General features: G+C 39.3%; 1 protein-coding gene and 1 long non-coding RNA gene across 2 annotated transcripts; one reads left to right on the top strand and one right to left on the bottom strand.

Annotated features, from left to right (window-relative positions):
• The first annotated feature begins 50278 nt into the window (after window positions 1–50278).
• On the top strand, window positions 50279–79136 carry LOC122968406. Its single transcript, XR_006398824.1, has 4 exons — window positions 50279–50314; window positions 51827–51875; window positions 78134–78174; window positions 78355–79136. It is a non-coding gene; the product is annotated as an uncharacterized LOC122968406 (long non-coding RNA).
• On the bottom strand, window positions 61908–132417 carry LOC122968405 (ephrin type-A receptor 5). Its single transcript, XM_044333597.1, has 19 exons — window positions 132169–132417; window positions 126227–126291; window positions 116652–117372; window positions 100320–100475; window positions 99819–100157; window positions 89728–89852; window positions 88418–88507; window positions 87942–88011; window positions 87649–87751; window positions 82152–82219; window positions 80997–81122; window positions 80038–80223; window positions 79207–79268; window positions 76253–76320; window positions 76011–76152; window positions 74039–74188; window positions 70372–70565; window positions 68763–68927; window positions 61908–67873 (listed from the first exon to the last, which is right to left on the bottom strand). The coding sequence occupies exons 1-19, from the start codon at window positions 132266–132268 to the stop codon at window positions 67762–67764; spliced, it is 3042 nt and encodes a 1013-aa protein (XP_044189532.1). The 5' UTR covers window positions 132269–132417; the 3' UTR covers window positions 61908–67761.
• Between the last annotated feature and the right edge of the window lie 8728 nt (window positions 132418–141145).

The raw sequence follows: 141145 nt of genomic DNA, 5'->3' as shown, positions 1-141145 counted from the left end.
CCCACATCCATTTTTGTTGTAACTGGTTCCTATACATCCTTGTGGTTCTTCTCTGCCCCTTAAGGGGGCCATATAATGCACATTTCCATGTCTCTACTGGAGTATCTATGAATGATTTACAGTCCAAAAACTCCTAATTTAACTCGTACTGGCTCTTTGCACAGCCCCTCAGTTCAGCCTCTGTTAGCTCAGTTTGCTCCTGCCTCTTTAAGGCACCATCCCGATGAGCCCGCTCTGTTCTGATTGGTTAGTTTCCAGAAGCTGTGTCACGGTGGACTTCCTCTGGCTCCAGAGGCTATGTCAACAAACCATGAAACAAAATATATAATTATAGTATTTCACTACTTTTTCCTCATACTTCACTCTAAATGTCAACTTCTCAATCCAACATCATAACAATATATAAATAACAGAAAGTGTGATATGTCCCCTTTAAAGTGGAGAGAACAAGATAATAATGTTGAGAAAAATGTGCTTCTCATAATCTTTTGAGGATCTGAAAGAGAAGATCATGTTGGATGTTGTCACTTGTAGTGCCTTGCACATTTGAGGACAGAAAAGGAATGAGTGGAACCACACTGAACCCAGCAATGGGGAAATCTGTTTGCTTTGAGTGATTTGTCAAAATACTTGCATGACCGCTATGCTACATTTGTGCTCTTGTTGTGATAGAAGCTCCTCTATTTCACACAAGTCTAACAGACCAAATTTAAACCGTGGTGTCCCACAGTGGAAAGCAAATATCTACCAGGTGGCCAAGGGAAAATCCCATCTACTGTACTAGGGGGAGACTCAGGCTCACATGGCTTCAGGCAGATGTATGCTTGTTTGTGTACTCTGTATGCTGTTTATATGTGATAATCATGAACTGTTCTTAATTTGAATGTGGACTCATGAGTTACTCTCCAACAACAAAGTGAGAAAAAACATATTTTCAGGCATGGCAACTGGTAACATTCACATTAAAAGTCTTTCATGTACTTGCCAAAAGCTTTTGCGGCGTGAAAGTGACTTGTTTGTTTTTTTTATCTACAAGTGCCTTGAAGTCCAAGGACAATGACATCTGTCTAGACTATAAGGTTTCAGACAAGGTTGCACCTCTCCACAACAGGAGGTGGGACACAGGCAATTTAATTCAGTTTCAAATTTATGTTAGCACTTAACACTGTTGTGCTCATTGAAAGTTGATCATGAAAAGTGAATGAAAATGTTGTGAATGTAAAAAATAGAAGAAAGTATGAGACTGCTAATAGGCGAGTGTTAAGCAGCCGTTTTCTTCTGTTTGGCAATGAGACTGTTTTTATGTCTAGTAACCCTGCCCATCCAAATATCTGTGTGCGGGAAATAAAAGCTCAGAAGGTTGTCATGAGGTTCCTGTCACTGTTTTTGCCATGGGTGGGGTTTGTACTAGGCTGTATCCTCTTCTCAAATACTGTAGTATTACGAATCTGTTCTCTCTGAATCATCCTATTCTACAGAATTGTTTTCTTCTTCTGAATCATCTTACTTAGCATCTCTTCTTCCTCATGCTTCTATATTTCTCCACCAGTTTTGCCATATTGTAACTTGTTGACTTGACTTAATATTTCTAGAGAGAAGTTGGCACTTTTTGAATGGGAGTCAATTGGAGCCAGCATCTAGTGGCTGTTATTAGCATTGCACTTCAAGGTACATCTGCATTAGCTTCAGCCTCAAGTTGTGGTAGTTGCTGCTTGGTTCCACCATTAAAGTCATTCAAGAATTAGAGAATGGTCATATCAGCTCAATCATTAATTCCATTTACCTGAGACACATGCATCCTAGTTGTTAGGTAGTGGAAGTGGAAATGCAAAGTGGATAAAGTGAGCACAATCCACAAGAGTTGTTTTTAGTGTGTCACACCCGCAGGTTTGTGCACCATCTGGTAACATTTACTGAGGTGTTTGTAGTAAACAAACCAACATAATTACAAGAATGGAAAGGAAGAGAACACAGAACTATGTACTGTGTGTCTCCAGAGTGTGTAAAGGGATATTCACCGAACCATGACCCATATTTTGGCCTATGAACTATGGCTGCTCCTACATGAGATTGTTTGATGCTTGGATAGAGGCAGTTAGAAGTCTGAGTGTGGAACCCCTTAACATGCACATTTCCTTTTTTGTTTACCCTGAAGTAGCTTTAACGTTCTCATCAACAGTGTAGAATAGTTTTATCCCACATTGTCTGACAGTATCATAAATATTCTGTGTTTAAAGCTCGCTCCAGCTTTTCATTGAAACTATTTCTTATTTACACTAAAGTGAAATATTCAAACCCATGACTGGAAATGTTCTTTATAAAGCAGACATTTGGCAAATCATTTTATACGCATTTCTACAGGATTCTGCCATATTTGGTATGTTTGGAAACTTTGGGATATCTACTGGAATTTAAAATAAAGTTCTGTGGGTTTGATCTCAAATCAGTGAAATCTATCAATCTTTACTTACTGCTTGCTATGCATCCCAACTATCTTATGCAAGGTTGTATAAAGTACTTTATTGGGATATCATCTTAGAAAACTTTAAATGATTTATTATAATGCCAACTGCATGCTAAAGCATTCCAAAAAATAATTCAACCTTGGTATTTACATGGACATGTTCAGTAATATGGCACTGCTCTTCAATGTTGGTACTGGAGCTCCTGGAGGAGCAATGCTGCAACAACTCTGTGTGAAAAGACTTTGGCACATATTGTAGTTTCACTCGCCTTTTAAAGGCATGCAGCCAGGTCCTTCTCTGTGTGACATTTAGTTATGTAGATAAGGGAGGCTTGACATTTTGAATGTGTGTATTTAAGCAGACAAAGGTCCTCTCCTTAAGCATGAACTGAGCTCCCAATGCAAAAGTCATTTGGGATTTTTTAGCATTGAGAGAAGCATAAGAATCACTTTGACAGATTTGGTCTGTGTTGGTGGTGAGAGAGAAGGTTCAATTAGACAGAAAGAGAGAGTTAAGGGGTTATGGACACATGACCGCAGAGAGAAGGAGAGAGGCACAGGGGTTTCAGGGGAGAGTTAAATTTCTGTAGTAGAGCCAGTAGACTGAAAGAAAGCAAGGGGTTAGGTAGGGTGAAATAGAGGAAATGGAAGAAAAAAGTAGACGGGGGAGAAGAGAGAAAAGGCTAACTAAACAGCCCCGGGGCAGGGAGATGAATGACATCACAAAGTAAACAAAATTCATAGGTAGGGAGCATGAAAAGAGGTGATTATAAGCTCTCATTAATACAATAAGCTTAAATATGAAAATCCCCCTTATGTAAACAACATAATAATAATAAGGGCTTTTCAAAGAGAGTCCCGTCAAAGACAGTCAGAAAAGAATTGAAAATTAAAAGGAAAAAAAGTGAGAAAAGGAACATATTGACACTGTCATTATCTCTAACAAAGTAACAGTTTATGATGTCATGCATGATCCCAAATTAAGATTTATTGATCTGGTTTCTGCAGTACTAATGTTCTTCATGATTTGAGTGCAAAGCAACAAAATGGACCATTTATAAATGTTGACAGAGACATCTTGTCCATAGCAGAAGCCTATGTCCCTTGGGTGGTGGATAAAGTACTATATATATCAAAAAAATATATAAACAAATTCCCTTTCACAAAGTTAGCATTGCATTGTAGTAAATTCCAGGTTCTCTAAACATAGTGTTTTCTCTCCTATCTTCTCCTCCCCTCTCCTTTCCTCAGTATCTGACAGCTTAAATTACACAGATGATGACAGTCAGACTGTCGGTGTAACAGTGCGTGCGTGTGTCCCGGTCACCATCTTTCACTCTGTTATTGTCAGAGTAGAAAAGAGCTATGAGATGGAGATGACAGATCAACCATGGTGACTTCCTTTGTCTCAGGTGGTGATACATGGTAATAGCCTCTTTCTGCTGATGTCTGTATCAGTCATGAAGTGTTCCTTTTTGTAATGGACTCTTGTATGCTGGTTTATAGCCTCCCCTGCAATTACTCTGAGCATTGTCGTCACTGCCAGGCTGTCGTCGTAAAAAAAGGGGAAATAAACAGGTTTAATCCAACTGAAGTTCAATTTGATCAAAATCTGAAGAAAAACATAGCAAAATACAACTAAGTTCTGCATATGTACACACACACAAAGAGAGAGACAGAGACTACAGTTCAGCTGTTACCGTCACTGCAGCATGATGGCCCTAATTATTTTTTTTATCACCAGCAAAAAACAACATGACCAGATGAACAATTCTCTTTTGCTCCCATATGGTGTATATGCATACACGAACACACATACGCTCGAATAAAGGCAATCGTGCAACCAGGTAAGTAAACATGCAGCCACACAGTACTCACACAGAGTCAATCAGGCAAGTAAGCATACACACACACACACACAGGTCTGTTATGTGACAGCTGTTTGTTGTTGCGTCGGTGAGGTCAGTGAGGTCTAGTGTTTGTAGTGGCTCAGGCTCGCATACTGTGGCATCAGGGTCAATACACTGTTGTGTGTGTCTTTGTATGTGAATGTGTGTGTTTGACTAACCATGTCCACAGCAGTAGATGGATTTAAACTGTTTTTTTTAAACCCTCTTCCTCGGACCTCAGCTGTTTCTATCCACACAGACAGATTTTTAAATACTCTCCCAATTTGTCTTTTTAGCATCTTCTCACCAAAATGGTGATTGAGCGTGAAGTGCTGTCAGACAAGACTTACCATTTGGTCAGAAGATAGCATCATTCCACCCATTTTCTGGCATTTATCTGGGTAGGCAAAGTATGCCAGGATCCTTCTCACTATCTATGTCCTCCAGCTCCTCCTGGCAGATCCAAATTAGTCCAGACCAGCGATACCGTACATGATTCATTGAGTGTGTTCTAAACCAGCCCTGGGGTCTCCTCCCATCTGGAAAACCCAGGATGGATGTATATCCACATAAAGGGTTCCAGGACCTGATCAGAGGGCTCGCTTTTTATTGACTGAATTTTACTGTCTCATCTTTAAAGGATAGCATGAATCTTGGATGCTACTATTTACAGATTTTTAAAATGGTTTTGATCCAAATATAGGGCGCCCCTAATGGCCTCTTTTGCAACACCTGTTTTTGGATTAAAAAAAAAACTATCAAGACGGAAAGATCCAAAGTGTAATAAATACATTTGTTAATGAATGCTGAATTGATTAAATGTTCATCTAATGTGATTTTAAAAGAGAAAGATATTTACCGTTTGTTTGTAAAGCAAAGCTACACTCCATACTTTTCTTCTTTTGAGTTGTTTAAAATACTACATACACTACAAGTTATATACCATATTTTACATGTCTTAAATGTTAATGGTTGTCTATTAGTTATGCTTGGCTGCTGCTGCAATTCCAAACAGGATAATGTAATGCTGAACAGTCATCCACACAGTATTGTATATTGTTGAACAGCATACAGCCATATGCTAGGATTCTTATCTGGTCTCCACCAGATTAGATTGTATAGTCGCAGAAACTCTTTCAAAACTGACCATGACCTATGATGCTAATCAGGCCATCACAGTTGGTACATTTGTATTATTGCATACCTTCTAATTCAAAGCAGGTCATGAGCTATGCTAGGATGCTAATGTAGCCCCCACTAGAGCAGTGCAGCATGGAAAAGCCATTACAGCTGACAGAAAGGCCTTTTATTTGGAGAACTGAGCTCAGGTTCACATCAGGAACCAATTACCTTCAACTGCTTTTCCTCAGAAAGCAACCCCCCCACCCCCTCCCTCAAACCTCCACCTTCTTCTGTGTCCATCCCCCACTTCTCTCCTCTTCTTCCTTCTCCCTCCATCAACCTCCCTGGCCAGAGCTACATCTCTATATGACTCTATCTTCTTTCTCTCTCCTTCCTTTCTGCCTCACCCTCGCTGGCACCTCACTCTTTAGCTAACCCTCCTTTTCCTTCCTGTCTCCCTCTCTATCTGCTTTCACTCTTTTCTCCTCCACCCTTTCCTGCCAGCTTACCTTACTTTTTATATTTTTAGCTCTAATTTTCCTACTTTTTGAAAATTCTCACCACCTCATTCCTCTTATAACCTTTTGTTGCCCCCTTGGCTGCCTCTTTCTGCTCCCTCCCCTTGCTTTTATCCTTTTATTCCCTGTAACTCTTGCTCCTACTGCCTCTCACCGAGTTCCCCCTGTCTCATTTTTCTTCTCTCTTCTCACACAAAATTTCACACAGAAAAACAATTCCAGGATTAAAGCTGTACTAAGTAAAAAATACACTTCAGCTAACAGCCTAAACTTTTTTTTCCTTTTCTGCTAATCATCATTAATCATTTAAAAACTATAGAATTGCCAAATTTAACAATCTTTTGTTTTGCAACTAAATGATGCATCTTTCGTATTCCACCTGTCCGTTTCACTAAATTAGATGACGATTTCATTAAAAATAAGTTTGCTTTTCAAAATCACAGGTTCTTCATTTTGAGACATATTGAATCTCCACCCGCAGGCATGCATACAGTCAGTGTTTCAGTTACAGAGAATACACATGCACACAGCTGCACACACACACTGAGCGGTGCCATGTCTGTGGTTAAAATCCTTGTGGTGTGGTACCATGTAAACACACCACTCAGTGGCATGGTTGTGGTAACCCTCACACTCCTTACTCTCTCTCTCTCTCTCTCGTTCTTTCAGTCTTTATTTTTCTCTTTCTCCTCTCTCTTTTTTTCTATTTTGTCATTTTTCCCACTTTGTCACTCCTGCTCCCGTCGCCCTCTCTACCTCATGCTATCATCTTCTGTTCTCTGGATCTCTCTGTCCACTTCTTCCTTACAACAGATTTTATTTGCGCGATTAAATTTGATCGTGCAGATGTCTAACAGCATCTTACACAACGCTTTATTCACTTGTTGTCTAGGTTCTCCTTATCATCTGCAATACCTTTATTCCTTTGTTGCATACATGCCTGAATCTGCATGTATATTTCAATAGTTTGCCACTATTTCATATATTTACAATGTTAGATGTATCACATGCAGATTTATATTTAGCACTAACATAAAAATGACAATGTAGCCTGACTGAATGTAAACGTAGATGTACAATCTTGCCATTTTTCCATTTATTTCCGCACACATTGTTACTTTCTACTTACTTTTAACTTGAATACGCTGCATTATAGTTTTCTACAATTTGTTGTAAAGTCATTGGGGTTCATCTACAGGGGACCATGAACGTCTGTACCAGTTCCATTCAATATTTCTTGACCTTTCAGTTTTGACCAAACTGGTGAACCGACCAAAATGTCCATCTCTAAAGCCATGCCACTAGTGTGGCTAAGCAATGAACTTTTTCTGTCATTTCAAATATGTTTTAGTAATGTTTAAAGCTACATTAACAGATTTTTTTGGCCACCAGGGGGCAGCAGGAACAGGCTAACACAACTATGACATGGAATCATGTTTCTGTCCACTTGATGACTGTAAGTCTTTATATTCATTCTCCCTCTAGCTCTGTTTTGCTCTCCACCAACTCCTTATGGATTTATCAGAGCTTTTTGCATCTGGAAACGATGCTGATGAGAGCAGTGAGAGTGAAACAAAACAGTAAAGTTGAGCAGAAGGACACTAAAACACTCCAGTGACAGGAACTGCAGAGTCAGGTGATAAGTATTTATGGGTTCATCACTGAGAGTGAGGACTTTCACATACGTGTAGTCATTTGATCCATTATTAATAAAGATATGTATTCATTTCATATCATTTATATTACTGCCTTACTACTGTGGATGTAAATCAGCCAGTAAATAGTCAGTTGACAGGACTAGAATTACATACAAATGTGTGCACTCACATCATCATGCGAGCGACAGATGAACACATGCATGTTTGCTCTTAATTAGACACACACAGTCTCTCCTGTAGTCACACACACATTCTTGGATATAGAGCTATTTGTTTTAATGGCTGAAGGGAGGATGTGGATCTACCACCCATTGTGACGCTGTGCTGACTGCTGCGGTTCTCAGGCACTGTGTGAGGAAAATCTACCCTTAAAAATTTCACATTAGGGACAATCATCTCTAAAAACTCTATGTTCGAGCCACAGCAATAACTGGAGATCTGTCAGTCTCCGCACAAATCCATAACAATTCTGTCCAAACAAAATCTCAGGTCAGGTCTTTCATGGTAATTTAAGTAACGGACAGAATATTGAGCCAATTGAGTCAATCTGCTGTCAGCTATTTAGGCTAGCTGCCTAGATGATAGAAATACACACGTGCACTCAAAATATTATTCAAAATCCACTGAATGCTAATCCAATTTACACAGTTTATGTTTACTAAATCCACAGGTAACACATGAATATGTCCCATGTTTTTCAATTTATTTGAGTATTTACTCATTTTTTTGTGAAAATGACTTTTGTGGTTATTGGACAGGTTGATTTCATTTATATCAGCTAACAGAAATGCTAGAATCTGCTACAGACTCCTTTAGAGGCACATTCTGGGGTGTTGGCTTCCAAATGTATGTTATTATTGAGTAACAAAACCCAAAGAAATCATTTTCTTGATCCAGACCCCAAGGGACAACTGTACAAAACTGAAAGCAATTTCACAGCCAAATGACTAGACCTCTGTCTTCCATATGGTCACTGATTACACTGATCTTTAAAATAAGTCCCTTCTGTGTCCTTGGCCATATACAGTACTGTGCAAATGTTTTAGGCACTTTATATTTAGATTCTTATTTATTAAGCGATACCTTCTGGGAGGCATCTGATCGGTCTCATATTTATTCTGCAGCATGCCAGTGACCCCAAACACACAGTCAGAGTCATAAAGAACTATCTTCAGTGGCAAGAAGGACAAGGAGTCCTGCAAAAGATGATATGGCTCCGACAGAGCCTTGATCTCATCATCAAGGAGTCAGTCTGGGATTACACGAAGAGACAGAAACAACCGAGACGCCTAAATCCACAGAAGAACTGTGGCAAGTTCTCCAAGAAGCTTGGAAAACCTTTGCTCCGTGCAGTACTGTAGATCTTACAAATAATCTGCATCTGCCTTTGCCGATATGAAAGAATCGACAAGTTAGTGAAACACTCCACAGCTCTTTTACATCCATATGTCCTATTATGGGTGTACAAATATCCCCTGAGGGTGTAGATGTAAATATCATACTGTACATCTTTTAGCTTCATTAGTATGATTTGCTAATGGAGAAATTTCACCAGGAATGGTAGTTGATCTTATAGTGCTGATGAGGAAAATCCGGTAGGCCTAAAGCCTGTTCTTATCTAGAAACTCTTCAAGAACAAGTATCTGAAAACAATTTGGGAAAGATCTCACAAACCAGATGCTACACTTGCTAACAAGGTGGGGCCTTACTTCCTATGTATTTTTTGAAAAACATATTTAATGTCAAGAGCAGCTAAAGTCTAGTTCAACCATTTTTACTCCCTTCACGAGAAAGACTGACCACTTGCATGTCTGTCAAAGCACTCTGAGCAAAGGTCACTGAGGTTATCTTGTAAGTGTCAACGGCTTTACTGGAGACTTGTGACCTCATGACAATTCCAAACCTGTGTGTTTGATTTTTAACATCAAATCAAATGTCATTGTGGTGGGGCTACACTTTCTGGTAGGAGGTTTTGGATTTGATGAATCTCCTGGACGTATAGCCACACATGGAGCATGAACTGAAGCATTGGCACGGCGGTGAAAGACGAGTGTACAAATCACCTTTCACAGGAAAAACCAACAAAACAAAAACGAAGCAATACACAACCTTCTGCTTCTCTTTCTGCAGACAGTGATTCAGTCTTTGGTCACTGCACACAAGGGAAATAATTTGATTCAACTGCATAGTTGCATATAACAGGAGAGAAAATCTAGTTACAAAAATAAATTCACTTAGGGCTTGGCTGGCAACTCCCTGTTTATTCAATGGTAAATTCAATGAAAGACTGGCCTTTTCTCAACTCTTTCAACTCCATCTCTGCCAAAATCCCCACTTTACTTTATTTCAGTCCACTTTGACCATCTCTTGCATCATCACATTCTGTTATCTTTCCACCTCTTCCGTTTGTACCTGCCAATATAGATATTGTCTGTGATATTCCTTAAAGTAATTTTTCAACAAACATGTATTCTCATTTACATTTCTTTCTCTTTCTCTGTTGTGGCTGTGTATATGTGTGTGTGTGTGTGTGTGTGTGTTTCCCCTGCAGTATGGTTAGTGTGATTTATAGGGAAGCTGCAGGCTGTGGAGAGACTCTAGTTTCAGCTTTGAAGTCACAACGACCACAGGACCGGTGGCTATGACACACACACACACACACACACACACACACACACACACACACACACACACACACACACACACACACACACACACACACACACACACCCGTAGATTAAACACACACTCTCAGTTCCTATGCCAGAATCCTAAAAGAGAGAGTCAGAGTCAGCAAAGGAGAGATGTGACAGACAGAGAAGGAGCAAGAAAAAGATGGCATAGAGAAGCAAAGGAGGAGGGAGAGGAAAGATAAAAGACTCTAAAAAGGAAAAATGGAGGGAGAGAGTGAGAGAAGGAGGAAGAGAGAGGAAATGGTCCCTGCCCATAGAGGTAAAAGAACCCCTTGTCTGTTTCAACAAAGTCACATTTCAGCTCTCTTTAGTTCAGTTTCTTTAGTTCAGTCCGGCTTGTCACTTATTCCAGATTGCCAGATGTTCCATATCTGTAACAGCTTCAATGAGTGGAAGTCATCATGCCTATAGAGATAACAGAATATTCGAAATGTGAGACGAGACAGATGTTATACAAGAAACACAAGATGAGATGAAGATTAGATGTAAAATGAGATGTTATATGAGAAGTATGAGATATGATATATGTAAGAAATATGAAACGATATGGAGATGAGATGAAGAATGAGATATATCATGAGATAACAGACAAAATGTGAAATGAGGATGACAGTTAAAATATATGGTTTAAGAAATCTGAGATAAGGATAAGATCAGGAATTAAATATATGAGATTATATAATATGTGACATGAGATTTTATTATGAGATATGATCTGATAGTTTAACATAATCTAAAATAAAATAAAAGGCACAATGTGTGTTACTGATGTTGCCCTGTCCACCAGTTTTGAAAGGGTTGAAACCTGCTACGATCCCTCTATAAAGATCACTGGAAAACACAGTGTTTAATTATTATTCAACTGTAAGTAAAACTCAAATTTACACATCCCCAAATTGTATAGCTTCAGTAAAGAAGAAGTTATATGACTCTGTATCTTGTTTTCTGTGAGTGTGGGAGTCATTAGAGCATAGCATGGCATAACAGATCTTAACAAATCTTATTTAGATTCGGCACATGAACACAGTACAGGAAATTCCTATAAGCATTGGCTAACTAGCTGTTTCTGGGCAAATGCTGCAATGCACCTAAACTGGACAAAGACCAGTTCTGGAATAAACATTTTCATTAACTGAAGTCTCTGGTGAAAATTTAATCTGATATGATCTAATCATCAAGCTTGCCTGTTCAATTTGTCAGCAAGTACAACGTGACCCAGATTACAGCATTTGGTTATATCAGAAGTTAATGTAAATACAAAAGATACACAATTTAAAAGATGTCAAAACCATCAGTTACGTATTGCATGAAAAAAAAAAGCATGCTGATTTGGGGGGATCGCTGTAACATATGGTTGACAAGGGAGGGGGCATGTATGCAACTCTGTGTAACATTCTTTGTGGTATGATAAGAATGTGTGAGAGCACACACACACTCACACACTCACACACACAAGAGCTGTTGTGCTCTTACATCAAAGTGGTGACATTTCGCACACAACTTCAATAAGAGGTCAACCACAGCAGATCACCCACCGTCAGTGATGAGAATGTCACTCACTCTTATGGGTGTGAGTGTGTGTGAGACAGAGAGGGAAAGGGAAAGTCAGAGTGACAAAGAAAAAATGAAAGAGAGTAACAGAGGGAGCATCTGTCTCAGTGTTTGTGTGTCACAAGGTCAAATGAGTCCGTTAGCTCTATCTGTCAATGAGTTTTCCAACAGTCTTTGAGGCAAGTCAACGACCTTACCTGACGCCTCACATGCATTCAGACTCAGGCGAAGGATCCTAGTCATTTTGAAGTGAACCTCAATACAGCCACTGAACTATTCTCTTCATGCAAATGTTCTTTGACATGCAGGAGCTATAACAAAAATATTAAATTAGTTTTGACTGACTCGGTGGGCATTCAGACCGAAAACAGCCCAGCTCAACTCAAGGGCTGCATTGGTGGGGGAACTTATCATGACAAGCTGTCTCGCCGGACTGGCCTTATTTGCAGGGCTACTGTCAGTCTGAACGCAGCCTAACACTCAGACCGGCTGAAGCACAAATACAGAACTCCACTGCCAATATATCCTGCCAGCTGGTGCGTCAGTGTTGTATTTCACAATATTGTAGTAAATATACTGAGAAGCAAGTTAAAAAACAACAAGAAACTACTACCAGTACAGGGGCAACATCAGAAAATAACCGCCCAATCAGTGTTGATGTTGTAAATAATGTGCTCAATGCTAAATATGCCTAACAGCTAATATCCAATCCATATATGTGAAAGTGGCGCAAGACTACATCTACACTTTTTAGGACCATTTTTTGCCCCTTGTTCACACTGAAGCTTTTCTGCACAGCTTTGGAAATTGGTGACCTGTATTTATGTTGGTTGATCATGAGACAGTGATTTTATTGCCATTCGACATTAAGCCTTTGTTACCCAATTCCTAATTGCATAACCTTAAACATAACAGCTACATGCCCAACCCCAACCCTCCCTTAGCCTAACCTTAACCTAACTCAAACAAACAACAAACCAAGCCCAAATTGAACCCCTCAGTATTAACTTACATTAAACTATCTGTCTTGATATTCAGTGCTACTGCTCCAAGGCCAAAGAAATATATCAGCTTTGAAAAACAAATTAAGAATCTCAGGACCTTGCTGGTTGGAGCAAAATTCAATAGAGGACCAGAAGGGTCTCAGGACTGTGACTGAAAGCATTTCCACAAGGTCCAGTTTCCTAAAACTCTAGTTTAGTTTGTAAGATAAGCCTTGTAAGATAAGATAAGATATTAGAGCTAGTTTAACTCAAATAGGACGTCATACACAAAAAGCTCCTCTTATCCAAGGATTTGTTTTTTTCCAAATATAATGAAATGTAACTGACGACATGGTTACGGATGCTATATTGGTAGAGATATTTTTGTTGCATTGTTTGAATGGAATAACATGAACCTTTTCAACACAGGACTTGCTAAATTACATTTGTTTGAGGCCACACCATGTATTCTCAATACATAATTGAGAGTACAACACAGAAAATGTCACTACAATGGAATGCATCACGCAAGAAATTATGCAACACGAACACATTCCTTTACTGGAAATGAATTGTCTTGAATTGGCAAGCCACCCACCATGTTCCTCTGCTGTGATGTCATGCCTTTTTTTAAGCTACTTTATCTTAAAGTGAATCTGAGATGCAGCTAAAATAAGACAAATGATGTAGTTGAAGCCAAAAATGGGCATAACAAACCCCACTTTTATATTCACTGAGACACAGAAATAACTTCAGTGTAGATAATTGGAGAGTTGTTATATTAGGCTGTCTATACTAATCAGTCAGGTATCTTGGTCTGCAAGAGCAGTGCTGTTTCAAATCAATGTCCTAAACATTCAGTGTGAAAACTCACTGGATTTTAAATGTTTTAGAAGGGTTACTCTTGTGATGTTGGATCAGTGAAGTTGGGGGACTTGTGAGAGACAGATTAAGAAAACAGAAAGGTCAAAATCGAAGCAGCAGAGGCATTAGATTCTATATTTATTTCCAAATCCAAGATGAGAAAACCCTCACCAGGAGTTTTCTACTGGCATCAGTTCCAGAGAAATAACTCAGTTTCAGAGAAATTACTTTACTACAAAATTGTTTTTCCAATTGCGCTACGATAGCAATTGTAATAGCTGCCAGGCATACAAGATGTAGGACACTGACACTGGAGACCAGGTTTGCATTTGAGTCCTGTATCAGGTTAGATTTTGGCAACAAAAGCACTTTGGTTCAGGCTAAGATCATAGTTTTTAAGTTTCTGCATACTTTCTTCTGAATTAAACCAAGACCATGATTTGTGAGCCAAGTCAGATATATCAGAGCTTTCAGAAAGATTCCCAGTCGTAATTACATGTTGTAAATAGCGTTCACATCAGCATTCAGGTCAGAATCTCATAATTATGATTATTCCTGTATGACATGAACCTGACATTAAACCAGAGGAGAATAACTAATCTGTGTCACCATAAAAACCTGCAGACTATAAAATCTACATGGCATGGCATTGTTATCCACACTTGTACATTTTTATGAACACATTTATTGAAGGACATGGAAGTTTTATGTTTTTTAATGTTTAATGCAGGCATGTTACTGTAATAAAAAAAAAAATCTTGGATTTAAATGTTCATATTTTATGAACATATTTTCAATTGATACCCTTTCCACGGAAATACTCACACAAATGGGCAGTTTGTTATAATTTTGGGGTGGTGGTTGACTCTTCTACCATTTACTTTTGATTTTTATTTTCCTCTTTAAAAAACTGTAATGGTTTTGAGCCAGGAACAGAATCTTGCTGTCCAGTCACACTTATTGTTATTTTAGGGAAAAAAATCCCCAACTACGCAATTTAATTGTTAATCTGCGGATTTATAAATCAACCATTAGTAATTAATCCTAAACTATCTAATCCTAAAGATAAAGTTTGTTTAATAAGAAATGTGGTGTTTTAGGTCAGCCAGGCTCAGTGTTTGGGAAGAGTGTTTGGCCTGGATGTCTGTTGGGCCCAAACAATTCTTGTTGGCTACAATAATAGATGTATGCATCGCTAATGTAATTATTTACAGAGGAAAATCCTTGTTTACTGTCCTATTTTAGCACTGTCCTATTGTTTGTGTGGATAGTGAATGTTTGTGTCTCGCTGTCTGTTTGTATGAGTATGTGCAGTATGTGCACGCTTGTGTGCATGTGTATATGTATTCACAGAGCTGTCTCTGAATTCGTTCACATTCTGCCAGAATTGTGTTTTTCTTCAGAGCAATATTTTTTGTCTTTCTTGAATCAAGCAAAAACCCTCACTGACTCATGGGTGAACGATATTACTCTGCATGACTCTTTACAAAAACTACATTTAACATTTGGTACACATAGAAATATTGTTGGCCCATAGTATGGATGTACAGTATGTGTTGTGAAAATACAATGCAAATTTTTTTATGCACCATTGAAATGTGCTAGGAGAAAAGGGAGCAAGAGTTGTAAAAATGGAGATAAAGTGAATAAAAACAAAAGTGAATTGATCAAGAAATTTGGGACAGAGATGCATGTGTGTTCACCAACTTATACACACAGGAAGAAAGCTGAGTCAAGCTAAGAGATCATAAAAAAACATGTATTTTGGCCAAGGCAAACAAAGAAGAACAGTTCAGGGAGGAAGAGAGAAGAAAAACTCAGTGGAACCGCACCATCACGCTGCACACTGAGGCCTGGTGATAGATCCTTTCCATTCCTTTAATGTTATTTCTGATTGAATTTGTATGAACCACAAATAAAAAGATATTTAATTTGTTTTGCCTAGCCTCTAAGGCTAATTGTTTAAAACAATTAAGGAAAAACAAGGAAAAAACAAGAAAACTACATCACAGTGAAAGAATAATTGGAGACGGACATCCAACAAAAAGACAGAAATGCTGAGAAAATAAGGGCGATAAAACAGAAATGGATATGGGAGTGTATGGTATGGAGTTTTTTTTTCCCTCCAACTTTTATGGATAATCATAATATTAGAAAGTCCACAGTAGATTTGGAATTACTTCAAATACAGTACACAAATAAAGTATCTATTTACTAAGTGGGTATTGGGAACTTATATGGAGTTAATATATATTTTTTATTGATGGGTCAAAATATCTTTTACATCAGTTATTAAAAGCTGTTGAGTTGTCTGGTCTGTCGATGGCTCTAGAACGGCTGTTACAAGTAAAGTACTACAATTCAGCGTCTGCCTTCACTAGTATTAAATCAGGTGATCCATGGACTTTGGATTCTAGCCAATATTAAAGGGGAGAGATTCTCTAAATACTTACTTCTATCACAGCTCAGTTAAAACAAAACAGATGTGCCTTAGTCTATTTGTATCATTTTACACTCTTGACGTTTGAAGTTTCGCCACTTTTTGGGGGTAAGACACTTTGAATTCAAGAGTGATGGAGCATTACCGAATAAATTTGTTAACAGTTTACCTGTGAGCTAGTTACCTTGCAAGGCAGCTGGATTCGTGAGATCACAACATCATAAGCTCATGTGAGAATCCATCTTATCAGGATTCAAGTTATGCACTTACGCACATCCTTTGATCGGCATGTTATTATATTTTACATAAAATGTTACAAACAATACGTTGTTGCTCGGCAATACTTAAGCAGGATTTCTCACTAAATGGTTCTCTGAAAATGAAGCACTCAGTAGGAAAACTTCAAACTTTTGCCAGATTGCCCTGTAACTGTTTGTGCTACAAAGTTTGTGTTAACAGAATGATGTTAGGACTGGCCCTGATAGTAACTGTTGTCAATGGAAAAAATGAGTGTAATCACTAGATCTAGATCAGTGTTTATAGTGTGAGTCTACAAACAGTTTATTGAGTTTATCAGACTCCAAAGTTACCATTCCAGATGAATTTTCAAAGAATGGAAACCAGAGAAATGGTTTACTTGGTCTAAATCCCTGTCACACTCTCCTCACATTTTTAAGAGAGAGAAAAAATTACAACAAAACTAAATAAGCATGTCCCTTTGGCCTTTAAAGTCATCAGTTTCGAGATGACAACACTTTTTTTGAGTTATGCCATTCGAAAAATTGATTGAAACATTTATTAAATTTTTTTTTAAAAAAACAAACAACAGCTGTCCATTTATATTACAAGGATAATATTTGTATTTCCTAAAGTCACTGTTTTGTCTCATAAGTAAAGTTGTGTGCAATGTTTTGGCACTCAGGTCTTCATCACTTTCATCACTGGTTCAATCTGAGGTCAGAGGGAAAACACACTGTGTTCCCTTCTGTCAAAGTCATCTTTTTACTGTTATTCTTTCCCTGTCTCTAAGCTCGTCTCTCCTTCCATGCCTGTGTATTATCTGTCAAAAAGATCTGTCGGGAAAATGTTCAGACTCTTAACATTAAGAAGTTAAAATAGCTAAAACCTGGCCCTCATTAAATTCATCTTGGGCGGATCAGATATCTATTCAGTAGCAAAAAAGCCGGGTTTACATATGCACCTTTTCAAAAAAAATGTGGTGCGAGCAACTAGATTTCAATCTGAATGCTTCTTGAACACATTTCCGTTTAGCTTTTTTGATAACTGATGGCTTTCCAATTCATCCAAGACACGTGAAGTGACAATGGGGTCCAAGATAGATGTAATCAGATTTGAGATCTAGTTACCAGAGACACATATATGTGGCTAAGTGTAAATTAAAGTGTTAAACCACATATGGATTGCTTGAAATAATAAGTGTAAATGGGACACAGGTTAGGGAAAGGTCACTATCATAGTTGTTGTTGGTAGGAGTTGCAACTGCTGGATAACCCAGCTGAATTTCTCAGCTTTTCCCTATTTTCTCTCCTTTTCTCCCACACATGGGGCGCTTTCCATTTGGCCTGTGCAGCTCCTCGCTTCCCTCACTTGTTTCTCCTCCCAAAAGACAGATGTGAGGAAAAGAAGATGGGATGGAGAAATTTGCCAGATCTTTATTTGCCGCAGTGTCATTTTAAGGAGAGGGCAATTACTAAAGACGCACATCATCTCAACTGTCCCATAATGTGTAAAAATAAGTAACATAAGTATCAGTGAGGCCTGATGACTACTGTTCAATACTGACTTAATTTAAACCAATAGACGATTAAATTGATTTTATTATTTAGAGAATATAAGAGACCTTAGGGAGCAATAAAATCAGCTATAAATGCTACAGACCTTAAGATCTTACATATGTCTGTGAAAGGCTACAAGTACAGTGAGTCTGTCCTTTTTAGGCTCAGGCTGACATTATAGGACCACATTTTTCCTGAGCCAAGATGAACTTGAAAGGGAAAAGAAGAGTAGAAGTAGAAAAGAAAAGTCTTTAGGCAGATGAAGAAAAAGTAGGCAGTTGGTTTAGATTACACACACATCTCATCATTTTTATTTAATGAATGACCATGAATCTTTTGGTGCTGTTATTCATGTTTGTCAAATCTAGAGTGTTGCTCTACTTACTGTCCGATCAGAGCAGCTGAGCATTCGCTAAACAGATTAGGGTGTTGCCTTCCGCTCTAAAACTTCCGCATAGGATACACCTGTGGTTCCTCTGGGAGTCTCCTCACTCCATGATCCTCCAAGACTCATTTATGGGATTGGTCCATCCTAAATGATGGCGGACCTTGATCAGTTTCCAGGTCACAGGGATGAAGGATGTGGGTGCAAGGACAGGAGAAAGCATAATTAGCTGAATGGAAAGCAACCACTGTCTTTTCTCCTCCCTCCTTCTCTCTCTTTTTCATTTTCCATTGCCACCTGCTCTCTCTTACTCACAGCCTGTCTTTCTGTCTGAATCAGCAGTACAACCCAGTAACCAGATATTACCCAAGTACCGCTATGATACATTATAGCCACCAATTATATGGTGCAGTGATTGCAGGACTGGCTAAGCTCTGCTTTGATTTCACATATCAACTTAACACACGCATCAAAGAGATTTGGGCTTTTTTCATTTGCAAATGATTGGATCTGAATGTTTATACAGTATCTCCTATTGCTTTAGAGTGGGTGCAGGTCTGGTGCCTCAAGTAGGTGCACATGTGCCATGAAGTAACTACACTATTGTAGTAGATGGAGGTTTGGGTGATTTCATGTGTGTGTGCAAGAGTACAATCAAGCAGAAAAGAGCGGATGAGGGTGTGTGCAGGTGTGTGTTTTTGTGTGGGTCGATTTATGTGCTGTACGTGTGTTAGGCTGCAATCTGTATTTGTCATTATGGTTATTATATCAGTCACTTGAAACCTACATTTTTCTTTCACTCGTCTCTCTGTCCTTCTCCACCTCCACTTACCCTCACTCCCTATCTTCCTCTCTTCCTTTTTTGATCGTTTGATACAATGATGGCCCAAACGGTGAAAATATGACCCAACTTGTAATATACTGTAATTTTTCCTTTAAATCATAATGCATGTGTGTAAAACAATATGACTTCAGCCTTTCTGCTCGTGGGAACTACAACTCTGGGAGATATAATTAAACAGATTTAGTTCACCGCTGCCACCATGCAGTATCATGTGTGGGGTAGAGAGACATAGAGAAACTGAGAGAGAGAACAGAGTTGTGTATGAGGTAGGCTACAGAGTGGAAAACCAGGGCTTTGGAAACATGATTTCCTGTGGAAACAGTGATGTCATGATGGTCTGTCTTTCACAGTCTCATGTGCATGCACTCACACACACACACACACACACACACACAGGCATTGTCTGCGTAAAACAGGTTTTCTCTTGGAGTCACTCTGTTAATGTCATTAACGTAGCCGTCTATGTCTATGTATATTGTATCGTTTTATAGTGGGTTTTCAGACTTTACTACAGTGGTTGTGGAACAAAATTTGTCAACACAATTCATCTGAGACTGGTAAATCTCGGCAGTAAAATCTCACTTTTTTTTTTCTTTTGATCAATTTATATGAAAGATTTTTAATGCCACTCTGGAATTTATTTGCACATTTGCATGGTGGTGCTGGAAGGTGATGTACTGTTGTAACTACTTCCGGAGGCTAGTATGGGAGCTACTGTGAATTGTGAGCTAACCGGTAAGACACTATAGCCACATGCTAATGCTAGTCAGCCACAATAGCCTGTTCCTAACTGGCTGTTAGGAAGACTGCTGTCTCATGACTGACTGCAAACCATGCTTTATCTTTATCTTTATCATTCTCTCCTCACTCTCCATTCCCACAAAGGTCAGCACTGTCAAGATATATTGCAATTGATCGACAGCACAAATCTGCATGTCAAAGTTATATGATTCTAGTTTGTCTGCGTGAGCAAATTTACTGATTTTTTTTCTGAAAATCTTAGCTTATAGATGCATGTGTAGCTGGGCCTTTAATCTTTAATCTTTAATTGATTCAGTGTTAGCTACAGTGGGAACAGAAAAACAGTTAATAAAATAGCAATGTTTTTTGTTTTATTCTCTCTGCCATGTTGAAGCAACCTCTTAATGCTTTTTCAGAGACAAAACATCAACCAAGTCTTGACCTTCCCTTTTTGACGTCAGTAATCCCGAGATTTATGAAGAATTACATGCAACAAATGAAAACAAATTGACCAACACACTCTCACAACAAATGGTTAGACCTCCAGGGAAACTGAACGCTACCTGTGTTACTGACCACTACATTCTGGCATTGGACAAGCTCAATATTACAAATTATGAGAGACACACAAGTACCAATGCAATAATGGTTGGAATGAAGGCCCAATACCAGAATCCACAGACAATGTACAGTACAAAACATTGTGAGTGCTGTTCAAGAAGTAGCTGGATTGAAGCCACAGTCTGGATGCTTTGTGCATGATGTTCTCAGCCAGGAAGGCAGTCTCACTCAACCAGGTATCCTGCCTCCTGGGGAGAGTTGGAGTGGTGACATTTTTCCATAAAAGCACCACAGCTGCTCATGCAGTGAAAACCAACGGAGAGTGCAGTGTTAGTCCATGGTGTCAGAACTGGAGGGCAACTTTAGGTGTGTATATTAAAGGATAAGGCTGGCTTACTACAAATTTCTTATTCACAACAAATCCTATGCAACAACCAAAATTAACAATATGTTCTTCCTTTAATACATTCCCACCTCTTACTGTCTGTGGCATTCATTCCTAAGTCCATTTGTTCCTACCGTAAATCTGCATCTTTGAAAACTGGTGTTGATTTTAGCAAATGTTACTAAGAGTTTACGGTGCATTTTCTGGGGACTAGTTTCAGCAGCGGAGTAATACCTATTTGGTGCGCTAGTGAATATTTACAGCAAGACCGTGGAGAGAGAACTGGATACAGCATTGGAGGCGGGGCCCTGTTCATTCCTATGAAAGTTGCTCAGTGATGCAAGAAGCCACTTCCCGCTGTAAAAAATTACCAGGATGAAAACACTGCGCAGGCTCTATGGGCCGCATGTGCCCATGAAGCATGCTCACTAGGACTTCTGCTGACTGAGACAAATAAGTTCCAGTTTAGCCTTCCGGCTAACTTGAATGGGGATAAAACAATTCAATTGTGTGGCTTTTCTAGACTTTCAAAATGTGGTCGGACCAAATTGATCAAATTCTGATAGTGAAATTAGTCATTTTGCAGGGGTTGTGATGCTCAAAAAAATGTATCCCTTGATTTACAGATGTCTCTTTCAACAATGTAAGTCTATGGAAAAAGTCTTTTTGAGCCAGTGTGCATCACGTGACATAATTACATGGTTTGGCCACTATATCAAATTTGCTTCAAAATCCAGTGCTCTTCCTGTATCCAATTCTCTTTATACATCCATGAGCAGGACAGTGTATGGGGGATTGACACTAAATAAACTACAGTGCCTGTGTTTCTCATTATAAAAGCACAGGGCTCACCCTGTACGACTTGTGGTTTTAGTATTTTTTTTGGAAACATTTGGATAAATTCATGCTGATAAATTGGTCTTTTCATTGGATTTGCTGTCAGCAGAGAAAATTTACTGTAGAATTACTGTAGGAGTTGTATTAGTTCAAGTAACTATATTGTGCAGTATAGCCTTTACAGTTTTAAGATGGTTAGCCTTTAGCACAAAAATAATGTCATTGTGCTTAGAGAATTATGCTACTCTTTATTTGAAACACCTTTTTCATAACCAATTATTTGTAAGTTTATTTATTAATTACATTGCTCGGCACACAGCGTAAACAGTAAAGAGGTGGTGGTGATTCTTTAACAAGACTAAGGTGGCATTCAGACTGACATTAGCCCTGTGTGACGCAGTGGGGGTGCAAATGCAGAGAGCTTGTCTGGCAAAAAAGTTGAACCTGACTTTTGCTACAAGTTAGTTGCTGCCGTGATAACTTTCCAGAGTTGTTAATTTACTATAACAAACTGCCATTCTCTGTATTGCCATTTGATAAAACCTTTAAATGCATTAATTTGTAGCTCCAACTGGACCTCCTGCATCATATTTAATTGTCTCAAAGGTACTCTAAACTACATCCAACACAGCCCCTTGCATAACACAGGGCTGTTTTCAGTCTTATTTTATGCTGAGAGTCTACAGCCATGCAAGCAGCTAAGTGAGGCTGTATTTAGGCACAGCAGTACTTTGAGCTAAAAGGTAAGGTCAGCATGCTAACATGCACACAGTGACAATGCTAATATGCAGATGTTTAACAGGTATATTGTTTACTACGTTCGCTATGTTAGTTTAGCGTGTTTACAACTTACAAGCACAAAGTACAACTGAAGCTGTTAATGTCATTAGTTTTGCAGGTATTTGGTCATAACCAAAGTATTGAACAAATTAAAATCTTGACCTGATGATGGTGCTATAGGAAAGTTCAATTCATCCGATGGATGTATTCACCAAATACCATGATAATCCATCAAATAGTTGTGAATATATTTCATTTAAAGCCACAAATGCCAACCTCATGGTGGTACCGCAAGAAAAGTCAAGGAAGTAAATATGATAAATCATTCTATTATAGTCAATAATGGGATATGTCGCTGGATACGTGAAAACTTGGACCTGATGATGGCACTAAAGGAAAAATGAGGGCATTATAAAGTCAATGGGATTCATCTTTTGGGCATTATGCACAGCTGTACTGAAGTTCACGGAAATTCATCAGTTGGTTGTCGAGACACTTGACTAAAAAACAAAAATGTCATTAGAGGAAAAGTCAGTAGATCACCAAGTCAGTAGGCTTCTCTGGGTCTGTGGATGAAAAAAAGATCTAACTCTTGTGCATTTCATCGTGAAGGTTTCTGCTGCCCAGTTCTTCTTTTCTTTTACTCCAAACAAACCACAGTTGCTACTGCTGGAAATATTTTCACTTCATGCATGTCCAAGGATTTTTCTTGGAAAAGACATTCACTCGTGAGAGCAGCTAATGCAAATCTTTTTATGACGTTGTTATAGCTTTCACACACAAAGTTCATCCCTCAGCTTCAGCGTTAAAACGTTTGGCTACAAATGGCCCCTCGATAGCTGTTTGTGGCCAAACTTAACTGAAATTCTGTTTGAAGCCCTGATATGATCGATTTAAATTTAAACTGATTTATGTGTTTTCCTTTACTACATTGCCCATCTGTTGCCGCTGTAAATTACTCTTACTATTTTTAAATCTCATGTTATGTATTTATGTTTGATGGATAGTTGTTCAGTTAATGATCAAATTTCCAAAAGAGATGGATAAAAAGTATTTTGATGTTAGTGTCTGTGTGTGTGTTGTTCTTTTTGATCTTTTCCTCCTGCTGTACTACGTACCCAAGCTGGCTCTAGTTTTCCATTCTGCCTTTCTGGCGCAAATTCAGCTCACAGTCCATGACCCCTTCATCTGCTTTTTTTCCCCCCCTGTTCACTGTTTTTGTCTATTTCTTTCCTCATCTCTGAGTTTTGCTGTCTCTGATTCTTCCTTTCTTATACCATTGTCAAACTTCTTTCTCCCTCAGGCTGTTTCTCCAGTGTAATAATTTCCTTTGATTTTTCTGTCTTTATTTCCAAATAATTTGTCTTGCATGGAGCCCCTGAGGGGACAGGGGGGAGAAAAAAACATAGATGGGTGAAAAATAAAAGATAAAAACTTTTGTGTTCCCCAAGAAATATTTTGAGTCGAAAACATGCTTCTGGTCAAAACCCAAGGAAGAAGAAGAGGAGAGCGAACTGGTCATTTGTAACGTTACAGAAGTAATTAATGGTAAGTTCTCAAATGCGTTAACGTTAGTTCACTAATGTAAAGTTACAGCTTTGGTAATTTTACTCTTGCTGCAAATGTTAACCTTTTGGAAGTCTGTGTTTATTTTATTAGCAACTTTTGTGAGCTTACTGGGCAATGCTATCTAGCTTATGTTAGCATGCTAACATTTGTGTCTGTATTGTTGGCTTTAACGTTACTTAAGCCCCTTTTATACAGCCTGTTCAAGGCAGGAATGTTGTGTTGTTATTCTGAGCCTAAAATGACATATAACGTTTATTCTAGAAAGATGTGCCATGCCAAACCAATCAAACCCGGCCCGTTTTTGGTTTTTGCCGATGTGTTTTATCGTTATTCCTTTTTGGACAAAAACGAACTGGCTGAATGTCCGCAGACCTGTGTAATATTCAATCCAAAAAGGAATAACGATAAAATGAATCGGCAAAAAACTAAAACGGGCCGGGTTTGATTGGTTTTTCATTATTTGATTCTGACACCAAAAACGTTTTTTTGTTTTTTGTTTCCACTGGATGAGAAACAGAGTTTCTATTGATGTTTATTCACTTTGCTCCTGCCTCCCTTACATGTGGTTGTATGAGTGGCTGTGGCTTGAGTTTAACTAACAGTAGGAGACAGGTCTAACAGAATAGACTGGCATTTTGTGGGCATAACATTATGGTGCCAGGAGGCGATCAAATTATGTTTGTTGCTAATAGTATTACAACGGATGTGTGTGATTCTTATCTGTAGCCTTTCATTTGGGTTATGTCCTCTTCTGGGACTTCTCTCAACTGTAGAAAGTTTTGAAGATCCTCCTCCATGCCATGTCTTTCTAGAATAAACATTATATTTCATTTTAGGCCCAGAATAACATTTCCGCCTTGAAGAGGCTGTATAAAATGGGCTTAAGTAATGTTAAAGTTAATGATACAGACACAAATGTTAGCATGCTAACGTGAACTAAGCTCACAAAAGTTGCTAATAAAATAAACAGACTTTGAAATGGGTAACATTAGTCGTAAGATTAAAGTTACCCAAGCTGTAATGTTAACGTTAGTTCACTAACGTTAACATATTGAAGAACTTACCATTAATTACTTCTGTAACATCACAAATGGCCGGTTCGCTCTCTTCTTCTTTTCTCTTGGGTTTATTCCACTCAAAATATTTCCCAGGAGAACACAAACCTGTATTTATTAATTTTTTCTCCTCCATGTCCCCTTAGGGGCTCTGTAGTCTTGCTTTGCCTCTTCCTCAATATATATTTTGCTTAGTGTGACACATTTCTCTTTACACTTTTCCTCCTCTGGTTTTCTTCATAGTTCTCATATTCCCTCTCCTATGTTTTTATATTTTCTCTCTCTGGTCCGTCTCTCTCCTCACGCTTTGACCTCAGTTATCCAGCTCATCTTTTATTTTCTTGATGTCTCACTGTTCCCAAAACACACACACAGAGTGCACTGGAAAGTGAAGAATGTGAACTCTGCAGTGTTGCTGACTGACTTCATGACATTCATACAGAGAGAGTGCTCAGCATCTCTCAGCCAAGAACTGGATCGCAATGCTGCATTTCAGTTGATTTAACACAAACACAAAAAAAATATGAGTATACTTTCAACCTCTCAAAAATATACTCGGTATTCCAGCATGACTTCACAGAGGCTCCAAAAATCCTTGAAATGAAAGTAGCTAATACAGTTTGTGTGTACACATATGCTGAAACGTGAGGTGATTGAGAGTATAACACTGGTTCGCTCTCACTTCCACATCATCTGAAAACAACGCACACTAACTGCTTTGTGAGAGTGTGTGTGAGAGAGAGTGTGTGTGTGTTTCATGCATACAAAGTCCATTCCTAAAAGTATCTTTGATCATGTGTTTCTCTGTGTATTTATTACTAGCATGCTGACCTTATATGAGGCTGTGACTGCATGTGTTTGTGCACTATGTGTGTGTGCATGTGTTCAGAGGGCACAGACTACGATTGTTCTCTCTGGGTGTTAGCTTTCGGAGCAGGAAGTGCACGTTCAGGTCAGGGGGGGATCTAGGCACGCTCAGTCTGCCCACATCTGTTCAAATACCAGAGACCCTCAAAGTCACACAGGAAATGTGTGCGAGTGTGCATGTGTGTGTGTGTGCGTGCGTGCTACAGAAGCTACTCTTTGTGAACACGATTTATAAAAATATTTGACCTTTTGCTGCATATAACACGTTTCCACAATAAGTAACAGAGGTAAATTTGTCATGTACCTGCTGTAATGTTACTCCAAAAGGTCACAGACACTGGATAAACATCAATTATACAACTGCAAAGTTTTCCTATGTCTTTCATGTGAACAGTATATTAATAATGAGAGTCAAAAATAACACAATGGAGCTTTATATTGCTGATGCATGATTGTGTTATTGTACAACTGTCATACAGTGATATTGCAATTCTCACTTTATCTTGATTAAAATATTCAGAACAGTGTACAGAATATGTTAAAGCAAATATAGGTTGTTTTAGGCATTTGAACAAGCAACCAATGATGTAGGACAGTTTTCATAATTTATATTAAAGGAATACTTCGAGCAGTGACTTCCTGAAGATATCACCACAAGGCTCCCAGGCAACATAGATCCAGGAAATCGCTGTGGCAGGCCAAGAAATAGTCCTAAACATAACCCCATGTAAAACAACAACCCATTGTTTTTATACTTCATTTATTGTACAGATTAAACAGATATAACCTGTTGATAGTGGGCTTTCCAGGTGCTACTATAAGCAGGCTAGCTGTTTCACCGTTTCAGTCTTTATGCATTTTATACATTTTTATCCTATTCTTTTGTTTCTCTCATTTGTAATTTTATTTTGTTAATGGTGGTTGTTTGGTTGTGTTGTTTTGATATGTCACCTGGTATCAACTGTTGTATCAGTATTGTTGTGCATGCACTTATTCTGGTATAGCTTAAAGGAGTGGGTCACAATTTTTCAAGTCTGTCTTAAAACAATAGTCAGGTACCCATTTGAACATTGGGCCTGATTCACTAGTATGTGTGTAGAAATGTTGTTACTGTGCTCATAAAATAAGTCCGCACCGACCAATTTTGTTCTTACCATCGTGCGTATGTTAGTGAATCAAAATCATTCTTAATTGATAGGCACATGGCAGCTATTTGCAATCAGCATAAACAAGGACATATGTTTGCCAAGAGGTGCACCAGGGAGAAAGCAGTGAATTTGCTGCAAGAAAGAAGCATGGCCCCTAAAACAAAAAAGGAAAAGAATTTCATGACTGAAGAAATCGAGACAATAGTGTTCGAGGTGGAAGCCAGAAAAGGCACACTTTTATCCAAATGAAAATAGCAATGCAAACAACTTCAAATTTGAATTGGAGGCCCAGATGATGGTGGAGTGGAGGATGACGTGCCGTCGACCTCTCACTCCCAGCTGCCAGTAACATGGTCCACTTCCCAAAGCACGCTCCAGGAATCTCGTCAGCATGCCTGCATCCTGACCAACGAGGTTGTCCACAACTGACTGGCTCTCCTGGATGCCATGAAGGACATAGTGACAGGCATAAAAGACATGAATGAACCATTGAAGCAATTATTGGATGTCCTCACTAATAAATAGGTGCATATTTTGAAGTGTTATGTGTTTCATTTGCTTCAGATAAATGTACAGTTTTAAATTTTTTTTTATTCAGTTTGCCATTTTAAAATTAGGCATTTAACTTAACATCATTAGAGATGGTACATTAAGTCATGGCGAGCCTGAACTGCAGGCCTGCTGGGAGGTTCCACATTTGGTTGTGCATCATGTGGCCTGCGGTCTAGTTGCGGCTCTGTTCCAGGTGGTAGAGGAATGCCATGAGCCATTGCAATGTTGTGAAAGACACAGCATGCCAGAATGATCCTGAACACCTTCTCAAGGGTATGAAGGAGCTTGCCCTGGCTGTGTCCAAACAGATCCAACGGCCCTTGAGAAGCCCAAAGGTGCATTCTATTACGGCACGTGTGTGGGTATAGACATGGTTGTAGCGCACCTCTTGAGGGGTTATGGGATTGGCAAACGGGGTCATCAGCCATGTTTTTAGGCCATATCCCTGGTCACCGAAACAATATAATAGTTTAGCATAAACAAAATAGAGTGTTAACACACTTAACACTTGCTTGTAGGTAAATCAGAATCTTTTATATACCCTGCATGTCTTTTAAAAGGCTATCAATTAATCGGCTGGCTACCAATTAACATTGGCTACATTAACATTGGCTTTCATGACACTAGAAATTAACTAGAAAAAAACTTATAAGCTGGGACACTCAGTTTTTATAGTTAAATATTTTAATTATTATATATTTTAATAATAATTTTAATATAATCATTTGAATTATTATATGTAATATTTTAATTAATTATTTTAATTTTATGGTTATCAAATGCATTTGGCCAATGCATTTGTAAATAAAATATTGTTGTCTATTAATGCCTTTTTAATGAATGCGGTTTTAATACAGTATGCTCTGCATTTAGTTAAAAGGTGTGTGTTCACATTTTCTAAGACAGTCGGGCCTCCATCAGTTGAGCGTATGCAGAATAAGAACAAATTGAAGTAAGAAAATATTGATGAATCCTGGATTTGTGCGTGTAACATTTGCACAGATTTTTGTGTGAATGAGGACCAATGAAAATGGTTTCGCTTGCTGTGATTATTCCTCCTGTTCATACTGACAATTAGAAGATCCCCTCCAAATGCACTTACAGTGTAAGTGATGGGGGACACAGCTCTCCTGTGCAAATATGTATTTATAAGTTCATCTTAAGATAGTATGAAGCTTCTGCCATCCAAATTAGTCAGAACAAGTGGATATCTTCCAGAGTTAGTCTTTTTTAATAAAAATTCCCTTTTTGTGTCTCAGAGGACAATGTTTTCCTGTTGAGCTGCTTTGAAAGATATTAACTTTGAAAGATATTGACTTGATTTGACTACTTTGTATGGCTGAAGATTCAAATTAGCTTCAGATAAACTTTTAAATACATTTTTGTACACAAGGGAGGCTAGGTTTTTTTGTCATTGTTATGGGCACTTGACTATTGTTTTAGGACAGACTTGAAAAATTGTGAATCTATCCTTTAAAACATAATATGTTAAATGTAAAGACTAATTCAATATGCTTTGATAGTAATGTTTAATGGTTAATAAATTGCTAAACAGGAAATAGAATAAAACTAATTGCAATGCAATTAAGGCTGGTACTATCAGAAAACTCAACCTTATATTTGAATAACATTTTTATTATTCACTGTCTGTAACACATCCATACTGACTGTTTTATTAGGTGTGATGCTGGTCGTCAAATGGGAAAGACCTGGTGTCAGAGGTTGTGTGTTTGTGTTTTCCTGCATGCTTCCAAGAAGTTTAGGCAAATCCAACCTCTGTAAATGCATCAAGAAAACACAACTTTACTCATATTTAGAAAAACTATATTTCTTCAGCAAAGTCTGTTTGAGGAGCTGAAACTTAAGTTGAGTGAAATTCTGATTAGTTAAACTTTTTCCTATCAAATTTGACGAGGCACCATATTGCGTTCATGCTGCATGGCATCTTTTTGCTGTAGTATCCGTATCACTTTCAACATAAACAGACGTAGACAGCTACACACATACACACACAAGTTTGAATCATGGGGTTTTGTAATGGCAATAAAAGCCATGTGCTTCAAACACACCCTGTTGATTAAGAGTCAATTAAATTGTCTGAGATGACGGGTAAATGAGTGGAAGGGTTGGGAGGGGAAAATGTGGAGTGTGTGGATGTGAGCGGGGAAGGTGAAAATTTTAAAGCAAGAGAAGGATGATAGGAGGATGGGGGGATGGGAGGAAAATGGCCCAGGAGGAAAGAAGAAATGAAAGAGTTGGTAAATGTTCCCATGTGTTGCCTACGTCCAAATGAAACTCAGCACCTTGGAGGAGAAGTGAAGAGATGAAAGCAAAGGATACTGAGTAAATCTGGATGTCATGGCGACGTCCAGCCAAGTTGTCACAGAGGGAGAGGAGAGGAGGAGACTTGATAGGATGGAAGTGGCAAAAAGATGAGAGGAGTTAGAAAAGTCTGAGGGAGGAGAAGGAAATGATATAACAGGAGAAGAGAGAATAGGAGATGAAAGCATGAATTCAACTTGGAGAGGAGTGGAGGAATGAAGAGTAGAAAGAAGGGCACCTGCTAATATTTAAAGATACAGTGAACAAGCCTTCTGTCAACACTGCACAGAAAAAACAAAGAGCAGCTCCACAAACAGAAATAAAACAAAAGCTGAATGAGTCCCAAAATCTCTCTCTTCCTCCGCCCCTGTGTTGCCACGTTTACGGGACAATCCGTCTATTCTTGGGAAAGAAAAGCCCTGACAGCCAGACGGGAGCCAGGGAGAGACCAGGCACCCGTGTTATAATGGCTGACATTAACTTGTAAACAACTTAGAGAAAGAAAAAGAGAGAAAAAAATGGGTGGGCAAGATCATTAATGCTGCTTCATTGTGCAATGTTAATACTTCAACTAATATTGTTTTTTTGTGACTTGGTGATGACAGACTGATTTGGGTCCCAGGAGAGTTGAGTTGTATTTCAATATTCTATTTCAGTTGTTCCAGACCACTTTTGGGTTGTGGCTCCTTAAAGTGAATATCTTCTTGTGATCCCTCATTGCTGGTTTCATGAGTCTATGAGCTGTGAGCAGTTCAACAATTCAAACATCTATTGCAGCAGTGTTTACTGTAACTAAAGAAAGTTTTCTGTGATTTCACAAAAAATATCATCATTATATTTGCTTATGTTTAAAAGAATGTTTTTACATCAAAATGGTGGGCATAGAGGCAACACTTTCTCTTTGTCATAAACAGAATAACAAATCATAATTCCTTCACTTACCTTGCACTTATTTACTTATATTTGATGGGTGGTTAGATGCAGAAAAACAGACGACATATATATATATATATATATATATAGATAGATAGATAGATAGATAGATAGATAGATAGATAGATAGATAGATAGATAGATACTATGTCTTACAGTACAGTACAGTGCACATGTGTTTTAGAGAAGCCTGTCATCACTGCAGACTGGAGACAATTTGTGGACTGATTGTCATCAAAACAGAACAAACTAATATTTTTACATACCTGCTTAAAAAAAAAAAAAAATCTAAAATGACCCAAGAGAATATCCATTGCCCATTTACCAACTTGATATTTACCAACTTGATGATATGTGTGAGGAACTTTCCATATGGCATATGAGGACAGAGCAACAGTTTGGAGCTCTCATGACAGTAACCATCAGAGCTGTTTACTGGTCTAAATATGACATCTAGTGGATGTTTATTGGCTACTACACCCTTCACTCTGTTCTTTCACTTCTCCTAACAGACAGGGAATTCCCATTAGAAAGCGTAGCAGAAAATCCCCTGTATGTAGGTATAAGCAAACTTTTAATTCAATCATATTGTGAATTAAAAGCAAGATATATCTTATACAGATACAAATTTACTGGACTCTCAATAGCCTGGCATACTGCAAGGTCTTAACATTTTTTCACACACAAAGTTAGTACACACACACAAGTATTTTCTACACAAGTTTGGCCTGATTGAAACTGAATCAAATGATGAAAAGAATGATTTTGAAGCAGATATTAGAATTTAGACACTTATTAATGAATTTTTCCATTTTTATGAAACCAATTAGCTTGTTGGGGGCAATTGATGAATTGTTTTGAAGAAAAGTGGGAGGAAACCATAGAACCCGGGGTAAACCCATGCCACCTCAGTAGACAACACACAGGCTCAGAAAGACTTACAATGGGGACTCAGACCTCGCCTTCTAGCAGTGAGGAAACACTGTTGACCGCTGAAGTGACCCTGAGAGCTCAAGTCCTGCATGAGTCCTGTCCATCCAGGGCAGGACTGAAGCTCTTTGCTGCGTTCATGTTGAAGGAAAAAAGTAAACCACGAGCTCACTTTTTCCCTTCAAGATGAAGGCTACCCATCCCCTAATTAACCCCATCAGTAGTTGTACATCCGAAGGAGAGTCCCTCAGATGAAGAACTACTGTTGACCCCTGAGATGACCCTGAGAGCTTAGGCTTAGGCTTAAATAACCCCCTAAACCCCCTAAAATAATCCTCCCCTAAATAACCCTGACCTTCACTCGTCGGAAGGGCTTGGAGAGGGCTTTTCCCAATGATGAGAAGAACCTGGAGATGGCACTCAGTTTCTTCTCAATAAGGTGGCGGTAGAAACAGTCAGTGATGAATTTTTCGATCACTGGCTCCTCTAAATTGATCGAAATCAGCACATACATTGCACAGCCCCACACCTTCACCAGGTCTTTGAACACTGCCTCGTCAAGGTCTTTCAACGTTTCTGGGGTTATTCTTAATTCTGCTCCCTCAACTTCGGCACATATCCCCTGGAAGAGACACTGAATGATGACTGCTGGCTGTGTCATAGTGCAGCTCAGCTTGGTTTTGTTGTACAGCCAAGAAACCAGCTTGTCCACGAGGAACCTGACTGACAACTTGTTACTGTCCCGCTGTGCTGCAACTTCCTGTGCATGCTCCTCTGCATTGACCTCTGCTGAGGGACACTGTGCCACCGACTCAGTGTCTTGTAAAGCCAGTGTGAGTCTGTTGGAGTGGCTGGCAGCCTGGGTTTTCTGCCACCAGTTGATCAGAGCTAGGAAGCAACGCACTTTCTTCTGTATGTCATCATACATGGCAGCATCAACCCAAGGAACAGCCGCTGCTTTCCTCCTGATGGCTTCTGGGATGATCTCTGGCATCATGGTCCCATAGTTGATGTAGTAGTAAACCATTTTGGTGAGTTCATCGGTGACCACCACGTTATTCCCAGAAAGATTTTTATATCTGGGAAATACGCAAAGCTCATTCTCACCTTATCGTCTCTCTGCTTGCCCCAGTCTTCCACCTTAAGCAGAGAGTGTAAACCATCGATGAGAGACTGCATCGACTGGCTGCTTTCAGCTTTGGATTCGTGGTGGAATTTGCTCTTCAGTTGTGTCACGATGCAATGTAATGACATTTTGGCGAGGAGCTTCACAAAGAAGGCCCTTATAATGCTGCATACTACTTTATGAGACCATCTAGGCTTCTCTTTGGATTCTGGTGTTGAAGTCTTTTCCTCACTGGTGATGTCTTTCGACACAACCTCAATGTCAAAAGAGGATTCAGACTGCAGCAGCTCATACTCTGAATCTGCTACATCCTGCAAAAGAGGCTCTGTGATCTCACTAAAAGCTTTCTCAATTATTCCCTGGACTACTCTAGCTGTTTCAGCCTCAAACTAAATGAATTATGAATGTTTACAGTTGTAAGATAAGACCATTTTTTCTCCTTGTGTTAGGTCTGTGGCTTTTCAAAAAGGTTGAAGGACATCCACTAGTTCCCTAACCTGATTCCACTCTCTGGCTGTAATACTGTCTCTTTGTGTCCCTCATATTCAGGAACTGTAGGCAGTTTTAAGTGGTCACAGTTGAGCACTGATTTTAAGTTGCCTCAGTGCGGAATTCCAGAATGTGGTAATAGAGGGAGGGATTCTCAAATTTGTCCTTGAAAGAGGTGCTTGTGTGGAGCAAGGAGCTCAACCTGGAAGCTTTGGCGAGAGCTGCACTGACTTATGTAGTCTCTTTAAGGCCATCTCCTTTAACCAATTGAAGAATATGTGCAAAACATTGAAGTCTTGTCTGGTTTTTAGCTTGCAAGGAATTTTCAATCCTCTCTTGCTCTTCCACTGTTAGGTCGTTCCAAATGTCAGAATCATGAAGGTCATCTTCACCTCCCTGTCCTGGAAAACATATAGTGAATGCTTTTTTCATGTTTGCAGTGTTGTCACGGATGATGTAGTCAACCTTTTTCTTGGTATTCTTCATATTTGCTCAAACTCTTCACAAATTCTCTCTCCTGTATGGGAACCTTTGAAACAGTTGCATGCAGGCAACTGGGATTTCAACTGAAGACTGTCATCTTCAATGCTGATCCAGTGTGCTGTGACTCCAAGAAAGCCTCTCATCTTGCATTCTGACCATATGTCTACAGCAGAGGAGACTTGTCCATAGAGGCAGAGGAGGTTGTTACGCCCCTATTTTTGAGATGCAAGAGGGAGATGATCATAATGTAAAAAAGAATAATTGCTTGAAATAAACCATTACCAAATTCAGCATCATTTACAAAATATTTTTTTGTCTTCTTTGGAAAAAAATCCATTATTAAAATTCTGATCAAAATGCTTCAACAGCGACACCTGCAGGGCAGGCAAGAGGGGAAAGGGTAGTGTGTGTAAGTGGTGGTGGGGGCAGGCAGAGGAGGATAGCCTCCTGCTGTCCTCCTCAGGGTGGGATCTCTTATATCAATTTAATGTACTTCATTTTTTTCATGCTAATCAATGATTGGCAAAAATACGTAAAATGATGCTCCAAGGGAGGACATCCTCCCTAACCAATCAACAACCAGAATACAATAATGACATCACATTGGTCCAGTGACAGTTTCCAAATTTCATCTTCAAATCTCTACAACTCTATGTGGTAAAGCTGATAGTCTAAATTTCCTTTTTTCAGATTTAGCAGTTACATTTCACTTCTTTTATCGAGCAGTAGATAGGTGCTTCCATTAGCCAGTGCAACAGTTTGCTTGTTGTAGCAGTCCTGAAGGACTGTTGTTAAGCTAACAGGAGAATGGATTTGGACTGGGGGGCGCAGCAGTGGCAGGACGCCACCAGGGAGTGGCTGGAGAGCTCCGCTCTGCTGGCGCAGCCTCGGGCCTTGCTGCCTCAGCTGTCCGGGCTGGACCCTCAGTGAGACTATGGTGACATGCTGCTGCCCAACATGCCACTGCTCTTTCAACAATAGAAAATTAACAGCATAATTTAAATGAAACAACCAGGAGAGTTAGCTTGTTTGTCATTGTTTTTATTGGTATTAGACCAGCAGCCACTAAGTTCTGCTACCTGACAAACAAGATGACTAACAGCAACAAATGAATGTTATGATATGGATGCTTCATCTCCATGAAATAAAGAAGAAGACATCAGAAAACGTGAGTCAGATACAGCTTCTCTCTCTCTGTCTCTTTAGTCGGTAATTTCATCTCTGATGGTTAAATGTCTCTGTGGCTGCAGCAGAGATCATGTAATGTGCTGTGAGTAGTTTGCTTTTTGATGTTACAGTGAGCTGTCTGGACTCACTCATTCACTGAAATTGATCCAGTTTGTAAATGAGTGGTTGTTCAGTCGCTTGTTGATGTTGTGTGATTAGTCACATATTAATCAGTCGCATACTCAATGCAGGAGGTCTGGCTGCTTGCTTGTATATTGAGTAATACGGTTAAAGTAACTAGAATAACAAGTGATAACATGTCAGCTTTGTAGACTATATTTTATATGTTGTGCATATAGATAAGAGTGTGTAAGTCATGTATTTGATACATGCATTAATACTTTCTGATGTGAACCTACACTTTTAGATCTGTGAATGTTTTTAGTGTTCAATCTTTCTAGTATTCATCACTGATCTGTACCTGAATCAGATTATAAGCTTTGTTGTACTTTATATATTTCTGGATACTAAGAAAATACATAGGAAACACATGTAAATCATGTGATATGTTGTCTGTTTCTGATGAAAAAATAAATCACAGCTAAAATGAGCACTTCTTTGTTTGGAAAGAATATGTATATGTCTATAAAGAAGCAGCTCAGGGTTTTTTGTCTTTGAAAGCAAATTATTTTATTGACATATAAAATTACCCCCCACCCCTCCCTCCAATTTCATCAGGTGGGGGACAGTGATATAGTATGATGTGGTTCGTTGTAAGATTCCATGTTGGTTTTCCTCCTGTCCTCCCCAATTTTTTGAGTCACCAGCTGCCACTGGTCTACAGTCACTGACACATTATCTGCCATTGATAGTTCATTTTTCAGCTTCATTTGCTTATCTGTCACCACACTGTCAAACTTTGAAGTAACTGTTCTTTGACCCACTGGAGAGTACTTGTTGTCCACTATTGACAAAAAGTGACTAAAGCTTTGATGTTCAATAATGGACACCCTAACATATTGAGATTGAATTTCTGTGAATTGGCTGTTTTAAAATGCAGTGAAATTTTCATACATGAAAACAAAATCTGTTCCAATGTCAGATGGCAGCATGTGAAACAATTGGTCACAATTTGAAAAATAGCAGCCTCACATTTCTCTGTTCTCTATTTCTCTGTTTAGCATTGTTCCTAACTTCAGAGTTAACCCTCAAGCTGCAGCATTTATTAACTGACACTGTAGTCTGTACTTTAAAAAAGAAAATTACTAGCGTCATCGACAACATAATTCTTGACTCCAAATTGTATTATTTTTGGTGTAACCCCTTCCATGATAGTTGCCTCCTGTGTTGGCCTCTGCTGGTCTGCCACAGGCATTTCACTAGAAATCATCCAATCATGTTTCAAAATAAAACATAACTTCTCAATATGTAACTTAAAAAAAGGCAAATATTTAACTAAAAAAAGTCAAGTCCTTTCAAGTCATTTGTCTCAAGTCTAAGTCAAGTCTCAAGTTATGAATACAAAGTCGAGTCTTTTATCAATGTTATTCAAGTCTCAAGTCCTCAAATTTGCAACTGGAGTATGACTTGAGTCAAGTCATGTGACTGTGATTTGAAATTGAAACAGGAAGTTGAGCACTGGAAACAGAGACAGCTTGCCTTCAAAGTAAAAGTTTTTAAGTGTGTTGGCTGAAGCTCAATTTAGAAGTGAGTTGACTGGACCCTCCTCATTCATATATGTATATTACCAGTGATGTGTTTGTGCATGCAGACTAGAAAGTAAAGAAATGTTCTAAATATAATAAATGTCATGTGTCCCTATTTAACAGATGTGAGACCTCCATTGGTAGGGTCCGCCATATTAAGTGCCATCCCAAACCAACTAGTGGGGAGTGGAAGTGGGTTATAAAACCCTCCACTAGCGAGTCTGCATCAATGCTGACTTAATGAACACGTGCAACGCCTATTTTGTTCGTCATGGAAGACGCTCTGTACAAATGTTAAGTTCCGTGCGACCTGTACAAACATTTACTAGTAAACTGCTCAAACTAGCATATACATTTAATATTGCAACACAGACGTTAAAAATTTAAAGGTTACATTGTATTTAGATCAAATATACCGTTCTGTAGTCTAGAAAACGGTAGATGTGTTCATTTGATTGTAAAGTGTGTATTTACAGGGACTGTTGCTAAAACCAAGCAACTTATTAACATAAGAATGCAAAAGGAGAAGATGTTTACAAAGAAAAGAAATGCAACCAAAGAGGCTTGGGAGTAATTTTAGTATTATAATATATGTATATGTCATATTGGTCTACCTATATGTTTGAAAGTAGTGTCATTTTTTATTTGAAAACTGGTTTGGACAGGAACTTCTGTAAGTTGTTTATTTCCAATGGAACATTAATGCATTTTTAAAAAGTTTTACAGTCCCTTTGTGTATCCTTCATATCTCCAGAGACAAGGATGTTCATAGCCTCTGGTTGTTATATCCCAGTTAGTGGCATGAGCTAACTATACTTCTGACTACAAATGTATAAAGGAAAAAGTAAACACATTTATTGTTTCAGGGGGAAAATATTCATTAATGTTTATGCATAAATGTAATTACTACAGATAAATTCTATTAATGCACAACAGGCTCTCAGTAATACTTGCAGTGTTACTGTGCCATTGTATTGCCATTTACATGTGAAATTTAGCGAATGACAATATAACCTAGGCTATTTGATGTGAATAGTGAAGCTGGAACGAAAACCTTTTTGAATTGCAGCATAGCAAGTGGTCTTTATAAATGGATCTTTTCAATGGCATGTCTAAGAAATGCCTCATCCCCACTTGTACAGAAGGATCACTATGCAAACAGTGTACTGATGTGGTCTGTACACAAGAAATGTATTTTTGTATTTTTGATAATAAGATAAGAAAAAAAAACAACAACAAACATCTGCCTTCTGGAAGATCTTCTTCTCTCATCTTGCAACAGCTGGTGGATGATGGCAACCGTTGTCGCTCCTGACTGTTGTCTGTATATAAAGATTTATTATGAGTACATAACCCTGCTGTTTACAATCCTCCTTGAAAAGGCGGGACCAATGCTGATGTAGAGTCGACCATTTGGGAGTTCTCTACGTCATGAAATATATGGTAGAATGATAACGCCCAACTTATACAGCCCTGTGCTCATTTTCAAATATACTGATCAAGAGAGGCAGTTTTTTGCTTAAGGAGCTAACAACAGCTACGGTGGTGCTGGCCTGCTGGAGGGGGTCTCTCTGTCTGCGACTGTCCACGGGAGGAATTGCTGCTGGCAGCCACATAAACAACAGAAATCCTTGCCCTGCAGTTCTTCAACTCTTCAGCTCTTTAACTCTCTGGCTGTCTGTTCCTGCAGTTATCAGCTGGTAAAATCTTGTTTAAAAACGTTGAAGTGCCATATAACCAGAGCTCTGCCAAAACTGGCTGCTCCACAGTGGACTGCTTCAGCTGACAAGACCTGTCTGCTGTGGAGCAGAGCTGTGGTCAGACTGTGGTTCAGTAACAGCCCTGGTTGCACCGCGATTTAACGATTTATAAAAAGATTTTACCAGCCGATAACTACAGGAACAGACCACCGGAGGGTTAAAGAGCTACAGGATGACATGCGAAATGACTTCAATTTCAATTTGAATGTCGTTGCACTGTTTGTCTTCCTGGCATTATTAATATATGTCGTTGAGCAACTTCTGCCCTCCTGCCTCACACAGCTGCCATCTCCTCTCTTCTCCCCTCAGCCCATTGCTCACTTTTTTTTTTAGCATTTTCCAAAATTATGCAGTGGGTGGAGTTAGGCTCAGACCTGGGAGTGCAGTTACACTTTGAGTTGGTTATATTATTCAAAGTAAAGAGAAGTTAAGAGAAGTCATTGGAGAGAAAAAAAACATAAATATCTCTGCATAGTTTAATTCTAAATTAGATTGCAGATTGGATGCAGGATTATTATTTAATCCTTCTTTTATGTTCTATATAACAACATCAGCTGACACAAAAATGTCTTTAACTTGTATTACTTTGATCTATTTATTTCAAGAGAGATTTATTCAGATTTTTATTTATTTCAAAGGAGACCATAATCTTTGTAATAATCATCAGTGCAGCTGAAAGATAGAAAACAAATAGGTCAAAAATGGTGGAGTTAGCAATTGTCACAAATTCCTACTCAGTATTTATTTTTGTTGGGCGATTTCTTGTATTTATTTGTTTTTTTGTAATTATCCTAGCATTTGCTAATTAACAATTTCCAAAGTCAGTTAATAGCCAACCACCTCAAACAATGGAGATTATGTTTTTTTAAAAAAGTATTTAATGCCATCACCTAGCATCAAATAACTGAAATAAGAATAAAAAACCTTTTCATATTACAAAGAACCTACTTCAAAAACCTGAAGAACAATTCACTAAATAAAGAGATGATCTGGTTATGGTTCTTTGTAGAACTACCAAGCCTTTTGAAAAACATTATTATTCCGTGGCCACACAACTAGAAAGAGGGACAGCACCTTGGCCTGATGCTGGACACTCAGGGCTTTTCCTCAAAGGAGCCATCTGTCAGGCAGATCAGCAGGAAGCTGAGAGTCAGCGGGTAGACAGAGGAGAAGCAGGAGGACAGGAAAGGCTCCTACTCTTACAGACACCAGGAGCTCAGACAGGAGTTTGATCTGATCTAATTCATCTTTAATATCCCCAGCCAAAGAATGTCAGGCTGTAGATATTTAAAAGAAAAGTGGATCAGTCTCACAGTCGTGTGATCAAAAACTTAAAGGACCATTCCACCGATTTCACACCTGAAGTTCAGTTTACTTGTCATGAAGAGTACTAGTTTCCCTGTCAAAACAGTTTAATGTCTTATGTGACTCTGAAGCAAGCTTTCAAAAAGACTGAAAAAAACCCTGATGATTTCATTATGGTTAATGAGAGATGCTGCTGATTTGCATTATGGAAAGATCTAGAGACTTTGGGGATTGACCCACACAAGAGACTCAAGGTCAGGAGTCTAGCCAAGTTTATGGAAGTGCAATATTAAATAACTGGAGTAATCCTTTAACAGATTTGATAAATTAATTTAAATTAGGCTGGGGAAAGCCTTTAGTGTCCAGAGTCAGGCCAAAGTCCCCTCCCTCTTTCTCCAGCTGGTAGGAGACTGGACAGAACGGTACAATTGCCTGAATGGACTGAGGGCAGACTGGAATCCATAAGAGCACAGCATTTTCAGTGTGTGTTTAGTGGTGAGTCCTCTTGTTGTGGGATGAAACACTGTTAAAATATCTGTTCTCTTCTCTGTTGCTTCTAACGGAGGAGGTCCAGAGTCTTCAGGAACTTTCCTGCCATTACAACAGTTCTCCACTGGGTAGAGCTGTTACTCAGGAGCGCTGATGTTACAGACTCAATCTCACTTTCCGGCTGTTTGAAATAATCTTGTACTTATCTTTATCTTTACAGAAGATTTGACATGCAATAGAATCAATTTGCACAATGTGTTTGAGTCAAATCAACCAATCCAACAAGAAATTATAACTTTTAAAATATAAACTGATGAAGAACAGTCTGTACTCAGATAAAGTGACCAGTGCATTATGCTATTTCTTTTGAGTGTGTCTTCAGGAACTTTTCTGTTAAGTGATAAATATTATTTTTTTTAAAAAGCCTACTCGACTCATTTGCTGATTTACAAATCATTGTCAGAATCAGCCCTCAGTTGTGTATTTTAATGTGTGTCTTTTCTGCCAAAACATTACATTCCACAGATAAAGACAAACTACAATCTTTCAAAATTGGCTGTAAAACGTCAGAGATGGAAGATAATAAAAAGGTTAGTCATTGTGTTCTTTTGACAAAACAAACAAATGGGAAATTTAAGAAATTTAGTGAATACTGCTTAATACTTACCCTTCCAGCAGGTACATTTGAGAATAAAAATGGAAACCACGAGAGTACAGCATCTTCAGTGGATGATGAGTCTTTTAACTTTCCCAAATGAAATACAATGTTGTTTAACATCTCAGCACAAGACAATTCCAAACTTTTGATGCTTTTCTCCTATCCTGTCATTTGCACATCTTCCCACTAGATGGGAGTCTTTTCTTCCAAAAAAAATGTACCAATACAATTCTCCGAACCACAGGAACATTCCTGCTATCTCAGCACTTTGCCAGTAGTCATCCTAGTTTAACAATAGACAAAACTAAACCACTAACACACATGAAAAAGCATCACTATACATTTTTACTTCAGATTATGTAGGGCTTCTAATTAATGTGGTAACTGTTCATTTGCTCTCTCCATACAGCATATTATTATTATTGTGACACATACTGATTTCAGTTTTAATCAAAAAGGAACAACATACTGATGCTATAGATAAAGTGATCATAATGCAATGTGTGCTGTCCACATCAGATCTCTCTTGTGGAATGAGATCATTAATGTGACAGACATAATCTGGATAAATAAATGCAAATTTCATTAAAGAGAACTTCACCGGTTTCATGTTTTAAGACAGAATTCAATGGAAAAAGATTTATTATCAATTGATTATTGAAGTAATAATATGCTGTAATTGTGATAGAACTTCAGTAAGCAGTTTAAACTTTTCATCCGCCAGTATTTCATTTATTTATTCCTGATATGGAGGGCTGTGCAGACAAGTAGGGCAACAACAACAACACAGAAGCTTCTCAACATATTCTATCTCTCCAAAAAAAAAAAGAAAAAAGACAGAACGGATGATGAAACCTGGCACACACAGCGCTTTGCTGCTCGGGGATATTGTGTCAAGGCTGGTGTCAATATTTTTGACACATAAAGAGAATATATGAGGTTTTTTTGAGGGGGGGAGAGATACTTTTTTTGCCAGGCGTTCACCTTTGGATGAACTCCCCAAAGTGAAGGCAGGATAGAAGTGAGGAGGAGGATGAGAACAAAAGGTAACGAAAATAGAGGAAGGATGAGGAGGAGGATAAGGAGGAGAAAGCAAGGCTCAGCTCCATATAAATCATCTGCATTGTTTTCCTAATGCTGCGTGTATGCACACACACATACATTGAAGCTGCAGGGACAGCATCAAACGCACACACACAAAGAGAATCTCGGGTGCAAACTCCTACTTCCTTGTTCCTGTCTTAGTTTGTCCCTCACGGAGATGGTTTTTAATACGCTATAATCCCCCTCTTTCCCCTGAACACATAAAAGAGATATTCTTCTATCTGTGTAAGTGGTTCTGACGGCCACCAGCTCATCACAAACACACACGCACATATAGACACACACACACACGTAGAGCCGCCAGCTCATCAACATGCAGTTATTCCTTTGGCGCTGGATTGCAGGCTGTTAATTGGCTGCCAAGCAGAATGTGTGTGTTTCTGTGTGTGTGTGTGTGTGTGTGTGTGTGTTTGTGTCTGTACTGCAGAGCTTGCTTAGATATTCCTGTCACGTCTCCGAGCCTCGATTAAGACGTTGCTCCAGTTTCGAACAGACAGACATGTGGGGAGGAGGGGAAGAGAGGGAGGGGGGAGCTGGAGAGGAGGAGAGGATGCAGCAGGGGGGAGAAAGATGAGAGAACACCAGAGGAGTGGGAAGAGAGAAAGAGAGGTGATGAGGCGGGACTCGGCGCAGGAGAGAATAAAAAGCGAAGGGCGAGTGAGAGAGAGGTAGTAAAATGCTGCAGTGGTCCTGTGTGTAGGACCTGGAACTGATAACTCTCCTGCACTGCCTTCCTTATCTGTATTATAGAGTTGCAAAAGTAGGAGGAGTTATTTCAGGCATCTAGAGTTCCAGTAGAAAAAAAGTCCTGTTCGCATTACAGTGTCAGGCGACTGGCAGGGGGTGCACTTTCAAAGCTTGGAGGGCATGAAATTCCTCTGGTTGGATCTTCAGTGCAAAAGAGGAGCAAATGTATTAGAATGTATCTGGTTCTGAGATAAAAAAAAGTCAACATTACAAGAGTGTGTGTACATAAAATGTAAGGAGGGAAGTGCAACTACGACTCCCAATATGTATTTAGGAAAGAAACATCCAATCATGATATCATCCAGTTCTGTTGTATGCACCGATAGTGTTGCGCGGAAGCTAAATGTACCTGATAAAACATTCAGAAGTTAAAATCAGTTCACTTTCAGATACTGGGTCAAATTTAGATGAGGCAAATTTTGAATAATGATGACCCTAATGAAGCTGATACACTTAATAATGTGCTGCTGGAGTTTTGACCTCTCAATACCATTTCCCTTCCCCATGCACCTTGGGAGTAGGTGAATTGGTGCCAGAAATCCCTACTTTGCTTCAGTTTTGGATCAATTCAGCAGCTGTGGCTTAGTGTTTTTTTCCCATTTACAACAGCAAAACATTCCCAATTTGCACCTCTAACTGCCTTCTTCTCTGTAGCAATGGTGGCCCACGGGCGACACATACTGGTGTTGTATGACGGGTGTCACTGGCAATGTCTTGACTGGCAGCAGCTCGTGTCAGGAAATGCCACTGTCCTACTTCCAAGCTTCAATGGCGTCAACTCTCCAGAAAAGCAGCATGTTCAGTCCCCGAACTGGCACATTTCAGCTACTGTGCCCTTCCTTTTTCTAGTATCTGTATTGTGCATCTGTTGTATGCTGAAAGCATCAAATGATGCAATGTTATAACGCTGCCGATGAGTGTAGCATTAAAACAATCCGCCTTACCAAAATGATGGAAACACGTGACTTCTCAAAAAGAACGTTTAGATGATTAAAAATGATTTCTGAGGATATCATTAAAGAAAACTTTGGAAATGGGAATTCAAAGTTGGGAAAAATCTTTTCTGAGGCAGTGACTCTCACACTTTGCAACAGAGAATGACAAAGAGAGGAAGACAACTGCGAGAAGCTCAGTATGAGTATATATGAGAAGAGACGAATAAGTGAGCAAAACTACTACACAAAAAAAGACACACACACACACACACAGTCTCAGAGAGGGAGAGTGGTGATCATCTGAAGGTTATAGATTCTGAACTTTCAGTTTATGCCCTAATGAAGCCTTGAGAGACTGTTCAACGTTTCTGGGTCACACATATGCACTGAGTCACACAATACACAAACTTTCTCTTGCCTGCATGTGCATACTGTACACACACACACACTCTCTCACACACACACACACTCACACACACACACACACACACACACACACACACACATTCACCCACAGATATCGCTGCCAATCACCTGTTATGTAATCAGAGAGAGAGAGAGAGAGAGAGAGAGAGAGAGAAAGAGAGAGAGAGGATGATGTGACTACATTTACATCCACAAAATATTCCAGTGTTCGTCCTTATCCCGAAAAGGACAATATTCCTACTAAGCTGTTTGCATGGCTAATGAAAATAAATATTCCACTAATATTCCAGTCAAATTAGAATGATTTCAAAGTTTTCCACTGGTGGTGGACCATGTGAACACAGCCTCTTTCACTTGTTCAACCACTTTCTTGAAAAGGTCGGCGTTGAAATATTTGTGCATATCCAAAAACCTGTTGATATCCAAGTCTTTCAAAATGTTTACAAGTAAGTGTGTTTCTCCTTCCAACCAATGTGGGCTTTTCCTTTGGGCATGCATCTCTACCCCAGCCTTGCAAATTGTTGGCTAGTTGGTTTGTTTACAACGCACAGAGCAAACAGGCAAGAGGCTGTGTGTTCCAAACTGCGATACAAACCTCAATTGAGACACATATTCTGAATGTGCTGTATTATTGCTGTATTAATATCGGCATATCCCAAATGTCTTAATCGGAAAATGTTACATTCGGGATAAGGCCTAATTCAGAATACCCAAACTTAATATGCTGTTTACATGACCCTTATCAAATTCAGAATATTGTCATATTTGGAATAATAATGGAATATTAGTGTGCATATAAATGTAGTTACATAGACTGTGGCCATGTTGTTCTTTCCCTGCTGCAGGATCCAAATGGCTTGTTTTGGCTCAATGTTGTCAAATCATTATCTGCATAAATATCTTGATTTCAACCAGAGAGTTTTTATTATTTATAACTAGTCAAATGTTGACAGTAGACAACAACTACTCAGTTGCTTCGTAACAGACATAAACACGGCTTTGTGACTCAAGCTGCACAAGGTCAATGGCAACACAAAATTCCTTAAGCCATGACATTAAAATTGACTGGTAGAAAGGAATTAAATGAGAGAAAACACACTATCCTACCTAATTGTCCTCATTTGTTACCTTTTTGAACTTTCTGTTTTCTACTTCAAGGTCAGAGAAGAATGTTAATCAAAGAACTGGCTATCTTTGCTCTTTTGTGAATGCACTTTTGTTTTTTATCTGCTTTGGTGTCCTTGATTCTGTCTTATTTTTTACGATAGTAAAAGTCACCGTGTACTTTGATGTACTCTATGTGTGTGTGTGTGTGTGTGTGTGAGACTGTGGCCTAAGTGATCTCAAGGTGCTATCATGTTTGTTTGATGGAGGATAATTAAAAAGGTAATAGAAACCAGCCTGCTCTCATCACTATCGATTCATTTGCAGCATGCACACACACACACTCACACACACACGCTCACACACACACACACATAAAGGCCCAAGACCCTAAAGCTTTGGTCTCTAAGAGGAGATGTCTGATACTCCCACATCAGCTATCAACAACCTTTCATGTTTTAATGGATCTATTTAACCTAATCCACATTAGCCTTTCCCTCAGACCCCCACCCCTACAAATTCTTAACATCAGTGGCAGTCCAAATCTATATACTGAGTCCTTCACTGAAAAGTGTTTGTTTGATGACAATCAAACAAATAATCCAACAGAAGAACCATTCTCCATCACAGGCATTTGTTAAATCCACAAATCTGACACCAAGCCAAAGAACAAAGAGGTGACCCAGGCGGAAAGGGAGGATCACATATTTCATAAAAAATTAAAACATGACAGCAACTCTGAATATGACTGTTTTCATGTTCCATGCGTTCTACAACAAAGCTGACTTTAGCATTATTACAAACCGCTTTTGAATATGGTTCTGTGCGCAAATGTCAGTGTCTTGGTGAAAGCACATGCGACTCACGAGTTCCTCACCAAAGTAAGCCAAAAACATATAACCTGACCACTAGACTACTAGTCAAGATTGTTTACCATCTGCAGAAAACAGACATTTGCTGACATTTAAATAGTTTTGGGTGATCAGCCAGGGAATATTGTAGTGATGCAGGCAAAATTCAAGATGATCATCTGTGTTGTTATTAAATCAATGAGGAATGAAGATCAAGTGACAGGTGTATTTGGAAGAAAAACTTTTATAAATCAAAGGGTCAGCTGCCCCAAATGACAGTTGCTATTAAGCTTTGAGCACAAAAAACAAACAAAAACTCAGTGTGTTGGCAAAATCTTTGCAAATAAAACCAACATTATCTGCATGACTCGATGTCAATAGCTGAGAAAATAAGTTTTTTGTTGATTTGGGTGAACTGACCATTTATATACTCTCCCTGATTTTGTTTAAGTGCAGCCACCAATTTCCTTTTTCTTCATTGACATGTATTGTAAATTTTCTGGTGCAGGATATAAATCCTCCACACCAGACTCTACAATCCAAAACAAACAAATAAAATAACAATAATTTCACAAATAATCACAAATCAGCTTTATAATTATATAAAATATCCTTTGTTAGAATTTATTCAATCTATTTTCAAAAGAGTTAACTGAAGGAGCCCGCACTACACCCTATGGAAGCTTGTTCCATGAGCATATGAATACGGTTTTTGTATTCCCAGTGTGTAACATTTACATTTACATTACATTTACACACTGGGAATACATATTTCTGAATTTAATTTCAGTAACCACCGATCACACCAATTACTCATGCTATGGAGATCTTCTTGCATATGGGCTCTGTCAGTGTCCTTAGTAAATATTCTAAATATTTTTATTTTGTTTGCAAAAAGATATGTATCAGATTGTATCACACTTGGTAAATCATTTATATAGACAACAAAGAGTATAGGGCCTAGCACAGATCCCTGTGGAACTCCAGATGTCACCGGTTTCCAGCCTGAAGCGGCACCTTTTGCCACCACCTGCTGTTTCCTATGACGTAAAAAGTCCTGTATCCAGTCTGTAACTTGTTGTCTGTGCAATATGATTTTAATTTTGACAATAGTCTTTTATGAGGAACTGTATCAAAAGCTTTTTGGAAGACCATACATATGCAATCGACTGACTGTCCTCTTTCCAAAGCTGCTGACCACTTATCAAGAACTGTGAGAAGCTGAAGTGTAGTCGATCTTCCAGATATAAAAAGGGTAAAACGGATTCTACTAACTATTGATTATGTAATACTGTTAGAGGTTCAGCAATCACAAGCCAATTCCTTTAAAAACCTAGGATGTATCACATCTAGCCCTGGTGATTTATGGATGTTAATATTCTGTAGAAGCAGTTTTGCATCCCCAGTAGTTATCATTATAAAACATTCTATTTGCTGAACTTCTAATCTTGGCAATACAGGTATGTGCCCTTCAGGTTCATTCACAAATCCACTGCTGAAGTACTCTAACAATATTTCTCCCTTTTCTATATCTTTGTCTGTTTTTGGAGTTAGTATTATTCTGACTGGTATATAAGTCTCCTACTGTCATTTTTAATTTTTGTCCTCTTATTTATTCCAGATAACCTTTGGTTTCTGTTTAGATTGTCTTGGTAAGTCTTCTTCATATATCTTTCCTAAACATTGTGTTCTCATTCTAACTGTTTCTAACTCTGATAGTCCTGTTGTACCTCTGGGTTTTTACTTCTTATTGTCTTTCTCGCAAGATTGTTCTTTTCTTTAATTTTCCTTCTTCTAATACTATCCAAGGGGTAGTTATGTTTTTATTCAAAGGCCTGATTTTACTGATTGGTACAAACTCGTCCTCTACTTCATTCAACTTAGGCTTGATTAGTCTTGATTTATTGTCAGCATCATAATTGGATAGGTACTGTATCCAATCAAAGTGTTCCAATTCCCTATGTGCTTCCTCAAAATTTGCCTTGTTGTAATTTTTTCTTATGAGTTCATTTTTCAACATTTTTGTATAACAAATCACCTTAAACAACAAGACACAATGATCACTTTTACCTAAAGGGTTTGAATATTGAATATCATCTATCATATAATTACATTTCTTCTACACATTACATTTCTTCCAGTTCACTGTTAATGTTTTGTAACTCATGTAAACTGTGGTGAATTTTATGGCGTAACAGTGAGTTGGGGTGAAATTTAGGTATTCTGGGGAGCTATTGGGCAACAAAAAGTGTCCAATAGTTCACCTTTTAGTTAACATTTCATGTTGACAGGACTACAATTTGTTTCCAATAGTTCACACAAGAATCCCTGAACATGCATACAAACATATTTATTTACATTTATATCTATACATGTTGCATGTGACATCTGTTTCAGTGCTGAAATAAACCGCCTGTTGTGTTTGCCTTTTCAAAGTGCATCATTTAATTTAACACAAGCTCCACAAACTGCAAGATGCGTCTCTGCTTACATGTGCTCCATGAGCGCCTTTCTTCCCCACTTGTGTGCGCCTTTGTTCTCTGTAATGTGTTTTGTTTGTCCATGTATCTGTATGACAATGATTAACTGTGATGGATGATAGTGACCCAATAATTGTGACAAGGACACGACATTAACATTGAGGCAGGGACAATGGCAGTGCAGCTGCGTGGCCACTGCATTATTCAGACAGGATGGATGGATGGAGAAAAAGGGGAAGGGGAGAAAATGGGGAGTGGGAACAAGAGGGGGACAGGAAGGAAGGATGAGATGAGGGAGGAAAAGTGGGGATGGGTGTGGGGCTTTGTATGAAGCGATTTATGGATAGAAATAGCATGGTGGAGGGAGGGAGGGGGCACAGATGGATGTACAGTTCAGATGAGTGGTTGTAATGGGAGGAGAATAGGTGGATACGATTGGAGATGTAACTAACAAAAAGAAAGGACAGGTGGATATGCCTGCAAGGGTTGTGTAGTATGTAAGTGGTATCTGTGTGTATGTATTTAAACATATAGATAAAAAAGGTGTCACAGACTTCGCATTTCAAGAGCTTTAGTTAATAAACATTTTGGAAATTCATGATCAAAATTCAATTGAAGTTTTAAATATCAAGAAATTCATTCAGTTCATTTTCAAATATATATTGTTTTTAAATTTGCTTTAAATTTGTGCCATTTATCATTTAGTATCACACAGTATCACACTCAGATTGGACAGGAACTCTTATATGTAAAAAGCTACAGTTTTAATGTGATAATCTACAGCTAGTCACTCATTATTCAGCCTGTCCTTACAAGAAAAACAACAGTATGGGTTGAAAATTCAGCAAGCAAAAACAGCCTGTAGTTACGCTTACACCATCTAGCAGCCATGGTAATTATGACCCGGGGAAGTGACGCAGTTCAGATGATGTCAGTATAAAGTGATAATTTGGTTTAATCCACCTCCTCCTAATAATTCCTTATTAGGAGGAGGTGGGTTGGATGGATGGATAGATAAATAGATGGCAGAAGTGGACCTAGCTGCAGGAGTAAGGTTTCATAACTGCAAGTCAGGACAGTTTTAAAAAAAAAAAAACGTAACTACAATTGTCGTGGTGTTTACTGTTGCCATGACAATGAAGGTTGTGTAACTTTAAACGTACAATATGTAATTTCAGCCGCTAGGGGTCTCTCAATCAAAACAATAACAAAAGACGGAGTGTGATGGCGGTATGAAGTAGCAAGGGATCATGGGAGTTGTTGTCTTTGTTGTTAAAACATGGATGTATGAAGAGAACAAGCGAAAGTCACTAGTGCGCAAGCTCTATGGGCTGCACAATGCAGAAGATCCGGGCACTTTCATACCGGGAAGTCGATTTTTTATTGCGTCATGCGCCACTGAGCAACTTTCATAGGAATGAACGGGGCCTCTTCTCCGACGCTGTATCCAGTTCTCTTTATATATCCATTTGTCAAATGACCAGCTTCACCGGGATAGGATTACTCCAGTGTTAATCATTCGGGATGTTTTTACCGGGAGCCGAATTACCCGCAGAGGTCTCCTCCTCTTCACAACAAACGGACCCGGAGATTACAGGTAAAAACACTGAATAAAGCTGTTTCACCTAAAAAAAATAATCAGTGTTTCTCCGACGATGTACGGCGACCACTGGACGTCCGGTACGGGCTGTTAGCCGAGCTGCTGCTAACACTTGTTCGGTTTATTTCTCTTATAACTTTATATCCAGACGTTCGGCCGGTTTCTCCCGGGAGCCGAATTATCCGCAGAGGTCTCCTCCTCTCCAAATATAAACATACACACAGCTTAAAATTGTTAAAATACTAATTAAAGCTGTTTTACCTAAAAATCAGTGTTTCTCCGACGATGTACGGTGACAACCGGACGTCCGGCACGGGCTGTTAGCCGAGCTGCTGCTAACACTTGTTCGGTTTATTTCTCTTATAATGTAAGATCCAGACGTTCGGTTGGTTTCTCCCGGGAGCCGAATTATCCGCAGAGGTCTCATCCTCTCCAAGAACAAATGTACACGCAGATTAAAATCATTACAATCATATACAAATCAACATTTCTCCGACGATGTTTGGTGACCACCGGACTTCCTGGAGGGGCTGTTAGCTGAGCTGCTGCTAACGTTTGCCTAGTTTATTTCTCTGATAACTGAAGATCCAGACGTCCAATGACTAAAATCCTTCTACCGGCTAAAAATCGACCTAAATTTATCATGACAATGTGGCTTAAACTGAATAAAAGTCAATTTATAATAGTTTCTATGGAACAACGACAATGCCGATGTATTATGTTGTATGTGTGTAAGTTACTCTTTGGTAGACGCCATTGTAGCGGACAAACACAGCGCCGCCGTATGCATCTTGTGCGTGTTTACTCTTTAGTAGAGGAGGTATGACGCCATTGACATCCGACCAAATGAAATGGTCCGTTACTTTGATTAAACTGCAGATTTCTCTGGGTTTGAATATTGTTGGAAACATTTGGGATAAGGTAAGTACACAACTCAACAAAATATATAACATAGGTCTAGTTGTTTTTAGACATTTTAATGTGGAATAATTACATATTATACCTTTAAGAAAGTAACTTAAACTCACACCATGTTCAAGTGATCATTTTAACTCAAACCATGACCTTTCCCTAATCCTTAACGAGTGTTTTTTGTGCCTAAACCTAAGCAGACCTTAACCACAGCGTTGTCACACCATAAAACATCATTATTTTTTACGATTACTGCCAATAGAGGCGGCATGTTAGAAAAGGCTCCTATGGGCCATTATGGAAACATTCCTTTGAGTCGTTCTGGAGTGCAGGTACAAGACGGCTACCTATATGTGGTTGTTTCATTATGAGGATGTGTTGCATTATTTCACCTACATTTACCCACCAATGGCTGGCTGGCACATTTGGAGAAATGCATTAAAAGAACAATAAGAACACCACACACACACTCACGCATACCACCCAACCCCCTCCTTCGCTGCCATAGAAACTATTAGTGGAAACACTGTGGGGACACATAGATAAAGCCTCTCATTGCCAGAGTACTGATCTGTAATCACTGCTGTCTTTTAACAGGGAATAAGACAAACTGGGCCCCAAGGACTGGTTTATTGATCCTGAAGAGGTATCTGTTCACTCAATCTCTGCAGTGTCCAAAAAAAAAATGCACCTTACATAAAATATCATGTTTACATCACTGTCTAGGCTTTCGTTTAGTGTGTTTTCCCCCCTGTTTGAATAGACAAAAAAGGAACACAAGTTTACTCGCTGAGAGAGAAGTAATGTGTCATAATTTGAGTTATTAGTCAAGTCAAACTTACTTGTAAAATAGTTGAAATGTGCTTATTTCTGGTACTATAGACTTGTTTTCTGTGTGTACCGGACCAGTTTAGAAGGCTTTTGCCCAATGAGGTCAGGAGGTTCGGTATTGCAGTTCCTGTATTTGGTCCTATCATGGTCTATTTTAAGTTTTGCTCCATGTTAAAATTTGTTCCGTCTTGCCTTTGGTGTCAGCGAGCTGATAAAATATGCATGGTTTGGACTTTTCACCTTTCCAATTTTTATTCCTTGTATAAATCAAAGGAAAATGGAGCCTTTTATGGTTGGAGCTCATCCATGTTTGATGTGCAGCCAGGAGGGAGACCTAGATAATAGAAGCTATCAGAGACATACAGCGCTGTGTATGTGTGTGTGTGTGTGTGTGTGTGTGTGTGTGTGCATGCACAAGCAAGCGTGTGTGTGTGCGTGTGTATTTGTGTGAGCGTGCATGCATGTGTGTCTTCTTTCGGATTCAGTTTCATTCCCAGGCATTAATGGACTTGAATGTATTACGACGTACACATTCAGAAGGTTTGACACTGAGCTAAATGGGTTCACAGACACACAGACACACACGCATGCACACACACACATACATGCATGTATTTAATAACCATATTAAAATTTGACTGCAGTAAAATGCAACAACATGAGAGCCAGAGTCAGCCACTGCATCAAATGAGGTCAAGCAGTCAAGAATTTCTTTTTCCTCTATTTCAGACAGATGTTAAAATGCACAAAGACGTTTGACACATGTGATCTTAAATATCTTAACTTATGCATCATCCATTATGACAAATTCATCCATTCTAAGTATTTGAAACAGGCATTGATTTTTCTGCCAAGGAGACTACAAAATAAAATAAAATACCTCTAGGGCAATATCACTAAGCACAACGTGATCAAAGTACAGTGATGTGATTCATCATCAGCCGTGGTGATAACTGATCATCTGCAGGGATTGTCCTTATAGAAACTTCATTCATATTTCTATCTGTGCATTTTGTTGTGGCCCTTGGCAGCTCGTTCTCGCTGTGTGACAAAAATCAATAGTCATTTTAGAAACATGACTTAATAATGACTTATTACACACTGTCATGAGCACACTGCTGTTGATGTGAGGGTCAAACAAGCTATTTCTCTGAGAGTTATGTTCATATGCAACCATTATTTACTAGCTAAATATGCTTCGCCACCTGGGGTATATTTTTACCATCATATCAGCAAAACCTTCATTGTGAACATATCTGCCAAAATCAAACAATGCTTAGGAAGGAGCGCTTCCTGGATTCAAATTGAGTATGTTTAAGGTGCTCTTTGGATAAGGATAAGGATGTAGACAAAAAAAAAAAATACAAGAAAAAAACTCCAAGGCACTCTCCTTTAAAACAACTAAAATGGCTTTATTGTCATGGCATGGTCATATCAGACATTTTAAACCATCTTCGACACGTTTTACCATCAAGCCTTCATCAGGGAGTGTAATCTGCCAAAGTTTATTGTTATTGTTTTATTGTAATGTTTTCCAAGTGTCTGCCTGAGGCAACTGAAGCATCATAAAGTTATGTTTAGGCAACTAAAGGCACTTTGATAAGTTTAGATTGAGCACTCTGAAACTAAATTATAATCAAATCTGCTTCCTCACTTACCCCTAATCATGTCTTGCCATGCAGATAATTGTGTTTTTCTTTGCCCAGGTTTTAAAATATCTGTCATTGAGACAGATAATGCTGCCTCTCCCAAAAGAATGGAGGTGAATGGAATTCCATGTACTGCTCATGAGCATTGAACAATTAGATTTGAAAACAGCAATATGTCTTACCGGTGTGCCTGTTATTCAGGATAATCCACAGACCTTGATGTCAAGTTATAATAGGACTAGTTTTTCATCAGAGGGTTGTTGCAATAACAATAGCATAAATATGATTCCACTGAACTGCTGTGGTGGCAGACTTTCAGATCTGAATGTCTTAAAATCTGGGCCATAACACTGAAAGTATCTGCATGGCTATCAATTCGGGTGAACCGACCCATTGCGTATGAAAAAGTCTGACTTTAAGTATAAGATGAAACACAAATTCCAGCCTTGAATGTTAAAGTAAAACACTTTGTACGCCCATCCTCCTACACATCCTCTTTTTTTGTCACACTACTCTCTGCAATTTATGTGCATTTGCCGGTGAATATAACCCACAATTATGATTCACTGTATAGAAATAAAATTCCAAGGAGACAGAGTTAAGCTGAGGGGCACTCATTCATTGCACATACATTATGTGACATTAACAAATGCGGAACAGACATACAGAGACACTGACTGAAGGAGAAAAATTGTCACATGCTCAAATGGTAGACACACATACACACACACACCTTTTTATTGAAATACAATATGCAGGTGATGCATTGCAGTCATTAGTTGTCTATGCAGAGCTCAGTGAATATTAAGACAAATGGGGTGTTTTTCACAGACGCCAAGACATTCTTACAGCTACTAACTCCAGTATACATATCTGAGGAAAACCACACATTTTCATATAATTTACTGTAAACTACGCAAAACTGTTGTCCTCATTTTGTAATATTACTAGGAATTTGCATTTTTGTGTAAAAAGTTCAAAATTGACGTGTCACATTTTTCTACTCTTTTGTGAGTTGAAGAATTTTGATTGAACTCAAATGTTTCAAATGTGGACCAAATCCTCCTTTGTACTAAAACATTCATTATCTAATTTGATGTGAACTTAAAGGGAGAGTCGGTCATTCTTGAAAAAGATTGTTGGTATTTGAACTAATCACCCAAACAAATACTACCCCTCCCTTCATACTCCTTCAGAAGATCTGCCCCCCAAAATTCATGGACATGCATTGCCAAGGCAACAACCAAAACAGAAATATGGTGGACTGAAGACTGTCATGTCCTCACAGACAACTGTTCTGATGACTTCATCCTGTCCTGTGTACAAGCATGAACGCCCCCTGCTGATTTGCTGGAATAGTGTTGTGTTTCCCATTTACAGAGCCAGGGCTGTGTAAGAACCAATTGGCAACATCCAAGGCTGAAAAATGAAGCCAATGCTGAAGTGCCAAAAACAGCAGTTCCTAAAATGGCCACTTGAGGCTGGCTTCAAAAGCGAGTCAGTCCCCATAGACCTCCATGTTAAAATGCCCAACTTTACAGCAGAAATAAACATGTTTACAGCCTGTTACAAAAACGGTTTTGGTCTCTGTAGCTAATTTCCCCTTTCATGATAACTGTGTGGGGGGTGATTTTTTTTTTTATAACTCACATGTTTTTAATTTTATTAAGCTGTAAAGTTATGCATAATTGAGGATGCGGCCGCGTGGAACCACTGACGTTACCTTTAACCGAATTACATTAAACTGATTGGTCTGTATAATGGATAAAAATTAACCTAATTACTCTCCATTGTATTTAATTGAACTACTCTAAACAAAAATGAATAATGCAGGATTTCAATCTCCTGAATGATAAAGATCAATAGATGAACTACTTAAACAGTAAAAGATGCATGTCTAAAAAGCAAAAATGCTGTGACTTGATCAAACTGAGAGGAACAGCTGGCCCTGCTCTCCCTCTGGACATTTTCACAGAGGGTTGTTGCTGCTTTGCATTACTGTATGCAACATGCTACACCCAGTCAAAATTATGAGTATGCACACTGTGCAAACATTACTGTGAAGGATATCACAAGATTGATAAACAATGTCATGTGCCTTAACATACAAAAGCAGCAGTGTTTTAGTGAATTTGATATAAAGAGGAGAAAAAATATATCTAGTTGTAGGTGTTAAATGCATTATTCTAACATGATGAAATAGAAGATCCTGCATCCAGGACCTAAGTTGCCAAGCTGCAGCACTACCATAGCTGACAATTAGCTGAAATACACATACTGTATGTATATATCAGTCTACAATACAAATCCCTGAAACATACATGCACACACCTGTACCTGTTCATACAAAATTTGGAAGTTTGAATACAAGAAGAATAATAGACATCCGAGTAGATTAGTTACACTATTGCACATCATAAAACTATTGTTCAAAGCTAACTTTTGGTTAATTAGGCTTTCAAAACAATAAAACCTGCAGAATTATGTTCCATGTGTCACACTTTGAAAAGGAACCTGTTATGCGATTACCTAAATTGAATAACGTACCAGTATTATATCAAAAAGTAAAGTGACAGTGATCCATTTGTAAGATGTTATCTGCAACACTGTTACACACGCACACACACACATTTTGTACTCGTGTCCAGTGTGTGGGCAAATTTATCCATGCATGGCGGGGCTGATTATGGAGAATGTATGGCAAGCAGACGCTACAGAGGATAATTCCCTTCCAGCTCTCAGTGGGTAATGTCAAAATAATTATCAGACGAGACAGCTCAGTGGGCAGGCAGCACCTCTTCATTATGGAGCGAGGTGGAGGAGGCTAACAACCTCCATATTTGGCAGTGCACACCATACAAGGTTTGATGTGAAACTGTTCAAATCCTTTTTACCTTTATCCTTATTTTTTGATGCTCATTTCGTGCTTCTACAACATGATCCTTTCATGCTCACGAGTGTAATGTCTCGGCCGAACGCCTCTGTCTCTTAGACTTCTCATGGAACATTGTTTTGAGTGATGCATTACCAGGTGAAGGCTTTTGCAACACACCTGCTCTCAAAGTGTAATGCATATCGAGTATCTGCATATGGAAATGGGCTTGTGAGAGTTTTCAAAGGGTCTTTTTTTTAAAGATGCAAATACAGATAAGGCTCTGTACTCTTATACTGAGACCAAAAAATCAGGTCAAGGGCTAATCTATCGAGGGATATTACAACTCCGTTACATAATGGTCAGATTTTTTATTTTTTTGTTCACAGACATACAGTATTGCAGACATATTGGTATAATTATAACATAACATAACATTTTTGCATCACAGCACATTCATTTTCATAAAGTTATGCAGTCGATTTTGTTACTTAATGGGTTTGATTCATGAATGAACTTGTAAAGACGCTTGATTTTTTTCCTAGTTTGTTTTTATGGAAAAAAATCAGAACAAAGAGTGTGCCCAGCCAGTTCAAATATGTGTGTGTGTAAGTGTGTATGTGTGTCAGACAGACCTCATTACACCAGAGAAATAGCTGTGCGAGGTATTGTAGTTGTTATTAATATATTACCTCCCTGTGTCTCAGGTTAACTGCACTTTCATCTCACCTTGACCGACCTTCCACACACACATAAATGCACTTACACAAACTCAAACACACACACGCAGAGCCATTGCACCAAAGGGACTTCACATTAGTGACATTTCAGTTCATATGATTGACTGCTTCGAATAAAGGACCTTGGAAAAACATCTGGGCAAATGACAAGTACGTCCCTCTGGCTGCCTTTGTATGAAGGAGACTGATACTGTGGGCAAGAGAGAGAGAGAGAGTGTGTTTTTTTCACACGACGCCACACAAAGACCTGCCAGACTGCTACCACTGGCAAGGTTTCTGTGTGTGTGTGTGTGTGTGTGTGAGAGAGAGAGAGAGAGAGAGAGAGAGCGAGAGAGAGAATGTGTGTCCTTGCCAGCCACTTGACATCACACAGCCCTCTCATGGCAGGCTTCTCAGATCAGTAGCAGAATGGATAAGGCAATTTACCAGCAGCTTATTTGGTCCGGGTCAGACCTTCCCTAACAGTTTAATGGGTGTCGAGAGTGGCTGCTACACGGAGGAGAACAGCTTTATCTGTACATATGCACCTTGGGCTCGCATCTGCATGAAAAGTGATTTTAAATATTACATTTTGACAACTAGGAGCCAGGAATTGGATGCTAGAAAACCATGATCCTGTGAATAACAGAGAAATATGTTTTCTCACTAAATACTGCAACTTTTCAATTCTGACAACAGGCACGGGGACTGTTCTGACCATAATATTGGACTCAGAGACACTCTTCTCCAACTGATTATACAGTTCATTGAGCATGCTATGTATACCATGTCTAAACACTGTTGAGATTTCAATATCTATGTTACAAATATGCAAAATAAATAAATACTGTATATCCCAATGTTTTGTTTGTGTACATAAAATTCATACATCCTAAATTTCTTTCTAAGGTGAAAAGTAAAAAGAACATCGCGTTTCACAGGTAGTGTAATTGAGAATTGCAGTATTTGCAAGGAAAATGTGTTAATGAGCATATTTACTAATAATCTACACACACATACACACACATACACACAAGCTGTTAGTATTACAGCTTTGAGGATGATTCTTTTCTGGAAAAAAAAACAATATAAATGTGCTGGTGACTATAAGACGCTTATAATATCTCTGCAAGTTTTGGCATTTCAAATGGTTGGATAAAAGCCACTTTACACTGTAAAATCTCTCACCGATGAGCGATGTGGGGCTTTGGCGACCAAAGACAACCTGAGGCCAAATTCTGACAGAAATTTAAGAATAATTCTCACAATCTGACTGCTGCTACAACCCACATCGACAAACTAACCAATCAGAATTGACACAGAATACACGCGGTTTTTTGAATATGGTTTAGGGAGAAAACACACTCGTTCACATCAATATGTTCACGGCACACAAAAACCAAAATGATGGAGGTGAAACGAAAAAGAAGTTTACGTGACTTTCCTGCATTTTCAAAAGATCAGAGCGACGCAGTTGGATGACGTGAACTAATGACTCGCTTCTGCTTTATTTATTTATTTTTTTCTATTTACATCATAGCGCTATGATTCACCATTCAGCACACAATCTGAAATGTCCCATATTGATATTGTAGAGTTGGACACAGATTGCAGCCAAGATTTTATCATAGGAATCTTGCACAAAATGACATGCAATAAACTAAATATGCGATTGTTGTTGTTGTTGCACAGTCTAAAGGCGACTTAATTCTGCTTCACAATAGTACTGCCATTTTGAACAACAAGCCCACTATAAAATCTGCAGCAACACTAGCTTTTTTACTACAGAGTACTTCCTGCACCCCTTTCCTACCAGGCTCGTACATCATTTTTTTTCCCTTTAGACAAATTGGATATAATTTAACAGCTCACCTCAATTAAACATCCGACACAGAAACAGGCACAGATGTAGAAAAACATATACAGACAGAGAAATGCATCTCTATATTCACAGACATTCCTACTTGCACATACTTGGACAAAAACCCATAGATTCACACACACCCACACAATCACACCCAAACTGACAGCTAAGGATCTGGTGAAGGTCATTCATAATGATTAAAGAGGCGTCTCTGCAATGATTTTCAAATGACCCTCGGGACGCCTCGACCACTGATACCTCTTCAAGAGAAAATTACTTTATCGTGCCCTGGGATACCTGACTTTAGACTGACACAGTGACAGTCTAATAGACAGTGAGACAGTAAGGAGTGGCAGACTGGGACAGAGATGTAATGGCAAGCAGAAAGCCAGACGGGAAGACCTAATAGAGTCACAGACTGAATGTCATGCAGATATGGAGATGTACGGGCATGTAGCAGTCAGGCAGACGGAGCCGGTCAAAACAGAGGCAGACAAGCAGGCAGGTACGTGAAGACATGCAGAGAGACAGCCGGACTAGCCCAAAGCAAGAAACCCGTCCATCCAAGAACAATCCCAGTCAGCACCAGTGGGAATATGGCCCCAGTGCAATATCCACACACACACACACACACACCCTGAAGCTCTTTTCTTCAAGCCGCTGATACAGAGGTTTTGGTAATAGCCACGCTGATGGTGTGATGGCTAATTTCACCTTCATACACGTATTTTATGTGTGTGTACGTGTGTGTGTGTGTGTGTGTGTGTGTGAGTACTGTAATAATCACCTTGAGCCATGCAGGCAGTGGATTCCCCCAGAGATCAGCTAGGCTTGATTTGACATCGTAACACACACACACACATACTGTAACCATTTGGTGCTGATATTTACATATAAACAAGCAGTGTAAGAACATAGCATCACCTTCACACATGACTCAAGGTTATCACAAAAATCATAAATAGACATGTGACTTAGAGATTTTTTTAATATATATTGCAAAGGAGATTTACAATAGAAAATTGCTTAAATGTGCCTTAAGGGGATAAGGAAAAAATAGGAACTGTTCATCACATTCTGTCTTTACAATTTTGTAAACAAAAGCTTGTATTAGCTTATAATATTTGGTTTAAATGTCAACTCAAATCACCTACTACCACTCCTGGATTGCCGGGAAACAGATTGTAAAGGATAGTCTTCTAATAAGATCATATATACTTGTCCTGTTCACTGTTAGCCAGGCTTTCACACATTTGGCTCATTTGTATGAGGTAGATCACACAATAACATGAGCTGCTGACATCAGCAGCTAATTTCACTGCATCTGATGGACACATCATTGCCAGAGCTTGCATCATCAGGTTTTAAAACATCATGCATTTTACAGATCCTCACAGCTCATTATCACCATAACCCAGCAATGAACTGTATTCTACTGTATTGTGTTGTCAGTCATTATGTACTACTGACAATTAGTTTTTTGCATACAATAGATGGGGAATAGATGGGGACAGTGTTATCTACCATCTTTTCTGGTACTTGGTATATATTTGATTTTCTCTAGACATCAACATCATTTATCCATCTGTCTCCATTCCTCCCTCCCAGTTTGTGTCCAGACAAAGAGAAAAACTGCTAACTAGCTCCCTTGCTACCCTGACAATCGCTATCTCAACCAATAAGCCATAACTAATTGCATTGTTGGGAAATGTGTTTTAGCAATTAAATTGTGTGGCTAAAATAGCTCATTACATAGAAACCGACAAGGGATATAAACACGGACGAAAACAGATCATCTGACAAAGTACATTACAATGAATCACAGCATGTAGTTGCCCTATTAACTGATGAAAATGAACTGCAATAACAGTAAAGCTACACTGCATACAACTGCAAATCATTTAATTACTAATTGAATTATGTCCTATTTGTCACTGCTAAAATGAGCAAGGTAAGACTTTGTATTTACAATATTTGCCACTTTCTGTGAGGCAAACTGAAAACGTGCATGGCTTTGTCACTGAGGACATGGGTTAACAAGATACAAATCTAGAGCCATGCTAGCGGCTCTGTGAGGGGGATGGGATGGGGATGGGATGGGAATGCACTGGGGATATGGTAAATGGACTGCATTTATATAGCGCCTTTCTATTCTTCCGAACACTCAAAGTGCTTTACAACACGTCAACATTCACTCATTCACACACACATTCATACACTGATGGTAGAGGCTGCCATGCAAGGTGGTACCTGCTTATCAGGATCCAATCTAATGTACATTCTCACACACACTCACACACTGCTGGTGCAGCCATTGGGAGCAATTTGGGGTTCGGTATCTTGCCCAAGGACACTTGCCTTGACATGCGGACTGACATGCAGAGGAGCCAGGATCGAACCGCCGATCTTCCGATTAGTGGACGACCTGCTCTATCTCCTGAGCCACAGTCACCCCTGACAGATATTATCTTCATCAGTTTTCATGGCAATCCATCAAGTAGTTGTCAAGATATTTCTGTCTGGATCAAAGTGGTGGACTGATTGGCTCTCGCCATCCCTAGAGCCACACCGCTAGTATCATATAGTGACCCCTTTTCAACAGGTCTTAGTAGAACACGAAGCCGCAGATTTTTATTGTTGTGTCACCCTAAGCTCCGGCACTTCGGGTGCCATACTCAACACATAAAGCAACAGTTAATGAAACCCCTGTGGCAGTGGAAGACAATGAAAACCACATCCAGAGTTGATTTTTAAAATTTTTATTGCAAAAATATAGAATTTGATAACACACTACAAAAACATCAACACAAACATAATACATGACAGTCTCAAAGACAAACCAATAGCACATCAATTGCTAAGTATTTTACTGTGCTTTCAATGAATCACAAAACAGTTACTCAGTTGTTTAAAACCTTATGTGTGAATTACCGATAAAACGATTATTGTCTTTGACCAGGGGAAAACCTAATAACCGCATACCTGTTTTTGTATGTCAATACTTTTAGTGAAAGCTGCACATTTTTCCCTAAGACCATATGTGTAATGACCCAATAAATGTACCTATTTTCCACTTCCTGAGAAGTTACCTATTCAGTTGTGAAGTGGGCAGGGGCCATTGGTAACAGAAGTATTTTTCCCAATGCAAATTTGCATTTCAAAGTTTCCTTTTAACAAAAACATCAGTGTTACCCAACGCAGAAATACTGGAGTCTCTGATACGATTATATCACTCATAAATGCTTCAACTTACAGTACCAGTCAAAGGTTTGGACACACTATCTCATTCCCTAGAATTAAGTGTGTTCAAACTTTTGACTGGTACTGTACATTAGCCTTGAGACTTCTTCTGTCAATTAGGTTTATCAAATGGCACAAAATGCTACAGTATCCACAGACCTCACTGACTGTTGCTATCACAAAGTTGTCAGTTAAAGATGTGAATTCAGTTCAAGGTCATTGCAAACATTTCATCCCTGCAACCAGGAACAAAACAATACACTGTAGTTTGATTCAAAATCCAAAAGTTGCCATTAATGGTAAGATCGGAGATTGGATGTTAAGTACTACAATGGATTTTAGGATGTGATGTTGTTTATATAAAGTTGATGTACACAGTCTTGAGCCTTTGACTTTTTTCTGTTAATTTGAATTTTTATCAGCAAAGTTGTGTATTGTCTGAGCTATAGATTCAGCTAGAGGAACTTCTTGGAAATGCTCAAACAGCCAGTCACAAATAGTTATACTGTCTAAGGAAAAGATTACTACCAGAACCTTGGCCCCTGATATAACCCAGCCCACTTCCCAGCTTTATTTCTGAGGTTTTCAAAGACGTCAACACTATGTTTTTCATCATGATAAAGTGTCTTAAAACCATTCAGATGTCAGTGCAACCTTTTTATGGTTGTTATATTCCCATGCATTTGTGTATGCAAACATGTTTTTTGCTAATAATATCAGGTATCAGGTATTGCTTTTGTACATTTGCTAGAATTCAGTCAAACCTGCTGTCTAACAGTTTATGCAGTGTTTTTTATCATGGAGCCAAATCCAACAAACCCCTAATGTGTATAAATGCGAGAACTTTCTGTGTATACTGACAAGAATAAATTACATTATCCTCTTCTGAAAGTCCATTTCCAACAGCAAAGTTTTGTTGATTGAGATGTTACACCAAATGTGTTATGTAATTTGTTTGACACTACAAAATTGGCTCCTGCATAAACACTTCACTGCATGGTTGATGGAATTCCAGCTGGCAGTCACTGTAGAGTAACAACACATCATTAAATCTTTACAAGTCTTTGCTGGTTTGCTGTGCTTTGTTTCTTCCAGTTAAATGAGAATTGCTTTATAAGAGATGACCAGGATAATATCACGTCATTTCAAAAGTGCTGAGAATATATCATTTGAATTATGGAAAATATTTTGCGCAGCAACACCTATCAACTAAACCGTATATTAATTGTTGTTTGCAATAACAACAAATCAATACCTTTTTTCACACTTTTGTACTTAGCAGTGGTTATGCTGAAATGTCACAAACACTCTTAGACAAAATGCCGGGCTGTAGTGTGTTGACATCATGGGCTAGTGCTATTGACCTCTTGTACAAAATCATATCATCCGCTCACTGTCCTAAATAATTTTTGTCTAACCTTGTGATTATGCTCTGAAGGTGTATCGTTGTGCCATACACAAGAAAATGGTGCTCTACATCAATGATGCTTTAGTTTTCTATATATTTAGCTTGGATTTGTTTTAAAAAAAATATTACCAATGCTTTGTGCTTAAACGTCAGATTTTACACCATGGGAAGCATTGAGAATATGAATGGATATAATCAGCATCAGGGAACACATTATAGTAATTACTGTATATAGTAAATAATTAAGAGAACTTTGACACTAGAAAGTCAGTCACCTATAGACATTTTTAGTCAAACGGAAGGGCAACAGATTTCTCATAAAGTGCAAATTAAATTAGTTCCAACATACACATTGTCTGACATTCTTCTTATTGCCTGTAGATATTGTTGGCAAAAAGTAAATACATAGAAAGCGGGGCACAATTGGGGCATAGCATTTTGGCAGGGGAGGAAATAATGGTGCTCGAAAGATGAGAGGCACTTATAAGGGTGTACTATTCACCAATTGTTCATGCCCTAGGCATAGGTTTTAAGTTGAAAATTAAGTTGAAAAGGATGGTTGTAAAAAGCCAATATCATGAAATTTGGGTAGGATCAAAACACTGAAACTTCATCAACACCTATGGTATTCAAATGACTGAGGAGACTTTAATTTTAAAACATGCTGGGTGGGAAATTAAAAGCACCCAGCATAATTACTTTCACTGTACATGCCTTATATTGTCTAATATAAAATGTGCACCATATTATTGATGCAATCCCCCACTGAATTAAACATCTGCATAGCCGCAATAGTCTACATATATGTTTTACTGCCAAAAAGTTAGCCAAAAAGACTAAAGACTGGGTGAATAAAAAAAGTACACTGGTTTGAAAAAGGGTACAAAACCATAGCCATAACATTGCAAAACAGTTACTGTTCCCCACCATTAAAACTACAGTATAGTATATTAATGCACAAGCTTGAGCCAAACCTCCAAATTGATAAATGTAGACTAAAGAGACTATGCAGATGTTTATCTTTCAAGCAAACTCTCACTCTGGTAGAACATTTCGACTTTTAAAAACACATATAGAATATCAACTATGACCATTCTGCACTCATATTCTTTTATGAAACCAGTCAGGAAGTACGATCTTGATATCAAGTGGAAAAATTCAAGCATCACAAGTGAGGCATCTTACAGCCACCAAATAGGCCTTTTATACTTTGAGTCCTCCTTGAGCACAGAGGGAGGTCTAATTGTTTAAAAGTCAAACATGTTCTCTAAAAAAGTGAAATACCCCTTTAAAACCTTACATTCTTCTTGTGTGCTTTGCTATGCTTTCCATACAGTCAAGTGAGTGTCCCCCTCTATACCACCTCTTATAAAACTAGCTTTACAATCTCATTTTGTTTCCACTCTCATGCCACAGCACTAGCAGTACACTGTGTATAACCAAGAAAAATATTAGCATGTCATCTCCAAAGAGGATATATATATCTACTGTCAGAACTCAGTCCCTGCTTAGGTGAACACAATGGTGAAAAGGGTCAAGTTTTAGCAATAAAGCACTGAGTAGCAATGTATAACATACCATACCAAAGAGAAGTAAAGCAAGGGCTTGATCATTGACATCATTGTATACCTTTAAACCATACAATACACCAGAAGTTCATATATCAATCCCTGTGAATACTTCTCCAGCTTTTAGAGACAGAGTATTTACTACTGTCTCATTTAGGGCGGCAGAAAATATTTCAAGGTCTTGCACCAAAACTTGATATGAAACTCAATCACCAACAACATAACATGACTATTAGATCTGTCTGCATACCCCTTTGGGCCCCTTTAGTTGGGGACAGATGTGCTGGTTGTCCCCACTTGACAGTGGCCCAGGTCTAAGTAGCAGAAATGCTGATTTAGAATATTTGTTGTTATTAACTAATGTGTACTACTCTGAGATGCTTGATCAATACCAACTTGTCCACATGATGGTAGACAGAAGAACAATGCTCCCTGCTTTAAATATATAATACATTATATACATGAAAGACATGTAGGCAGAGCTGCTCAGTAGTCCAGGAGAGAGTATTATGATGAAACACAAACTGTCTACATCGTTTTTGCTCATTTTTTTAAACAAGTATAAATAAATAAATGATTATCAAGTTGTTCAATATTGCCTCCTCTTTTTCAGCAGTCCTGTCTGAGTGAGGTTTATTGTGGTGTGGCAGATGTGTGGTGGAGAGAGACTCTGCGGCGTTGTGAACTGAACAGATTGCTGAGGGTTTTCTGCGGTACCTGAAGGTTGTTGGTTCTCTGTGAAGGCTCCTTGAAAGTCTGATTGCACTCTTGAGTGAAGGCTGTGTGGGAATCCTTGTAGAGATTCCATGAGAATCTGAGAATACCAGTTAACAATCCCACAAGAATCTGGGTGATCCTTTCCAAGAGAATCTGAGTGGCAAAACAACTGTTTCATCAGGATCGACTGAACTTTCCATGTCTTTCCATTGAATGTTCCAGCTGAATCCTACTAGAATTGCCAAAGAACAATATGGGACATTTCCATTAGATCCTGTGCGACTGTTCATTTTTTAATGTCCGGTGTAGCTGTTAGAACTTGCGTGAAGATTAATCTGAATCTGGGTGAAGTATCCGTCAGTATCTGAGCAAAGATTCCAGTAGAATCCGCTCTGCTAGAATCTGAGTGAAGCTGTGAGAGATTTGATGTTGTTACTATAACCTGCACAAAGGTTCCTCAGAATCTGAGTGAAAGTTCCATTAAAACATGCACATCCAGTATATGAGGCAATTTTCCTTTAGACTCTGCATGGTTCAAGAGGTGATCTGCCAAGATCTCACTGGAGATTCATACAGATATTCAGAGAAAAGCCGCCAGAAAGCCAGCTGAATCTCTTGTACAATCTGCAGTTTCATTTAGATGCTCATTTTATGGACCAGGATGGTTCTTTTGCCACATTCTATTCCTATTTGACAACATTTACATATCAAACAGTTTGATGGTGCAGCTGAGCATTGTGTTCTGTGTAGAGCTATACATTCAGCCAGAGGAGCAGAGGCAGAGAGTATCTGAGTGTCTGCAGCCTTGTGTCTTTTCACATTTTTCTTTTATAGGCTCAATAAGACCAAAACCCTTCTGGACAAAGCCAGACCAAGGGAAGTTTCCTTGTCAAAAGTTGTTATATTTTCAATTTCAGCTACTTTCATTTTATACTCTTGTCTTGCATTGTGTTGTAAGGTAATGAAGTATATGATACTTAGTATGAGTCTTGACCTTTCGTGCGCTGTACAGCTGGTTTAGAACTATGTTCTTGTGGCATGAAGACCTGCCTGATGCAAGAAAACAAAAAAAAACAAAGCACATCAACATGGCAAAGCATAGATTGAAAAGATTTCTCTGTTGGTCCATTAATACATGTTTACCCTGCCTGAGAATGGTGCTCAATTCAGTGACTCCTGACTGAACTGTACTCCCCAGTGAGCCCGCTGGATGAAACTCCCATATTTGTGATACAGCCAAAAAGTGCTGGTTGCTCTCAAAGCCAGATCTGCTGTCTATGTTTCACGTTTGATCTGAGAGAATCCAAACAGTGCACAGAGATATCAGAATCCCCAAGATTCACACAAATGGAATAATTGGAATGAAATATCATCTTCCCTTCATGTTGCACCACTCAGTTCAGTTCAGTTTGGTTTTTAGCGCTGCAATGTCTAATGTCCCTAATGACACCACAAGCAAACTCCACACATATGAACCACAAAAATGTGGATCCACCAGTTTTGATCCATAAACATTGGGTTTCCTTGTCCGTAGAAAGTGCTAAGCCGCTCTAGGTCCAACAGCAAATCGGAGTCTTTTCGTCACATACTAGGTCCATATAATGTGTGCGTGTGTGTGTGTATGTGTGTGTGTGCGTGCGTGCGTGCGTGCCTGTACATATGCATCAGATGTTTACAGTAGAGTTGGTGTTGTTCATATTGACTCTCATCTCCTGAATGCTAGTGATGATTTTTTTCTGATGTCCAGCCAGGTTCACTCCTACTCTCCGCAAATCCCTGAAAAACAGCAAACAAACAACAAGACTTTATTTCTGAGGCAGACCACTAATAAATAAAGCAATGTATAAAATGACTTTACCTAAACTTTTCAAAAATGTCTCCAATACAAGGTTTATCTATAATGTTTTAGCCAACTTGTTTTTTGGCATTTTGATACCATTTTTGGGTGTTTTATGTAATAATATTCACACAAGGCTAAGCTCTTAAAGATGGTTTTACGAGCATGATTAAAGCAATGAATAACTTTGCTCCCTGAGTTATGCCTGCATGTCGCACTGATTTTCTATAGCTGTCTCTATCTTTATTGCTAAAGGGTGCCGGTTTTTCAAAAAAATTTCACAGGCTTGCAAACTTGTAATAGATCCTGCATTCTCATTTTGCTTCGACCTTCACAAAACTTTGTGACAATGTTCATCACTTATCTAACTAAAAAACAACAAAACAAAACAAAACAAAAAACACTCAAAAACCCTGTAAGAATTAAATAGTGCTGACCTGCTGCAGGGAGTGTCATTAAAACTGCATTGCATATTGGATTGTCATCATTCGAATCTGGGTTATATATTACTAAAACATGCATTACTAAACTTTAAAGAGTCAGTTCACCCACAGTTTTTGTAAGGACTACATTCTTCTGAATTGTCCATATGAAAACTGTTGACAGTGAGTTTGTTGACTATCCAGAGTAACTGGACACAGCTCCTGGAAAGGAGCTGATTTTTTTTTTAAAGTAATTTCTCACTGCCATAAGCTCCACGGACAAAATTCTACCCAACTCTGTTGCATTTGTGTGGCAACAGAAATCTCGGAGACACATATCTAAAAACAAAACTATCTTGTACATGTGTTTGTTTGTGCTGTATATGCGTACTGTAAGTGGTCTTACTCAGATGTCATCTGAGCCACTGTTTCCAGTGAAGAGTAACCTCCTTCCATGAAGAGCTCAGTATAACGACCCATCTTGATGGTGTCGAGCCACTCCCCTACAGTCTTGCTCCGGGCGTTGAAGTCCCCTTCTACACTGGCATGCTCCACTAGCAGGTTGGAAACCCTGGTACATGCACGGATATAAAGTACAGAGAGTGATTGATCAGTGCAATCAAAGAAAGAGTAAGTAATGAAATTAAAACACAAGATTATATATCTCAGATAGATCCATCATTGTCCTGTTTCACTTCATTATCATAAATGTTTTTAGGAGCAGGATTCACTGTGCTATCAAACACATTTTGAAGCTTAGAGCTGAGCTCAACAGCCCTGGCAGTTACCACTGAGGCTTCATAATGCTATTTATGCACCATCATGCAGAGCTGAAAATGCTGTCTATTCAAAACTTTTTTGTAATTCAGCTCACTCTTCATGGTAACAAACAAAGCGCTCCATGCTATCAAACAAAAATGTTCACGCTAGCTAACAATATTCTCCACACTACAGCTAGAATAGGAGTGTCATGTGGAACAAGCACCGGCCTTGCTGGTGTCCCTTTAATCTGGCTATCTGTCATATGTTATTGCACGGGCTGTTAGGTAATGCCTTGATTTATTAAGTGTGTTCCTGCGTGTGTTTGGTGTGTGTAAGTGGAATAGAGAGATGAGAAAAAAAAGATCTCACATTCATTACGTCTGCAAAGAAATTAAGGTAATGAGTGTGTCTGACTGAAGGTCTACTTCAGAGCACTTACAGCCATTTCATGCCATTATACACTAATGCAATGTATATACATGGTAGGGAAATACTAATTGAATGTTCAAATGTTCTGATAGTCTGAGGAAACCCCACTGAATAAAATTCACACTAATGCTTAATTTGACGAAAATTGAGCCCCTTTCATTTATTTCTCTGCTCTTCTTTGCCAGCGTGCAGTGATCAGAGACTTTGTCCAACCTGATTTAATTATGCAGTTACACAAGACTTCAATAGAGACTCTATTTACATTTCATCTGAACAACGATGACTCTATTAACTTGCAGCACTGGGTTTAATTCACTTGGGAAAGAATAGGTCTTTATCTTTTCAAGATAAAAAAAAGAAATGTCGCTAAAATGTCGGTTAAAGCATCACAGTCTCATCCAAAGCCAACATACATCACATTTTGACAAGATTGAAACTAATTTACATTTAGCAGTGGTTCACTAGTTGTTACTTCAAACAATCTTTGAAGAAAGTGGAGGTCTAATATTTAAAATAGCACCAACACATCAGTGATGTTCCCAACTGATGTGATAACTACAATGCAGTCTGCTTTAATACATTTTTATTACTAACTTAATCAGTATTAGACATGAGTTGAATCTCTTGGACCGGATTCTGCACAAATATTAATGAATATGTTACAATTACATACATTTATATCATATACATGTCAGTGTAATTGTTGGCTGTTGACTGCTTAAATAAAAAAAAATAATTTATGTGATTGACATGTGCATCCAAGCAGTTACCATCAACATTTCAAAGAAATTGATTTATTGTTGTTTTTCTGTGCGAATTCCCACCTGTGTGAGGAGTTGACTAGTTTTTTTAATGAGCTGGGGTTGCGAATGAGTTTGTCTAGTAGACAGACAATCTCATCGAACTTGGGGCGGTTGCTGCGTTCTCGCTGCCAGCAGTCCATCATTAGGTGGTACAGGGCCTCGGGGCAGTCCATAGGACCTGGCAACCTATAGCTCTCCTCTACTGCCTTTATTACCTGCAGACAGACAATGGGATGAGGAGGGACAGAGGAAGGTTAGTTTTTAAAAAGCCACAAGGTTGTACAATACCTCAGGACAGTCCCAAAGATCTGCCAATAATGACTTCCCTTAATTTCCGCTTAAAGTAAAGAAAAGGAGTGAGGTGGAGCGAATGAGTGAGAGACTAGTACCCCATTTATACTGACAGTACAAAAGGGTTACCAGACTGGAGAGCAGTCAAACCCCATATGTAAATCTCAGTCTTCCCCTCCCAACCTGGAGCCTGCTTCAACTTCACCTTTATTGTCCCCAAGGAGAAATTTATCTCACAGGCAGGTAAAACACAGAACACACTTGAACATAACACACAATAAAATACATATTACAAAGATATGCAAAACATATGCTAAAGCACCACACACACAAGCTCACATAAAACAATGTACATCAGTGACAGCATAACATAAAACCTGGTGTACATGCAGCCGTCATCATCCAATCAAATCATCAATGGCAAAAACAAGATCACCGTCATCATCCATGAATGTTATGGAAAACCGATCATCGGCTGACTCATCCTGAGCCTGTGAAGGCACGAAAGACTCAAAAATTCCTCACCCTCTTAGGTCTGGCCAATCAGAACTGAACCTTTCTCTTGTTTTCAGACTGAAAACAAATGCAGCTTTGTCAGTAACCTTCTTTTATTTGACCGAAACAGTTCATATAACCTGGATATAGGCATGGAATAAGCCATGCAGACACTGAATCTTGATTAATGGTTAAAATGTAATGATGAGCTTCGATAAATTTGTTCAAAGGATTCTCAACTTTGGAGACATTTGATATGATTATCCAACATACACCAAAAGATTGGGCATCTGATTCTTCTGTTCTAACACCTGTAAGACCTTTAAATAGATAGATAACGACAGAAACCAGTAAATCTACTCCATGGATGAAACCTGAAGAAGACAATCAATCATTTCTTAGGTATGGAGAGGACACAACTTGTTTGGCACCTGAAAATGTAATAAATTCCACAGCAGGACCACAACACGCCTCAGCAAGGTAACATTGCTGCCGATTTGAACTCTCCTGAGTAAGATCCTGAATCCTGATGCTAGCCTCAGGGGTGCTGCTCTCTATCTGACCCTACACTCGAACCTCCATGAAGTTAGAAAGCAAAAAACGAATCCCCTGCGAGGATCAACAAAGTAACACATCATGAAAGCATTATTTGATTATTTGATACGCTGCATAGCCCAGTTAATCATTTCCGCAAGTAACAAGATGCAGCACTGAATCGTAGAAATGTTTTTTTGGGGGGGTGAGAGAAATTGAGATAGATGAATAATAAATAAACCTTGACTCTCTCTCAGTTAGCCCCTGCAGTGGAATGCAGGCTGGAGTTCTCAGCCTCGTTCTGCCAGTGCGAGACACTGGAGGGAATTGATTTGTTGAGTTCATGACAGGCTTTACTTGTGTCAAATTCACACACGCACACTAAAAAAAAATCCCCCCAAAAAAACAGACATGATAGCACTCCAACACACATGCATGCATGGAAGCGCACGTACACACACACAAAAGCGTAAGAGAAGAGGCGCAGCATCAAATCATTGCTGCATGCTGAGAGGGTGAAGAACTACACATAGCTGACTGGCAGGGAGGAAAGATCAGAGAGAGAGAATGAGAGGCTGAGGTGGGAGAGGGAAAGACGGAGAGGACGGACGAGAGGCGAGAAAGAATACAGACACAGACTGAGTTATTGGGAGACAAAAGAGAGGACGAGAGAAAGGAGTGAGAAGAAAAGGGAGAGAAATGGGAAACAGAAGGGGTAGAGCTTAGAGAAAGAGAGTGTTAGAGCCTGCACTTTCTTGTGCAGATCAGAGAAAATCCAGCATAACACTTTCAATTAAACATCAAACGTCTTCTCTTCTCCTTCCTCTCTCCTCTTATCCTCCTCTCCTCTCCTCTCCTTCCCCCCTCCCTCTCTAAACTTCTCTGAGACAGTCTAATAAGCAAAAGGAGGAGTGAGGGGTCTGAAGCAGGGGATGAAGAGGTCACTGGAGGGCTGTGCGTGCATATGTGCCTGTGTGTGGGAAGTGAGCGCATGTGTGTGGTGTCTGGAGCTAATGCTACGATCTCACTCGTTGCCATGTGACAGGATTGAAGTTCTCCCCCATCAAAATGACCTCTGGGCTGCACAATACTGTAGGTGCTTTCCCTCTTTTTCTCTTTTCATCACACACTTTGTCTCTTACTCACATTACTTTATGGGGTACTTGCTGAGTAGAGCTAACTCGCTACCGCTCCACAATAGCTTATTAATAAGTTTTACAGTTTTGCATTCAGTAAAATCTTTCTTTCCTTCCTTCCTTTTTAATATTTTTAAATAATCTAAAAATGAGTTACACTGATGGGTGATCTATAGCCAGAGTGAGTGCGCAGCCCGTTATTTTCCCCGCCACCATTTTCTGCTTAGCTCTGCATCTTCATGTGTATTCACCTGTTTCACTCTTTTGCTTACGCACACCTTTCTCTGCACCCCACAATGTTTCTCTCTGTGTTTCCATTAAAACTGTTCATGCTTATTGTCAACACTTTGCAGTAATAGATTTATAATAATAGGTTCCCCGCACAGCCCTCCCTATTCTAATCCTCATTCTTCTGACAGGAAACTTGTGCATTTTACCTTCTCCCCCCAACATCTCCATCTCTGTCTTTATTACACACAAATCACAAGTTCCCAAGGAACATGTTCTACTATAAAGTGAGTGAATTATGGTGACAGCATAAAATCATAAATTTTGTTTTTCTCTGTTAGGTTTATAGTGCTTCAGTCAGGATATACAGCTTTTCATTTATCTGGTAGGTCAGCAATTTGAAAACTGTCAATTTGTTATAGAAATATGAGTATATGACATATTTTTTATACTCTATATCAAGAGAATGGATGAATCTCTGAATACAGTTGACTATACAGAATAGTTTTATTATTGGTAAATATGAAAAAAAAAAAAATCAATATATGATTCATTTTTGTTAATCAGAAATCCATCATGACCTGTTTAACACATGAAGCAACTCTATGTTGGGTCTCGACCCCAAGGTTGGGAAACACTGCCCTTAAATGGGGTTCAAAGTGCATTCTTGACCCCGGAAACAGCGGTTGAGAAAAGCAGCTTCAACTGTTCGACTGCTGTTTCCAAGTGCTCAGAAAAAAAGAAAATTTTCAACATCTACAATTCCATAACAACAAACTTCACCTGCCGATGAAGATCATGTGATATGATTGAAAGCTCCAGAACAGCTACTAAATGGACCTTGTGGTGGCATTGTTTTCTCAACTGTCCAGGCTTCCTCAGGGCCGTTGTAAAATACTGCTTACTTGGCATGCATGATCAAAGCAAATTAAAACTGGCACACAAAAAAAAAAAATACAGCGTGCACACAAATAACTTCCACCACAATAACTAATCAAACTTACGTCTTGATTGGACATCTCCCAGTATGGCCTCTCTCCGTATGACATCACCTCCCACATGACAATCCCATAACTCCACACATCGCTGGCCGAGGTGAACTTCCTGTATGCGATCGCCTCTGGAGCCGTCCAGCGAATAGGAATCTTCCCACCCTGTGACAACATGCAAGAATATAGAAATCTAGCAAATGTAACATCTGTGAAGGCTGAAGTACTTTCAATCTCTTGCGCTGCTTTGAAAGCTATAACTAATATGTTTACATAGACATTACAGTGAATAAATACAGCTGCAGTCTTACAAAATTTTTGCTTTTTGCTACACAAAGACAAACCAAGAACAGACCTTAATTGACACATTTCTACAGCATGTGGTCCAACCCACAATTACACTAATGACTACCAATTTACGAACACATTCAGGATACCAAGTTTTAACTTTCTTCTACGAATTCCCTGTCCTAACTGTCAGGGGTGGGGGAGTGGTGCTGAGATTCCTGTACTCGTTTTCCTCGTCTTCATTATCGCGCTTTCATTGCAAAGACAGAAAAGTTCACAGGATGACTGCTGAGTTCCAGAGGAAAATGTGTTTTCAGCTGATGAGTTGTGAAATTAGCTTGATGCAGTATTGATGAACACAGCAGCAGGATATCTCAGGGTCTGATTATTTGAAGGCTGTAAATTATGTTATTCTCACTGCTCCATCAGGGCAAGAGAGAGTTAGGCAGCGGGCGAGGGTGAGAGAGAGCAAGACACGTAGCCTGGCAGTGAGAGGTGAGTGACAGGATATTTGGCGCTAAGGCAGCAAGACTCAGTGCTAATTGAGTGTTGTGGAGACTGAGTTGAGTACTAATTGGCCCTCCTCCTGCAGGAAGCAGCCCGTCTCTCGCTGACAGGACGCCACTCAGCCTGGGACACACAGCTCAATTTAAAGACCGCTGCTGCTGCTGCTTCTGTCCGTGTGAGTGTGCGCGCGTGTGCATGCAAGCGTGTATGTGTGAGACTGTGTTGTGTAAGAGTTTTCTACTTAATCCAAAGTTTGATATAACACAATCACTGTGCACATACACAGATATGCACAGCAGATTATATGTAAATGTCACAGAGTGCCCTTCTCTTTTTATCTCACACACGTGCTGAAATAATTAGTTGAATAATCGATTAGTTTGTGTCATATATGTACTGTTATAATGTGTGATGTCTGTGTTAAGCATGGTCAAAGGTCCAAAACTTGAGTTTAACGTATGTAAAAAATGTTCCCTGAAAGTCAAAAGCACAGGCTTCAACCTACCTTGAATGCTTTGTTTGCAAAGTTACCACTACTTCCCCATTGAACTGACGTCTGATTGTTTGTGCAGGCCCACAGTGGTCATTTCTTATGTAGTCTTTGTTGCTAAGGTTTTTCCATGTGTTGTTTGCATTGTCTACTCTCATATTTCAGATCAGATTCCATCTCAAGCATGTAGGAATGTATTTGATAAATTGACATTTCGAGTAAAGAATGAAAAAAAGAAATGAAATCCTACTACTGAGTTTTATTTACGTAGTATTCAGAGCTGGTGGATCTTGGCCGAGGGGCAGCTTCTAGAAACTAACCAATCAGAACAGTGTGGGCTCATTGGGAGGGGGGCTTAAAGAGACAGGATCTAAAACAGTCTGTTTTCAGACAGAGGCTGATCTCACCTGGGCCTGACCTAGACCTGGAAATGTGTATAATATGTCCCCTTTGATTAATTGTCTAATTAATAGCAAAAGTGCAAAAATTAGATTTTAAATAAGAGGATTTGGAGGCCTCTGTTTTTATCATTGTGAACTGAATATATTCGGGTTGCAGACAGTTCATTAGACAAAACAAGCAATTTGAAGATGTCACTTGGGACATGGTGATGAGCAATTTACATTATTTAACAATGCAAACATCAAACAATCATATCATTAGTTGCAGTCCTCTTTCACACAAAAACATGCATATTGTTACCCGTGTGGTGTACGCAGCCTCCGGGTCATCTTCCAGGACTCGAGACAGGCCAAAATCAGACACCTTACACACCAGGTTACTGTTGACTAGGATGTTACGAGCTGCTAGGTCTCGGTGGACATAGCCCATGTCAGACAGGTACCTGCATTTATCAACACAAAGGAGAGGCTTAAACCTAAACATTGTGCCGCAATGATACGTTGAGTAATAGATTATGTGTTCATGCGGACTTGTTTGTGTACCTCATGCCGGATGCGATGCCACGCAGCATACCAACCAGCTGGATTACAGTAAACTGGCCATCATTTTTCTGAAGAGAACAAGCAAACAGATAGCATTCTGAAGAGGGTGACAGAAAAGTTGGGAGGAAAAATATCACATGACAATGATTTAAAATCAGCTAAAATCCACAATAATGCAAATGAGAGAAGACGTGAATGACCTTGAAAAACAATAGCTAAGTGAAATCCACATGAGCATTGATAGCCACTAAGCCCATTGACCTACAGTATAGCAACAAAGTTAATACCAAAGTCACAACTCTGCATGCCCAACTTTAAGTCACAGTTTGATGTCAGTGGTGGATTTTTGAGGGTAAGCACTTGATTGCAACCTACTTTCATTTTCACTGATTATTCCTGAGAATATAAATTCCAAATAATATAACTCTGATCATTACCATGGAGGTACATCTAATGACAGTGATTATGGTCTTCCAATCATCGCTCTCCCTGTTCGGTACATCAACTGTATACCTTTGTACCTCAGGTCATTCCTCCCATGTATCCACATCTGTCAACGGCTCTCCTGTTCTATTGATGGACTTAAACCAAGATTAAGGATTCCTCTAATCCTGCCCAAGGCTCATTGCTGTCCTGCTGCCCTGAGTCACACCATGTTTTATGAAATCACTGTCTCTGGTGACAACACCAGCAGAGCTGTGTCTCTCTCGAGCAAGTCACGGTCACTTTGTCATTCCTCATTTCCAGCTCTGACTCCAAACTTTCTCCCTCTCCTACCCTTATGGGAGCTCCAAATCTGCATACCCCAATATTAATAATTAGGTCTTTCAATAACCAGGGGAAAATTATAATGGGATAAAGAATTTTTTGTCAAGGACAGAATCATTTTTCCCTCTAAAATTTTTCATGCTGGTTAAGATGTAGTCCCTTGAAAGACTTAATTCCAGTCACAGCAGCGACCTATCACCCCTCTAGTGGCAATTCCTTTGGTATTTTGGGGTCTACAATGCATAATTTGGATGCTGCTCAGTGCCAATGCAGGGAGTGGTGTGCCCTTCATAGCAGGGTGGAAAGTAAGGGTGTGGAGGTTGTGGTGGTGGATGGACTTTCATGCTGCAGATCAGAGTTTGCATCTTGTCAGCCAAATACTGTTGAAAAATACATAATTTAACAAATGTTGGCACTATGATCAAAGACCAGAATCACTATGTGTACAACTGTTTTTGTGGTGTATAAAAAACTACCAAAAATATGACCAATGAAATTAGGCTGACTGCTTCATGCTAAGGGGGCAGAAGAGAAACTAGCTTCACAAAATAATGACTGCTCTTTTTCTCCTATAGAAAACTCTCCCACTCGGGTTCCTCTTGTTTACTCCCAATGACAGCTCTCATTGTTAGTTTAAGCCTCAGCTCCTTCCAATCCAAGTGTAAACTATCCAGCCTTTTCCTCATCCTTTCTCCATATTTCCACAGCAGATATGTACGTAGCTTTACTACTCCTTTCTCCCCTCATGGTTTCAGCCTGAGTTTTTATCACTTCTACAACTACTTTCCCCATCCATCCACAGCAAAACATCCCACTTACAAGTGAAATGAGATGTTAAGCCAAAGGTATGAGTTATGAGCCACCCCTTATACAGCAGTGCATTGTCCATAGCTGTGACAGCTAATCCAGGAGCCAGTCCAGCCCCTGGCTTCTCATGGCTGTGTCATTTATACCGGCCTCAGTACAGCAGCCATCCATGTAATTACTTCACAGGGTTTTTTTTTTCTGTGCTGTTCTGCCTGCTGGTCCCTGAGCTCCTCTGCCAAAAGGCAGTCACATAAGCAGTTTCCACTGACCACAACGTCCTTCCTTCCTCTGTCTTTTGTCTCACAGCATCCTCCCAATCCACACAGAGATGAGAACATCCTGTTCAGGTAAACGTCTTTCATCTTCCCAGTCTGCGTTGTCTTTCACACACACCTACACCTCTAAGCACCACTGTTTTATTCTCACCTTTACCCAATTTTCATAATTGCTTTTCTGAAATATGCCTTTACCATGTTGCCATTGTTGTGCTGAATCATATGACCTTATTCCTCTCATCTCACCATTAGCCATCTGCTGTAGGAGTTTACCCTTTTTTTCATGCAAGACTCAGCCTTGTCTGCCAACTGAGCACCTTGCCATTGGACCCGTGAATAGACTGAAGTGCAGACTGGAGAGGGATCATTTAATTTAGAGATTTGCCAGCCTGCCTCTTCATTATCATCCACCTTCTCCTCCCGGTGAGGTCCAAACTGTCTAGACAGTGTGCACATGATTCCAGCCCTGAGCACTTGGATGTCTTTCCTATTTTCTAACAAAGTGGTCGGTCTCACAATCGGAGCTAATGACCATTTCAGAATGTGTAGTTTCAAATCTGTACCATATAGACATATAGCTTGTGCTTTACTCTCTTCTCTGGTTCATTTCTGTTTGAATTGTAGAATGAGGAGTTACTGAATTGGAATAATGATAGCTTTAGTGCACATATTCTCATTTGTGCTGATCCTCTTTGCCCACAATGGTGCATCTCAATTACAAACAGCTCTCAAAAGTGTATTTTCCTTTCCAGAAGATTAAACATTTTTCCACCTCTGTGATAATTGCCCTTCCAGTTTGGCATATCAGCAAGTAGTGGCTCTCCACCCCTGACCATTTGCCACTTACTTAGGTCCACTGAGGTGTTTCAGTCCAATACAGATCTATGTCCGAGAGCTGACTCCATTTACTCTTAATAATGCATAATATGCTGCTTATTTCGTTTTGATTGATTCTTGAAAATCATTCCACTGCCTGCCTTCTATAATTATCATCCTCCCGTTTCTCATATTCCTCCTCCCCATTCCCTTTACAATCGAACTTCCTTATTCTTTGATTGCCCATAACCCTTCTCTTATGCATCCTTGTCCTACTTCTTCTCCTACCTTAAGGAATGTGTCCAGTGATCCATTCTCCATGTATTCAGTGATGATCATCACTGGCTTGCCTGAGAAGCAAAATATGAGAGTACATTTTACTACAAAAAAGCAAATCTAAAGATGATGGTGAACTATAAATTCAATCTTAGATTTAAAGAGGTAGGAGTGGGAAAAGGGTTTTAATCTGAACACAGAATATCACAATATTAACTAACAGTATAAAACAGACTATCATACAATAGTGACATTTATACATATCACAGGGAATTTAGGACAGTTTTAAGAGCAGCTCACAGCCTTATAGTGGCTGTATGGACTTCTCAGGTCTGATGTAGTCAGGCTACATTCTACTTTGTCAAATGTATTCCTAATTTCATCAGGCTAAACTGTACTACTTTGTCAACTTCACCTTCCCTTAGACTCAGCTGTAATTCACCAGCTTCAGTCTCTCCATAGTAGGGCTGCGACTAAGAATTATTTTCATAATCACTTAATGTGACACACATTTATTTATGTTATGTATTACTGTACAACTTGGGTGATGACATCACTGGCATGAATGAGTCAGAAAATGGTCCTTTCAAAAAGTACAACTCAAAGTACAGCTGAAGCTGACTGATGAAATACAGCTGAGAATGGAGAATGTCAAAAAACTCCGACAAAGTGCATCTTATAGTCTGAAGAAATCCGAGTCTGACAACTCAACCTAAACCTGACAAATTGAGCTTCAGATTTACTAAACATGCACAGTACAACTGCCATAGGAGTAGTCTCAGTAATCTGCATCTGGGAGCATCTTGGGCTCACAACCCCAAAGCAACACACAGCATGACTCACTCTTGGTGACCACGCCTTCCAGACGGATGATGTTCGGATGATTAAACTGGCCCATGATTGACGCCTCCCACAAGAAGTCACGTCTCTGCTGCTCTGTGTAGCCTGCTTTCAAGGTCTTGATGGCAACCTGGATCTCTCTTTTCCCTGGCAGCCTCAGCGGTCCGCTGCACACCTCGCCAAACTCCCCTGAGGCAAAGAGACAGACAGAGCTTGACTGTGGCCTCAACATTTCAGCTCACCTTGACTTGCAAAAGTCTTGTCCAATGGTAAAACAACCCTGAACAGATCACTTTCTTTTGCTTTTTCGAATCAGTGTTGCCATGCAATCATTTCTGTACAGTAAACAATTTGCAAGCAACTCTCAACTCCTGATTCAATATTCATTATCACAATAGAAAAGTACCTAGAAAACAAAAACATTCTTACACTGAAGGGCTTATTTTACTGATGTACAGCTAGAGAGCTTGTAAGACTAAGAAATGTTAACAATCAACATGTTTGCAGCAGAGCACAAACACCATTTAGAGCTGTGTGAGCTGTCATTTTCTAGGACAGTGTTTGGCTTAATTGTGTGTAAAAGTGTGCCTATACAATGACATGCAATTACGAATGTGACAAGTTTATGCAGGTCGAAGAAAATGTGACGCACTGTGGTGGAGGTAATGAGAAAATGGTTAAATTCTATACAACATGACAGAATTAGGCTAGACTCATCACTGTTAATACATCCAGTGTGTTTTAATCAAGTATTGTTTGATATTAAGCTGTTACAGGACATTAAAAGATTTTACCTGAGTACGCTTGACTGAGCAAGTTCACCCCAGTGGTTCAGAATGGATGTTAATGTATTCTGTGGTATATTATGCTGGCCAAATCAGCCCCAAACTAAGGCTCAGAATAAGAATCAGTGTTTCAGTAATGCACACACACACACAGGCAGGCACACTGGGTTGACTCACCAGCTCCGATGATCCTTTCTATGGAGATGAACGAGACGTCGATCTCCTGGGCAAATTCATGCACTGCCTGGTTAGGATCTTCATATGTGAGGGGGTCGATGTAGGTACGCACCCCTGGGAACTTTACTGCAGAGGCACAAGCATGGCATCATTACCATTTAGATGTAATTTAACATATCAGCATTCAGTCAGACTTGTATCTATAATACAATGTATGCACAGACAACAATGTGATAGCATGAATGGCTGCCATCTTTGCTATAGTATATTTGATCATTTCATCATTGTTGTTAGCTTTAAAAATATTGTTATTGTCAATATTAGGGCTGGGCAATATGATGAGAGATCTGTACCTTTTCCATAGGCCAATGTTATGCCAAATGTTGCAAGGATCAAAAAGCAGGGCCTCTTTATGGCAGCCTTGAATTTACAGGATTTTTTCATCAATGTGATGTACCTTGATTTGTCAGGTCATATGGTAACTTTATCTAACAAACATTTTCTCAAGTGAACTTCCATAAACCCTAATCCCTCAGTATCATGAGATGTATACTAGTCCTGAAAGCTTTACATCTTCAAAAGCAGCATCAAGTTCTGAAAGTACTTACAGTACAGAAACTCGAGAACAAAATGCAATGACTCATAGCTTTAAGTATCCCAAAAGAAGACACCCTTTCAGTCACTTTTTGTGTGCATGATAAGTAATTAACACTCAATATTTTCTTTAATGCTATCAACCACTATGACAGTGTACCACGCATACTGGCACCGTGGTATTTCTCCTGACTTCTCCAGAGCTGATGTACCCGTCACGGTCTTCTCTGATGCCAACAGATGGAGAGCAGGGTACAATGCCAGAAATGTGACTAAATATATTAAGCTGTCACGGCATATAAATCATCACAGCTCTGCATGTCCTCTGCCAACATGGCTGCCATGGAGCAGGTTGTGAAGCTGTGTCATTCAAACAGAATAGCTCCTAGAATAAAACACGCACACGCACAAGCAAGGGCCTACGGTGGTGAATAAACTCATACAGACATGACCGCTGTTTGAACCCACTACTGTACATGTAGTATAAACTTTGGATGAACTTGCCCCCGGACACATACACACACACGTACACAGAATTGGTTTGAGCTTTCTTTAACTTACTGTGACCATTGTGGAAGTGCATCTTCTCTTCTTCAGGATCCTGCTTTGCTTTGCTGTAGCCACACCGCCTGAGAGGGAAGAGACACAAACACATCAGTACCAATGTCAAGCTACAGTATTGTGCACATGTAAAAGCATTAACTGAACATTTTTATCATTGCAGAACACCTTTTAATTAAACATGTATCAATGACACACAGTGGTGACTTGCAGGGGTAGATAAAACATTGAGAACATTCTCATGGAAATGAATTTTACTTTTGAGTAATTTAATCAACACTGCAACAAAAGGTGGAACAAATTAGGATGAATGTCAATTAGACATTACCGATGACACAGTTCTGGTAACCAGCACTCTCATTTCTTTAATTTAATGACACATTAGAGAACATTTAGTTTGAAAGTAAAATTGTCTTGTGTGTTAAAATTGTGGTTATAAATTTCCAGTTTCTTTTACAAGGTAGCACAAAATGTATACTGTATGCCCTTATGCATTTTATCTACTGCATATCTAAGCAAAGAGAAAAAACACTGACATTTACAAACAGAGAGAAGAAAGGGTAACTGACAGAGATTACAGTAAAGATACCACAAAATGGCACAGAAAAGCAAATCCTGGCACAATCGCACTTGGATCAAAGTGCAAGATAAGCTTTTTGTTTCCTTATAGGATCTGCTAACTTACATTTCTAGCTTTTCAAAAGTATTGCTGAAAATGCTGAAACTACCAGCTTTTCAGATGAAAGCAAAGGACTGCAGTTTTCAAATAATATAATTTTCCAAGAAAGCCCCTGTCAACAGAGTAACTGTGACTTTTGGCACAAGAGAGAGCAGTTTTGCACTTTTTGAAAAGAGGCCATGTACAAAATAAAGATTTCTGGTCACTCAGAAGAAGAATGATGTATACGAGAAATTCTTTTAAGACACTGGCTTTTGTCTGTGTCCGTACCAGATGCTTTTCTTTTATATCAGTGTGAGCAAGCCTGTCTGTGTATCCCCTGATGCACAGGCCAGAACCTGTATTCATTTGTAAGATATGTGGATGCTTTTGTGTTTGTGTGTGTGTGTGTGTGTGTGTGTGTGTGTGTGTGTGTGTGTGTGTGTGTGTGCTCTCAAAGAGCCTCTGTATGTCAATATTTAGACAAGCAGTGTCAGAAATAATCATAGATAAACCAGATTAAACTGGAGGATTGATTTTATACTTGATCCTATTCGCAAACACACACACACACACACACACACACCCACCCACACACACACACACACACGACACAGGCAGAACAGACACAGAGATGCACGCAAATTACTATATGTGAGGTAAATGCACCTTGCATTGCATTTTAAGAGTCAACAAAATGTAGTAAAAGGGCAGAATTTTCGTAATTTTTCAATTCTTGAAGACAAATAGCTCAAGTGCATGAACATATGAACAACACACACACACACACACACGCAGAGAGGTTATGTCCAAGTCTTTCCCATCACAGCTCTCTGTAGGACAGCCAAGCTTGGCTAGAAGCATTTGGTATAGGGAGCTGGATAATCAGGGGGAGGGGAGTCTGTGTGTGTGTGTTTTGTACATGTGTGTCTGCCTCAGGGTGTTTAGTTTGCCGGATCTGTTGAGTCAAGGGGTTTGAGCACGCTCAGTGCCCAGCCGGCCCTCCAACTTCCTGCATGTGTGTGTCTGTACGTGTGTGTGTGTGTGTTAAACCATGCATACATACATCAGTGCGTATGTGCGTGTGTGTCTACACATGTGTGCTGTGTTTGAGTGTCTATGCATGAGTGTGTAGTCTGGAGGGTCATGCAGGAGGAGGGGAGGTGGGGATACAGTGGATGGAGGGGGTTGTGGTGTTTGTGTCCTAAATCCATCACCGGAAAATTTGGCATTCCTCCATCTCTCCTCCCCCACACCAAACCAGAGCGATCCTCGATCCTCATCCCTGTTCGGCTAAACCAAAACCACCACTGTGTCTTTGTGATTTGCTTTTTAATCCTTAAACATCAGCAGTGCACCCACTGTCTATTCATCTGATCATTCTGTTAAAGAACTACACATTTGCCATCTTTGTGAGTAAATTATTACATAAGGATAAACCAAATTACAAAAATAATGACCTAATAGTTGAAGGGAATGGGAGCTCAATGAATGAAGGAGCAACAAAATGTAAGTATGGATGAAAGGATGAATGAACAGACCCATGGATAGATGAACACAAGATAAGTCATTAATACAAATGAATTACTGGAGCAATGGATGGATGAACAGATCATCAAAAAATGGATTTGAACGTAAATTCACACTCTGAAGCTGCCATGAGCTTTATTGATTATGATTCATTAAAAGGATATGGATATACATACATAGGCTGTAGCTAGCATCATGGGAAACGCAGTTAAAGAAGCTGAATTCAGGTGAATCAGTTCAAAAGCTCAAAAACTTCTACAGCCACATACATTGAAAGAGTTCAGGGGCCTTTTATGGAAAAAAAAGGGATGAGAAATTGAATGTTTTCAACTATTTCACATATGGAAATTTATCATGTTTTGTATTTTGATGTGGTCTTTACTGTTTGCATTTGTGTATGCAAAATGACAACAAAATTGGATGTACCGATTACTGTATCAGACAAGATTAAAGGGAAACTTCATGATTTTTCAATCTGTACCCTATTTTCCCATCATTTTGTGTCTAAGTGACTAATGGGGACAACGATTTTGGTGCAGTATTGAGCGAGAGTGCTTTGGCCGGCAGCTGCGAAATGGGCTGCAATGTAATCCTTTGGGGCAGTTGTGCCCTGTCAATGTACGTCCACTAAAAGTGCTTATTTTTGCCACTGACAGGCTCAGATTGTTATTATAAGTGTGTGACAACATTATGGAAAGGACAGTACAGAGAAATAAAACATTTTTTCTTCACCTTTCACTTGATCAGTTCTGTTTGTTATTGTGTCTCACCAAGTCTCGCTCAAGGAGAAGTCTCACTCTGAAATCTTGCGAGAGTTGAGTTGTTGCATGAAGACAGCTAAATAATCAGCTAAATATTCAGCCATGACTTTGAAAATCTTTTAGATTTGGCGCTCCTCTCTCCAACTTTCACTACCTTTTCCACTGTTGTCTTCCTGCAACAACTCAACTCAATTTCAGAGCGAGACCTGGTTAGACACAATAACAAACAGCTGCTGGCTGAAGCGCTCTCGCTCAGCTCTGGACCAAAAGTTCTTGTCCCCATTAGTCACTTAGACACAAAATTATAGGAAAATAGGGTCCAGGTTGAAAAATACCTAAGTTTCCCTTTAAGTGAAGGAAATTTAAACCTGGACTGGGTTGCACCAGTTGTATGTTTGTGTATAAAGTCCCTCCTAAGTTCTTTGTAACTACTAGCTAGTTTCAAACTAGCGATTTACTAAATCAGGTTGCACTATTAAAACTTGTGAAATGTCTTAGGTAGTGAACACTTGAATAATGCGTAAATCGGTTGCAAGGAAACTTAAGGAAGTCAGTGTAGCATCACAAGCTGTACCCATTGACTATATATACCCAAAAGTGAAGAAAATATCTTGATCGCCCCCTGGTGGCTGGCTGCAGTATAGGTCATAAATGCCATCCCCTCCATGTTAGCGGATGGGTGTGAATGGGTGAAAATATTTAATTACAACTTATTACTATGGAAGAAGTAGTTTGTGTGATGCAATTGGTTTTAATTTAGCGATGTGTGAATCTCCACTTAGTAAACACTTGAGTTATTGCTAGAATAATTAAAATTTACGAACAGCTGGTGCAACTGGCTCCTGGGGGTAAGCAAATACAATATTAATGTAGTGTTCAATACATGGAGCACAGTGTGTAACAGAGCAAAGTTGAGCCACTAGTCTTGAGGAGAATCCTTTGTACATATCTTCAGCCCCAAAAGCAATAACCTAAAAAGAAATCCTTAATCCTGACCTATTACAAAACTCTAACCTCAAGCCCCATACTAAATCCCATAATTCTGCTTAACAACACAGAAATATCTGGGTCAGAAATGATACTGTCATTTTTGTAAGTCAGCAATAGGTCAAAGGAGGATATGAGGACATCCTCTGACTAAGCTAACATCCACATTATACAGAGATGTACATAACAGGTTTGCTTTACAAATGATTATAGTTAAGAATAAAAATTAAATGAAACAAATGAAACTGCACTTTCTGTGCAGCCTCTTCCTTCAGGATTTCATGGGCAGAATGGCCACTTTTCCTGAATGAATTATGACTTTCTTTGTAAAATTTAGTTTGTATTTATTCCCTTGATGAAAGCAATGGCATTAAACTTTATTCTCACCATCCAGTAATAACATCACTTATTCTAAAAATGAGAGGATGAGAGATGTGACTAGAAACCCCATAGACTGAACACAGGATGACTGTTTTACCCTCTCACAGTTCATTTGATTGCTCACACTCTGTCAGTTCACTGTTACTGAATATTAATGTATTTCATTAACAATTCAAACAACAGAACTTATACCATGGTCTGAGTGAATACTTTTTTCTGATTGGCTGGCAGGTGTGCATTAAAACCATTTAATGCACACGTAGTTCAGCTCAAGTTTAATCACCGTTTGAAATTCATCCGCTACCCAACTCGTAACCATAGCAACATTAAAGAGCACAGCTGTCAAAGCTTACTCATTATGAAGTTTTGAAAAATGGGATGCAGCAGAGGAAAAAGAGATGGAGAAAAAAAGAAAGAAACCAAGTGAAAAACAGCACAAGGAACTGATACCCGAGGAGCTTAAAATGATAGCGGAAGAGAAGGACGAGATTATTACAAAAAAGGCAACAAAATGGGCAGTTAATATACTGAGAGACTTTCTCTAACAAAAACAAAGGAACACTGATTTAGAGACATACTCTGCCGTTATGCTTAATGACACCTTACATGAATTTTATGCCTCGGTTCAGGCTGGCGGCAAGTAGGGTGTGGCAATGGTAAGCTCTTGCTTCATAACCTTTGGATTTTGAGTGCAAAACTTTCACCAGAAATTTGCAAATGCTTTTATTTTATATTGTTGGCAAATGACCATGGTATAAGCAGGATAATCAACTTGTAGATGTGCGTTAAATGGTTTTTACAGCAACCATTTGAATTTTTGATCATCTTATATACATATATGAAAATGTCACATGTATTTAAAATGTAACATTAAGAATTCAGTAGTCATTAAAGTTTTAAATTAGGAATTCACTTACCTTCAAGATTCAAGATTCAAATCTTTATGAACATTATTTGCTCCCATAATGCAAGAACAATAAATATGTTGCAGTATCATTTCATAAAGTCCCAGTTTTTACTTCATGTTGGCACTGTTGGTAGCATGATATCCTATCCAACTGTGTTCTTACTGGAGGAAAATATGTGTGGGCAAACAGAATGCACCTGTCCTTACACCTACGATGTATACATGCTGTACTGGTTGTGTTTATGTTTCTTCAGGTACATATTTAAGTCTTACCTTCCGCTGAGCAGGAATCCAGCAACTACTGCCAGTAGGACCAGAGCCAACGTGACGGCCACCGCTACTATGGAAGCCTGAGCACGCTCACTGGTAGCTGTTACTGCCAAGGAAAGGAGATAAATACAGAATTAGGTACACATAGTATACATGCACACCAACACACCTGACATCTGTTGTCGATGCAGCCTCCAAAAGTAGTTGGAAGTCTTGTACAAGTTGAACTTTATTGTACTGTCATGCTTGTTCACTCTCTCTCTCATTCGCTCTCTCTCTCTCTCTGCTGAACTCACAGTAAGGGCTGGTCTGGAATTCAAAACGTCGGCTAAATGCACCGTAGCCTGCTGAGGTCCTGGCCCGCACCTGTAATACAACATCAAATTATATTTATTATAAACTTTTGTTACAGATAAACTATTAAATATTAAGCCACATCAACACTACCCAGCATGTCTGGGTGTGCCTTCGCATCACCAAGGGGAATTTAGATGATTTTTGTGGGAAAAATGGCATCTGGAACTGTTTTTTTTTTTCAGATTGATTAAAATATGAAGTCTCTGAAGCAAACCATGCATCCATTTTTTAAAATACGATGAAGCATCAAAACACTTTCCAACTCTAGGTATTCCAAAATACTGTAAAATACCCAACCCAATACTCAACTCATGCTACACTAAAGTGCTTTTTTTCCTACATATCTTAATATTTTTACTTGGCTTCTCCTCTCATGATTATTTATTTGTATGGATTTTTTGACCCAATGTTTGACCTGGAAGATGTAGGCTGAAGACGGCTTCAGGCCTTCCACCACCATCTCGGTCTCCTTGGATTTTATTATAGTGTAACTGGAGTCCTGCTCCTGTAGAAACAGAAAGAGAGAGGGGGGGTTACTGTAATTCACTCACATGCTTTTTATATACTGTATATTCTTCTAGCCTTGCTGATCATTTGTTCCTCAGTAATCATTCTGTGAAATGTTGTACATGTGCATCTTGTTTCCAGCATCTGTGCAATGCATTCACATTTTTGTCTATTCTTCTGCACATTTCTATGGTTAAGCTACCTGTAGTGTGTGTGTGTGTGTGTGTGTGTGTGTGTGTGTGTGTGTGTGTGTGTGTGTGTGTGTGTGTGTGTGTGTCTGTGTGTGTGTCTGTGTGTCTGTGTGTGTGTAAGCACATGTGTGTAAGGATCAGTTTCCCAACTGTAACCACATCAGGTTTAAACACGGCTAAATGCCCCTTCCATTAGCCAGAAGCCATTAGCTAACCACTGACCACAAACCCTGCTCTGCTCTCCTGTATACCTTTATTCTGACCTTCCCAGAAAAGACATCAGAGGATGAAAAAGAGAGAAGAGGAAGGGCATGGGAACAAGGATCTGAACAGAAGCATCAAATTGCTGTCTCTACCCAAGTCTAACTGCTATAGCACTGTCACATGAAAGTCATATTGAGGTAAAGGTTTTCTCAAAAATGGAAACTTCAGTAAAAAAATGCTTCAAGGCAAATATAGATTTTCAGCTGTTTTAAAACTTTCTGTGAAAGTCAACCACATACCTTCATAAATAACTAAATCCATGTACTGTGGTATTTGATAGAGTTCAACAGAATGATGGTGATATAAGATTACATGAACTGGAGTTTAGGTGAAAATGGCATGGGCAAAATAAACACCAAATAAAAAAAGGACTTTGCGATTGAATCAGTATGCATAAACATTAGAATTGGCCATATAATAAAAGACTTCATATGCAGCATTTTTCAAAAGGTATGTTGGTATGGTAATTAATACAGTTTCCCAAGAGACCAATCATAATCCTCATAATCACAAATTGCTAAATAATTTGATGCTTTGATGACTGTTGGCAGAAGTTCAATATATGTTGTGTGCTGTATATTAAATACACAAACTGCTTTAGCAAAACAGTGCTTGCAAAATCAATACCTCCATGGCAGGCTCAGCAACATCTGTATATTAGTTCTGAGCTTTAAAGAGGTATACACAGGTAGCCCTGGGCCATCGGACAAAGATGTATGGCTTCATATAAGGAGCACAAAAATCATTATATGTATTTTTTTACCTTTTCAAAATACTTGATCTCGTACTCCAGGATGATGCCGTTGGGGCGATCAGGCTCTGCCCAAGAAAGGGCGATGCTGCTCTTCCCGGTATGACCTTTTCTCACCACACTCACTGGGGAGGGTGCTACACACACACACACACACACACACACACACACACAGAAGATGTAAAGACATAGCACAGTTTTAAGCACTGACGGTCATTTGCTTCGCACAATAAAAATCCAGCAGTTTAATACAATTTTTAGTATCCTAATAAAGGGTGATTAAATACAGGAGAAAGGGTGCCAAAGTTGTAAAATCTGTTAGATACCATCACCTTCTATAAGACATGAATCTTTTGATGACACCTCATCCTTTGATGCTTACATGCGCAGAGCTAATTGTAATGCTTGTTGAGATTGCTGTATGTTATGAAATATTAAACTGAAGATGAAACATCCAAGAAGAAGAGAAAAAAAATCACAAAAAAACTCATTTTAAGGATGGTGGTGAGGAGAGAAGGTTGACCACTTTATGGTCTATCTTTGGTCAAGTCTATCTTTGAGGTCATTTTATGTCTCACATGCTGGATAAAGAAAAGAACATTTATTTTTATATATTTTATATGTATTTTCCCCAGAGTTTCTTCTTTGGAATGGAGTTTGTTGTTTGTTGTTCTGAGTTTGTTTGGCTCAGTCTTTAACTCAACCACTGAGATTATTTCTGATTACAAAGCAGCTCTGCCACTGAAATCTTTTTTTTTTCTTTGTAATGTGGCAATCAGGTGCACCTGCGCCTAATTAAACTATCCCATTATACCTTGCTATTCAGTAGCTGCTGGCAGAGAAGCCCACATAGTCAACTATGACTCTCAAATCTGGCACTGAATGTTAAGTGTACCTATAGTTTGGAAGCCTGCAAAGGATACAACACACATTATAAAACGGTTCTAATGTAGTGACAAAAAGCTGAAAAGACTGCAAGCTCCATATCGATCATGTCACTTATGTGTTAAATTCAATGTAAATGTACTTTTTAAAGATTTGGTTTAGATGGGGGTTCATATGAACTATTGCACTAGGATCCGAGGTTAGTGTGTTTTAGTATTGTTATAATTGTACTTATTTAGTGCACAAGCTATTCTACAACTCTTAAAACTTAGCATAGCTATACATATTAAAACCTGGGATAAAAACAAGCACTCCTGTCAACATTTTTCATACATCTAGTGTGAAAGTCTGAAATACTATCAGATTTCAAAAACATTTCTTTGGCCTCAGGTTTTTCTTTTTTCAGTTTGTTTTTGGCTCTTTAGAACATTTTCACTTTCGTTGTAGTTTTTTTTTTGTACGCAATGTATTCTGTTCTGAAGTCAAGTGAGCTCAGTTGTGTGAGTTTGCATCCATCATCGAGCCATCCTGTTGTAACCTGAACTGTTGGCCCATCTCTCAGAGGGACAGTTGGAGAGTCTCTGACACATAAAGAGCTTTTAACCAGGCAAAACGCTCCCTCAGGCAACATCTTGATAGTGTGTGTGTGTGTGTGTGTGTGTGTGTCTCTACTGCAAATGCTAAACACTGTTTAGGTTTCAATAGCCTCAGCAGAATTCTACAGGGAATAAATCATCGCTACAAACACAGTAACTGTATCCTGAGTGGATGGTTGCACAGAAGTGTTATCTGTAACATCTTAAAAGCCTGAAACCAGAGACCGAATCACACACACTCAATGCTTAAATGGTATAAAGGCAGGGATGCGATGATGAGAGAGGAAGCTTCTTTTTTCCCGCAGCTTAACGGGTAACAATACACCAAAACTGTTTTTAAGTTTAAATCCTTCAAAAATGGATGCAGTTTGTCGTGCTGTATTTAATCAAAAGTTATGAATTGAAAGTGTCATATGAGGGCGTGCAGATTGTAAAGCCCTCTGGTACAAACTTACTGTGGGATTTAGGGCTATATAAATAAACTTGTGATGTGACAGTCGAAAGATAAAGTATACATTTGAAATAGAGCTACAGCTAACATTTCTTTAGTTTAAAAAATGCCTATTTCCTAGAGCTCAAATGTCTTCAAATTGCTTATTTTGTTCAATCCACAGTAAAAAAAACTCAAAAGTATTTATTTTACAGTGATAAAAAGCAGAAAATACTCTTATTTGAGATGCTGGAAGCAGCAACTGTTTGGACTTTTTGGTTGATAAATGACTTAAATGATTAATGTATTATTAAAATTGTGGATTAATATTCTCTGTTGATTGATCAGTTAACTAATGGTTTCAGCACCCATTCAAACTCTGAATATATTTCAGTAATCCAAGTTCAAAACTTCCTTTTAGAATTCTAATTTAATGCAACTGTGATGTTTTCAGTTCATTTATTGAACAAGCCAAGCCAGTTTATACTTGAAGCACATTTAAAAATACCATATGTTGATCACAGACCAATCTTGTCATCAAGTAATTTTCTCCTGTTTCTTCTCAGCCCTAATCCTCTCTTTTCACCGGATACCAAACACCACAGATGTGCAACATCTATATATAACACCCAAAGCAACATTTTAGTCAACGGAAGCACCTTTCTACACAATGAGCAACTGAGACTAAACAAACAAGTGTTTTAAAATATGACAGATCTAATGCAGAGAGAGAACAGGAGGTGATGGAAGAGAGGGAAGGGTGCCAAAAGAGGGGGAGGGAATTGAAATCAAGCGAGTGGGTTGACAAAAATGGAAAAAAAAAGTGAAAGATGAAATACGAGGGGTGGGGTGTGGGGGGGTGGACATGGTGGAAGAGTGTAGACAGGGACCCATCAACACTTTCATTTTAGCAACAGGGAATCACACTTCTTAGTTTAAACACTTCCAGGGAATGTTACATCTGCTAATGAGCGCCTACAGTACGGTAACACGCACAAATGAACATACTGTATGATGTGTTTTGCAATAATTTATGTCTGTGTGGCGATTTTCGATCCATCTGAAGCCGCATGACATTCTACTTCATGCAGAGAAAGGTTAGAAAACCTATTCAGTGGACAAGTGAAGCCCTCCAGTGTAACAACTCTGGCCTCAGATTAGAGCAACATTATCACAGCGCAGAACATAAGCCTCTCAGACCCGCTATCTGTCTGCACCATTACCAAAATCAATACAGACCTTCTACTATCTGGTTTATTATCATTTAACTACCCTCAAAGAATGACAGAGAGATAGATCGAGAAACAGAATGAAAGGGAGTGGAAACAGAGAGAGATATGGCTTTATTAAGGCTTTAAAGTACCAGAGTCGTCTCTTTTGCCTGCATCTTAACCTCCCACCTACCTGCTCTATTCCATGCTGCTCTCAGTCTATTCATACATTTACAATGGAGACAGTCATTTGGCAGCCCTAGCCATGATCGAGGACTGAGATACAACATATCACAGTCAGTCAGTCAGTCAGACGTAACCCAAACATTTCTCTCACTCTGAAAGAATGCTTAGAATACTGACTCACAAGGTGGAAGGCAAAGCTTATGGCAGGTGTGACTAAAGTAACACAAAACGTTATTCACTCTGACAAAGAGGTTGATATCCATCAAAATCAAAAGAACCTATGTGAAATCAATAAATCAGTTAATCTCTTTCCCTTTCTCCAGCCACTGGGGGCAGCACTGAGTGCACTGCTGCTCCAGTTGGTGAGTAAAGCTAAAAAATCCAGCGTTATCTTTATTTATTTATTTAACTCGTGTTTTTTGTTACTTTATATCTGCCTTTGCTATGATTGCCATATGTTGAGTTAGTATTTTTGCCATTATTCTCTTAACAAATTTTATAAATGTCTAACTGTGTTCAGACAGAACGCGAAGTGATTACACACACAGTCAGTGCAAAGATGCCAGTAGACACTAATTCTCCCAGGGTGACACGTAATGCACTGGAGGGAAATAACTGAAAGAAATGGAGTCTCTGGTGAGTTCTGAATTCAGTCAGAGGCTGAACTGAACACAAACACACAGGCACCCTCACACTGACACAGTCGATAAGTCTGCAGCTACCAGCTAAAGGACAATAATGTATTTTAGCTTATTGGAGCAAATAAACAAAAATGGTCTAAAATAGAAGTGAATGACATGAGGTGAAAATTCACTTTGCGTTTTGTCTTTGACACACCCTTGAGTGGTTGCAATATTTGGGTTCCTTCTAATGGCCATTCAGGACCATGATACATCAACAGTGTTAGATAAGGGCTATTAGCCCCCATACTCAAAATATTAGAAGCCTCCTAACCCAATATAAATTCACCTACTTCTTGCCCTTGTCTTCCTGCACTCTCAAATCCCATATCCTCTCTGCTTTATTCTCACCTCTCCCATTTCAAGCTCAGTTCATTTCAATTCTGTGCAAACACCCCATGCAGCCCACTACTTTATTTTATATCCCTAAAACAAAAGTAAGACACATGGCCAGAGCACTAGGCTGTGCACTTCTTTTCACCACCCACAAGGTAATGTGTCACGATTCATTTGATTAATTGCCAGCAACAGCAAAAACAATGTATGGGAGCATTTATTGTGCAGTTACCACACCGTTCTCCCACGCTGTGAACAACATGAAGAACAAATGATCTGAAATAAAAACATAATAGAGCCGAGCTACCCGAGAAACTCATTTAATGCATATATGATCATAGAGCTTATCAGCTGACAAAAGACTGACTGTTCAGATTCAAAGCTTCTTCGTTTTTATGATTTGGATTCATGAATGACAGTTTCTCTTCATGTAGAATAAATAATAAAGTGATCCCAGTCATTCAGGTGTTGAAAAGCATTAATGCATACCTAAAATACAGATGATTGGTGCTTCTTGATGCCTCTTTTTGAAACTACTTAAAGGAGCAGTGTGTAGGATTTAATGACATCCAGCAGTGAGGTTGCAGATTGCAACAAACTGAATACATTGACCCCCTCTTCAAAGTGTGTAGGAGGACCTACGGTGGCTGCGAAACTTGACAGGTCCTCTGTTAGGTTTGTCCATTCTGGACTACTGTAGAAACATGGTGGTAGAAACATGGTGACCTCCATGTAAGGGGACCTATGTAGATATAAAGGGTTCATTCTAAGGTAAGGAAAACACAGAAATTCTCATTTTCAGGTGATTATACACTAATTAAAACAAACATGAATATAATATTCCATTTCTGCCAAGTCCATTACGCTAGATGCCACTAAATTCTACACACTGCAGCTTTAATAGCGGTTGCTAGCTAGCTAGCTAGTGTATCAAAATTATGTATTAGTGTGAAAGGCAACATCAAAGCAGTGCAAAATACATGACTTGCATGTTTTTGAATGTGTACAAGTGTGTATAAGCAGTTAATATCCACCCTCTCCTATTTATCTTGCCTCCCATTTCCTCCTTTACTTTCCCTTTACTTCACTGCTGCTTGCAATCTCACTTTTCCTCTCCTTATCATAACCTCTCCATCATTTCTCCCCCACAGTTTGTCCCCTCTACCTCTTTCCTCTTGTTCTTTCCTTCCCTCCCCTCTTTCCCTCCAGCCTTTCACCTCTCCCAATCTCCTCCTCACGAGTACCAACACTTTATTATTCAGCAGGGCTTCACAGGGACACTGTGAAATCACCTATTTCACGGATCCCTTATCGAGTATGACACTTCCCACACATCAAACGGCGGATCCTCTGACTTTTTCTCTCTGTCTCTGTCTCTCTCAGTTTTCCCGTTACCTTCATCTCTCTGTACTTTTGTCTCGGTCTCTTGTTTTCACCTTTTTATCCTCACAAGCGGAAGCACAGTCAAAACACAAGCGCCACACAAAAGGCAAAATACTGATGCTTGCAAGTCTGATCAAAGTCCTTATTGGGTAATTACATCTGTTGCACAGAGTTGAGGCAGACACTGCTAATTATGATTCAATTATGGCTTTAGGATTATTGTTAAATATTCTGATTACTTTGGGAAGAAAAGAACTTGACACAAAGACCTCCAGTTCTCACCTTGCTGTAGTTATGTAGAAATGTACTCAGGGTGTATTTGATACACCTAAACATCACTGTTGGGTGTGGTTGAAGGTGCAGCAGCAATGACGGATGTGGCCAGAGGCGAAACACACAACTGACCTTTTCAATAAAAAGAGGTCATTGAAATTATGTTCTTCAGCTTGGTGTTAAGGGACTATTTACCAAGGCATCGAAAAGACAATACTTGTCAAACCGGAGAACTTCTTTGCTGAATGAGGGCTGTGACATCACCAATGCCATTGCATCTGAGTCCAGGTGACAACTCAGCAATCTCCTGCTGGTGAAGAAACTTCTTCCATAGCCTTAATGTTTCCATTATATAACATTTCTTTGCAGTAACATTACAGAAGCCCAGCGGACATTATGTGGTTACAGTAGATGCCCCTGAGCTGAGTTTTCGTGCAGTACAAAAGAAAAACAAGAAAAAGTTTTGGACTCTTAAGATACTTTCCACAGCATGATTCAGCTACTGAGAGCGATTATCACACTGGCATTGACAAGATGCACAGTAGAACGCCTGTTCTCCACCATAAACAAGATAAAACACAACAGGGCATCCATGTTGACAAGTAGTCTCAACTGTTAGTTTCAACTGTCATTCCAAAGAGAGATTACAGAGACACTGAATTATGATGACATTACATCCCTGAAGACCAAGCCTCCATGTCGTGCGTTGTGAAGTCATCTAATAGTGACATGATTTAGTTTGAGGACATACATGAGTGTTTGTCTCGCCCATACTTATCTCAAGCTCATAGATGTGGAGTTATACAATTATGTACAAGGCCCAATAGCAATATTTCTAGCTATATCACACTTGACAGTGTTGCAGGGTTTTCCCTGCTGGTCTAACTCAAAAGCTGGCTGCCTTTGTATTACTGGACACCACCTTTGTTGAAAATTCCATCAACGAAATAGGCGGAACTCAACTGCGAGGGCAGTGCAGCACCCAGACAGTCTCAGCACGCACATGCTAGAGTTATCTTGTAATTCATCTATACAAAATGCAAGGCAAGAGACTGTAAGATGCTTTCACATTAATTCATTCATTCATTAATGCAGTTAACTTTTTAAAATAAAAAGGCTGCGGACCATTTTCTGCCAGTTATGTTTCATATTACTTTTCAAAAAATTGTGCCTCCTTTTCTATTCATTCAGAATCATTTTTGAATCGAGAATCGATTCTGAATCAAATTGGCTCCAAGTATCATGATAGTATTGAATTGGGAGATAAGCATATCGTTCCATGCTACAAAATAAACACTGTCATTTGTCACAACCTTTATTTATCATCTTTTTGTTGCATCTTGGTATAAAATTTCAATCCCCATGGACACTTTCGTTTGTCAAATTGTGTTTTTTTCACTTAAGCGCATGACACTAAAGGTGTGCACACAAATTGTGTGTCCTGCACCACACATGCTCTCCAGCCTTTGCCATCTTTATCTCAAAAAAACCAAGGGAAAACCCTGCATTGATATGTTTATTACTATGAATATTAGCATATTCATAGATTTTTACTGCCTTATTAGTTTGATTAGTTTGTCAAATCACCTGTGAGCACTTTAAACTGCACTATATATACAAGGTACTACATACTAAAGAAGGTTTTGTTTGACTCATTTGATTTATTGATTGCTATACGACTCTACAATTTGAGCAAGTGTATTCATGCTAGCTTAAAGTAGCTGAACCACACCCATGCCAAAGAGTAGCACATTTTATCTGTCTGTGCCTCTGCCAGCCATGTGTAATCTAATGTAATCCCTAATCTCCATTTGGTCCAGTGACTGGCTAACTTTAATCCAGCTACAACTCAAATAAACTGAACGTGAGTTCTGTAGTCTGGTGTAATCCACTCAGTCTGCTGACAGCCACAGTGACAACATGGTTAGACGGCCGTCATTACTCTTGACTGTCAACCATCTGCCTCTCTCTCTGCCTATCTGGCTCTCTCCTACACACACATACTGTACTCATCCTACTACTATTAGCCTACTACTACTTCCAACTATTCTTTGATTGCCAATGAACCATCTGTTAACAAACAGAAATGAACAAGCTCCTTCAAAAACTGTTTTTTCTCTAGCCTTGCCTCCAGATGGAAGCCTTGGGGAGGAGAACATTAATCTCATATTTTTTTCATTTCATTACGCTGTGTGCTACCCATTTCATTACAGGCAAATAAAATTAACTACACAAGCACATACCTCCTGTAAACATAAAAATGGGTTCCCAAAGCAGATATGAATTTTAATCTCCATTTAAAGGGAAACCAACAAAGCTTCCAATATTTACAGCTATGGGGAGCAGTTGGACTCTTTCATTGTCCAATATTAGTGCAGTCTTTTATGTTTGGTCACTGTGCTGCTCACTTGTTGTTGGTGTAGTGCCTTGCTCAGGCATACTTTATAATTCCTCACACAGACTTTCCAAGCTGCTCTGGCATTGCAGATAATCAAATATTCCCAGCAGTTACAAGTGGAAAACATACAGACAAAAGCTCTTTTTTTCTGCCCATCGTTGATCAAAAATAGTACTTCCCAGTTAAAAAACTACATGTGTACTTCAATCTTATCAGCGTGATTCATCATTGTTGATAGGCATGCAAAATAACACCTGCTATCACACAAGACAGCCCATACACAAACAGCCTGCAAATCAAGAGCTTTCATTATGCCACCGATTCCTGCAAATTTTGTTGATGAAATGCACTGCCTAATTGAGGGGACCAAGCTGCTTTTTCAATGACATATCTGGATTCAAATGCGAAAACAAAAAAAGATTTCCACTGTGTAATGTTCCCTCATTCACTGCAGGGTTGGTGCATGAGTGAAAATTAATACAGCAACAGATTTGTTGAATAAATACTGTGATAATTTGATCATCTGGTGTCTTTGTTAGCAGACCAAGATATTCGCACCCGGAATTTGATGCACAGGTTGGTCTGTGGCAGTTTCAATAAGATGAAAAAACAAGACTGTTGCAATTTTCTTTAGTGGTCCCAGAAATATTTGTTGTGAAAGTGTACTGAAGTAGCACATCATATGACATGTTTTATAAATGCAGTTGCAAGAACAATACTTTACACTCATATCTTGGGATGTTTGATTTGAAAGAGAACTTATTTTAATGGTAATTCTAACTAATCTAATGATCCGTTAATCTCCCCTGCTCTTCAATCTGTTTCTATCTGTGGATATCTCGTTTCTCGCTCTGTATTGTCAGAGTGATTGTTATTTGGGGTGTTTTAACTGTGCGCTCTCCCTCTATGCGCCTTTTTTCTGCCTCTTATGGAGGACGTGGTGGAAATTATGAATGAAGGTTTTGACAGCATTTCAGTTGCAAATTCAGGAGGCTCATCTCTGCCTGGTTACCGCAGTTAGCTACAGTAAAATCGAGGGCATCTGCAGAGCAGCCGCCCCACACTAAACTGATATAACAGCCTACATGAGTCACATGTTTTTCCTGCAAGACTCGTGTGTTAATGCCGTTGTTCATCGTTTTTGATGTGTGAACGTCAGAGAAATGAAAAGTTTGCGTGCTGCTATTAGTTCAGTTATAAAGTGCAAACACAGTATGGAGCATCTCTCCTGCTAGCTGCTGACAGCGCTGTCAGCTTGAGAGTGGATCACACTGGACGGTAGAGGAGGAGACGGTAGAGACGCTGGTATGTGTCTGTTTAAACAGGAGTTTAGCTGACTTCACTGCATTTAACACTGGAGCTGAGAGCGTCAGAGCTTGGAGCAGGAAACACAGTCAATCTGTGTCATGCTGCTGTCCTCCGCTTTCATCATCTCACTCTGATTCATTTTGAAAGAGTAACAGCCGATGGGAAAACTCAAACACTCGGCTGGCCAATCAATGGTGCTACTCAGTCACGGACAACCGTGGTTATAGGGCTGGTCTGTAGCCAAAAAGAGTCATGACAAAAAGGGTGATGATTTCTGTTTCTGTTGGGAAATTGGGGAATAAGTTTGAACACTGAAAACAAAACAAGACAGCTGTGGTGATGACTGGAGCACCCATAGGGAGGCTGTGATTGGCGAAAAAAAGTATTGACAGTTATGACAGATCTGGTGCAACATACCTGCCTGATTGGTTGTCACATTAAGTGACACATACTGCTTGGCATGGTCTTTGGCCAGCTCTGACACCCCATTGACAGCTTCCAGCAGGAAGCTGTAGTTGGTGTGTGACTGCAGGTCGGCCACCATCACGGAGGTGTTTGACAGGCCGACACGGCGTGGCAGAAAGCGAACATTGGGACCACATTCTTCCAAGCCCCTTCCATCTGGCAAGACCCGTCTGCACAGGATGTTGTAACGCACGTCCTTCCTGCCACCTGTTTCCATAGGAACAGACCACTCCAGGAAGACGCTAGTCTCATTGACATTGGAGATGGCGTTACGAGGACCAGAGGGAGGGCCTGAGATTAATAGAAAGGGGTTAGAAGAAGAAAAACATCGAAGGTAAACAGCTTTTGTTAGTAACTCAGAGAATAAAAGTAAATTGCCAAAATTGTGAGAACATGAGCAGGAAAATCGAGAGGTAAGCATGTGCAAATATAAAATCGTTATCATATTCTCACGTGTGCAGGCCATGTTGGGAGGGTCGGAATCAGTCTTGTAGTATCCATCCTCACAGCTGCAAGAAGTGGCTCCCATCTGCCTGGCCACACTGTGGGGCGGACATTTACTGCAGGCCAAAGACTCCAGCAGTGAGCGGTAAAACCCCACTTTGCAGACTGAAAGATATGGAGGGGAGCGGATGCCGTGGGGTATTTGGGGTTGGAGAAGAAGAGATGAGATGATAAGAGTAGACGTATAAATAGGAAAGGGAAGGGGGTCATGGGGAGAGAGGTAAAAAAAAAAAAAGGGTGAGAGAGAAAAAGCAGGGCAGCATGGTTAGTTCCTTTGAAAAAAAAAAAAAAGGAGGTCAGCATCACAGCGGTAGAACAATTTCCCTGGGTGGTTGTGGTTGTTTTGAGGTTCCTCATCATAAATACTAGTTGCAGTACTGAAATTGGGAAAAAAAGCATTTTATGACATTTTTTTTTTTGTTGTCATATTTGTATTTTTCTTTGTTTCTTTTGAAGTCTGATTTATTTCTATATCCCTCTAGGGATTACCTCTCTTATCCACCCTGTGCAACCCTGTTCTCTTCTTCATGTTTTATCTTAACCAAAGAAAAAAAAAAGTTTACTTTTTCCTATTATGGGGGTTTTCCTTCATTACATAGTCACAGATTGTACACAGGAGGCTCTTCAGTCACGTTTTTCTCTTGTTCGTCTCACACGAGTGCTGGAACGGATATGCTTCTATTTTAATTAATGAAGCTGTCTACATAGGACGCGTTACGACTCACATTTCACTCTCGTTAATGCATACATGCATAACCATGACCACAAGCGTGCTTTTGCACTTTAAGTCTGTTTAATGCACATAACTAAGTGATTATGTATTGGGGTGTAACGCGGGTGACCAACACTCAATCCTGTGCCTGAACACATCCTGTGCACAAACTGACTGAGGACTGACGCTGCTGCTGCTACTCTGCTACCGCTGCTACTACTGCTAATGTGTTGCTTTCTCTACACACCCTGACATTGTGTCAGTCTTTACTTCAATTCAGTGATTTGTAACCAGCACCTGATTAAAAATCTGCACTTGCATCTGCTGCACATTACTGCACCCACCGAGCCCCGTACGTGCTGCATATACAAACAACCCCAACACGGACAGGAACAGATATAATCCCTGTTCCTCTCACACAAACACACTCAGACAGCTGATCTAAGTGGGGCAGGTAGACAGGAGGGTGACATACTCAGAATGGTAACATGCAAGAATACATCAACAACCTCTGTCGCCATGGCTGCATCCCCGCTCACCCAAGCCAACAAATCACTGACTTATCAGCACATCATTGTCCTCCTTATGTTGCTGTTGCACCCAGACAGATACAAATAGGCACATACAATACACTACTGAGGATGAAACACTAATGGGATATTGGACTTTTCATAACCGCAGTTCCACAGATCACTATGTCCATAGATACAGATGGAGAAGAGAAGAGGAGAGAGAGATAATGGATGAAAGGAGAGCAGAGAGAGGATATCAGAGAGACGAGTATTGGACAAAAGTGAGGAGATGTTTCATCTGTGTTTGTTCTCTAAGGGCTCTAGGGTGTTTTCACACCTATAGTTCGTTTGCTTTGGTCCAAATCAGTGGGTGAGTTGCTACTTTGTTGCATTTTCCCTTTGGTTCGGTTTGGTTTCACATGGCCAAATTTTAAATTAACCACAATGTATCAACAAAAGCCATACGGGAACTGTCACTCTGTTCATTGGTCAGAAATCTCATGGGGTTGGTGGGTGGAGAAAGGAGAGTTTGTGTTTCAGAAATGGCAGACAGGCTACAACATTTATAAAGGACTTGATTTTCCTTCTTGCTTTTGTAAAACAGAAAATAAAACTAATGTATGAACCGTAGCACTCCGGGATACGCAGGGGTACTTGTACCACACAGCAGGGTGGATTGGTAAAATGGTCTTTGAACATATTTTCTATCAGCAATGAAGTGTACTATTGTTATTACTGAAATAAACAGCATCTCTCTCTCTCTCTCCTCATAGCTCTCCACACTGTGGTGCTGAAAGATACACAGAGCAGCTACTGTTTTCTTAATCGTATTATTCATATTCTTGTAAATAAGAATAATAATAAATAAAATATAAATCAAGTGCTTTATAATTGGTGTATCTGCCATTGCTGACCACAAAAACTATTTACGTTTTTCATTTTTTTCATGTTGGTGCCCCAAAGCACAGCCCGGAACAACGTGTTGCTTCACATTACGCGAAGACTTGCTACCTTCAGTCCGCTGAAGAGGAGAGGGGAGCATAATCACAATACAGCTGGCTACGTGAGCTGGTTTGATCCAAAAAATACACAATGCTTCCTGCAGTTGGGTCTTATCTTGGTTGGATCACCTTCATACCACAAACGAACCGGAACACATTTCCTTTGTAAGGACCGAGACCTTGTTGAAGAGGTGGTCTTGGTCCAGTTACTTTGGTCCGCACCAAAGTGTGATTGCTGTGTTCACACCTGCCCAAACGAACTGCACCAAGGGGGTAAACGCTCCAAGGTTCCATTCAACCGAACTAAACAAGGCAGGTGTGAAAGCACCCTAAGGTTGGGAGCTGTTGTTTTCACCTATTGTTTCTTAATGTGACTGTTGTGAAGCCCATTCAGACTGAAACTGTGATTAAGATCTACATAATTAAACTTCAGGTAAGAGGACGGGAGGATAACGAGCAGGAGAGGAGAAAATACGAGGAGGTAGAAAGGAGATAAGATTGGAAAAGGGAATAAGGGGGAAGAGGGCCATGTTTTACGAGGGGAGACGGTGGGAGAGGAGAAAAGGAGGAGACAAAAGGAGGAGCGGAGGGGAAGATTTGTGTGCGTTTCAGGCGTTAGGCAGCGGTGGCTGTGATTCACCTTGACGGAACCTTGGTCCGTTGTCATGGAACATTAGGCCTGAAAAATTCTCCCTCTGCCCTCGATCTCTCTCTATGTCTTACCTCTGCTTCACACACATACTAACTAACACACACACACACACACACACACAGACAGAGGAAGCCTTTCATGAAATGTGTTTGGCATGTAGGATGCCACACATACCCTAATTATGAACTGAGGCTCAAGACATTGCTTATGAGGCATTTGTGAAGCTGGCCTAGTTTTGACTGTGCAGATAGTAAATACATCTGATGACATAATTCATACTTAACAGAGCACAGACGCTGACGTATGCCTTCAGGGTGTATTTTATTCAGATGTGAAAAGATCATATAAAACACTTTTTTTTCAATGTTTTTACTCTTTTTTTTTTGGTATTTTATTTTGTTAAAGGGGATACATGGAGAGAAAATGGGTCCATGCCTGTTGTTTTACTAAATGTACATTTTGTATTGCATTTTCATTTATTTTCATTAATTTCATTTTACTCTGTTGCATACTGATGCACAACTTTATCACTTTCTACATGTACAATAAGTGAGTGTGTGAGAAAGAGAGAGAGAAGGCGTGCTGCATTCAGGGTAGTAGGACACACCTGATCCTTTGTCTGCTTCAGCCTGTTGCCACACACACACACACACACACACACACATTTATGGTTATGGCATATAGATTTATTGCCATCGTCTGGTGTCTAGCTCTCCTTGACTTCATCCTCCAAATCCCCATGGCCAAATCAATAAAAATGGGGTGGCAGCTCATTTCACATAAACAGACACACAGGCACACACGCACGAGCGAAGAAGTAGAGTGGAGAAAAAGTAGCAAGAAAAAGTACCGACGAATAAAAAGTGCTTTGGGAATATTAATTATTTGAGATAGTGTGTTTAGATGCCATGGTTATGAAAGTATAACTGTGGTTATTGATTTATTTATATATATTTTTTTGGTGCCAAGCTCTCACCACATGGTGCGTCTGTGCTGCACCCCCCAAAGATCATCTGTCTATCAAACAGTATGGTGTGGGCACAGTGAGGCGCTATGGCTATGTTGAATTAATGAAGTTGGTAGCAATGAAGTTTTGTGTTTCTGTAGATTTTTTCTTTTCTGTTTTTTTTTTAGGTTTGTTGGCCACAGCGGTAGTCAGCTGTCACTGCTAAAGATAACTACTCAGTTTAGTTTATTTATTCCACACACACTGGGAACATAGATCAGATAATGATTCAGTTTTTCTTGGAAGAGAGTTCCAAGACTTGTGGTCGATGTAATAGCAAACATATAAGCTTAACTTTGGCATTTACTGTATATTGAAATTAAAAACTGCATGTATTTACTGAAAGCTGTTGGTGGAGAACACAAAGCCATGTTGGAAAGACAGATAAATACAGAGACAGATAGATATTTGCTGATAATGTGGTGTCAAAGATTAGATGACACGCTATGATTAAATTAAAATAATGCCTGGAAAATGTGGCGCCCCCCATGGAAGTTGCAAATGATTATGAGAATGAGAATATAAACATTTGCAATTAAAATGTACAAATGTGCAAATGGATGCAGGGAAAAAAAATCCATTGTATGTCACAATTCCAGTTGACTAATAAGCGCCAATAGTGTAGAAGGTTAAGGTATTTATCATTAATTCTAGCTCATTTCCATTTAGGCTAAATAGATTATCCATGCTCTACAGGAACAGTGAGCACTGAACAAAAATGTGTGGAAATTAACTACAACCATGTATTGTTAGACGTGACATTACCGCACGCATGCAAATGACTACATAGTTACATCATGTAGCATATTTGAGCATTTTCACTTAATTATGTGTCCAAGGAGGCAAAAGGGGGCATGAAGGTCAGGACAGCAAGCTGAAGGGTGACACTTGGATAAACCGATTAAAACGCCACACAGAGTAAATAAGAACATGTACAGTATGGTTCGAGTGGAGTCAAAGTACAGCTGAAGGCCAGTCATAAAGTCCATGGTACGCCTGTCAGGACAAGAGCGAAAATAACATGCAAGCTGACTAAAGGTCATTTAAATGGCAGCTGGATTACTGTATATCATGATTATTGCTTTCTCATATGTGCCTTACACTGTTCACATTATCTGATTTATTATAGTAAAATGAAGGTTTTTATTTCAAATAAGCATTTGAAAAAGAAAACACCCAAAACACAAACTATAGACTATAGAGCAAATATGGTCAAATATGACCTTTTAATGCAATAATTTGTGTTTATATGTTTTTGGTGTAATGTGAAATGTATTTCAACCATTTGCAATTGACAACATATCTTTCAAACAACATGTAGATGCTGCAGGCTCTTTAAATTGGCCAGCACCATACACCCATTGCTTGGTGATCAATTTGATAATCTCTAAATCATTTGTCTTGTTAGATGTCCTACAATGAAATGTCTCTAAATGCAAGGACAGGCATCCTTGGACCAGGTGCTTTAATTGTTTAATAGTCTTGAAGGGACACACCCAGTCACGCATACTATTTCATACCCGAACACACACATACATATTCCTACACAGTGACACACTGAGATTGGTTTTAGTCATGGCTGGTGGACTGAAATGGCTCATTCCTCATTGTGAATGCAACCTGAATAGACAGTGTTGGTGGTATTAGTGTGTGTGTGTGTGTGTGTGTGTGTACGTGTACGTGTATGTGTATGTGCGTTGCCCTTGGGCAAGCTGTCTTTCTGATGCCACGCTGCTCTTAATGCACAGCACAAAGGGTAATAGGTAATTAATATGCAATACACACTAATGTGCCTGCATGCATTTGTGTGTGTGTGAGAGAGAGAGGTTAATACGTAATTAATATGCACCACACACTGGCATCCCAGGCAATTAAGGATCCAGCGGTGTCCGTTGATGCTTCTTAACGAGCGTCCTCTTTAATTGGAAACATTTCACTGTAAACATGTTGATTTATATGACTGGCTGTCTTTTGGTGGGATTAGAGAGAGTAAGCGATTACGCCAGAGAGAGAGAGAGAGAGAGAGAGAGAGAGAGAGAGAGAGAGAGAGAGAGAGAGAGAGAGAGAGAGAGAGAGAGAGAGAGAGAGAGAGAGAGAGAGAGAGAGAGAGAGAGAGAGAGAGAGAGAGAGAGAGAGAGATTGTGTGTGTGTGTGTGATTGTAGTGGGAATATATAAAATCTTAATATGTATATATCAACAGTATATTGGACATAAATTAATTGATATGGGAATAGACACAGTATGGATCCTGGGATAAAACATATAAATAAAAATCAGAGGATTAAGGATCAATACTGACAAATATTCTGATAAATCCACTCAGAGACCTCTTTAAAAAAAATAATCTAAATTATAATATTACTGGCTGATTACTGATGCATTAACAGTGAAGTGACATGTTAATATTGTGGTCGGTTGCAGTGCAGCTAATTTTATACACTGTTGTGCAGTTTAACTGATAATGCATAATATTTCAGAAACTCATCATATGTTTCAGATGTAAATCTGCCAAGTAACTGCTAACTAGAACTGTCGAAGAAATATAATGGAGTGAAAAGTACATTAATTGCGAAGTAGTGAAGTGGAGGTAGTAATTAGTATAAAATGGAAATACTCAAGTAATGTATGTGTGATTAAAAGTGTACTTTAGCAAATGTACTTGGTTGCATTACAGCAGTGATGGTCATACAGAACTCCACAATCAGACAAAATAAGGACAAAAAGCCAAATGGCTCACATCATTTGCTGCATCTAACATCCGCTTGTATTTCCATCTTTCCTGTCAGTTTTCCAACTGTACACATATTCAGCAGGATTGACACAAAAGTAAACTTTGACAGAAGAAACACAAAAATGGTAAGGCTGAATCCTAATACACTGCCTGTGTGGTTAACAGATAGTATTGTGAACTAATAAACCAGGACAAGGAAACACAGTAAATATCCTGTTCCTGTATTTGTCTCACAGTGAGCAACTGTCTTAAAGAACATAAACACAGCCTGTGTGTGTGCCTATCTGTGTGTGTGCATGTGTGAGGGTTTCATACCTTCATGTATTATTGTTGTATCATTGTGTACATATCTCTGCATGTGTGTGTATGGGCTGATGGATGCTCATATTTGTGTATGTCTGTGTGTGAACACAAACAAGGCCAGATGATAATGCCATAATAATATACAATCAAGTCAATGGGGCTTTCCTGTCTGTTGGATGACAGAAGAAGTCATTGTTCAGCACCCATTTATTCTCACAATCAGGCCACAAGCAGAAACCAGGAGGTCAAAACAGGTCACAATAGCTTTGGAACGTAAACCAATTTACTGGACCAGTGAAGGTCTAGAGGGAAGATTAAACATTAGCAATACATCATAAAGATAAATCAAGTGTCAAGTTATGCTGACCAGATGTGTTGGGAAAATATTTCAATCAACTACACAACTATAAAACAGAAAGTACATATTATATTACTATTTCAGCATTTAGCTGACATTCGTTTACATGGAAAAAAAAAAAAAAAAATCATTCCCCTGCAATCAATCAAAAACTGCGAGTACAAATTGCAAACGACAAGAAATTAGGTGTGCGTGGGTCAGGACCTCATTGCCATTACCGTACTCCTGAGAAATTAGATCGCAGAAAAAGGATGAGGGCTGTCAGATCAGACATGGATGTGAAATGCACTGATTGTGCACAATAAAAATGATTGTGAATCTAGCAATATTTCTTTTGACCCATTTAAATGAAAGTATGCTGAACATTTGTGTTTCTGTGTGCACAGCCTTGTGTGACCAGATATGCACAACTCTACCTTGCACGCATGCTGATGTATTATGTGCTTTGATTAAATTCCCAGGAAAAAGAACGCTATATATTTTCATCTGCCGAGGGTTACAAGAGATGACCTGGTAATTAGCTTCTTTAGAGACATTTGCAGGTTTTGTGTTAAAATTGATTTTCTTCATTAGCTATGTATAGCCAAGATAAATGCATGGACATCACCTATAATTTGCTGTATACTGTATGTCCTAATTTTGTTTAGACATATAGGCCGACAAATATTCATACAGCTTTTTTTCTCTACAGTAAAGAAGATGCCAGTCAGGGATACAAAATATGTACATTTATATATCTGCTGCACTTACCACAGCATTTAGATACAAAAATTCAAATGACGTTTTAGAAATGTGGATGTATTTCTGCTTCACTGTCACCTCTGTTCAGACTTCTAAAGAAGGTGCAAGGAAAAACATGTCAACTATCGTGTAACTGCTGTAAAATCAGAATTGTTGTGTGAATCGTATCATCTGGGAACTCATCAACTGAAATACATTAGAAGTGTCCATGACTACCAGTCTAACCAGTTCTACAAGCCACCGCTGACTGGGCCACTGGAGAGAGCCAGGCTTTCACGGAAAGAAGCTGGCTCTGCTGAATCGGGCGTTTTATCAATATTTCACCAACTGCAGGAAGGTGTGTGTGTGTGTGTGCCCTTGTATTTCTATCTTTGTGAGGACCACTTTGAGATTTAGAGGTTGAGGACATTGTTGGAAAGTGAGGACATTTTTTGTTTCATTTGCAAGTTTAGACTTTGTGTTATGGTTAAGGTTACAGCAAATACAAGGATGTAGGCATCTAGATAGGAGTGTAGGGTCTAGGCAATACACTGTGTCAATTAGAGTCTTCACAAGTATAGAAATAAAACATGCGCATGTGTGTGCATGTTAGCAGGAGGAAGAGTAAAAGGGAGGAAGCACTTCTGGGAAAGTCAGTTTACCCAACAAGCACTCAGGAAGCACTTTAGTTGTCATGACAGCATCACCACGTTGAGATGATGGGGTGATGGAGAGGGGGTGGGGAGAAAGATGGAGGAGAAGAGAGAGAGAGAGAGAGAGAGAGAGATGCAAGAGGAAAATACAGAATGAGAGAGTGTTGTGAAAGAAGCCAGTAGCAGGTTCCAATTGAACAAGACCTAAAAACATGAATGATGGATCTTTTCTCAATAAATCCAGTTGATTCATATTTCAGGAGATGATGGGAACAGAAAGGCTTCCTGCCACTTGCAGATTTTCAGAGCAGATCATTCACCATGCTGTTCTGTCTCTTGAGTAATTCAGGCATGACAGGATGTTTATTTTTGTGATAGTAACTGAAAACTGTTTAACATCATTTATCAAGTGATAAAAATTTAAAAGATACAGAAAAATATACAAATAATTAAAATAGATACAAATCTGACTTGTGATGCTATTGGATCCTTCAGGGAGTTTTGATCATGTAGCATCCAAAAGTTTAGGCTGCACTCTTGAATCTACAGCAGTGGTAAACATTCAGCTAAAGGAACATGCAGGGCTAATGTTGTACAGCTAACACTAATTTCAGTAAACACAGCGACCAAAAATAGATGATAGTTAAATGAGAAGAATGGATGAGAAAAACAAAAGAGAATTTGTTCAATGTTTGTATCTAGCACCTACACTACTGAGTTTTTGGTGGATGTGCACACAACTACTTTGTTTCATTCTAATTTGTTCAATGTCCCACCTCCATTACAATGAAAATTATTTTTTTCCCCATTGTCCTTTGTTTAATAAGGCAAAGGAAAATGATGATGATGCAAAAAAAAACTAAGTTTGCTATTCATTTTCAAAATGTTTCATTTATAGGAAGCTACTTGGAGAAAGCCTGGGAGATGAGAAAAAAGCTCTTTATTAGGAAAAAAAAGATCATTATGCAGCAAATCTGGTTTCTTTTCTCCTCTTTGGGTGCATGTTTATGTTGTTAGCATTATATGGTGAGTATTATGTCTGTGATATGTATAGGCATTTAATTTAATTGAAAATTTGTGCATGTTTAAATTTAGGTTTAATTTTGGTTCTCAGAATGTTTTCCCTGTGCATTTGGTGTCCTACATACAACAAACAGTGGCTTGTAAATCCCATGTGAGATGTGCCAAATATGTGGCATGACACAAAAACTTAAAATTAACTAATTAAGTAATTAAATAATCAACTAAATGAATGAATGAATAAATTGTGCAACTCAAAGCAAGGTTGTGTTGGAACTCAGATACTTATCAGCACATGTGGGTAATCGTATTGAAATACCAGATGCTACCATGATCAAGTCTGTGTCTCTGTGTTATGCAAGTGACTGTAATACCCTTGTCACCACACCATCAACCACAAGCCCCACACTGCAAGTGTGAGGCACTCGTTTGCTATCCCATAATTCCCGAGAGGCGGGAAGGCAGAAGCCTTCCTCACATTTCTTTGCCAGTGAGACAGTTTCTGATGGCAGCACCACCATTGTGACCAGATCAAGTTTGACATATGCTGCAGTGACGTCTGACAGGCAGGCAAACACAGAGGAACATCAGGGGAGCCCTGGCACTGAAACAAAGTATTGTCAAGGGAAATCCAGCCTTACCCATGACACACTTAGACAGCACTCGTGGAACGTTTTATTATTCTACCAGTGAGCAGCAGTTTATCATTCCGGGCAATTCTTTTAATTGATGATACCAACAGTCGTCCTCGTTTTCATTTGTATTCCTCATCCACTGTCATCCTTTTTCTTCTTCTCTGCTTCCCTCCCCCAACTTCCCCTCCTCTCTTTGCTCAACTTCATTATACTTGCCCATCTTATACCTCCGAGTCTTTTTTCTTTTGTCACGTGAATGCAGCGCAGCCTGAATCCAAACATCACAAAGCTGTCAATCCCTGAATTCCATTCAACCTTTATACTATCTTCCCAACATTCAGCTCTTATCCCATCACTCCAACGTTCTAGTCAGCCCTTATTCCATTATTCCAACATCCAATTTAGCCCTTATTCTATTATTTCAGCAGCCCTTATTCCATCACTCCAATATTTCATGTAGTTCTTTTACTATCATTACATTTTACTCAGCACATGTGCCATTATTTCAACATTCAAGAAGCCCTTATTCCATCTAACATTCATTTCATCCCTTAATCTATCATTTCAGCTATGTAATTAACCCTTATTTTCCAAATCCCACCATTTCAACATTTCTTTTAGCCATCACACAACAATAAAGTTCCATTCAGCCATTCTGCATTTAGTGTGTTTACATAAACTCAAGCAGCCTGGTTGTGATCGAGCTTTTGGAGTATCTTGTGTACATATTTGCACCAAACATTATATTAAGGTTTCAGAAACCTGGCTAAGATCTTATCCCATTTTTGAGAAACCTATATATGCAAGTACTGAGATAGAAAATTTGCATACTGTGGCATGTCAACACCTTATCAAAGTTTCTCATCAGTCTCATCATGCAGGTGCATGCTGAAATGAAATTAAAGTTTGGTGTTAGTATCATATTCTATTGCTGTTCTTGTTTTCTATCAACTGTGATCATATGGAGAAGCCAAACCCAGCAGAGGAGTTAATACAGTACACATTCCTGGCAGCCAGACTACAAACTGGGTTCATCCTTAACTGCTGAGAGAACGCAGGTGGGACACAAGAGTTACAAAGACAAAGACTTTCCTCCACCAACAGAAACCTGGATAATGTTAGAATTATGTACACAGTACAAGAATACGAGTAACCAAATTTCGCGTGATCCATGTTAGCACCCCCAATATTATTCCAAACCAGGCTAAGACTCTCAAAACTGGTATACCAGTCATCCCCACATCCCATTCAGCTCTTTTTCCATGAACCAAAAATTCAATTCAAACATTATCCCAATGTTCCATTCAGCCATTATTCCCTCATTCCTTCTCAAATTCATTGTCTAAGTCACATCTGCGAGGCTGAACTCAATCTACAACCCCCCCCCCCCCCCCCCCCATCTCCTTTTCATCTCTCTCTCCATCCATCTGCCCACTTCTATCCACAGTTATCCTTCCTCTATCACCATCACCGCTGAAACAACACTCATCCATCTCCCTGACTCTCTGCCCTCACACCCTGTGGTGTGAAATCTTCAATTTATCTTGTGTCCCCTAATTTTCCCATCACTTCTCCTCTCCTCCCATCCTTCCATCTATCCATCCATCCATCTCCCCATGTAACCCCCTCCCCTTCCCTCTCTTCGGTCTTGCTGGGCTGACAGTGCTGCAGGCTACCACCAATTATCCCAGCTAAAGTTGTGCCAACATCTATACATCTCACACAACCACATACAGTATCTTTAGATGTCAACAGACACAATGTAATCTCTGGTGTAACAAGGAAGAATGACAACACACTAAATCTAAAATAAATATATTTACTTTCTAGGCATCTTTCACTTGTCGTGCTAACACTTAATGATGAAATGACAATGAAAAAAGGAAATAATGAGATGTCAGTTTGTCTTGTTGTATATGCTGTCATATGAGTAAATAGCAAATAAGAAAAATAAAATAATCAAACATTGAGGGTGGACAATAGCAGAGCAGAGCAATACATAACTATCCAACAATGCATTCCCAAACAGATGTTACTATACTACACAGAGACAATGTTTTCAGTATTTGCCCACTGTGGAAACCACTTACGCTTTGCCGGCGAGTGGTGGCTGAATGTTTTCCATAAATAGAGATGTACTTTTTGAGTGAGATGCGTGTGTGTGTTGAAGGATGAGGGGGAGGGTAAAGGAGACAGAGTTGGTTTGTTGATGGAGAAAGATGGACAGATCTTTAAAGCAGGAAAGAGTGGGAAGTGGAGTGAGAGGCACTGGCAAGAGTGTAAAAGGTAAAGGGAGTGCTGATGTATGTAGGTGGCAGCAATAAAGAGAAAGAGGGAGGGATTGAGAGACAACTGAATGATAGGCAGTTACAGGAAGATAAAATGAGAGACAGACAAAAGAAAAAAAGGGAAGTGAAATAGACAAAAAGACAGAAAGCAAGTGAGTGAGAGAAAGAAGTGGAGATGTGAGAAGGGACGACAGAAAGACGGGAAGTAAAAGACAAAGAGGAGGAGAAAGAGCTGTCCATAACGAGTTCTGTCCTACATTTACAAAGGCTGCGTTAAATCATGCTCTACTAGGCAGCACATGCAGCCAATACAGCCAGGATCCACACACATTTTTTCTCATATACACACACATACTGTACTCTGACCTGCAACCAACTAATTCACACCCTACAGTAAGACATACATGCCTAAAGCATTAACTGAAAAGGCTGAACAGGCTACATCAATGCTGCATCTCTTTTTAAACAGCTCTACCAGCTCTTTTTAAAAAAAGACAGACATTCATGGAAAGGGCAAAATAGACATAATGGAGTGAATATTAAACTATCGCACATGTTCTCAAATCCAGCACAGCAAATGTTCAGAACTTGAACGAGAAACCAGAGACACTGAATACATATCTCCTCCTGGTATGGAGTCCAGGCACTCTTCAAAAACCTTCAACACACTCCTGTGTGAGTGACTGACATACACATGAAAAACAGTTTGCTAAAGCAGTGAACACATATGGTTACAAAGCTGAGCGAGAGGAAACCCTGCCATGTCTCTCTCTGTAGACACGTTCAAAGGCTGTCGGTTTAACGGCCTCATCTGCATACGGAACTGTAAGGAAACCTTCATCCTGTAGCTTAATTAATTGCTGAGAGTGTGCTCTACTGTGACAGCTCACTGTTACGTCTGTTTACTTCCTTTTATTATAGATACGGACCATGATAAATAAAATCGCTTCTACCACGAGCGCCTGTGAGATGTTTTTATTCTAAAATGTTTAACCGTTGAAAAAAAAATTTGCATATCATTCAACTCCATCTCCCTGGAATGCAAAACACACGGAAACTCATTAAAATGAAAAACCAGTTAAACCTTCTGTAGTCTTTCTGTGAAACTTTGCTGCAGCAGGACGGTGAAAACAGGCGTATCGTCAGCTTTTTGCAAGACATGGTGGCAGGGTCAGATTTTATTACTGTGTCATCAATATCACACCCGTGCCCTTTTGTCAATAGGGGTACAAAGGGAATGCCGCTCTGTGACCGTCTCTTTTAAGCTCAGTCTATGCCAGAAAAGACTTGTATTTTTTATTCATGTCTCATGAAAAAAAAAAAAAAACTGTTTTAATCTTGGCTGCTGTCCACACCAGCTCCAACCACTTTTCTGTTACATACTTAGCAAGTCTTTTTCATCTATGTAAATATGGAAATGTATTTTTAAAAATCTCTTCAGGCTTATGAACCTTTTAAATAACTGGATTTTTTAGTTCATTGTCATCTGTTCACTTATCTGATCATTTGAACAATGCTTTCCTTTCTATGTTGCTTTTAGTTTCAGTTATGATATGACACATGCATATGATACACAGTACAAAGATTATACTGACCACAGATTTCAAGGCGATAACACATGCAATAGGCATATTACTCTTATCAACTATGCATTTCAACTACTCGTTTTCCCTGTATAAAATAAGGTTCTGTCCCTGATAGTTTTGGAAAAAAAAGCAAAGTTTTAAAACTGAACCATGGCTGACATGCTGCTGGAACAAAGCAAGTGATGTATGATGCATTAATGATGACGCATTATTGTTAACACCATCACAGTATATTAATTTTACTTCAGAGAACAGTACTCTTTAGAATAAAAACTGGAGAACACTCGAGCTAACATTATTGTGTGTACCATAAGCATTATCATATAACAACTAAAGCACAAGTGAAACAAATAGAGATCTGCACATTGATAATAATGCATAAAGATAGGAATATATGGGTTGAGGTTTAGAAAAATGTCTTTCTGTACTTGCAAAAGATGCTTACATGGTGCAAAAAGTCATAAGATGCATTTTCCTGGATGAAACAACTACATGTACTGTAGTGTAATTCTGAATATTCATGCTTGACCCGATTAACCAGACCAAACCAGATTAGCTGTGTAATAAATGGGCAGTCAACTAATGGATGGTAACCACAGCATTATTCGGGAGTTCATGCATCTTTATTCTTGCACATGTATGTCCCTTTAGACTACAGTATTCAGATGTACATAATATCCTCAAAGATGTTTCTTTTCTAAACTACTCAACTCAAATTTAGTTGATGTTTTCTTAACAGTCAACATTCAACAGTCATACACAGTACAGAGTGAGCTCTCAGGTATTACTGCTACACACCACAATATGATTTTTTAGCCTAATCAGCCGTTGATCTGTAACAGTCTGGGTGATTGTACAGTCTGTGGCAGAATGACTCCAGGCGGGCCAGTGGCCTACTGACAGCTATTCATTAATGACCTCCCCGCAGCGACTCTATGTCTGATGAAGTGAAGCTAGAGATGGTTCATAATTTGTTACATGGCCATCATATTTTACTGTTTGATTATTATAAATTATCTAAGCTAAAAGAGGGGCTGGTGCTAGGAGGGGAGGATTTACTGTTGGATCTTCTGGAGGCTTTGTCTGATGATTTCAATAGAAAATCTGACATGTAAAGTGTTCCTAGATATGTCCAATGTCCAACTGATATACACAATTATACAAGCATTGATGCAAAGAAATAATACAGTATATCTGGTGTATTATCATTTTGCCATGGCTTGTTTTCGGCTTGTTGTTGGACATAATTTTAAGCTACAAAGCAACATTCTTGGTTTCAGTATACTGTAGCTGAAACGGCAGAGGACAAGGAATTGTTTTGTGTAAATCTGATTTATTATACTCCACATGCACACTCACACCTACACATAAATTTGAAACACAAAAAATAAAGTATGCCTTTGTGTGTACAGTTCAAGAGTTAGCTGTCTGTAGTTGAGGACTCTTAATCGGTAGGATATTGTGTGAAGAGATGAAACACTCAAGAGGTACTGAATAATCACACATTTCAATTTTCTGTACCACACAGCTTCATGCCGCTGCAATAACTGCTTTTCTGAAATTTTGCCATGCCACTCAGAGCTACTTCTTGGTTGCACAAGTAGAGCCTGGTGTGTAAGTCTGAAAATTGAGTAATTTAAAAGAAGATTGGAGAAAGAGTGAAGGAGAGAAAAGAAAAGGGAGGCCCTGGGTGCCTGTGGAAATGGCAGTTAAGGTCGGTGGTGGAAATGTTTGGGCTAGAGTCAAAGCAGAAAGGCAGCTGTACGAGAGCAACAAAGTGCTGCAGGGCTCGGGGGAATACCCTCCACTAAGCTAGGGAGGAACACATGCACACAGTAAGAAACGCTCTTAAAAACAGAATAAACAGATCCATGCCCACACTCAAGTACACAACACTAAAAACAAACATGTGCATGCATGTAAAAATAAACATGTAGGATGATGATAGCAACCCAAAAGAAACAAACCTACAAAGACCAAAAACGTGAACACCGAACAATGATATAAAAAATAAAAAGCATTTAATTTATTTAGCACTTTTGCTTGATCGATTAATCAAGCAATCAACCAGTTTAGCTTCACACACAAACTTTCCCCTCTCACCTTGACAGGATCCGTTGATTTCCTCAAACCCTGGCTGACACACGCACTTCCCAATGGGCACCAGCCATTCACCCTCTGTGCTGCAATGCATCCTGGGAGGCTCATATAAAGGCAGCGAGTTATTGACGCAGCGGCCCACCACCTCCACCAACTGCGAGGCCTCTGAGCCGGGGATGGTGTCGGGGAACTCGGCCAGACTCTTCACTAGAAACGGGCAGCGTTTGTAGAAAACTCGCACTGAGACCAGAGCAATACAGGCCCCCAAATCCTGAAACGCCAAGTAGAAGCCCTTCCGGGTCAAAGGACCTAAATCACGGACTTCAGTGTTGAGCTTCATCACGCGGTCCCCGAGGTCCAGCTCGGTGAAGCTCTCGTCAGCTGCTATGGTGTCAATTTTGATGTATCTGCTCTCCTTCATCACCCTGTCCTCCTCTTCCGTCATCCCCGTCCCGTCTCTCATCTCCCCATCCTCCATTTCATCCTCGTCCCCATTGGTTTCGTAGTAATACATGTTAAAAGTCTCCTTGCAGGTCCCGACACCTCCAGGTAGGCTGTTGCAGTCTCTCAGGGTGAACTTGAGCTCAATGAAGACCCGCTGGGCGCCCTCAGTCAGTATCCAGTTGGTGTGGAGCCAGTTGTTCTGGTTCTGCTCCATGACCCGGCACACTTGGTAGGTGTGGATGGGGGCATAGTCCTCGTCTACTTCGCCAATCTCCTCCCACTGAGAGAGAGAAAAGAAGAGAAGAGAAGGAGGCAACAGAAGGTAAGAGGAAAGGTCAGAAAAAATGGGATCACCAAGGAGGTCCTTGAAAAAAGGGAAGTACAGCTTAGTGTCAAACCTAAACACAAGATTTGCTACTGATCAGCCTGTGTCCTATCACATAGTATCAAAAACTGTCAAATAAACCGAAAACTGACGACTAATGTTTGCTAGTATTCGTTCTCTATTTCTGATTTAAAACATAATTTTGCCGATTTCAGACTGTAATTTGTTTGGAAAGTTTCTTGTATTGCAGCTTGTTTATAGATAACATTTTACATTTAGAAATAAAATTTTAAGAAAATGTATAGTTTTGGTATCAGTATAAGGTATGCACTAGCAAGTGGTCCAAAGTTTTCTGATAATGTCCAGATGTAAAGAGAAGTAAGAAGCATGGAAATGTAGTCAGAATGAGCTACAGCAATGCCTTTTTGAAAGGCTTAACAGTGGAGAAGAAATTTAAACAGGGCTCTGTGTGTGTGCACGTGTGTGGCTAGGTATAATCCTCATAAGCAGCACTATTAAGAGGCTGGGGGAAGCTTAGCTTACCCAAAATTTTCACTGAAAATATTTAACCTTCAATAAAATCATGATTTTTTGGGCAATAATGACTGAACAGGCTAAGCGTTTCCTAAATTTACTGCTGACTATTGTGCAACCTACACTGTGTACTGGTAAACTTAAAATAATGAAAACACCTGTGTCAGCAGTTCAGCAGTTGAAAAGATAGTAACACACTATGTAGCCCAGCCTTGAAGTTAGCCACAACCTGACCATGGCTCACTTAAGGTGGACTGACCTTTAAGATCAACCAGCTATTCTCATTGTAGTGACAATCTCAGCCGCTCCTCCAAGTTTTGCTCAGCAACCCCCCTCCCCTTGCTGACTTTTAGCCTCCCCAAGCACGATGTCCTAGCGCTGCTTATGATAATCCTCATTCCTTCCACCTCATTTCCTCCTAGCGCAACAGACAGAAAAGAAAGAGATAGTCCTATAGGGTATATATGCATTTTCCATGAAAAAGGGGAGGAGTTCTTGCCAGCAAAGAAAGAATTAATATGCACTTATAGGTGTGTTCATCTGTGCAGCCATTCCTCTTATCATACCTCTCTGTGTCTGCATCTATGCATGTGTGTGTGTGTGTCAGACAGCAGCATTAATTCCCTCTGCAGGTCTCCTGGGACGTGGCTATTATCTGCATCACTAGCACTCTCCCATGGCTAATACAGGCGCTTCATCATGTCACTGTAATATGGCCAGAGGGACCAGACTATGATCTGGTGTTATAGCTTAATAGCCCATATTAATCAATCCTTGCTGTAGCCGTTGCATACAACCTTCTGTCTTTGTCTTTTCTCTCTCTCCTCTCCCTGTCGTATTCTCCATCTGTCTTTTTCTTCCTCATTGTTTCTCATTCCTCCTTATTTTAATCTGTTTCTTTTGTTTTCTGGTTATTATCATTCCGTTTCTGAGCCATTTGTGAATGAATGGAGCCATTGTGAAGTGTTATTAGAAAGTACATTTGTTGTTAAATGCACATGGCTCTGTGCTGATATGCTAACAATGTGTGTGTGTGTTTCTACTCTTGTTCTTCTATCTTTGTGAGGACCAATCTGATTTTCAGACCTTGAGAGTGAGGACGATTTCGGAAAGTGAGAATGATTTTGGTTGTCGTCACTTATTCAGAGGGCTATCTGAGAGCTAAGACTTGGTTTAAAATTTAAGGTTAGACTTATAGACTTGGGTTAAGGTTAGGGTTAAATGCATTATGTTAACGAGGGTCCTCACAAGTATAGATGCAAAAGCGTATCTGCGTCTTCATGCGTGTAACTGTGTCCCTATCTCTCCCAGACTCAAGCCCAGTCAGTCCCAGTGCAGACATTAAGCCTCTTACTGGTTAGATCACACAGATCCACCAGCCTGCTCTGAGCTTCACACAGCTTAACACACACACACACACACACACATCATTATTGGTAGCCCAGCAGGGAGCTGAACAGAAGACCTTCTCTAGTTTCGCTGGTTACCAAATGGTTTCAGTATCTGTGTATAAAGCATGTTTGCCATTGTTGCCACTGGAAGTTCTCCAACTCTGCAGCTCTGATTACTGATGTAAATGGGACATGACACTTGCATAAGCTAACTCTTTAAACTGAGTCATCAAACAGTAATCTAACATGAGCTTATGAAATGAGCACAGAAAGGCACACCACCATTAAAGTTACCAGTAAAGGAAGTTCTTTCCCTTTATAACAACCAATCTGATAGTACAGGCAGGAAGGAGGAATTGTGGTAAGATTTAATTGTATACGACTTTTTGTTAAAACCCATTAGTGAAGTTTGCAGTGACCACTGAGCATGCATGGTTTTCCAGGAAGTAGCTGTTTTCTTGGAGGTTCAAACGCCTATTTCAAAGAATCTTTAAAGACCACTGTACATGGTATTAGGCGGGTTGGAACTTCAGAGGTCAAACACAATGCTAAGTGCAAAGAGCGACATACTAACACTGTGGGGTCAGGACCACCCATGCTAATAATGTGAAGCCTTGTAGAAACAAAGGCATGCACTACTGTAAACAGTATACCCTTTAAAACCTCATTACCGTTTGTACATTCATTTAATGGCAGCTATTTTTGCCTCTTTGTCTCCCAATGACTCTGTAAAGCAACCCTCACCGTCCATTTGTTTCAAAATGTGACATTATAATCTTCACTGCACACACCTCACCTTCCACGCAATTCACACAACCTCTTCTCACAGGGTCAGTTCACCCAAAGTCCAAGTAACATTTTTCCTTCTACCCCTTGTGGTATCTAACTGTTCAGATTTACCCGCTGAATTTTTGAGATATCTTGCTCTCAGATTTCTGCTGTTTCTTTACAAAAACAAGTTAGTCCTCCTACTTCTTACTGAAGATACAGTCCCTAAAAATGTGATTATCCTAAAGAAGTCAGAATATTGTTTCTGCAAAACAAAAACAAAAAAAGTAAAGAAAAAACTATTCATATTGGGATGGTGGCAGAAGTTTCCAAGGCAGATATTTAAAAATCTAGGCACATAAACTGAAAACTATCTGCACAGCCAGATACTACTGATGATATGTAATGGACCAGTTTGTCTTTTGTAGGGTTTGACTCTAATGATGCTTAAGTGTGAACTAACAAAAAGTCACCAAATTGAGAGCATTTGGTTAAATTTAAATAATCATATGTTCTTCATTTCAGTCCCTACAGACCCTCTCGTGCAGGCCAAACCTCACTTTCACCTCTGCATCATCTCTGCTCCACTTCCTGCCCTTTTTCACTTTGCTCTGTACACTGAACTGTCCCTATAGGCATCCTTTTAGCTCCTCATTAGTGTGTGTGTGTTTGTTTTGCTCACCATTATGTGTGCGGGTGTGCGTGAGTGCCTGCGTTCACGCATGTCACATCCGTCAGCAGACCCCCTGTGGCTCTGCTGAGTGCCCTCCTGGCTCTAAGTCTATAAAGCTGTCTCCAACTTATTATTACCGCCCATTACCGCTGACCGTCATGACACTGTAATAGAACTGTCCTTCTCACTCCAAACCCATATAAGAACTCCCCCACCTCCCCTCCCCTTTCCCTATTTCTGCATCCATCTCACTCTCTCTACCATCCCCCTTCTCGTTCCTCATTCCTCTGCCTTTTCATCTCAGCCATGTCTATCATCATTTTCCCTCCATGTGTCCTCTATTGTTCCTTTAATTATCCAATCTTAACTCTAACCCAGAAACGCTGTTCGACCCCATCCCTCCTTCTCCGTGTGACGCTGCTTTGCTCGCTTTTCTTCCTTCCCCCCATCCACTTGCAGCTTCTGACTCTTGTCTTCTTCCTTGTCCCCGATTTCTGCTGCTCTCCCTTTCCGTTCTAAAACTTCTCCCCTCCTTCCCTCCTTCCTGTCACTAATCCCCCACCGTTCTCTCATCCTCCTCCTCTCTTCTGCCCCTTTTACCCCACCACATCTTTTCTCCTTCATGTTACTGTAGTGTGCTATGGTTTAAAAAAAAAAAAAAAAAAAAGAGGATCTGCTAAACACCATATGATCTGCGGCACAAAAAATCTCTAAGCAAACATTACTTGAGCTGTTCATACAGCCACTCCCCAACTACCTCATTCCTGGACAGACAATTTAAGACCCTGACACACTGAGCTAACTGCAAGCTGTCACTCGTTGAGCGTCTGTGCCCGACCATCACCCACAGTTTTTGTTGTGTGTTCAGCACCTTTGACTAGTCTGCCCATCTATGGCTGTCTGGTCAGTTGGGAACGCTCAATCAGCAAAGGCAGTTGATGAATGAGAACTCTCTGAATGGCTGTTCAGCCAAATGAATCAGTGATTACACCAATTTAGCGTGGTTTTATGTTTGTTTTCTTTTACTTCTTGCAGGGCTGAATGACAAGCTGACAGCCTTGCATTAATTTCAGACAGGTAGCTAGCAGGTAGCTCGGTAGCTGTCGAGTGTGAATGACAAACAGCTGGTTGTTGGAGTAAAGTATGTGATATTGCTGTTTAAGCTCATCATCTGAAAAGCTGTGAATCAGGATCTCTGGGATCTCAGAGCTGTCAAGCGGCGTGTCCTATAAGTCTGTGAAGCTAACGTTAATAGGGCTGTCGCGATAACCGCAATATTGCAATACTGCGGAAATGACAAGCCAACGGCAGGCAATGGCAAACAATTGCCACAACTGCTATGTTACAAGAGTTGGATGTAATGAATGAATGAAAAGGAGAAATGCAGAGAGTCTTTTTCCACAGAAAATCATCTGTTGAGTGTTTGACGGTTATTTATTTCTGCTTTAGAACCATCAAAAAATAACATTTTATTTCTCAGTCCTTTCTACTGCTGCCTCTCTCTTCATTCACTCTCTAGCTCGCTTGACCACTACTGCACTGTCTCTCTTTCTTTCGCATGCTCCCAGCTCTGTCTTTCTCTCTTTTTCTCATCATCCAATTCATCTCTGTCATTTAAAAAGCAACAATATACCTAATAATTGCCTAACAATAAAGCTTATTTATATAGCACTAAAATGCGGAGATGTCATCTCTATCAATAGGTGTCGTCAGTTATCAGATTGCAAAAGTTGTCAGACATGACTTGTTTTATAACACAATATAACTAATCAAATATACACAGAAACAAGATACATCCATAAGTATGAATAATCTTTATAATGCAGACAACAACCACAAGTCTGGGATTGAAATCACAGATGCAATATTGGTCAAAAAACTGCAATTAGATATTTTCGTATAAAATTGTTCAGCCCTTAGGCAAAGCAAAAAAAAAAAAAACAACATACAGTTTGTATTTGGATCATATGTCTGACCAGGTAAACTGATTCACAGAGCTGTGAAAATAGTGAGCTAGTTAGGTCTGATGAGTCTGTGGGTTTTCTTTTAACTTTATCCTCTCAAGCAGGCGCAGAATGTGGTGCACGTCAGCTGTCAGCTATCCATCAGCTACAGGCTTTGTATTTTCTTCAGTTGAAAGTTTGAACTTTAGAATTGAAATGACGTAAGGCTACACAAAGCTTTTCATCAGTTAGCCTTTTCAGCACTCTTCTTTGAGATTGAGGCTTGACGTGTCAGGGCCTTCACAGGCTGGGTGGACGTTGCCTACTAATGTTCAGATAAGGACAGAGTAGAAATGGATTCTGGGATTTGCCAGACTGATGGGAGGTAATGGAGACAGATGACACAGATGGATTTGACAGCAAAAAATTCGATATTGTGAGTTCCATCCCTTTTATGCCACCTTCCCTCCTGACTTTTCTTACTTTATTCTTGTCCCTTCGTGATGCTGGAAGATGCAGCAGATAAAAGATAAAAGCGTCCACTAAATGGCATGTGATCAGCAGCCCACCCAATCTATGAACAAGCACTCCTCCACTGTAATGGGGACATAAAGTAATGGAAGTATTGAATGACAAAGGGTTGACAGCCAAATAGCCCCAGTGGGAGGGGAACCAAAATTCCTCCATGATTTTTTTTCTTATCATCTTCATTTATTTCGTCCCCTTTTGTATTTAATTCTCTCAGTTACACTTATGTCTTCTAACTGTAGCTCAAGCTTCATGTAACTTGATTGAACTTTGTCAAGCCAGTTTTATTTATATATTATTATTTAAATCACAACAGAAGTTATCTCAGGGCACTTTTCACATAGGGCAGGTCTAGACTGTACTCTTTTAACTTAGGTGGTTGTTTTCTTCCTAATGATCCCATTTTCTGTATCAGTAAGACACCATATGAATAATAACATTCTATCTCTTCTCAAGAGCACTAATTAAAGGCATTAATATCAGTCTATTTCTCTCTATTCTCTTTCCGTCTCCATCTTCAACCCTCATCAACCTCATCTGCTCGCAGTTGTTACACACCCTCAATGAGACGTGAATGGAGACAAAACAAAAATAATTCCTTTAAAATGGCACAAACTCTCCTCTTTTCTCTCGTCTCTTTCTCCAATTTGTCCTCCAGACTGCCCATGTGCACTGTTTCTCCCAGTGATTTTCACTCTTCTGCTTCCGAACAGGAGACAGAGCGCTTGTTTTCTTGTGGTCACAGGAAGCCCACCTGCTTTCTTCCTAGTTTTCTCTCAAACTCTTTGTCCATCTCAGTCTGTCACTGTCTGGCAGTCTGAAGGTCTCCATCTAACTCCAATTCAATCCACTCCTGTCTCACACCACATCTGTCTCCACATTGCCAGATTAACCCGCTAGAGAGCCTCAAGGCAAAAACTTTTCTTTGCCCCCCCTGCTAGATAAGGTAGAGGGGCAAAAAGATCACTTCTTAATGTCTTTGTAATTTCAGTTTATATAAGTGTATATAAGAAGATGGCTGTGTATAAAGAAGAAGAGAAGAAGCCTCTCTAAAGTTCAAGGAGTTCATCATAGACAAGGAGAAAATGGTTTTTAGTGACAACTTAAGCCCTTAAACCAAAATATCCATGTTTAACATTCTACAGTCTTCAATTTCAAACTACCACAGTATGCATGACATTTGTTTACTGTCATGCTGTTCATTCAAATGAGTCCAAACATTTCAAGGTCATCCATCAAATTAAAAAAGAGCCTTTTCAAAGCCCTTATTATACTCCATCTCCTGTTTTTTTTTGCTTAAACACATGTTTCAAGAAGTTTCAAAGTACATAAAAGCTTTGGAAGAGGAAAGCAGAAAGGGGCAGAGAGAAGATAATGAGATAAACAGATGACAAGAAGGAGGAGAAAAAGGTGCATAAGGAAACAAACAAATGTTCCAGGATGAGGAAAGATGGGTGGAACGAGGATGAGAGCTGAGCCAGAAAAGGAGTAACGAACGAGAGGAGAGGCGATGATGGGGATGGAAGGGGGTGGAGGAGAAGAAAACGAGGGATGAAACAAACCATCTGGAATATGAGGCTAAAAAAACCCAAACTTTTGTGTGTCCTCAACATCTTATTTAGCCATGGAAGACTGCTGTTGCCAAGTGTGCACGTATGTATGTGAAGATTGTGCACACGCATAGAGTATGCAGCAGATTGGGCTCCACTGTATAAATAGGGAACCTGACAACCATTGTAATGGCCAACAACAATATTGCCTGTTATATAAAATGCCAAACAAGCAATAGATTTTTTATTTTCATTTTAAGGCATGTTTAAGACAACAAGTTAAATAGAAAATAAATGAATCACTTTAAATTGCAGCTGAATAAAAACATAACAGTTAATCAAAGAGGAAGTCATTATGAGATCCTTACATTATCACATCTTTCATTTTTCTTTCCCTCCGTCGACTCTGAAAGCACTTATTTATGCAGTTGCATTGTAGAAAGCACACACCATAATCACATCTTCATTAATATGATTATGGATACGGCTGCTTTTGTCAGCACTATCTCCTCCATCTACATACAGCCACAGAGTCGGCCGTGATTTGAATACCCAGAGCTGAGAAATCGCCACGGTCAGCACTGTTGGTGGGGCGTGTACAGCTGTATATTTGCAAACAGGAGTTATGAATATATGAGAGATTTTCTATGCGGATCAAATTGATCAACAAATGAATTCCTGTTTAAACCAACCGCAGCACTATCAATCTCCTCGAGGTTGGGGAATTAAAATGTTTCCCAGGAAAGGTAGCAGATCAGACTGTGAATTCCTGTCTCACTTGTAGAGGTGATGCTGAAACTCTAGTATACATTAATACATTTGAGACACCATTTCTTTTTCAAGAAAATACACTATATAATAATATGAAATAACTATTTTCAAACTCTAGTAACTCATTCTCTAATTAGCCATCACCCTGGGAATACTTGGAAATGGAAATTCAATTCCTGGCTTGAGAATAATGTATTCCATGGTGACTTTCAGTACCTTATTCATGAATTCAATTTACCCTGATAATGAACTGAGAGTTCTTGGAAATGAAATGACCTTTAACCTTGATGAGAAAAATTGGGTACCTGTACTTCATTGTAAAATGATGAAGTTTCAAGTGTCATTCATCACACTGAGAGTGTGGGATACTAACTAAACAGCAGTACTTCAATTTTTTCGATCTTCACTTGGTTGTGCGGATGGGTAACTGGGGTTTCTACATTTGATTAACCTCTGAAACACTGCAAGGATAATGAAACTGCATAGCTTTGATATGTTAATGTCATACGGAGTATTAAGTGATACAAAAAAACGTAAATACATCACATCTTTGTACATTCACTATTCAATAAAAGAAACCACATTTCTTCAAGATTAAGTAAAAAAAAAAGCTGTAAAACTGAAAGCTATCTCAGCAATGGTCATACTCACCCCATTCTTAGGGTAGGCCACCCATCCAAGGTCTCCCATCACAGAGCGAGAATCCAGCAGGTTCACTGTTAAAGATGAAAATCACAGTTTAACAACGTCGTATAGACAAACAATCAAGGATTTAAGGAAATATGTATCAAAGAACAACATATTTTAGTGGTAGATAAAAAAAAAACATTTTTTATTTATTTTATTTTATTTTTTCAATAAAAATAAAAAAATATATGAACATAAGTGAGGAATTGCATCCTGAAACCCAACTTCCAACACACACAAGAGTGTGGTTTCCATCTAGACGTGCACTCATAACCTTATCTCAGTCAATCAAAGTTTAATGATTTATTACCTTTCATACTGTCTGGTGCAATCCAAAGTACTTTACAGATGATAAGTTGATAATAAAACAGTACAAATGTAAGCTGTAAAAAAATGGTTTACATGTACTAACGTGGCCAAGATAAACCATTTACAATCATTATTGTATTTTATTAAGTATCCAGCGAAAGACAGTCAAGGCTTGTTTCATTTGCATCACAAAGGCTGATTACTGTGTAGATTCCAATGTGAGTTTTGAGAATTGACACAATTTTAATCACAAACTGAGATTTAGAAAAGAGCTTCTCATGTGTAGATGTCATATCTATTTCCCAGACCAAATCTTAGGACAGGTACAGTAACAGGATTTTTACTGGTAGGCATTTGTCAGAAAAAAATTCCAGTTTAAATCAAATTGTCCACAGTTTTTTGCTGTTGTTTCTTTTCTGAACTTGTGTGTCCCTCTTATAGGCTGACAGAATCAAAATCACTTCCCATGTTTATAATACACAGTGGTGTTAAATGAAGATGTGTGAGAATTTGAAAGGAATTTTAGCACATAGTTTAAACACTGAAAGTCACAGCATGAGTCAAGAGTTGACATGGCCTGGGGTGTGTTGCAGTAAGAACAGCAACTATTATTCATTCACAGTCTTTGTGGAACTGCACATCTGTGCACCTTGTTTACCGAAACCTGCTGCCCAACTGATTCAGGCAATTCAGTGCCTGTAACAGAGCCCTCAGCTCAATCTGATCTATTAAAATCCTCCTCTTCTAGCCTCTCACTTGAAAGCTGTCAAGTGCAATTACTTGACCACTGCACTCTTCAAAACATGTCCCCATCTCCTCTCACAGCACTGGTGACAGAGTAGTCTCGTAAGTTCTGCCCCTTTCAATGTGCCCGACTGCTTCTTCTACAACAAAGGCGCAAATGTTCAAAAGTCAAGTTTATGGAGTATAGATTGCAAGAATGGTGATGACGTGGCATGGAGGAGTCCCACAGTATCAACAAGGGGCTGAGTTCCAAACAAAGAAACAAAGTTTACTATCATGTTGACAGTGGCCAAGCAACAAAGGCTATCATTGGTATGTTTCACTTACTGAATGATGACTAATGCATGTTACATAGAGCAAAAAAAATCCTCAACAGCATTTTCACACACTGCATAAATCACATCAATGAACGTGGTGCATGTCCTTTGCTGTATGTGAAACAATGTGCCATAAACCTGACTCAAGCTTTGTCATGCCAGAGTTCAGTTTTCTTTATCTCATATATGATGACGTTTGGCTCGCTCTGCATCTGAAACATTGTGTGCTCAAACAATAAAAGAGAAAGTCCAACCGTCTGATCCATTGTTGCTACCAAAGCTTTTAGTTTCCGTGTAATGGGAGTAGATTAAGAGCTAGACACTTGAGCATACCACTGGTGTATCTGTTACATGCTAGCCGGTCTTAGAGAATACTTTACCACCTGGCCTCAGGTGTTCCATTTGTAAAATCATGGTTTTGGTCTTTTTGTACCTTTGTTGCATATTCCCTCAGTGTAAAGCTTGCATCTGATGGTGAACTATACACTATCCAATGAGGAAAAAAAATATGATGAGTGCTCCAATAAAATTTAAAGGCAAACACTATTCTCAAACCAGGTGCTGGAGAACGACTGCTTCATGAGAAATATACATTTAGATGATTATTGCTTCATTAAACCTTTTTTGGATTTGCACAAGCCCACATCATCCACAGTGAAGCCACTTAGCACAGTCTAACTCTGATCAGCAAGTTCTTCACAAAGATCACTGCTGGTTTCCTCAGCAGGGTTCACGTACTCCTGTTCATGACTGATGTAGTGTAGAAAGTTTTAAACCACTGTCCAATTTAAACTGTACAAAAGAGAGAAACTGCTTTGTAGTTAACAGCTATCTATCTAAATTGGCCCACTGAGCTGACATATCTTAAAATAGGGATAAAAATATGTAATCATACTCACAAATAGGGGAACAAAACAGCCAAGTCAAGATTTCTGGGTATTGAAGTTACATTTCCAAAGTGTTACCTCTTGCTGCTGTTCAGATCTATCAATTACATAGGTTTTCTAGTGTAACATCAATACACTTACTATGTACAAAAAAACTGCTATCAATCACCCAAAAATCTAATCTCATAAACACTATTCATCTCTTAAACCAGCTGTTGGGTACAACATATCCAGTCACATGTGCTGCAATAAACCATAAAACAGCCTATCTATATAGCAACCACGCCCCGATGTAAACAAAAGGATAGACATCCATAAAATACAGAAAGTCTTTCTGCAGTGTGAAGGTGAAGTAAGCGGAACAAAATATGAAGCGAGAGCTAGTTCAGTAACTGAGACACACTCGCTCCGCAAACCCCTCCCAACGCACTCCTCTAGTCTTACCATCTCCACTGCTCTGCAGAGAATAATAAAAGATGTCCTTAGGAGGCGATTAGACAACTAATTAGGCCATAAAGAAGAGATAAGTGATGCTGAACTAGATCATAAGGGATATGTTACCTCTTTCACTCTCTCTAAGGAACAAAGCACCTAACAAGTTAAAGCTCAGCTGTGACAATGATCTACAGAATTTATTATTAAAAGCCATCACCAGTGAAGTGGTTTAGTCTTGTAGTGACATTACTTGAAGGATGTTGTAAGTATTTCAAATATATTGAGGAGTAAGTGGTTGTTCAGCTCAGGGAACGCTGATAAAATTCTCCTTAAAATGACGACTGAGTAGTTGATCTGAGAGGCAAAAGGCTGCTGGCCTATTTATTTTCATTTCAATTAAAATAAACAAGGGTTGAAGTATATCAGATGTACTTTCCTCAACATATTTCCCTTGTTGTCTGTCTGTGCCTCGTGATGTTTGATTGTGGCATTTACATGTTCGCTCTGGGCTTATTGCCTTCTCTCTCTCTCTCTCTCTCTCTCTCTCTCTCTCTCTCACACACACACACACACACACACACATACAAACATGCACTTTTTTCCCCCAAGCAATTTAATATAATTTACCCACACGCAGCAAATCCGCCATCCTCAGCTGATCAACACCATTAACAACAAAAAGCAAAGTGATGGGTTTTAAACTCACTAATGTGTAGCCTCACATCCCCAAGATCACCCTCATTAGTCAGATATTATTATTAATTGTACATGGTAACAATCTCTAAAACAGATGTGAGGCATCTGGCACTGCGTCGAGATGTTCTCAGAAATTGATCAGTTTAAATAAGAATGGATTCTTTTCAAGAGAGGAAATTAATCAACTTGGTACTGTGTGTACAGTTTTTTCTCAATATCATCCATCAGTGGTGGAGCCTCACTGCAGGAAAACTTTCCCCACTGCTAGGAAAATGTTAATATAATAAAGGAGGCAGCAAGATCTTTCTCCGTTCCCTTGTTTTTCCTTCAATTAGAGCACAGACTTGGCATCTAGCTGCAATTGAAATGTGAACTTAAAGTTTTAAAACAGCTATCTTTTATGATGAATGATGTAAGTATGCTGTGTATTGTGAGGACACATGACGCTGCAAATCCTCAGCATGTGGCCTGATAGGACCTGCCTGTCATATTAAAACAAATATTAAAATGGGCAAGTGGCCAAAGTCCCCCTTGATTCCTTGAAGATGTCTTAAGTGAGCTGAAAAAATGTTTAATTCTACTTTTTCAATTACAGTACATGAGCCCAATGAGAGAATAGCAGCTATTTTAATTACAGGTTTCACTCCTCTCTCCAGTTACGCATGCAATGGTATGATTATATCTCACAATGTAAATATGTGCCAAATTAATCTAAAATTTGTGTTGAATGGCAGCCACTGGCAAATGCGTCTTGAGGAATGAGTTGTTGGTTTTATATTGATGTTTTCTGCTAAGTAGATCATGACTTTTCATGACTTTTCAAGTTAAATCTGAGAGAGAGAGATAGAGAGAGAGAGAGAGAGAGAGAGAGAGAGAGAGAGAGAGAGAACACTTCTAAGAAAGTAAAACAGGTTTTTAACAACGCGAAACATGAGACAAAATGAAGAAAGTAAAGTAGCCAAATGTCTGACAAATTTTGAGATGCTCCAGATAAATGTGAATGAGCTTTTCAACACTTCTCCCCATCTTCAATCACAGCAGTCAAAACACAGACATCATCATCCAGACTGCCGTTGATTCACAACATTCTGCCTGAAGCTCGGCTTTAACAAGGCTGTTTTAACTGGAATTTGTGCTGAAGACAAAAGCTCATGAGTCACTGTTTTGGCTAGGTTTTCAGTACAAGTGTTTTGAGTACACGTTCCAGTATTTTGTGGAACTTATAGGCTAGTTTGCCCCAGTAATAAAAAACAAATACATAAGTTAAATGCCCAAACTCCTTGTGTGGCAGTGTAATCTTTAAAACCGGTGAACTTTTATATGTTGCCGAAGGATGCCCTGCAAACCCCTCCAGGATCCTTCAGTATCCCATGGCCACACAATGGGAACTACTTTTGTGAATCTAAACTTCGACCAAATAAATCTGCCATGTGAAGAATAAGCAGGTTGATGAATGTTCTCCCTTTCCCGGACAATGCCATCTAATAGCCCTAAACAATAGCATCCATCTCCAGCTATTAAAACGCGGCTCAGTCTGCAGACAATAGCGTGGGAACAATATTTGAAACACTGTTCCATATTTTTTACTGTTTTTTTTTTTCTTTGGGAGATGTTTTCAAGCCACTTTACAAATATCCACATTTGACATTTACTCGGATGAATGCAGGTGTGCATTAGTTCAGCTGAGGTGAAAACTGATTAGTTAACATTTGCATCCTATTGCACGCATAAGGAAATAACTGCGCCACATTATGAACTGAACTACCAAATCAATCTGTTAATATCTGACAAGATAGCATAATAATTACTTCAAGCGACTGCATGTTAAAAGGGATCCAGAGTTTAAAAAAGCTTTGATCCGTATCGTTAAAGACAGAATGTCTGACTAAAGTAAATCATCAACTATCTTAGAGGAAATTTAGAGAAATATCGCTCTAATGTCACAATTTTTTTAACAAGAGGTGAAAAAACTAAAACTGACTCTTCTACAAAGCCAACTGAAGGAAATGAGAATTCCTATCGTTATTTCTCCCTCAATTTAAAATATTATATATAAATATATTACAGTGCGTTAAGGTCAATGTCAACTCAACAGTAATGGTGAGCACTTCAAACGCTCCACAGGAAAATATTTAAGATTAATTCAATGGTTTTCGCAGCGCACTGTGCGTCTGTCGGCGCTGCCAAGTCCTCAAACGGCTGATTATCTGGAGAGAGACATGTTCTGTTCAAAGGTCCTTTTTACCGTTTCCGAACATATAGTAATTAGGTGTAGCTACTGACTTAAGGGACACAGAGGCCATAAATATTTTCTGCTCAAATGCATTTCATAGACGACCTCATTTTCTGTCAAACAGCGTCGGAAGCGTAGCCAGTCCGCAGGGGACCGATGGTCTGGTGAACAAGAGGCACATCACGGACCTTTAACCGGTCAGACTTGTCAGTAACAAGTAAAGCCCATTTGCGTACCAGCGGTGTCATTAATCTAAAAGTAGCCTATAATATGTGAATGTTTTACCTTCATTTGCGGGGATGCACCACGCTCCAAGCAATGCCAGACTCCAAACCCACGTCCATGCCACCAGCCGAATACCACAACTCCACCAGCGTGATTGCATGGCGCATCCAAAAAACACAACCGGTTAAAGGGGGGGATTTTTCCTAAACAACAGCAGTTTCGGTCAGCATAAAGCGGGATACCGTATTGAAACCATCTGTATCGTTACACGTCCGCTCGGAGAGATGAGAGCTCATGTTATGCGGCGGGTAGAGGAAGGTACTGAGGAGCTGTGTGCGCTCTGGGTTTGGGGAGGCGGGCAGCGCGCCGGGGGGCGGAGTGAAGCGCAAAGTCTCTCCAATCAGAGACCCTCCACAGGTGAACCCCACTGCCGGACTCCTTTCTCCAAAATGATAATAAAGTACTCCTCACTCGTTACCACTCTCAAATGTAATGTCATTTTATGGTGCTTATAAACTTCTCCCTCTCACGATACGTTTCTGCATGAGTGAGACAGCATAAGTGGGTGTGTGATGAACAGTGCGGGGCGTGTTACTTATAAAGCTTTACCACATGCTCAGCCATTTAAAAAGCACTGCAATTGCTTTTTGTGCTGCTCTCTGTTGCCCCAAAATGAATTTGAGGATGAGGATCTATCAATCTAAAAAGAATTCAGCTTTTTACTACAATTAGATAATGTCATAATGGTGACATTTTGCAATTAATAACTAAAATACCATTGAGATTATGTTAAAAGAGATAAACTGAGCAGGTGAAGCTGCTGCGTGTCTGTTATTGGATTTACTTTGGAGCCCATCAGGAATTGAAATATTAGCATCCAAAAAAATATTTCTCAATATTCTGCTATGTGACATATTGTTATTTCAGAGGTGGTGTTAAAACATTATGTATGAGGATGGTAGCCAGGCCTCAAAGGCATATAAAACGTGAAAATCAGCCTGTGTTGTCCTGAGACCATATGTGCTCATACAGACCAGGGACAAATGCAAGTGTAACACACTCACAATCAGTAACAAGCTAGAGTGATGTCACTTTCTCTGCACAAGCCCAGTAGGATTCTCTCTCTGCCTGTGGAAAAGGAGCGGGATCATTTCACCCCAGCAGAAGTGTTCAACAAAAAACTGATTTTAAGGTGTGAAAGTTACTTTTTGGATGTACAGTAGTTTTCTTCTGCTGTTTAAAATTTAGATTACTGCATAATTATACGTACACCAATTTTATCTTTAGGTTATTGGTTAAAAATGAACATGAACAACCTATGCTAATTTTTATCATTTTGTCATGGCTGCAAGATTGGGGGATCCACGTGGCCCAATGTGAGCACTTTGTTTGTCTGTGTTGACATACTTTTCTGTTTAAAAAAATTAAACATATTTCATTAAATTTAAATGTAAAATTACATTTAAAAAGGGTGTATTAAATAAATGTTTGTTCTAGTATAGCAGCTCATCAATAAACACTTTTTTGTATAAAATAATGTATTTTATATGTGTTCAAACAATATTAGATATTGACAGAACATGTGAATATCACATATGCCTGCAAAAGCAAAGTTCCTTTCACTGTCAGTTTGTCTGTATAGTGGATTTAAAGTGGTTTGATCGTGTAAGATCCAGCAAAACCAAAGAGGATGATTAGTTCACTTGTAAGAAGCACATTTTATCAAGCTAGAACAGAGAACTTAGCAGAATTTTTTCTTTACAGTGTGCCAGGATTCAGGCCCAGGAAGGCGGATAGGGGAGTCCAGCCACAATCACTGTTTGACAGTGCAGCCAATGAGGTTGCACGGAGAAAGTCAGTGAGGGCAGCAGCAAAGTCACATGGCGTCTGTCATATGACTTTATATCACTTTATCATGAAGAAGGAGAGGTTGACAGTAAGTGAGGGCATACCCACTGTAAGCACAAGATACTAGCCAGCCAGTAAAGTGTTCACCGCAGAGCAGGAGACCATATTGTCAGAGTACCACCTCAGGGCTGCTGACTCATATTATGGTTTAAGTCCCAAAGAAGTAAGATAATAGATTGATGAATCCATTATGCTTCATGATTATTTGTGTAGAATAAACACAAATTTATTTTAGTTTATGTTGACCTACTGTGGTCTATATATGTTTCTTTTTTTTAATTTACACAAATGCTTTCAGGTTCGAAAATTTGCCTATGACCTGGCAAAGGCTCATAACTGCAAGCACCCCGAGTCATGATAAGAGTACGGAGTGGCGGGGGCTGACTGGTTAGATGGTTTCCTGAAAAGGCACTCAAGCCTTTCCCTGAGATAGCCACAAGCCACAAGCTTAGCTGAGGCAACAAGCTTTAATAAAACAAACATGTCCATGTTTTTCACCAATCTGGCAGAGGTAATACAAAAACACCATTTCACTGCCAAGGATATCTGGAATATGTATGAGGTTGGGGTCACCACTGTCCAGGATCTGGAGAAGGTTCTTGCCAGAAGGGGCCAAAAGCAAGTGGGGGCAGTAATTTCTGGATAGCATGGAACACTTTTCACTGCAACATGTGCAGTGAATGCAAAAACTTCCACCCTCATTTCATCAGGCATGGCCCCCTGGCTGTATAGGAACAGCAAAAAAATCAGGATGGATGCAGGATGAAGATTTTCTAGAGTTCTTGTGCCACTTCCAAACCCATGCAAGAGCCCCTCCAACAAAGGTCTTGCTGATCCTCAAAAATCATCACTCCCTAATGTCCTTGCAAAGAAGTGACTTTTGTTGGGGAGCTGGCATTATTCTCCTCTCCCACCCCCCGCACTGTCCCCACAAGTTGCAGCCACTGGACCGTATTGTGTTTGAGCCTCATCCTCAGCTGGATGAGACATCATCCTGGAACGACCATGTCCATTTACGACATACCATGTAAGGGATTATTTCCCAATGGCTGCCCCACCATCAAATATCCAGGCTGGCTTCAGGTGCACAGGCTTTTGGCCCTTCAACAGGGAAATTTTCAGCAATGCTAATTTTGTACCAACCTGCCTCACTGACCTTCCACACAATCCTGAGACATCAGTCACTGGTCCAGCTTCCACTGTGTCCATTGTCTCCACTGTGCCTGCAGCTGGGAAATCCTCTTTTGCCTTCACTGCATCCATCTCTGGGACACACTTCACTGCGCCTGCTGCTGGGTCTTCCTTCTTTGTCTCCACTGCACCTACTTCTAGGCCACAATACATCACCTTAAACATATCTACAGCTGAGCCTTTCTCCACCACTTCCGCTGTGCCTGTCACTGGGCCACCTTCCATTGTCTCCACCATGCCTGCTGCTGAAACATCTTCCTTGACCCTTGATGACTTTTTGTCAAAAGCAGGGCCCGGAAAGACAACTAAGACTAGGAGAAGAAGAACCACTGCAATTCTTACAGACACACTAGTCAGGAATTCCCTCAAGGACAAGCAGGAGAAGGCATCCTTGTCCAAAGTAAAGCGAAATTTCTTTGCAGAAAAGGAGAAAACAGTAAAGAAGAAAGGAAAGAAGTACACAAAAGAAAATGAGGATGAGAATGTGGAGGAAGAACTGTATTCACTAGAGGAGCAGAACAAATCATCTTCCTCTAAAGTAAAGCAGGTCTCTGCAGAAAAGGAAAAAAATGTAAAGAGGAAAAGAAAGAAGTGCGCAAAAGAAAATGAGGACGAAAGTGAGGAAGAGGAAGAATTCTGCATTGTCTGCCTAGAGAGCTATTCAAAACAAAAGGAGTTCTGGCTGTTTTGTATGTCTTGCCGGTCCGGGGCACACATGGCCTGCACTGATGGCAGTGACATCTACATGTGCCACTATCAGACTAATAGAGTTTAACAGTTTATAAAATTTCAATTTAAGATTGTCTAATGAATTTAAGTATGGCCAACTATGATGTCATTGTTTCTGTGAATTATTAGTGTCAGAGGTCATCTTTCACAGTTTTAAACATTTTTGAAGATTAATATCATTATCTCAATTAATATTATATCATTCAAACTAGTCATTTTTTACTCTGTCTTTCTACTCTCTTTGCTGCTAGATATTTTACATGTTTTCTTAAGAAAATGTTATATCATTATCATACATTTTTTATGAAATAATTACAGAATGTGTCGCTTTTAAATCTTTTTAAAACTTTAATGAGTATCATCTCCACATGACCTCATTGTGTTATTCTGCTAATATGTACCATTTCATTAAAGTTTGATTAAAGACTGTTCTTGACTCATCAGCTGATCAATGTATTAGAGTAAAATATACTTCTAATTCAATTCAAATAATTAAAATCGAGTTACTACTAGAATAGTTGCCTAGTCCTCTACAAAAATAGAAATAGACTCTTGCTTTGACTGCATACAGTGCCTGATATCTAAAAGAATTTGAACCATATACAAAAAAGTAACATTATTAAATACCACAGCAGTAATGTAATTACGTTGAGGTGTGCTTTTATTTGAGATACAGTGGGTTAAGATGAATTATTTTTTCAGTGTTACAATTGACCCCAACCACTCTTACAATTACACTCTGATTTCTTGCATTAAATTTAGTATTATAGTTTTGTCCTTATTAGTGAAAATATATCAATTGTATTATTAATTAGTGCACATATGTTTCTTATATCAAAAGATGACTAGTGTATTTCAAGTAGTCTGTGAGTTATGAAGGAAAATGTAAAAAAAAATGTTACAATTGCCCCTACTCTCCCCTACTTAAAACTATGTATGTAAACTATCTGGCAGTGGTGCACTGTGTTGTGGCCATGAAGCCACATAGCATCAAGAATAAAGGAAAGAAGTATGAAAAGAAAGTGGCTTGAAGTCACATGACACTTTCAGAAAGTTCAACATTTTCTTTTTGGCTGGATCGGCCATGTACCAGCCCTATAGCCCTGAATGTTTGTGACTGACTAACTGACTTACTGACTGAGTGATGAAGTCACCCTATTGGTTGGCCAGCCTAGTGTTGGAGTTTCCCCATTGGCCGTTGCTCTTTCAAAATTAATCGGCGCAAACAGTTTCAATTACATCCTCAGGAGTGAGCCAGTCCTGAAATAAGTTTTAAAAACACACATTTACCAACCAAAGCAACTCACATAGCTCCGACACTGACAGGAGCACCAGCCTGCAGATGCAAAGAGACGCAACAGATCCATTTTACCAGCCTGCACAGCAGCTAGCAGCTAGTTAGCATGGCTAGCATCGTTAGCATAGCTGTATCATGCTGTATGTAGCCATAGACTTTGTGATGTTTGAAATGTAGCTTAACCATGTCATGTGATATGCTACAACAAATATTTCTGGGACCACTACAGAAAATTGCAGATGAACATGTAATATCTAGGAATTCACATTATAGACACTACCACTGACTATGACTGTAACACATTGGCCACAATTATGCACATTGACCATACACAGTCCAGCCATACTAGGCTTTGACCTAATCGTGTTTATATTGATGCTTGACAGCATTTTCTGTCTCTCTGTCTTTTTCACTTTTTTGTGGGCTTTAAGAACACATTCAGGCCACATGACAGCTAATCAAGATGTAAACTTGTGTTCTTAACTTTAGAGTATGAATCTTTAGTTCTGTTACTGTACTTTTAATCTGACATCTGACATTTTTCCTTTATTTGATAATGATAGAAATACAGACCGGAAACACAGGGAAAGACAGAGGGGCATGCAGGTCCCTGGCCAGAATCAAACCAGGGACAACAAGGTTGTATGGTATGTGGTTTAACCACTATAGGCTACAAGCACACTCCTACAATCCTTTTATTCAGGACTAGTGACTGAGCTTTTGCTGTCCTGGCTCCCAAGTTATGGAACGGTCTCCCTCTGGGGATCAGATCAGCCCACTCTGTTGAGTGTTTTAGATCTAATGTAATATCAAAGGCATTTTATTGATACATCTTTGCCCCAATTTGTTTGATATACACTTACAATCTCTTATTTGTAACAGTGACCCACTTTGTAAGCTTGATTTGTCCTACATAAGTTTACTTACATACACACACATATTTGTCTACTGGGAGCACGTCTGCAGGTTATCGCTGGGTTATTTCACTGATTAGTCCCTCTGGTGTGGTTGAAATATTCTCAGTAGAGCATAGTTTGAGATTACTAATTTAAACAAAGCAGTACCACTTTTAAAAATATGACTGTCTGAAACAGTTTTCTTCAAATAAGTTTAATTCCACAATTTGACATGTAAACCTGCATTTCCTGAATTGAGTTTTTATAACTCTTCCATTGGTAAGATGGTGTTACTGTTGCATGAGATATTGCCAGTGAGGGCTGAGGTCAAAGATGCCCTTTGTTGATGTGCACGGAACCAAATCATTAGCAAGTTTCTTCACTTCTTCATTCAGTGCAACAGGACAATCTGGATCTCTTTACATGTGTCCATAGTGGCCACTTTACTCAGTCTTTCAGAATAGTGTAGGTGCAACACAGGGCATCTTTTAAGTATCAAAATGTATTAATTGTACACGCTTACCCTCAGCACAGACACACACATATACCCTCCACCAACTCTTCACACTGTAGCTCTCAATAACAATTTATTCTTGTCCTGCTTTCTGGTTAAATGTGTGATGAAGTAATATATTCTTGCCATACATTCTTTCTTTTCCTCCTATACAGTTAAAGCTGTAAAACAGTATTGTATCATCATGATCCCTCAAAATGTGTTAAATTGATTTATATTTATGGTATCATAAAACTGTGAAATGCAGTGGCATCTTGGCTTTGATCTGCATGTCTCTTCCAATCCTCCTTTTTTTCCCCTCATTTCTAATATTCACACATAGACTCTTTAACTTTCTCACTGTCAGGAAAATGCATACTGCACTGTCTCTTTCTCTCAATCTGGTTGTTGTCTCTGTCTTTGCTCTAGTCTTTCCCTCCTTATCAAGCTTTTACCGTCAGGTTTACTATTTTTTCTGCATCTTTTTCACACTCTATGGTGCATTTATATTCTTTGATCACTGATGGTTTCTGAATGATATTCCTGTGCAACCTCCCACGCTCCTTGTGTAAGCTCACAGACACATGCATAAATGCATACATATACACTGATTCATTCTTCACTCACACAGGCCAGGAATGCATCAGACCTTCAGTGACCCCACTGTGACCTTCTTTGTCAACCCAAAATAGATGTACAAATCCTCACATCTTACTTTTGTAACAAACTTTTTCACAAAGGTCTCAAATGTCTGTGTTACAGTAAATGAGAAACATTGTTTACCAAGCATAAGCATAACTGTAGGTGTAATGCCAGGGTGGTGGCGGTGCATTGAAAATGTATAGGGGTCTGATCAGCACTGACAGCGGGTGTGGAGGTGGTTCTAGGATGCCAGAAACTGTTGTTGTCTTCTGGAGGTGTCGTAGACTTAATTCTCTAAAATGTCTGCAGAAAGTGCGAGAAAAATCCACCCTCAAACCTCAAACTGCACTCACAGTCTGCTACTGGTGATGTATCGTTCCATTTTGTTGTTTGGTGGTGTATTGATTTTGTTCCTTTGGGTTTTTGGTAAATGAGTGGATGACGTGAGGTCAATTTGAGATATTATCAAATCGACATAGTAGTATGATGTCAATATTTTTATTAGTAGATTTTCTTACATAGAAAGTGGGTTGGAAATCTAGGAACTTGTGAGGAAATAGATGGAGTATGGAGGATGGGGAAGAGGATACATCAGAATCTCTAAATGCATTAAACATCACAAAATAACCTTTAGCAGAATAAAGCTAGTCAATGATCATTTTACTCCTTCAGCAACCTCATTCCTCATGTTTGTATGCTATTATTTTGCATGCAAACATATTTTTGAGTACATTTTTCTTCGTTTTGACTCCATATATTAGATATATTGTTAAATATATGATAAATTGTACATACAAAATATTTTTAATTTGTTACTATAGTTATAGTCCATGTGGAATAGCTAAAGTATGGCAACAGAAGCTCATTGGTAAAGGTTAGGGAAGGTTTGTGCTCATAATAATGAAATAAAGCAAAATCGTGAGGCTCATTTTGAAGCTAAATTCTTACTTTTATTTTACTATACTGTATTACTTTTATTTTTAAAAAAAGCTATTACACAGCTTCTCTCCTGAGATGTCTAAAGAAAGCCTCTTCAGTCAAGGCTTGTGACATTTCATCATGTACACTGTCAAAAACACAACACATTGAAACATCAGTAACGTGATGTCCAATATCAAAATGATCATGTCCTTCAAGAGAAATGTGAACATTTTTTCCTCCTTTCTTTGGTGGCTGAGCAGCTCTTTTCACTGCAGGTTGCAGCACCATATTACTGTAAAGCATTTTCCAAAACCAATGCTTTGGTGCAATCAGATGTGATGGTACCTTGGGGGCTGAACAGTCAGCTGTGATTTGGTGTCTGCCCACTCATGACAGTAGGGGGGGGAATGGGAAAACAAGGTCATGCAGGGTCAGTCGAGCACACGCACATGTGCCTCTCTCTCACTCAGTCAGACATGCACACACACACACATATTTGTACCGGAGAGTACCTTGTTGGCACAGTTGAGACACCGTTGTCCGTTGCAGAAGTAGGAAGTCAAAAATGACTCAGTCCTCCAACTGAGAAGATCTCACTTCACACACACATGGGCACACACACACAAAAAAGATCAGCTGCTTTCTCTACATGACATTTCCAATTTCTACATGAACCAGCATGGATATACAGTGATTTTCACAGTAATTCAAATAAATATTAGGAATAATTATATTTCCCTCTTTCAGTTGATGGTCTATTCTTACAGTAATCCCTCTTGATCTATTCAAGCATTTCTATAACAACTCAAATTACAAAATGCACTGCATGTTCTTTGTTGCAAAAAAGCTGTCTCTGGCGTCATCTAACATATATATTTTTTTATCTTTACATGATAGAAAATAACATTCAAAACAAAATATACAGTAACAAATTTCTTTACAATAAAATAAGCACAAAAG

This window comes from Thunnus albacares, chromosome 18 (genome assembly GCF_914725855.1).
Source record: "Thunnus albacares chromosome 18, fThuAlb1.1, whole genome shotgun sequence".
Classification (NCBI taxonomy): Eukaryota; Metazoa; Chordata; class Actinopteri; order Scombriformes; family Scombridae; genus Thunnus; species Thunnus albacares.
The sequence above is the reverse complement of the archived record's forward strand: the minus strand, read 5'-3'. Positions and strand labels throughout refer to the sequence as shown.

Coding starts and splice junctions, on each gene's coding strand:
- LOC122968405 (XM_044333597.1), bottom strand. CDS start 132,268: ATGCAATCACGCTGGTGGAGTTGTGGTATTCGGCTGGTGGCATGGACG. Junction 80,224..80,996: donor AGAAAGGATCATCGGAGCTG/GTGAGTCAACCC, acceptor TCTTTGCCTCAG/GGGAGTTTGGCGAGGTGTGC. Junction 67,874..68,762: donor GTGGCTCAGATGACATCTGA/GTAAGACCACTT, acceptor GCTGTTTTTCAG/GGATTTGCGGAGAGTAGGAG.